Here is a 144179-nt window from a genome sequence, read left to right as displayed (position 1 = left end):
ATGTTGACAACTGCTGACTTATTGTTTGACGGCCAGCCACTTGATCACTTCCAGGTAAAAACAACACTGTCAAACAAAGACACCCGTGACCTTCAGTTTGCGGATGTCTGCTGGGTGATGGCTCATTCTGTACAGGACATACATAGGATGCTTCACCTCTTCAACATCTCTGATAGGAGGGTTGGCCTATCTTTAAACATCACCAAGAAGATCATCCACCAGCCTTCCCCAGGCCAAATGAGCATTCACCCGCACCATCCATGTTGACGTGCCTCTGGAGTGTGTACAGCACTTCACTTATCTCAGCAAGCACCTCTCCCAAGGGATGAGAAAGTCTAACACTGAGCCAGTGATGCCTTCTTCAAGCTGTGCCAGCATTGACACCTGGGAACTTTGGAAGTCAACAAGGGTTCTGGTTTTTAAGGACATTGTGTTGATTACCCTCCTCCACTATAGCGAACCTGGGCTGTCTATTGACACCACATTAAGATCCTTGAGAGCTTTCATCAGAGGTAATTGTGTTGAATCATAGAATCCTACAGTGCAGGAGGAGGCCATTCAGCCCATCGAGTCTGCACCGACTATAATCCCACCCAGGCCCTATCCAGAACCCCATGCATTTATCCTAGCCAGTCCCCCTGACACTAAGGGGCAATTTAGCATGGCCAATCCACCGAACCTGCACATCTTTGGATTGTGGGAGGAAACCGGAGCACCCAGAGGAAACCCACGCAGACACGGGGAGAACGTGCAAATTCCATAGACAGTGATCCAAACTCTGAATCAAACCAGGTCCCTGGTGCTGTGAGGCAGCAGTGCTAACCACTGTGCCGCCGTGCTGCCCTGGGGATCAAATGGGAAGATCACTAGACCAATGCTAGTGTCCTCTATGAAGCTGCATCTACCAGCAATGAAGTCTTGCTCCTTGGAACTAGTTCCGATGGATGGGCCATTGCGTTCACATGCCTGGAAACTGCCTCCCTAGGCAGGTTCTCTTCTCTCAGCTCTCAATTGGCCAACGCTCTCAGGGCAACCAAAAGAAAAGGTATAAGGATACGGTGAAGAGTTCGCTAAACAACAGAGGCATTATCACCATTGATTGGGAGAAAAGGCTGTGGAGCTCTCGGCATGGCTTCACCTCGTCCATCAAGGTAAAGCTGCTTCCAGGCTCAGTCACTGGACAGCGAGGCAGAACGGGAAGGAAAGGCAAGGGAAGCCAACTTGGGGCTGTGAATTCCACTCCCCACACAACAACATGCCCTCACTGCGGGAGAACTTGTGGCTCCAGAATCAGGCTCCTCTGTCATTTGAAGACAGACATCATCCTGAATTTCGAGGGACAGCAGCCACTGACTCTGTGGTCTGGCAGTGAAGTAAACATTGTGGCACAAGATGGAGTTAATCATGTGAGCCATTTCTGGCTAGTTAACATCACTGGGCAGTGATCAAAACAGGAAACTTGGCTGATTTTCCTCTCGTTATTGCTGAGACACTGAGGTGAAATATAGGTTCATTATGTTCTCGGAGTGGTAATCACTGGTGGAGTACCACTTTGCTGGAATTTCAAAGTCCCTGACTCGCCTTACCTTCTTATTCAGGCTGGGTGAGATAGGAACAATGAAATGCTCCCCTGGCTCAGTAGCGAGGTGTAAATGAAGCACAGTGAAGGAAGGCACAGCCTCTTTTTATGGCACACATTGCTGTGAAGCAGGAGAGTCTAAAGGGACTATTAAAAGTGAGAAGGTAAGTTTCAAAAGTAAGGAGGGGGCGGTTTCAGACATCAGACAGGGTTGGCTGGTGTAGGCTTGAGTGGGGGAGCGGAGTCGGACCTGGATGTGGGGCAACATCAGACTGGGGGGAGAGCAGGGCAGAAGAATCAAAAGGGAAGGTTGGAGTTGGGGGGAGAAGGGGAGAATGGTGAGGCCAAGGGTGGAGCTGGACAGGGGCGGAATAGGTGGAGTGGGGCAGATATGAATGGGAGGTTGGATTTCAACCAGGGGGGACATCGAGCTGGGATTGAAGTCAGATTGGGAGGGGGGGTGGGGGGGTGCAGAGGCTGGATGTGGGAACAGAGTCAGACTGGGGTGGGATGTTGGACTGGGAGAGGGTGGGGTCCGACCGGGAGTGCGGGGTCAGGTTGGGAGGAGGGGAGTTGGACTGGGGGCTTGGAGTCTGGTGTGGGGTCAAACCTGGGTCAGACTGGAGGAAGGGGGGGTGTGGTTTTAGATATGGTGAGGGGGTCGAGAGTCGGGTGTTGGTGTCACATGCGGAGATCAGTCTGGGTTTTTTAAGTAATTACTTTGAAGTTAGAAGTGCTTTTTTTCCTTCCAACTCTTTCAGAGTAACCATCAGGGTAAATCAGTCTGAACCATCTGAAGTGAGTGGATTAAATCGATTCTGTTGGATGGTTCCAGTTCAGTGCAGTTGTCCAGGGGAAGTGGGCAATTAGCCCCTCCAGATAATTGCCGGGTAAACCCTTATATGGAACTTGCAATAGGGGTTTCAGCCTATCTTTGGTGTACCCCACTAAAATGATGCTGGGGAGCCAAGACATTATGGTCCATAATATCACATTGTTATTCTGGTTGAGATTACTGAGATCATTATAGCATTGAACCTGGGATGTACTGACAGCAGAAACTGTTGTTGTAAACTGAGTGGTCACATGATGACCTGATGATACAGCTACATAAGAGGACACTTGATGGGAGCTTAGGCGTTCTCCCTAGAAGGTGGGCAGAATACAAGCATGGAATCGCTGCTCAGCTAGTCAATAAAGTATTGTTTGTTACAAGTACTTGGTCGCCAGTCTTTAGGAATGCAGCACTTCTACAATTGTCTTTACCAACTAAGCTATCAGATTAGCTCATTGCTGCAACTTTCTAACATTTTGAAGGCCTTCTTTTCCAAGTGGGCCTCAATGGAAAATATGGGCTGAATTATTGCGTTTCAGATTAATGGGTACTGCAGAGCTCAGATACAAGGCCTTCATGTTATTCATACATTCCATCTTTGCTCCCTTGTTGCTGACACAGTTAGAGATTTATTCATAGCTGTGTGGCACTCCAAAGCAATTATGACATTTATTAATTAATTTTGTCTTTTTATTTTTGATTCTGCAGCACGTTTGTTGTCAGAATACGTCATCTAGTATCAATCATGGATGTTTGGATAAACCCAAATAAACATCAAAGATCATTTCCAGAATTTTGTTAAAATTAGTTGCGTATCACTAAAAAAATAAATGCGTCAAAACTAACATACCTAGCATCACACCAGCACTGAGCCACACTGCATGATCATAGCTACCCTGATCAGGTCATTGCTCACTGTAATGTGACTGGGTCTAAGGCCACCACTTTTGGCCCTGAACAGTGCCCAGTCTACCTCAGATCAACCTATAAGGGTAAGGTATCTCAAACGTTTGATAACAGGTGAAGCTAGCTGTTTCACGCTGCTGCTATGCAGTAGCAACATGAGCGCTTTTCACCACTAACAGGATGCTGCCATCAAGCCAAAAAAACATTGGGTGAAATTTTCTAGCCACGTAACTCCAAGAATGGAAAATCCTGCCCGTGGTCAACAGACCTTTGCATGGTCCTGTCCTGCCCACTACGATTCCCGTGGTGGGTGGGGCGGGGCGGGGCGGGAAAATTCCACTACACAAGTGTGCAATATGGTATATATATTTCAGTGCTGGTGCAATGCTATGCATTAAGATCGTACACCCCAAAGACTGGCGGCGGCGGATGGTATATAACAGCATGTCCCTTTGGCTGTTCACAAAAGGCAAGGTACAGACTATACCCAACAAGCCTGCGTTTTTAAAACTCAGGACACAGTAAATGTGATTCCGTGATTGGAAAACATTTACTAATTAATCCTCAGTATGCTAAGAATTATGCTGACAATTAATTTAAGATTATCAGTCGGGCTCACAGTGTGGCACAATTATGTGAGAATCTACTTATATCAATACATAGAGCCCTGTATTTTGCAGACAGGAAGAACATATACACACATTGTGCCTGTTTCAACTGAACAAAATAGGTGACAGCCATTCTCTAGTTCTTTCCCCAGGGCAATGCCTCGACAATCAGAATCGATCTGCCTGGTTTGAATTTAAACAAAGCTTGGCAGTTAACTGTCAGGCATCAGTTAACTGGTGCATTCGCTATGGCAGATCTCTATCAGGCAGAGTCCGCTTGCCAACCAACCAGCAACCTCTTCTCATGAAGTATAAATTGCTGTTCCCTTTACGTTTGGTATTCTTGTGACTTGTCCTGATGAGTGCGAGACGAAAATCTTTGACATGCCTCTATTTCAGCAATACTCAAGTTCTGTACTATAAAAAGACTCAATGATTTGTGTTTAATAACAGCAACTACTCATTGCAGTAAAGAACTAAACCCCCTGTTAGATTGCTTTCCACTTTAAAAATTCTCTAATATTTAAACCTGCTTTCAATTACTACTTTAAAGACGGAGTTTTGAAGCTTTGTTGCTTAACATAGGTCATGGGGTAGATTTTAACTATCAGATTTCTGACTGATGTGGCTGATAAGCTCAGTCCTTTTTTGGGCTGGACTATATTAGCATCAGGCTAGCAGGCTCCAGATGGAGTTGAATGCCTAGGGACAGTCTACTGCCTGTGGCCGGGAAAAAGGTAGATTTTGAGAGGGGTGTGGGGTCGGGGACAGGAGACAAAATCGATCTTAGTCAGGGGGACGATAAACTGGCATGGTTCAGACTGTTTGATTTGATTTATTATTGTCACGTGTATTGGTATACAGTGAAAAGTATTGTTTCTTTCGTGCTATACAGACAAAGCATACCGTTCATAGACTACATAGGGGAGTGTGCAGCTCAGAGAAGCACTCGTGTTCCTCCTGGCCTAACCAAAATGAATACATCCTTGACTGTGGGATCCTCTACGACAGGCCCAGTCAGATGAAGCCTGCGTCACACTTTTCACCATTACTCTCCTAAAAATAACATTGGGGTCATCCCGGACAGGGGCTTTTCTTTGTTTTTTTTTAAACGGGGAAAATGAGATTGAGTTAAATGAGTGGAATTTCTTCAATCTTTTCTCTTTATCCTTATTTACTGTCTGTGAAATAAAGCAGCTCAGCTCTTCACAATCAGGCCTCATTTTAACAAAACATTTGGCCGTACACATGAGGGGATGTGAAAATGATACCCACTTTAGATCATAAGGAATGTCACCAGATTCCCACCAGCATGACTCATCCCAATGTATCTGTGTTGTAAAGAATCCTACTCTGAGGGCAGGGAGTAATCCCTGTGGTTCAGTTGATATATACACACAGCAAGAGGCACACTGTTAATGGGCCCGCTGCTTGCCCAAAGTGAAGCAAAATTTAAAACTTCTGAGATGTTGCAGACTAGTGGTTTAACAGAGCCAACAGTCCAGCTAATAGCCACTTTATACTGGGATCCAGTGCCCTAATCTGTGTTCAGATCAGTGAGGGCAATTTAGGCTTGTGGGTGGGTCACAGAAGTGAGCCTCCTTCATCTCAGTGGGCCGCAAGATTGAAATCAGGCTTGTTCACTAATCATGATCCCATGAATAACATTAAATACATTTAATATATGCCAAGTATTTCATAACAAGTTATAGAAATGCTTAATTGTTTATATATTAATAGAACTGTCATCAAATTCAAGTGATAAAAATAAAATAAATATTTACATGTTGGATGCATGGAGCGGACCTCAGAGTCAATGTTGTGTGCAATCAGCATGCACCTCACTTCAGTTGTCCATGCTTTCAAGGGGTCATAGGTTCAAGGTGAAGGGGGGAGGTTTAACACAGATATCAGAAGGACATATTTTACACAGAGGGTGGTGGGGGCCTGGAATGCACTGCCAGGCAAGGTGGTGGAGGCGGACACACTGAGAACATTTAAGACTTATCTAGATAGCCATATGAAGGGAGTGGGAATGGATGGGATACAAAAGAATGGTCTAGTTGGACCAGGGAGCGGCACGGGCTTGGAGGGCCGAAGGGCCTGTTCCTGTGCTGTACTGTTCTTTGTTCTTTATGTGCATATCACTTTAGTCATATTGGTAGGAAAAGAATTATGCAAATAGAATTAGTGCAATGTGGCAACTCTGTGCGTGGGCAACAGTCAACAAAATGTCTTGTGGGCCACACCCAGAACCCAGATGTGCCGGGCTACAGGTTGCCCACCACAGGTTCTGATCAATGCTTTAAGCTCACTAAAGGCACATCATATGTGCTGAAGGCTCTCAGTAAGGTATCCCTGGAGGTGGTTGCAAAGTGGTATTGTCACTGGACTTTTAATCCAGAGACCCAGGATAATGCTCTGAAGACCCTGGTTCGAATCCCACCACGGCAGATGGTGAAATTTGAATTGGATAAAACAAATCTGGAATTAAAAGTCTAATTTTGAGCATGAAACCATTGTTGATTGTTGTAAAAACCCATCTGGTTCCTTTAGGGAAGGAAATCTATCACCCTTGTCTGGCCTACATGTGACAGTTAAATGTCTCCTCAAGGGCAATTAGGGATGGGCAATAAATGCTGGCCCAGCCAATGACATGCACATCCTATGTAAGAAAAAAGTTATTTTCTTTCTGTTTGCCCCAATAGGATGTTGGTTTGGCACAGGGAGATTGTGCAGCGTGATGAACTGAATACCATCCATTTACATTGACTTTAACTAGGTCTTGGCTCACTCGCTGGGCTCACTTTATGTCAGGACTGACTCAAAGCAGCCATCACTTCTCCTCCACTGTTAGCTGGAGGCTAGGTCTCGGCACTTGCCGGTTTCCCTCTGACTTCCAATTAGAACTGTAAATGAAATGCATGAGATCATCGCTAGCAGCTTAAATTATGTCAAGCAAACAACAACCACAAAAGACAGATTGATTGAAATCTTAAATAGAATAAAAATGAATGAAAAATCAATGTTGATGTTTCATCTATTGCAGCTGGATACTACGATCTGTTCAGGTTACTCCCGTCACATCACAATGAAGCATTAGCAGGCTTGGGTAATCAACAGCAGTAAGAAAATGAGTTGCATTAGCTGGTCTCCTTGGTAGCCAGCTAGCTTTCTCAAACAAATACATCTGGTGATTCTTCATACATTTTACAGCTATCTGCAATGTAAAATATGGAGGGTGATTGCTAAATCCGATCGTTTTCCTACAATTTACAGGCTTTTAGAGCCAGGAACAGCATCACCTAACCACAAAGTATTGAATTATGTCTCACCTTTTCTGTTTTACGCTATTCCTTGTGCTGTGGGTCTGGGTCCTCCACATCATTTTTCCCACAAAAATTAGCACACAAATTTAAACGTCAGAAATTGGAAAGAAGCAAATGAAAATAAGGTTCCATTTTTAAACTAATTTGTGTTGACTCATTTCTGACGCGTGACAATTATTTGGTCTAATAAAAAATACCACACTAAGTAATCATTGATTAGAGCACAAAAAATAAATGACCTTTCTAATAGAAAGAGATTGCGTGGAAATAAATTGGCAAATGAAGACTGATATGACAACCCAGGCATGTGTCATGGTGAGCTCTCTTTTGGTTAACGTTTTGCCAAGTACACTGGAATGTATAAAAACAACGCCACAAGGATGTTTGCCACATTGTGCTGTTTTTGGTGAAGATTGCGTTCTGAAACATCCCTTTCAGCAATAAGTAATTGAGCCTTGAGTGGAACAACAAAGCAGGATTTGGTAGGATGTTACTGTGTCTGCAACGTTATATTGTATTTGAACAAGCTAGTAGCCTGCACAGAAATAGCAGCATATTTTATTCAAGGAATGATAAAACTATTTGTGTACACAGTCATGGAAACCAAACAGTGGGAAATAGTAAATAGAGATCGCACTGCAATTCCAGCTTTCGTGTCGTGTGAATATGTGAGAATTCAACACCAAAGTGAAAGCTGGAATCCAATCAATTTCATTCCCATTCTGTTCCCACACCTGGTGGTGCATCAAGGCAGGCTTTTGTCTGTTTCCATAGCCGGTAATTCCCGGAACAGGTCGCCAGTCTGTCTCTGGGGGCTTATATCTTGAGGGGCGCAACTCCACATCAAGCGTGGCTGACTCGGTGTCTCTCCTGCTCTTACTGCCAACCATTGGTGTGTTGGAAGGATTTACAGATTGATACTGTTTGGCTGCATTATGATGCACTTTCCTTTACCATCAAGTCCTGGGCTACGACTCAAACACGGAGCTGCTGGCTCAGAGGCAGGGACACCACCCACCACACCACAAGACCTCCCAATCCAATCAATGACTGCAGATAAATAGTAGTATCTGCCTCCAACCAGTTTTCCTTGCTATATGGCACTACTTATCCATTATTAAACCAGATTGAAAAGTCAACCTTCTCCTATTGGAAACACAAAACATGCAAAACACAAGTGTGTTCTGGACTGTGCTAGAAACAATCTAATTTCCTGCAAGTTTTCCTACAGTTGAGAACATTTAGCCTTATATCCTACCTCAGAAATGCTCAACCTCTCGAAGGAGTAGGCCAGATGCTTGTGATGTATCCATGAGCAGACATATATCCAGAACCGTGTTATTGGGATTTTGGCATACCAACAAAGCAGAAAAAACCTGACATGCTGCACTAATTGAAATAAATGCAATTGCATTTATATAGAAACATAGAAACTAGAAGCTGGAGTAGGCCATTTGGTTCCTCGAGCCTGCTCCACCATTAATTATGGCTAATCATCAAATTCAATATCCTGATCCCCTTCCCCCCTCCCCCCCCCATTATCCCTTATTCCTTTAATTTCTTCTTAAAATCACACATGAAAACATTTTGGCCTCAACTACTTTCTGTGGTAGTGAATTCCACACAAGGAATTTAAGGAATTCACAATTGCAACAAACCAATGCTCTGCTGCTGTGGATTTAGTTGAAGGTGGTCAGTACCCACACACCATCGAGATTGAAAGCAAGGCCGAGAGATGCAATAGAAGATGCTGGAAATACTCAGAAGATCAGGCAGGGAGAGAAAATTAACGTTTCAAGTCGATGACTTTTCATCAGAATTGGGAAAAGTTTGAAATGCAATTGGTTTTAAGCAGTTGAGGTGGGGGACGGGTGGAAAAGGAACAAAAGGGTGCAAAAGAAAAGAAGCGATAGGCTGGAAGGCTGGAGATATTAAATGGCAAATTAGGATGGCCAGAGGCAAAGGGAGCGGTAATGGGACTAGAAACAACATTTATATTGAAAGAAGGTGTAATTGTAGAACACCAGAAAACAAAAACAAGATTAAAACTAAAAAAGGAAATAAATGGGGCAGAGGTTATGATCTGAAGTTTTTAAAAACTCAATATTGAGTCCAGAAATGCGTCATAGAAAGATGGGGTGATGTTCCTCAAACTTACATTGAGCTTCATTGAAACACTGCAGGAGGATAAGGATAGAGTGGTCAGCATGAGAGACATTGGATGGAATTTTACCGCCGCTTTACACACATTTTATTTAATTAATTTATTTGAATTCATGTGTTTGTTCATTTCCATGTGTTTAGGGAGCCCGGTGCTCAATTGTCCGGGTCCGGGCTCGCTTGCCGTTATGGCCTTGCCGAGAGAGATTCTCTCCAGCAAGGAAAACACCTGCTCCCCATGAATGGGAAACAGTCGTGTTGGCCTCGCCAGTGGAACCGGAGGCCATTGAGTCGATCTGGGGAGGCCAAGGGTAAGACGGGGGGTGCCGCTTTGGCAGTGCCAGACTGGCAGTGCCACCTGGCACCTGGGCGATGCCAGCCAGGCTGTGCTGGGGGTTGGGGCCTGTGGGGGCAGTGCCCGGGCGAAGGGACAATGGGGATGGGGCCTGTGGGAGCAGTGCCAGAGATTTGGGCCAATGGGGGTGGTGCCTGTGGATGGGTGGGGCCAATAGTGGGGGCAGGGCCTGTGAGGCGGGGGGGGGGGGCCCACTGTGAATGTGATCGGTGGGGGAGGGAGTGGGTCTGCCATCCGTGGGACAGGGAGGGAGTCCGCGATTGGTCTGGGCGGCGAGAGGATTCGGCAGGGCTGCATCTCGGGCCACGGGCCCTCGTGATTGCAGGAGGGGGAAGCTAGTTGAGGCTGCCTGGAGAAGCAGGGGCCTGACAGCGCTCTCTCTGACTGTCAGAACGCTGCTACTGCTAATATGCATGTGCAGCATCAGAGGCATGCACATGCGCAATACCTCCCTCTACAGGCTGGCTGGTGAGTTAAGCCCCGTCCACAGCCTCCTGACCAGGAACAGACTAGTCCAAAATTTCAGAGACAGAGTACATAAGATTGGGCGTGAAAACGTGCCCAAAAATGGATCTGGAACTCTCCCATTTTCAAACTCACTGGATACTAAAAAAATCTCATAAAATTCTGCCCATTAAGACTAAGAGATGTCAGAAGCTTGGCTCATGCTTGTGAACTGAACATGAGGTGTTCCTCAAAGCTGTTACCCACTCTGCATTGGTCTTCCCAATGTTGAGGAGGCCTCACTGTGAGCAGCAACTACAGTATACTTGTTGTAAAGATTTGTTTGGTGTCTCATTAAGAGGTCTGGAGGCTTGCATGGTTGAATATAAACTGTTTATTGTTAACCCATAACTATAGACCTTTCCAAGGTCCTGCCATGCATGGTTGCTGCCTCCATAATATCTCTTTCCCGACTCTTGTACAGAGTCTCCTATCAGTTGACTCTCTACATCATACAACGTTCTCCAGTCACAAATTAATCCTTGTTCTGCCAAATACCCTTGTATTATAGGGCGGTATGGTGGCACAGTGGTTAGTACTGCTGCCTCACAGCGCCAAGGACCCGAGTTCAATTCTGGTCTTGGGTGACTCTCTGTGTGGAGTTTGCACATTCTCCCCGTGTCTGCGTAGGTTTCCTCCGGATGTTCTGGTTTCCTCCCACAGTCCAAAGATGTGTAGGTTAGGGGGATTAGGTGGGATGCGTTGTGGAGAATTGGTTCAGACCCGATGGGCTGAATGGCTTCTTTCTGCACTATAGGGATTCTATGATTCTACAATGGCATGCTGCTATCACTTAAACCCAAATTACAACATCTCCCTATCTTTTTTAAAAAATGTTCCCCCTTCCAATGAAGCATAACTACTTACAGTACAATCTTCACTTGCTCCCCCCAAAGACTTAATAAATCCAGATGGTCTTGAGGCTTGATAATTCTTCCAGATCTTAGTCTGTCTAATTTGGAGGACTGGTGGGCTCTGTTGCTTTCAGTTGACTTTGTCACTGTGGCATTGAAGTTGTAGTATTTTTTTGTTGTCTCCCTTAGCTTTCTTGCTCCTTCTAGTTGTGTTTCTCTTTATTGACAATGTGTGTTTGCTTTGTTTGGACACATGGGTTTGTCCAGTTCCTTCTGAAGGGAAGGTACACTGCGTTCTTTACTACAGTGGACTCAGATTTTACTTTTCCTGTGGGGTCTACCATGTTCTTGCTGGAAGTTGCCGTTCCAAAAATGAAACATTCAATACCACTTGTTTCACAGTTTCAGACAAGAGTTTGTTTATTGTCTTGTTTTCCAATTCTTATTCAAACTTGTGAATTTATTCTTTCAGCAACTACTTTGGTGAGTTCAGTTGCCTTTGTTTCAGATTTCTGTGAAACTATAATATATGCTTAACAACTTCACCTGGAAATTCAGTTGCATTTGGAGTCTTTCTTGCATGGTCACTGATTGCTCCTTAGCTCCTTTTAATTCACTTGTTTGATTGTCAAATGCTTCTTAGAATTTTCCTTTTCTGCTTTTAAATTCTAGATTTGTTCTTCCATACTGCACAATTTATCTTCAATGTACTTCAGATTGAATCGAAGTTGAAGAACTTTAGTCTTGGTTGTTAGATTCAAATTCAACCAACTGATCTGCTTCATCAGCAATTCCTTCTCATGCTCCAGGCATTTTTTATGATACTTAATAGAGACTTCTGATGCTTGAAGTTCATAAAGTTTTAGTTGAAGATCTCTCATTGTTGAATTTGCTTCCACTAATTTATCATTTATGCATTCTCAGACCTGTTTCCAGTGTTCAACTTCCTGTGGATGACATTCCTGCGTTTTCATCGGTTCTTGTTTTCCATTCACAAACTCATCTTTCATCTGTGAAAATTGATTCTCTACATTGAGCAGTTTTTCCTCAGCAGATCCTAATTCCTCTGCGCTATCGTTCAAGCTCAATTTCTGTCATTTTACCTCTGCCAATTGTTTCTGAGATCCTTTGCACTCTTTTGTGAGAATGTGTACTTTCTCTTGTGATTCTAGGTTCTTAATTTTCATGTCAGCCATCATATTTCAACAATATTAAATTAAAAGAAGTACATATATATTGTCATTTCAATCTTAAGGAATGTTTAAGGCCTTGGACAGCGAGTAAAGAGGAGGTAAAATGTCAGGTCTAGCATTTTCTGAAATTGCATGACAAGGTGCTGTGGGAAGGGTAGGGGGTAATTGGGGTGATTAAGGAAACCATCAGAGTGTCACAGAGGGAACAGTCCATTTGAAATGCTGAAAAGGGAGGGAAGAGAAAGATGTTTTGTTGATGGCATCATGCTGGAGGTGGCAGAAATGGCAGAGGATGATCTGTTGAATCTGGAGACTGGAAGGTGAGGATTAGGGGAGGCTTTCATGGTTCCCAGGAGGGAGGGGAAGGGGTGAGCAGAATTGTGGACAATGGAATGGACATGGCCTAGAGCCCTGTCAACCACACTGTATGAGAATCCTCAGTTGAGGAAAAGTGAAGACATATCAGATGCACTGGTTTGGAAAGTTGTATCATCAGAACAGAGGCACCAGAGATAGAGAAACTGAGAGAAAGAATCAGGTCCTCCAAGAAAGCAGGATGTGAGGAAGTGTAGTCAAGCTGTATCTGCAAGTCAGTGGGCTCATATGAATATGCGTTGATAGCCTATCACCAGTAAGAAGTTGAGGAAGGAACAAAAATTGAAAGTTTTTCCAGTTCAAGGGCGAGATCAGGAAACGGCATTGATGCAATCATAAAAAGACCTGATGAAGGGGGTCCAAGGAGAACTGGAACAAGGAATATTCTGCATAAACCAGAAAAAGACAGATAGTTAGAACTCACACTGGTACCCACAGCAATGCCTTTTATTTGAAGGGAGTGAGTCATTGAACGTTTTGTAGCCTTGGTCCGTGGTTCTGGGATTGAGAAAGTAAGCACTCAGTGTCACCTCTCCCCATATGGCAAGAATAAACACCCTTTTCAGTATGTTTAGTCATTACCAAATTACCCCAGTTTTACGCAGCTTTCACTATTCAATGGGATATGAATAAGAGCTGATCCATGAAATCCTGATCTAAGTACCTCCCCAGATGATTAGTGGCTGAAATTAATTTTCCATTGAATCACAGAAACCCTACAGGGCGGAAAGGCAAAGGAGTGATGCAATTCTGAGAGTCCAATTTTTAGGGCAAAGCATTTGTCCTGATCATTTTGCTCTCTTTTGCTTTGCTTAGCAAACTAAACATGATTCTTCAGTCTTACTGTTACTTTATTTCTTCCTTTTTATATAGCCCACTTTTAGCAGCTGGCAAAGTCCATGGGTGGGATGCTCTGATCTTGTTCGAACGTACCCCGCTGCCAGCAAGATTGGAGAATTTGGCGCTCAGCCAAAACTCCATTCGCTGGCGCAGGACCAGAGAGTTTGAGCCGCGGACAAGGTTGGGGGCTTTCCGAGGATATTTTTAAATGTGTTTCAGGAGTCGTAGTGACCCAAGACAGATTGAAAGCAATGATTGCTATGGGTCATATTTTAAGGCCCATCTTGAATGCTTCCCATTACTGACCACCCCATCACCCTCACTTATTGAAATTCCAAACCAGCTGCACAATGTCAAGAACCCACAGTCTGCAGTGGATAGCAACCACTGCCACCTCCCCCCCGCCCCCCCTCCCACACGCCTTCTCGTCTTCTTCATTCAGACTTCCACTGCCATTCCCATTCAGATTTCTACTCCCCTAGCATATCCTATCACGAATATCATCAAAATGTAACTGTTACAGACAACACAAAGACTAAACAAACATCACAACTGAAACCAACAGCAAACAGAAGAAAGGACCGAGACTGGATTTTACAGAGTGCCTAGTTCCCCGCTCCACCCGGGCTAAAATATTGAGGGGAGTCCCCTCCATTATCCGGACAGCAATTTAATGCTGGGAGCAGTGTTAAACACTTTCAGGTGAGAGAGACTTCTGCCCTTAATCTCAGGAGGTAGTTCTGCCTTAGAGAGCTGCTGGCCAATCGGATAGCTGACAGCTCCTCAGTCCCAGTTGGGAATGGACTACAGGCAGTCCCACTATGCTGAATAAGCCAAAGTGAAGTCCACATTCAGGGGTCTCAGTGATGGGGGTGGAATGGTGGGAGGGGGTTGCAGGGGTGGGGGGCCTGGTTCAAGAGGCTCGGGGCCAGGCTAAGAGGGGGGGAGATGACCTTGAAGGGGAGGGGTGCTTCTGATGGCCTCAAAGGAAGCACCAACCATGCCCAGCACATCCTGCCAAGCCTCCCGCATAGCGTGGGTCTCCTCCCACCCTGGGTAAAATGCAGGCGGGGGTTCGATGAAGCCCTTAAGTGGTCATTAATTAGCCACTTAAGAGCCTCAGTAAGTGTAAGGGAAGGCCAGCCACCTGACACCTACCCTTTGCCCTGTAAAATTTCAGATACGTTGGGGGTAGGTGCGTGGATGGCAGGAAGGCAACCCACTGGATTTTACCCCCCACCCCGCCTTCAAACCTGCTGGTGGGGGAGCATAAAATCCAGTCCCAGAAGAGTAAGTATGTATTCCAAGGTCACCAAACAACAAGACGAAAAAAAGTACAAATTTGAACCAGAGCAACTGAGAAAGAAATCAAAAACGCACAAAATTATATTTCAACATAATTACATACAATTACAGTTATATTTTAATATATACTTACATTGTTACATGTATATATTTATACACTGTACATAATTATGTATCGTTACATTTATATGGCATTCCATGTAATTACATATAATCACCTACATCTGCTCTAATACCGTTGTAACCAGCATTCAGATTGTCCAGGTTTGGTCTCTTGAGTGCTGCTTCAGTTTCTGCTGATAGACACAGCGAGTGTGACTGCAGAGGAGATGATGACTTTACACATCAACTGAATGGTTACTTGTTTTCAGCTCATCTACCAGGAGGGCTTTCCAAACTCCATAGTGCTGGACCTGAGCCTAATATCTGTCTACCCAAATCCCTTGACACTTCTGACATCTTTGACATTTCTGCCTTGTTATTTATCTCCCTACTTTATAGTTTTAAATGTTTTTCTGCATGTAAACATTTCTTGTCCCTGTCTAACCTTCCAAGGTGTGCTTTTGTTCCTACATTTCCCTACATTCAAATTGTGCAGAACATTTGCATCTCTGTAATTAAAATGTTGTCTATCATTCAGCAACAAACCTTACCTGAACAGGTGTAGAATATACTGATCAAAATCTTGTAACTTGGGGAAGAAAGAGCAATTAATAATTTAGAAAATAACCTATTGCAAGATTGTGACAGTTACTAATAGCAAAGTAACAGTAAAGAATCATAGAATCATAGAATCCCTACAGTGCAGAAGAAGGTCATTTGCCCATCAAGTCTGCACCAACTCTCCAACAGAGTATCTTACCCAGGCCCACTCTCCTGCCCTATCCCTGTGACCCCACACACTTACCATAGCTAATCCATTTAACCGACACATCTTGAGACACTAAGAGGCAGTTTTACCATGGCCAATCCACCTAATCTGCACATTTTTGGACCAATCAAAACTTTTGGCCTCCATATTGAAGTCACACTGGTTGAGAGACTTACAGCTAGAAAAATGTTGGAAATATATGAAACCATTTTTAAAAAATAGAGTATTATACATCAAAATGATTGCTTATGGAGAGTTCGTACACAATATCTTGGCAGGTGAGACTCTCTGTTGAGAAGGTGCATTTATGAAACCAGTCTTACCTAGCTGTTCAGCCCCCTCGTAGATCTATCTTGCAGATTCCTGGATCTAACTAATCGCCTGATTGATATAAAGATCTGTAGAACGTATTCAACAGCATTTGGAACTCGTTAGATGTGCCTTTGCACACTTAGGTTTTAACGTCTTTAATGTGGCAAGTTACTAAAGGTAAAGACTGCAATTTCACAATAAGAGAAACCAAGTACCTGGGACCTGATCTGAGCAACCTTGCATTTTAATTGTTTAGAGTATAAGTTGGCTACTTACAAATGTTTAGTCAATGTTGCTTTTAGTTTGCTTTTTAGTTTGTTGCTTTTAGTTTGTTACAGTAAAGGTCATAAAACTTTAAATCTTGTGTGATCTTTTCAATCACTGGAAATTCAAATATCTTCTAAAAGGTTTTTTCTCACCTTGGGGATCATGACAGCAACTTTATGCCATTCCATACGTTTCAATGGTGAGGCAGACAGTGACATTAACAACAAATTGGTGTAACTTGGACAGCAGCTCCTTGATTTTGAATGTAATTGCACATCTGCCTGTTACCTGGAGTCACTGTTTCATTTTCACATGAAAGATGACAAACGTCATTAGCATCAATGCCATTTTGCCAGGAAAATCTGTTGTCAAACTGTCAAGGCATTTAAAATCCCTGCCCCTTAACTCTTTGGAAAACTGTCTGGACTGTTAAAAATGATTGTTTACTATCCCACACTGTCTGTGGACATAATCCTTTGGGTTACCACTACTGGATTAGTTCTGCATGACTGATTTCACAGTATCCATTATCACAGTAATATACTTGCCATTTCACAGTTTGATTGACAGCTTCAAGTGGTTATGGCCTTTTAAGTGGGACCATGAATTTCAATGTTTATTTTTATAAGGTATTATGCAATTGAATTAAATATCCATTGCTATATGTGATAACTTAGGGGTTGAAAGAACATGAATGGAGTAAATGGGTTTTTATGAATAAGTGTTTTTTGAACAAAACGGCTGGAATTCTCTGACCTTGCCCGCAGCTGGGATTCTCCAGTACTACTGCAGTGAATGGAGTTTTGGCTGAGCGCCAAATTTTCCATTCACACTGGCAATGTTGGCGGAGTGATTGGAGAATCCTGGCCAACATCTGCAATAGACACTTGGAACTTCATTTTATTTAATCTCAGCATGGATACTGAGGTCTACCCATGATGGGTGAGTAGTTTGGTAGGTGTAATGGAGACTAGGTTGGTGTGGAGTATATAAGGGGAAGTGGGGTGGTAGAGAGCATGAGTTAGCAAGGATTGACATTGATGGGGCATGGAGAGAGTGTGGTGGTGTGAAAGGAGAGAATGTGGTGGCGTGAAACGAGAGGGCATGGGGGTGTGAAGGGAGAGAGTACAGGGGTGTTAAGGGAGAGAATATAGGGGTGTGAAGGGGGAGTATGGGGGTGTGAAGGGAGAGAGTATAGGGGTGTGAAGGGAGAGAGTATGGGGGTGTGAAGGGGGAGTATGGGGGTGTGAAGGGGGAGAGTATGGGGGTGTGAAGGGAGAGTATGGGGGTGTGAAGGGGGAGTATGGGGGTGTGAAGGGAGAGTATGGGGGTGTGAAGGGAGAGTATGGGGGTGTGAAGGGGGAGAGTATGGGGGTGTGAAGGGGGAGAGTATGGGGGTGTGAAGGGGGAGAGTATGGGGGTGTGAAGGGGGAGAGTATGGGGGTGTGAAGGGGGAGAGTATGGGGGTGTGAAGGGGGAGAGTATGGGGGTGTGAAGGGGGAGAGTATGGGGGTGTGAAGGGAGAGAGTATGGGGGTGTGAAGGGGGAGTATGGGGCTGTGAAGGGGGAGTATGGGGGTGTGAAGGGGGAGAGTATGGGGGTGTGAAGGGGGAGAGTATGGGGGTGTGAAGGGGGAGAGTACGGGGGTGTGAAGGGGGAGAGTATGGGGGTGTGAAGAGGGAGAGTATGGGGGTGTGAAGGGGGAGTATGGGGGTGTGAAGGGGGGAGTATGGGGGTGTGAAGGGGAGAATGGGGGTGTGAAGGGGGAGTATAGGGGTGTGAAGGGGAGAGTATGGGGGTGTGAAGGGGGAGAGTATGGGGGTGTGAAGGGGGAGAGTATGGGGGTGTGAAGGGGAGAATGGGGGTGTGAAGGGGGAGTATAGGGGTGTGAAGGGGAGAGTATGGGGGTGTGAAGGGGGAGAGTATGGGGGTGTGAAGGTGGAGTATGGGGGTGTGAAGGGGGAGAATATGGGGGTGTGAAGGGGGAGAGTATGGGGGTGTGAAGGGGGAGTATGGGGGTGTGAAGGGGGAGAGTATGGGGGTGTGAAGGGAGAGTATGGGGGTTGAAGGGGGAGTATAGGGGTGTGAAGGGAGAGAGTATGGGGGTGTGAAGGGGGAGTATGGGGGTGTGAAGGGGGAGAGTATGGGGGTGTGAAGGGGAGAGTATGGGGGTGTGAAGGGGGAGAGTATGGGGGTGTGAAGGGAGAGAGTATGGGGGTGTGAAGGGGGAGTATGGGGCTGTGAAGGGGGAGTATGGGGGTGTGAAGGGGGAGAGTATGGGGGTGTGAAGGGGGAGAGTATGGGGGTGTGAAGGGGGAGAGTACGGGGGTGTGAAGGGGGAGAGTATGGGGGTGTGAAGAGGGAGAGTATGGGGGTGTGAAGGGGGAGTATGGGGGTGTGAAGGGGGAGTATGGGGGTGTGAAGGGGAGAATGGGGGTGTGAAGGGGGAGTATAGGGGTGTGAAGGGGAGAGTATGGGGGTGTGAAGGGGGAGAGTATGGGGGTGTGAAGGGGAGAATGGGGGTGTGAAGGGGGAGTATAGGGGTGTGAAGGGGAGAGTTTGGGGGTGTGAAGGGGGAGAGTATGGGGGTGTGAAGGTGGAGTATGGGGGTGTGAAGGGGGAGAATATGGGGGTGTGAAGGGGGAGAGTATGGGGGTGTGAAGGGGGAGTATGGGGGTGTGAAGGGGGAGAGTATGGGGGTGTGAAGGGAGAGTATGGGGGTGTGAAGGGGGAGTATAGGGGTGTGAAGGGAGAGAGTATGGGGGTGTGAAGGGGGAGTATGGGGGTGTGAAGGGGGAGAGTATGGGGGTGTGAAGGGGGTCTATGGGGGTGTGAAGGGGGAGTATGGGGGTGTGAAGGGAGAGAGCTGGAGGAATGTTTTATATTTTTCATTGTAAAGAAAACTTTGATTCAGTGTCAGTGCATCGAGGCAAACCTCCCACTTAGCGCATCTCCGCACCTGACATCCTCTGCCTCCATTGCGGAATGCCCGGCCTAAATCCAACCCAGCCATTCCAGAATGAAAATCCGACTTTCCGGGCTGCTTTCTTACAGGTTGTGTTTGTTGACCTGGGATATGCTCCGACTCTGCGTTCCCAATCCAGGAGCAAAAATCCAGGCCATAATGTACCCATTGTACCAACCAATTCCTAAATCTTTTCAATTTCATAGAATCATAGAATCCCTACAGTGCTGAAAGAGGCCATTCAGCCCATCAAGTCTGCACTGACCACAATCCCACACAGACCCTATCCCTGTAACCCCCATGTATTTATCCTGCTAGTCCCCTGACACGAAAGGGCAATTTAGCATGGCCAATGTACCTAACCTGCGGACCTTTGGACTGGGGGAGGAAACCGGAGCACTGGGAGGCAACCCACGCAGACATGGAGAATGTGCAAACTCCAGACGGTGACCCAAGCCAGAATTGAACCCGGGTCCCTGGATCTGTGAGGCAGCAGCGCTAACCACTGTGCTACCATGCTGCCCAATTTAACTGAAACTGTACTGCAATGGTAAAAGCTTTCCCAGTCACCAATCAACACTGATGATAAATAGATGTTTTGGATCAGCCTGTTCTTGATTTCTCCAGAAACCTAATCTGTCTTCAAATCTACAACTCTCCTTCAAACTATCCTGCAGTTTTCCTTTCCTTTTTTTAGGGTCATTTTATTGGAGGAAGCTGTTCATCATTTTCTATCAATAGATAGAGTTTATGAAGCTATTCTGGTTAGGAAAGTACAGTGTCATAAAATTGGTGTTTCCACCCACATTTGCTAAGTCCCTGATTCTGAAGGATGGGTGCGTATCTCCACCAAAAGGAAAGGGGGGAAGCAGGCAGCATTGAAAGTTCAGAGTGGGTTATACATCTTCCCTGTCAACATCAGGGAGGAATCAAGAAATAAATAACCTCAGAAAAAAAACCTATTTGAACTGAAGATTATCTTCATGGCATCAATTATTTCTGAAGTGCATGCAATTGCAAAGCAACAAATTAGAATGCAGCTATCAACTGCGGTTCTGGGATTTTGTTCAGTTTATGCAACTACCCTGCACACCCTGTAAACTTTGCTCACCCTTTATTTGTAAGTTTTGGTTGATATTTTCCAGAGCTCTCTAATTATCAGGAAAGTAGCTATGAGCAAGAGAGGGATGCTGACCAAACAAACACAACCTTTCATGGACCAGACAGAGGTGGGGTTTGATTTTATTCTTTGCAGTTATTTGTACAGAACCGCACGATTTTGTTCAATAATTCAGGTTGCCCAATCACAAAATAAACAGATTCAACAATTAAGACTGCAATACCATTTAGTGACAATTGATGGCAGAACTGAACAGTGTCTAGATGCCCAGGAAGGTTACCAGTTATGAACTGAGTTCATCCAAATGCGCATGATAAATGTGAAGGTCTTTTGTGCTTTGGATTTTCTCTAGTTTAGGGCTTTTTAAAATTGTAGATTTTCTTTGAACATGCATTCTTAGGATTTTCCAAAAGCTGGGTGAATATTTATAGAATAGCTTTGCTATTTGTATTCTGAACTCAAAGTAGCAGTCTGCATAACATAACAGCATTGATCCTACAATGTCATCAATTGAAGTATTTAAAAATACTTAATTTAGTCTTAATCAGAACATTATATTCAGGAATGGAACAAATATTTTAATGTTTTACCATCTACCTGTAATTCGCAGTTGCTGAATTCCATACATTTATTTTTTTAACCCTTAAAATACCAATTTGTTGTGTTAATTATATTGCTTACTTCAACATATTTAAAAATTCCATTTTAAATTACCAAGAATGGACTGTCATTGTAACAACTCTTCTATTAGCTGCTACTTAGCTTTCTCATTTAATAATCCCATTTAATAATCTGGGTCTCCCCACATTTGAACCCGGTGGTGTGAAGACCACCCTGATGAATGTCAGGTCATTATCTCCCAATATCTGAATTTGTTGCATCTTAACTTATTGCAAGTAATAGTTTGGATTATCCAGCAGGAAGCTATTTGGAAGTGTTTTTTCAAATTATATTGTACGAGATTTACATATTTTCTTAGGTCACCATGGATCTAGAATCATAGAACAATACAGGACAGAATGATGCCATTCAGCCCATTGTGCTAATGTCGGTTCTTTGAATGATCTGTCCAATTCAGGATTGTCCAACATCCAGCCATGCGCTCACCCAGCCTGCAAAACCCCCCAATGTGACCCCTGGAGATGGTTTTAAAAATTCCGATAAATGCAGTGGAATTTTCTTAAGGATAATTCTCCTTCAACCACAGACTGTTCCTCTCCCGCGTTTGCTGTTTTTATCAGCAGCAAATGTGGGAGTGAAGCAATCTGTGATTGGAGCAGCAGCAAAACTGGGGAGGCGATGGCCTAGTGGTATTATTGCTGGACTATTAATCCAGAAACTCAACTAATGTTCTGGGGACCCAGGTTTGAATCCCACCACGGCAAATGGTGGAATTTGAATTTAATAAAAATATCTGGAATTAAGAACCTACTGATGACCAGGAAACCATTGTCAATTGTTGGAAAAACTCATCTGGTTCACTGATGTCCTTTAGGGAAGGAAATCTGCCGTCCTTACCTGATTTGGCCGACATGTGACTCCAGAGCCACAGCAATGTTGTTGACCCTCCAAGGGCAACTAGGCAATTGATGCTGGCCAGCCAGCGACGCCCGTGTCTCACGAATGAATTAAAATAAAAAATGGGTTCCAGAATGATAGTGATCCCAGAGGTAGTGGGGAGAAAGCGAGAGAGGGTTTGCCAGGCTAGCGAAAGAGAGATTTGCTCCATGCTGCCCAAGTTGGGGAAGGAGAGATTCACTCCATGCTGGGCTGGATGGGCAAAGGAGAGACTTGCTGTGGGACAGAAGAGACTGGATACGATGGCGTGAGCAGAGAGCTGAGGGTTGCATAGTGAGGTTGTAAAGATTAGCTGTCCAGGGGTGTGGGGGAGAGAGAGAGTGTGTGTGTGCCTGTGAGTGAGTGAGTGAGTGAATGTGCCTGGGAGTGAGTGAGTGTGTGTGCCTGGGAGTGAGTGAGTGTGTGTGCCTGGGAGTGAGTGAGTGAGTGTGCCTGGGAGTGAGTGAGTGAGTGTGCCTGGGAGTGAGTGAGTGAGTGTGCATGGGAGTGAGTGAGTGTGCATGGGAGTGAGTGTGTGTCCATGGGTGTAATTGACTGTTCGTGGCAGTGAGTGAGTGTGTAGGAGTGAGAGTGCATGTGTGTGTGGGGTAGTGAGTGAGTGTGGGAGTGAATGACTGTGAGAGTGTGAGGGAGAGACTGAATGCGTGTGGGAAAATGTGTAAGAGATTGAGAGTGGGATTGTCAGGGAGAGTGAGTGGGGGAGAGAATGAATGTGGAAGCATGGATAATAGAGTGAGTGAATGTGGGAGCATCGGGGTGAGTTTTTGTTGGGTGTCACTGGCTAGGCCAACATTTATTGCCCATCCCTAATTGCTCTTGTGAAGCTAGTGGTGGGCTGCCTTGTTGAACTGCTGCAGTCCATGTGGTGTGGGTACACTCACAATGCTGTTAGGGAGGGAGAGAGGGAGTGCCAGGATTTTGACCCAGTGACTGCAAAGGAACAGTGATATATTTCCAAGTCAGTATGGTGAGTGACTTAGAGTAGAACGTCTCGGTGGTGGTGTTCCCATGTGTCTGTTGTCCTTGTTCTGCTATATGATAGTGGTCATGGGTTTAGAAGGTGCTGCTTAAGGAGCCTTGGTGAGATCCTGCAATGCATCTTGTAAATGGTACACACTTCTGCCATTGTTTGTCAGTGGGGGAGGGAGTGAATGGTTGTGGATGGGATGCCAATCAAGGGGGCTGCTTTGTCTTGGATGGTGTTGAGCTTCTTGAGTGTTTTTGGAGTGGCACTCATCCAGACTTGTGCCTTGTAGATCGTGAATAAGCTTTGGAGCATCAGAAAGTAAGTTACTCACCACAGGATTTCCAGCCTCTGAGCAAATTATTAGTATCAATTCTGAGTGATAAGATTGTCTTTTAGAAAGGCACAGCGATGGTTAGCATAGTTTTGTTAGGACAAGTTCGTAGCTTACTAATTGAATCAATATTTTTGAGTAAGTAACAGGAGGATTGATAAGGATAGTGCAGTGGATGTTGACTCCATGGTTTTAGTAAGCCATTTGACAAGGTCCCACATGGCAGTCTGGTCAGAAAAGTAAAAGCCCATCGGATACAGGGGAATGTGATAAATTGGATCCAGGATTGGCTCAGAAATGGGAAACAAAGGGTATTGGTCGATGAATGTTTTTGTGATTAGAAAGTGGTTTCAATGACATCCCACAACATCCAGTGTTGGATCCCTTGTTTGTGGTAAATATTAATGATTTGAATGGGAATGTGGCATGATTGGGAAACTTACAAAAATTGGCCGGGTTATTGGCAGTGAAGAGAACCGTTGTCAACTCCAGACTCCAGTGGGTTTGGCTGAATGGACAGTGAAGTGGCAAATGGGTTAAAATCCATCTGAGATATTTGGAGAGGCCAAACAAAGCTAAGGAATACACAATAAACAAGATCATATTAACAGGGGTAGAGGAAGTGAGATACCTTGGAGTGCAGGTCCACAGGTCACTCAAAGTGGCAGGATAGGTGGATAAGGTGGTAAAGAAAGCATATGGAATGTTTTCTTTCATTGGACAAGGTACAGAATAATGCTGTAATGCTGGAACTGTATAAAACATTAGTTAGGCCGTAGCTGGCATTTAGTGTATAATTCTGTTTGTCACGTTACAGGAAGGATATGATTGCCTTGGAGAGAATGCAGAGGAGATTTACAAGAATTTTGCTGGGATTTGAAAATTTCAGCTATGAGGTGAGATTGGATGGGCTAGGGTTGTTTTTCTTAGAATAGAGGAGGTTAAGGGATGATTTAATTGGGATGTACAAGATTACTGGGGCTGAGGTAGAGTCGACAAAAAGACGCATTTCCTGTAGTGGATAGGTCAATTACCAGGGAGCACAGATTGAAGGTATTGATAGAAAGATTCAAAGAGACATGAGGAAATACCTCTTCATCCAGAGCGTGTTAGGCATCTGGAATTCGCTGCCTCGTTCGGCTGAGGTGGAAACCCTCAACTCATTTAAAAGATACTTGGATCTGCACCCAAAGTGCTGTAACCTGCAAGGCTATAGGCCAGCTGTTAGAAGGTGTGATTAGATTGAGTGGCTAGCTTTTATAGTTTTCATTCTTTGGCCGGCACAGACACAATGAGGTAAATGGCTCCTTTCCTTAACTTTTTTATGGTTCTAAGGTCTATGAGCTCCAATACAAACTTCTTTCCTAGCTATCAATTCCATCCTTTCCCTGGCAACTGCCTGACACTAAACCAAACTGTTCACATCCTTGGTATTATACTTAACATTGTGATAAACTTCCGATCATAAATCAGTGAAATCAATAAGACCATTTATTTCCATCTTTGTCACGTTACCTGTCTCTGCCCGAGCTTTAGTTCTTCTGCCACTGAATCCCCCATCCATGCTTTCATTACCTCTTGACATGACTATTCAAACACACCCCTGGCTGGAATCTGTCATAAATGTGTAAATATGATATTATTTTTAAAGGTACATTTCTGTTTTCAAACCTTTACATTAAGGCTGCAATTCTCTGATCTTGCCCACAGCTGCAATGTGAATGGAGATTTGGCTGAATGCCAAATTCTCCTTTCTCGCGAGCAGCAGTAGTGGGGTGTGCAAGACCAGAGAATTCTAGCCTAAATTTAAAATTTTGTTGGAGAACTCCCAGGAAGAACTCTGAGAGACAACATCAGTGAGGGTTCTTGTCCAAAGGAGAACAAAGAGGAAGGTATTAAGAAATGACCTGCCGTTCTGCCAAAAGAGACCAGGCAATCTACAAGTGCCATAACTGCACCGGTAAACTATGGCGAGGAATCGGAAACCTTCTTGCTCTCTCTCCCCAAAAAAGCTGATAACCAGCTGAGTCGACCTAAAATAAGATAAACACCAGTCGACTGCAGGAGCCACTACAGCTGCTAAACCACTCAATTTTCAATGCCTTCATTGGAAAGAAGGAACTCAAGCAAAGAATCATAGAAACCCTACAGTGCAGAAAGAGGCCCTTCAGCCCATCGAGTCTGCACCGACCACAATCCCACCCAGGCCCTACCTCCATATCCCTACATATTTTACCCGCTAATCCCTCAAACCTACGCATCTCAGGACACTAAGGGGCAATTTTAACATGGCCAATCAACCTAACACGCACATCTTTGGACTGTGGGAGGAAACCGGAGCACCCGGAGGAAACCCACGCAGACACGAGGAGAATGTGCAAACTCCACACAGACAGTGACCCGAGCCGGGAGTTGAACCCAGGTCCCTGGAGCTGTGAAGCAGCAGTGCTAACCACTGTGCTACCGTGCCGCCCAAAGCTCTGCAACAAAATCTCAGAGATCGATTTGAAAATCTTGTCTTTAAATATCTTTTTTCATTTATCTGCATTTTAATCTTTGCACCTATATTTTAATAACTTTATCACTTTTACTTAAGTAACTTTGAAGAGTAGTTTTGCAATAAACTAACCTTTATCCTGTTTCTGAATAACGTTTGACTGCTTGTTTTTTAAAAGTTAATCATTTGCAAATTAAAAGTGGGCAACGTACACACACACAAATTCTTAGCTCACAGACCACTTTAAGGAAACTCCTTTTATGTGGTTTTGACAACTCTCATCTTCTACTCTCTGTAATCTTGATGTCATCCAAAACCCAGTTGCCCGATGTCTTTACTTGCATCAAGCCCTGTTCAATTATCACCCCCGGGCTTGCTAAACTGGTTGAGTGATGCCTCAGTTTAAAATTCTCATCCTTGTTTCCAAATCCGTTTATGGTCTCCTATTCTTCCCTATCTCTGTAATCTCCTCCGTCACCACAATCCCCTGAGATATCTTATTACTATTTCCCAAATTATCTTCTGAACTTGAAAATGCAGTTCTTAGAATTTACTGCAAGTTGGCTGTTGCTAAACACATTCCAAATGTTGTTGAATCAAGCAACAGTTATTTGTACAAGCCTCTATATGTTTCATTACACAACTTCAATAAAGGCCTGGATATGTACCTCAGTGGATTTTGCAAGTACAGGCAGCAGAGAGAAGGGATTCCACAGCTATAATAGTGCACGTGCACTTAATTAGTGAAACTGTCAAAGTACTCGGCTGTATGTGAAATATACTGGGAGGGAGGGCAGATGGATCTCTGGTTGGGGGGGGGGGAGAGGAGGGGGAGCAGGCAGGGGCAGGGGGGTCTGCTGCCACTCTGTGGGCAATCGGTGGGGGAGAAAGGGGGCAGAGGGCCGCGATCGGTCTGGATAGCGGGGGGTGGGGGGTGTGTGGGTGGATAAGGGGGAAAGTTATGTTGTAGGGGTGGTGATGATGTCTGTGGGGACCATCACTCCTGGGCCGCTTTATCAGCTTTTTGCGGCCCGGGAGCAATGTGACATTGGCGCGATTTTCAAATTTTTTTCCTCACTGCGCATGTGCAGTTCAGAACTCCGATCGTTTTGGGCGTGCTAAGCCCTGCCCACAGCGCAATTCAGACTCGTGATTTTTTTTTCAGGCTAGGTGTGTATGGGAGCGCCTGAAAGCAGATTCCCAAGTCAGATCTGAATTGAGCCCAGATTCAGCACTTAGAATGAAAATGGTAAAATCGGGCCCCAAATGTCTTAACATTGTCTTCTGTGGCTGGGTGTCAAATTGTAATTTGATTCTCGCATGGAGTGCCTGTTCTGCTGTTAAAACCACTATATAAATACAACTTATTGTAAAAATATCTTCAGTTAGCAGATGGTCCAAGTTATTGAAGAAAAATGTCTTCTTTCATATTTCCACAGTACATTTTTCCACACCGATTCCGCAACCTCATTAAAAGACACTGCTTCTACTTTTAATCAGTGTGAAATTCCAAAATTATTAATCAACTTGTTGAATCACACCTTGTTTGCAAACAACATGCTCTGTTTGTTAATCAACCCTTTTCCCCCAATGCTTCAATGTCTTACAACCCTGGTTATTGATCCCCATGATCAGTCGACATTTCCACAGTTGTGGTTTCAATGAATAGTGCTCCTTTAAAGTATTTTTATGTTCAGACAATTTACATTTATTTCCTTATGAGTATAATTATTTTCTCATTTCTTTAACCTGATTTTTTTTACTCCATCCTTAAAGTTACAAAGCCAGTGCTTAGAGTGGACCGGGCAAACCCAAATCCATTGCTTAATTGCTCCAAAAACCAAATTCAAATTCCAATTGAATCCAATTCATGGTGCCCACAACAGAGAGAAACAAGATCCAAGCTGACAAGATAAGGCATTGCACCCCCTCTTGGCCTTGATCCAGCGCTTAATCTTATCCAAAAGGCCAAGAATCTTTAACCTGATTGTTTGCTTATTCTTTACTGCTGTTGTTATGGTTAATTGTACTCCTTCACCTCCTATAATGAAAATGGATTCCATCTCAGAAAGTATTCATGTTTAGCAGTGAACAGATGCTGGGACACTGAGGAGTGGTTATCAGTGATAGTTTTAATGGGGGTTAGTGTCTATGCATTAGCTTAAGTAAACAGTTGTGAGATCCTGAATCCACATAAGGAGACAGTAATGATTGCAGACTATCAGTCCTGTTAGTCTGGAGACTTTCACTAAGTGGCAGTGGTGAGAAGGCTGGAGCCTGTACACAATGTAAGTACTCCCCTTCTATTAAAAAAATGTCTTTGTCGGGAAAGGGGGCAGATTGGAATGCACTGTTTGTTTTAGTGGCCCTGAGTAAAATTAGGTTACTGAAAATTTGTGAGTGGTTTCTGGGCAGGGGCCATGCCACAATGGCTGTACTGTAGCTCTTGAACTGATTTGAGACCTTCCATGTGTGCATTCACTAACGCTGCTGTGAGCTTGTGGCCATGTATTAAAATGAACAGCAACAGAATCAGAATCCCCAAATCCCATGGTCTGAGCTCCCATTGCACTGAGGGATGTATATGCCATATTTCACAACTTGCATGTATATGCCATATTTCACAACCTCAGGACATCTCAAAGCACTTTACAGCGAATTAAATACTGCCACTAATGTAAGGCAGCATGGTGGCACAGTGGTTAGCACTGCTGCCTCACAGCACCTAACACTGCTGCCTCATAGCGCCAGGGACCTGGGTTCAATTCCGGCCTCGGGTCACTGCCTGTGTGGAGTTTGCATGTTCTCCCAGTGTCTGCATGGGTTTCCTCCGGGTGCTCCAGTTTACTCCCACAGTCTGAAAGACATGCTAGTTGGGTGCATTAGCCATGCTAAATTTTCCCTCAGTGTACCCGAACAGACGCCTGAGTGTGGCGACTAGGGAAGTTTCACAGTAACTTGCAGTGTTAATGTAAGCCTACTTGTGACACTAATAAATAAACTTTGGGCGGCACGGTAGCACAGTGGTTAGCACTGCTGCTTCACAGCTCCAGGGACCTAGGTTCGATTCCCGGCTTGGGTCACTGTCTGTGTGGAGTTTGCACATTTTCCTCGTGTCTGCGTGTGTTTCCTCCGGGTGCTCCGGTTTCCTCCCTGATGCGCGTTATTACACACGAGGCTTGAGATGTTCAAGGAAATAAAGGCTTTTATTTACTATTACAACGAAGCTACCATATATAGTACACGATCCCAGACTGAGGGGTCCCAGACAGAGCAGTGACCTTTATACCTCTCCCAGGAGGCGGAGCCCGACTGGGATGTACCATAATAACTATAATACAGGTGTAACAGCCCAACCCTAACCCCAACAGCAACAAGTAGAACAACCCATCCCTAACCCCAACAGCAACATATATACAGACTCGTAGTACTGGCCAGACCCTGGCTCAGTACTACCCAGTGGGAACCAACGATGGTTCACCACACTCCCACAGTCCAAAGATGTGCGAGTTAGGTTGATGGGCCATGCTAAAATTGCCCCTTAGTGTCCTGGGATGCGTAGATTCGAGGGATTAGTGGGTAAAATATGTAGGGATATGGGGGTAGGGCCTGGGTGGGATTGTGGTCGGTGCAGACTCGATGGGCCGAATGGCCTCTTTCTGTACTGTAGGGTTTCTACGAGATTCTTTCTATTCTATGAGATGGCCCTTCGTAGGCCTTCCATAGGAAACTATAGATTTTAATGCTGCCTATTAAATATCTGTAAGGAATGACCACAGAACAGTCACCTACTTTTGGAAGAGCTTCACAATACCCAGTCATGCAGGTGGCTCCACCTTGACAGCTCCAGTGGACCCTGACACTCTGGAGTAAGTCATATTAGCATCATATCTCAGGGATTGTTTTCTGGACCCTGCATACGGATACTTAGTCCTGCCATGGACCTCTCATATATCCAGGTGTGGGCACCCAAATGTGTCACAGTCATAACCATTACTGGCGTACACTACCATCGCAGACTCAGAGGATGCAGACCAGCAGGGGTATGTTCACGTGGGAACACCTCATGCCCTGTTGGCATGCTCACACATAAAATGAGCCCATGCAACATTCACACTGCTCAGTGCCTTCCAAATAGAGAGGTAAGCAGCCTGCTTGCACCTCCTTCGAGGCAACATGAGTCGCCATAGCGACGCCATCACTGATGGGTTCACAGTGATTTCAATAAAATCCATTCTATATTTCCTGCTGAGAATGTGGTTGTCTGTCGTTGTTGAGTGATAACTACAATTACAGGGTAAACATGAAGCAGCAGGCTCTTGCCAGTGACAATGGAGATTGCAGTCTCTCATTGAGAGAACAATTGTGGAGGGTGTGGATCCACCAATCACTGACCTTCTACTCTGTTCCAGTTGCTCCCCCCCATTTTACACAGCATATAATCCAACACATTTCTTTCCCTTTAACTCTGAAGAAGACTCATCCGGACTTGAAATGTTTGCCGTAATTCTACCGCCCCACCCATCACGGAATCGGAGCAGGCGAAGAGCGGACAATGGAAATGTCTGTTGACCTTGGGTGGGATTTTCCAGTCTCGCGTCGAGCGAGGCTGTAAAATCCGCCCCATTAACTTTATTTCTCTCTCCTGAGATGCTGCCAGACCTGCTGAGTTTTTCCAGCGATTTTTTTTTTGTAACAAGGATGCTAAATTGTTTTCTCCTTCAAGTTACTGCTTTCCTTATACCTAAAATAAAAAAGATTTTGTCGTAAAGCTTACATTTTTTCAAATAGAAATTCTTTGATTAAAGATGTAAATGGTTAACACATTCAGGGATTTGTAAAGCAGATAACCTCTTGTTTATTAAAAACCAGTTCTGATATATTAGAAGTTTAGAATGAAGTTGACAGACATCCAGGCTAGTAAAAATAGGAAACAGATGCATCAATGACATGATGAGTTGGCACTTTGGCCTTATACTCTGGGGGTCTGAATTTGAATCCAACTCAGGTATATGGCACAAAATTCTCTTCTTTGTGGGCCAGTGTGAAGGTTTTATGTGAAATGAGTTGGAGGAGCCTTAATTCAGCTTGTACCTCTCATGGACTGTACTGCATAAAACTCCTTCAGATCTGATATTAAATGTGTTCTCATTGAAACACAGTAAGAAGTTTAACAACACCAGGTTAAAGTCCAACAGGTTTATTTGGTAGCAAAAGCCACACAAGCTTTCGGAGCTCCAAAGGGCTTGGAGCTCCGAAAGCTTGTGTGGCTTTTGCTACCAAATAAACCTGTTGGACTTTAACCTGGTGTTGTTAAACTTCTTACTGTGTTTACCCCAGTCCAACGCCGGCATCTCCACATCATGATTCTCATTGAAAGGCAGGGGCAGCACAGTGGCACAGTGGTTAGTGCTGCTGTCTCACAGCGCCAGAGATCCGGGTTTGATTCTGGCCTTGGGTGAATGCCTGTGTGGAGTTGACACGTTCTCCCCGTGACTGTGTGGGTTTCCTCCAGATGCTCCAGTGTTCTCCCACAGTCCAGGGTTCTGTGGATTGTTGAAGGTTAGCAGACATTGGAAAATAAATACATCAAATTGGTATGATTGAGAGTTTTGTTCTGAGGTCAGAGTTGAAATCCATTGTTCAGGGCAAGGTTACTCTGTATTTGGCTATTTTATATTTAACCAGGTAGCGTTCAGTGATGATATTGTTGATGTGAGTGGTAAGATGCTACTGAGCGCCAGTTGTGGAAGGAGTGAATGTTTGCGGATGGAATTAAGTGGACTGCTTTGTCCTGGATGGTGTTGAGCTTCTTGAGTGTTTTTGGAGCTGCACTTATCCAGGCAAGTGGAAGTATTCCATCACACTCTTGCCTTGTGTCTTGTAGATGGTGGGAGGCTTTGTGGGGAGTCAGGAGGTGAGTTCTTCACTGCAGAATTCCCAGCCACTGACCTGTTGTTTTAACCACAGTTTTTACATGGTTAGTCCAGTTCATTGCTGTTCCTGGTACGTAGGTCAATGCTGGATGGTCTCTCTGGTTTCATTCCTTTTAGACTTTTGTAGTTGTTTGATGCAGTGGAGTTGCTTGCTCGGCCATTTCAGAGGGCATTTTAAGAGTCAAGTGCATCGCTGGAAGAGATTGCAGTATTGAAATGGTCAGACCAGGTTCCTAAACTTTTCCAGCCGCGGAGCCCCTTGTGGCCTCACAAGATCAAGGAACCCCAAACATTCTTATCATGTCGAAGACACATTTCTTGTTGTGAAATAGATGTGAACACAGAAAGCAAATGCATACAAGTCTTTTCTGGCTATATGTAGACCTCTATCGTGTCTCCCCTCAGCCTCCATTTTCCAGTGAAAAAAATCCTAGTTTATTCAACCTCTCCTCAAAGCCAACCCTTGAGATCAGGCAACATCCTGGTGAATTTTCTTTGCACTCTCTCCAAAGCTTCCATGTCCTTCTGGTAGTGTGGCGACCAGAAGTGCACACAATACTCTGAATGCGAGCTAACCAAGGTTTTATATAGTTGCAACATGATTTGCCAACTGTTGTACTCAATACCCTGGCTGATGAAGGCAAGCATGTCATATGCCCCAAGACTGGAAAATCCCATTCGGGTTCAACAGACCTTTGGATGGTCCGCCCCGGCCAGCTATAGTTCCCGTGGCGGGTGGGATGGGAAAATTCCTCCTATTGAAGTACTCCGTACCCCCGGATATCGCACCCCTCACCATCGCCCCCCCCCCCCCCCCCAATCCTTTGTCTTGTAGCCACTTCTGTAATATAGGAAACACAGCAGCCAATTTGGCAACAGTGATGTCCCACAAACAGTGATGTAATAACGACCAGATGGTCTGTTTTAATGATGTTGGTTAAGGGATGAATTTATATACCAAGAGTTAGCTCACCATCTTGGGTGTGATGCTACGTCTGCCATTGGGCTGGAGGATGAGAATAAGGAAAAGCAACAAATCTGAAGATGAAAACAATTGGAAAGTGCAGGTGATCACACACAGGAGACAGTGGCCTGGTGGCCCAGTAAGGTGCTGGAGACTGGCGTTCAAATCCCTTCATATCAGCAGAAGAAATTTAAATTCAATTAATAATTTAAGAATCTGGAATTAAAAGCTAGTCTAATGGTGACCATGAAACCAAGTAGAAGCTTTGTGCTCCTTGCATTGAACCTCACCACGCAGTTGAATGTCAAGGGGCGATGGTTGGATTCTCTCCTGTTGCAGATGGTCATTGTCTGGTACTTGTGTGGCGGATATGTCACTTGCCACTCATCAGCCCAAGACCATTTGTAAAGACCCACGGTCACCCTGACTCCATGAAAATTCAGTCCAGTGAGAGGGGAACAGATGGGTAGTGAAAGTGTACAGGAATATCACCCAAGAAACAATAAAATAGGCTCGAGGCTGGATGAGGCCAGTAAAATAATAGCAAAGCTGAATTCCTTAATGGGCAATTGAGATTGTGCAATAATTGATTCATTGGCTTGAAAGAGAGTACCACTTACCACAATGCAATTTATTATTCAATGGAATAAAGTCCTTAGCAAAATTAATTTATACACTATCTTTGAAGGAATTAGCTTTGAAGGAAAATATCAGCAAAGTGAATTTATTGATTCATTTTGTGTATTAGCAACCAATGTAATTTATGATCCAGTATTAAACCTAAAATCATTCCTCAGGCTGGATTTGCCAAACTCACCATTTTGTCTGTCATTGTATATTAAAATCTTCTGAGCTTGCAGCTTTTCTTTTACGCTGACTTAGCCAATTCTGTGTAAGACATGGAAGTATGTAGGGGCACTCTTAGCATCAGTGTACACACCGAGTATATTTACACACAAAGTATACCAAACCTGTGACCTCCACCAGCTACAAGGTCAAGATCATGTGCATGGCAACACCATTATGTAAAAAAAAATTCCCATCCTGACTTGGGAATATACTATTGTTCCTTCAACCTTGCTGATTCCAAATCCTGAAATGCTCTACCTAATAATATTGCAGGACATATCTTCACAATATCGACAACAGTGGTTCAGGAAGGAGCCCTACCATCTACTAAACGGTAACGAGGGATGGATGATAAATGCTGGCCTTGATATTCCAAAAACAAATTTTAAAATAAATAAGCCACTTCAACTTGCAACAGCACAGCTACTAATAATGTAGCTACCCAGTGGATAAATGGAAGATTAACAATCGAGGTCCAAATATAGTCTGCGTCAAATGCAAAATTGAAAAACAAAATCCTGGTCTACTTTTTTCTACTGACCACATAAGATCATGTTTCTGGAAACTGAGACGACCATGTTTAAATAGGAATATATTGTGTGTAAAATGAGAGCTAGGTATTTATTTCCTTTCTTTTCTGTTTTTGTTGAGTACCTGAAGACTTTAAAATAAACATGTTTTTTGTATTTGGACAACTGTTCACAATCCCCAGCCTTATGATGTAACAGAATGTTGAATGGCTTTTTTTCCCTCATGAGCATTTCAAAGAATCATGGTAAAATGGTCACTGGCTGTGTACCTGGCACACACTGGGTGGGTAGACATACAGGGGGCATGAGGAACATGGAGGGGCATGGAGGAGGAATGGAAGCATAGAAAGGTATGGGGGCTTAGAAGGGACACAGTTGGGGTTGGGAGAGGATGAAGGCTCAAAGGGCTAAAAAACAAGATTACAACTGGACCACTGTCCCATTAAATGGAAATGGGCTTTCTAACCTGCCAGCACTGCCATCCGCCCACCTGTGTTGCCACCTCGAGCCCCCCTCCAGATGTAGAGGGCCTGTCTCCAGCTCTTGGCCAACTCCTCAACACAAACAAAGGTGGAGATGAGATCACAGGGTTGGGAAAATTCCAACTCCCTCTTCCCAACTCTTTGATGGAAATCTCGCCCAGGATCTTTCAGATGATTCATTGGACTCTAAATCTGCTCTTCCAACTGAATGCATACGTTCTGATGACCTTCTTTCAAAGAAGAGCAGGGGTGTTCTCTTTAGTTTATTAGCCGTTATTCATCCCTCAATCAATATAACAACATGTGGCTCAGTGGTTAGCACTGTTGCCTCACAGTGCCAGGGACCCGGGTTTGATTCGACCCGGGTCACTGTCTGTGTGGAGTCTGCACGTTCTCCCCACATCTGCGTGAGTTTCCTCTGGGTTCTCCAGTTTCCTCCCACAGTCTGAAAGATGTGCTGGTTAGGTGCATTGGCCATGCTAAATTCTGCCTCAGTGTACCCGAACAGGCACCGGAGTGTGGCAACCAGGGGATTTTTACTGTAACTTCATTGCAGTGTTAATGTAAGCCTACTTGTGACACTAATACATAAACTTAACTAACACCGATCATCTGTTTCTTGTGGGATCTTGTTATGTGCTAATTGGCTGCTGCATTTCCCTGTACTACAAGCAGTGACTACATTGTAGAATATGTCATTGGCTATAAAGCACTTTGGGATGTACTGATGTGATAGATTGCAGCATATAAGTCAACCTTTCACACCTTTAAAATTGGACCCAAAAACGGAGGGTTGACTTGTAAATCGAGTATAAAATCTGACTTGCCTTGCAGTATGAGTGTTGGTAATCACCCTTTTGGAATGTGAAAAAAACAACCAGACACCATTAATGCATATTAAATTATTGCTGCCATATCATCGAAGATTGAACTTAAATTGGGAGATGTGTGCCTGGAATCTATAGAAATCCTGACTCACACACATGCACTGAAATTACCTGGGGAGTTTAAAGTTTGAAGCTCACTGTTAGAGACTTGGATCAGATACACAGGACAAACTTGGACGCTCTGGTAATGTTACGCTAGTTAACACTGAACTAAGAAGCACAGCCAACTCTGCCTGATCACCCCACTGACCTGACCCGACAACCCCCGATCCAATTCAACTCCCCCCTGTACCTGACAACGCTCACAACCCAACCTGATCAACACCCCGGTAAAGGCAAAATACTGCAGATGCTGGAATCTGAAACAAGATCAGAAAATGCTGGAGAAACTCAGCAGGTCTGACAGCTTCTGTGGAGAGAGAATAGAGCCAATGTTTCGAGTCTGGGTGACTCTTTGACAGCTCTAAACAAATAGCCTGGCACACTGGCAGTGCCCACTGGGCACTGGACAGTGCCAAGGGGGTTGATGGAGGGGCGGGGCATACTGGGAGGGGGCGGGACCTGAATGGACAAGGTCTAAGGGGAGGCGGGTGAGAGGACGCTGTGCATTCTGCAACTGAGATTGAGGCGGGGAAATGCAGCGCACTCTGCATCCAGGGGCAGGAGTTGGGGGGGGGGGGATAGGCAATTGGCTGGCCCATGTGTGGGGGGGCTATCAGTCTGCCAGTGCGGGGGTGGGGTGATCAGCTGGCCCGTGCCGGGGGGGTGGGGGAAACCGATCGGCCATGTAGACCAGCGATAGTGGGGGCGGTGGGGGTGGGGGAGACAGTGACAGATCTCTCTGTTCAGTGCTATTGCACAGAATGGAGAGATCTCAGCATGCGCGATTGCACCCACTGCTGTCAGCTGCCAGCTTTCTGGCGAGCCTAGTCTCTGCCCTGTCCCCCTGCTGGTGGGAAACCAATTTAGCAAGACTTTTTTGCATAGAGTGGCATAGGCTGAAAAACGGATCAGAAACTCTTCCATTTTCACACTCATACAGGACTTAGAATCTTTTTGGTAAGATCACCCCCACATTACTTTTGATAAGCTAGCAAATATGACAAGTTTTAGTCTGCAACCAGCTTCATCCTTCATTTGTTTTCTTAGAAGACTAACTTCTCTTCGTTGAGTCGGCTCTATGTGGGTGTGCCTTAAACCCCTGTACCTCTTTGCAACACAACCTGTATATCTGCTTAATCCCTTGCACTCAGTTATACGGTAAGAGAACATGCATTTGTGGGGTGAAAAATTGAGGCTGACCACTAGTGTGAATATAGCAAGTTGTAGCTTTTGAAAGGGTCGGGGTGGGTGACTTATAACTTGAATGCAAAAACACAATTTTTGGGGCCAGAAAAATGGGGATGTCTTATATACCACCCCAACTTGTATACCACAACCTACGGTATTTAAATCCAAGTCCGGATTTTATGGAAAAGGTGTGTTATAGGGTGAGGTGTGTTGTAGGAGAGGTGTCAGAGGGAGATATTTGTGTTAGAGAGGTTAGCTAATAGGTCTCAATGAATTTCATAGAGAAACATGTTACTGGGATTGGTTTGTTATTTTGTAGACATATGGTTAAGAGGAGAGGCGTTTTAGAGGAAGATGCTTTTGGAATCTTTGTTTTAAGGATTAGTCTTGTTAGAATAGAGGAGAGGTTTGGAACGATAGATTCATTAAAGTGAAAAGTTTGTTAGTGGGAGAGTATTATAAGCAGAGTCTGATCGCAAGAGGTGATTTGTTATAAGCAGCGGTTTGTTTTAGGTAGAAATGAGTTAAGGGGAGGGGGAGATGTTTTTTTCTGGAGGGAGAAATGTTCGGGAGTGACATGTTCTATAAAAAGGCGTGTTATCAGGAGAAGCAAAGGTTAAGAATCTGTTGGGAGGTCGTATCCTATGAGATTTCTCTTGTGTGCGGCTAACATCTCTGGAAAAAAAATAGTGAGAGTCAAAGACTGTTAGATATGGGTCATTGCTTCCAGCCAATGCTTGATTGACAAACAAAACAGATTTCCACGGGATGTAAGTGCTGATGGAAAAGCTGTGCTTTATCTGACAATCTCAGATGCAAGAACCATCAGACTGAATGTGCACAGAATAAAAACAGTATACACTGCAGTCGGCCACAAGCTCCTAAAACCAGGTTACAAATCAAATCACAGTTAGACCCTGGTTGTATAGTAGCAATGATGGACTGTTGGCCCTTCTTTAAGAGTAGCATAAGCAGGCTGCTATACTTATATTACCTCATTAAGTTGGGGGAAAGATAGATTCCAATTATTGGATAAAGATTTGAAGATAAAGATATAGGTGTACAGGGAGAAAACAGGACAGAGGGATTCATTTTTATTGCTCCAGTAAACAGCCAGCTTACGCCTCCAAGTTTGAATTACATCATATAGGAGCATAGGAACAGGAGTGGGCTGTTCAGCCCATTAAGCCTGCTCTGCCATTCAATACGATCATGGCTGATCATCCATTTCAATGTCTTTTTGCCCACACTATCCTCATATCCCTTTATGTCACTGGTATTTAGAAATCTGTCAATCCTTACCTTAAATATACTCAATGACTGAGCTTCCACAGACTTCTGGGGTACAGAATTCTATAGGTTCACAATCCTCTGAGTAAAAGAAATCTCATCTTGGTCCTAAGTGGCTTCCTCTTATTTTGAACTCATGTACCCTGGTTCCAGCCTCCCCCAGCCAGGGAAAACATCTTGCCTGCATCTACCCTGTCTATCCCTTTAAGTATTTTGTAGGTTTCAATGCGATTACCTCTCATTCTTTGAAACTTTAGAGGATACAGGTCCAAGTTTCCTCAATCTCTTGTCATAGGACAGTGGCGCCATCCCGGGAAGAAGTCTGGTGAACCTTTGTTGCACTGTATCTATGGCAATAATATCCTTCCTAAGGTAATGCGACCAAAATGCACACAGCACACCAGGTTCTATATAATTGAAATGAGACTTTCCTACTCCTGTACTCAAGGCCAACATACCATTCTAATTGCCTCTGCACATGCATGTTAGCTTTCAGTGAGGGCACCCAGGTTCACTTGTATATCTACTGTGGTGAACCATAGATGGTTACCACTATGGGTACTGAACCATAGATGGTTACCACTATGGGTACTAGTACATATGTTACTCTTGTTACTGTTGGGGTTAGGGTTGGGGTGTTCCACCTGTTAGCATTGTTCTGTGGTACACTCCGTTTGGCTCCGCCTTCTTATAGGAGTATAAAGGTCACTGCTACTTCCTAGTGGCCCTTAGTCTGGGATAGTATTGTTAAGCAGTATGCTCTATTCTTGTTGCGAATAAAAGCCTTTATTCCCGGGTACGATCTAGCCTCTCGAGTGAATTAATCGCGCATCATCTACACCTTCTAGTCTCTTCCATTTAAGAAATAATCTACACACCTATTCTTCCTACCAGAATGGTTAACCTCACATTTCTCTACAATATATTCCATCTGCCATGTTCTTGACCATTCACTAAGTCCTCTTGAAGTCGCTTTGCATCTTCCTCACTACGCACATTTCTACTTAGCTTTGTGTCATCTGCAAACTTAGAAATATTACGTCTGGTCCCCACGTCCAAATCATTGGTATATATTGTGAGCAGCTGGGGCCCAAGTACTGATCCTTACAGTATCTCACTAGTAACAGCTTGCCAATGTAAGAATGACCCATTTATTCTTATGCTGCTTCCTGCCTGTTAAATAAGTCTTAACCAATGCCAGTATATTACTTCCTATCCTATGTGCTTTAATTTTGTTAACCAACCTCTTGTGGGGGACTTTATCAAAAGTCTTCTGAAAATCGAAGTAAACTATGTCCACTGACTACCCGTTATCAATTCTGTTAGCAACATCCTCAAAAACTTCCAACAGATTTGTCAAACATGATTTCCCATTCATAAATTCATGTTGATTGCCCAATCAGATAATTATTATCCAAGTGTCCATTTATCACATCCGTTAGAATAGATTCTAGCATTTTCCCCACTTCTGATGTAAGACCAGCAGGTCTGTAGTTCATTGTTTTCTCTCTCCCTCCCTTCTTAAATAGGGGAGTCACATTTACTACCTTCCAATCTGCAGGAACCATTCCAGGGTTTATGGAATTTTGAAATATGACCATTAATGCATCTATTATCTCTATAGCCACCTCTTTCAACACTCTGGAATGTAAGTCATTAGGTCCCAGGGATTTATTACCCTTCAGTCCCATTGAGTTCTCCAATACAACCGTCTTACTGATACTAATTTTCTTCAATTTCTCATTCTCCCTCATGCTGTGGATCTCTATTTCTGGGAGAATTCTCAGTGAAGACAGATAGAAAGTAATCATTTAGTTACTTTGTCATTTCTCTATTCCCCATTATAAATTCTCCTGACTCTACCTGTAATGGATCCACATTTGTCTCAACCAAATGTTTCCATTTTACGTGCTGATGGAAGCTTTTACCGTTCATTTTTATGTTTTTTGCTAGTTTACATTCATATTCTGTTCTCTCTCTCTTTATCATTTTCTTGGTCCTCCTTTTATTATGATTTCTGATAACTTTATAGACCTTTTCTTTTCATCTCGCACAGTCCTTAACTTCCTTTGTTAGCTATAGTTGACTGACTTTTCTTTTTGCGTCTTTGCCCTTTGAAGGAATGTATAATTGCTGTAAACTATGTAAATAATATTTAAAAGTCTACCCATAACATATGTACCATTATCCTTTTGAATGTATTTTCCTAATCCACCTCAGCCAATTTTCCCTTCACACCTTCATGATTTCCTTTGTTCAAATTTAACACCCTGGGTGGGATTTTCTGGCTGCACTCACCCCAAACCTGGAAAATCCTGCTCGAGGTCACCGGACCATTGCATGGTCCACCACCCCCCAACCCCCCATGATTCCCGTGGTGTTGGGATAGGAAAATTCCGGTTTCTGTCTTCAGATTGAACTACCTTGCTTTCAAACAGATTGTGAAATTATGTCATATTATGATCACTCATCCCGAAAGGTTCTTTTACAACAATGTTTTTAATTAGTTCTTTCTCACTACATTATATTAGATCTAAAATAACCTGTTTTCTAATCGGTTCCCCATCATACCGCTCTAGAAAATGTATGCCAACCATCAGCTTTTAAGTGACATTAGTTTTTTAATCCAGTCTTTCAGTGGTTTATAAGCTATTTCACTTTGGGCTGTATTTTATGTGCCCCTACCGGGTGTGTTTTCGGTGGGGGTTGGGGTGGGGGCATCCACATAAAATATGGCAGTGCCCATCCCACTATCATCCCAGCCTCCTCTGAGCTCACCCCCATAATATGGGGAGGGGGGGTTGGGGTGGACAGGTACTGAAATCTGCAGCCTGCCCACAATATTTAAATAAGTAATCAATCAGTTTGGCAGCTCCAGAGGACGGAACCTGCTCCCCTGTGAGGGGCAGAAGTCCCATTTATTTGGCCCTTGCTTTATGACTGTGAGCTTCATGCCAACCTTACCTCTGGATGGCTGAGCTGTCTGCCCAGCCCCCCTTTCAGCCCTATGGTTCCATAGGAGGACATAGTGATATCCTCCAATCCTGTATCTGTACTGGTTAGATGGTGGAACTGAAAGCTATGAAAATCAATTTAACCTGCAGCTTATTGTGATGATACTGTACTTTTAAGAAATGTATTTTTGTCATATTTCTGCGCAGGATGTTTCTCGCAGTCCTTTCCATTTTATCAGAGCCGTTGTGTTTACCAGCACCCTGTATTGTTGCTGCAGCAGAAAAATTGTATCAAATGGCTAGAATGTTGGTTTTAATCTGAACTAATGATGTTCTGCTGTTTTCCCCTGGGATTTTGCAGAGTGGAGCTTGATTGGAATGATTGGCAGTTACGGTCATCTAACAGGGGATTATTCAAGCTTAGATGCTGCATTTGGAGTTGAGAGAGAGAAGTGTCTGTCTTTTCCTTTTTCTGAAGTTGGAGACTGGAATCTGCCAGGAGATAAGTTTCTTTCTTGAAGATTCTGTTGTATGAGAGTGGATCTTTCTCTAAGGGTTTGCTGTTTTGAGGATGTATCCTTCTCTGGAGATTGCTGTCAGGATCTATGTCCAGAAGTGTTACATGAGCATATTTGTTTGTGTGCTAACTAATACTGAAGAAGAGTGTGTGTCTATGGGGTATTGTTTCCATAGAATCCCTACAGTGCAGAAGGAGGCCATTCAGCCCATCGAGCCTGCACCGACAACAGTCCCACCCTGGCCCTATCTCCGTAACCCCACATATTTACCCTGCTAATCCTCCTGACACTAAGGGACAATTTACCATGGCCAATCCACCTAACCCGCACATCTTTGGAATTGGAACAACAGAGATAGCTAGCTGTTAAGGATTATACTTTGCCATGTCTAAATATTTTAATGCTAAAAGTTATGCTAATTCTTTTTGTTATATGCGAACTGTTTTCTTAAATAAAGTTTGTTTGGATAAAAGCTTCCTCGTGGATCACTTGAATCATACCTGGAGTGAAACACCTTATGTTCACCCTGATGCCTAAATCAAATGTAAAAGTTAGGGTCTAGGCTAACTTCATAATATACCTTGGAGTTTCTGATCTGGACCTTAACATTGTCACAAAAATATAGAATAGCTTGCCTCTAAAAAACTGATTCATGGGATGTGAGAGATGATGACAAGGCCACATTTATCGCCCATCCTCAGTTGCCCCAAGAAGATGGTGAATCCTCTCGCTGAACCACTGAAGTCATTGTAGGGATGATGCCACTGCTTTAGCATTAGATAGGAAGTTCCAGAATACTGATCCAGTGACAATGAAGGAATGGCAATATATGTCGTAGTCAAGATGTGAATCAGAGAGAAACCATGGAAGTGATGTTGTTCTCACTAACATAGCTACCTTCTTGGTGGTCATACATAGATCATAGAGATCATAGAGAAAATTGGTGCTATCCAAGTAACCTTGGTAGGTTGCTGCTGTGTATTTTGTAGATAGTGCAAACTACAGTCATAGTATCCCAGTAGTGAAGATGGTGGATAATGAATCTGGTGGTCGGGGTGTCTAACAAGTGAACTGCTCCGTCTTGGATGGTGTTGAGCTTTCTTCAGTTTTGTTGAGGCTGCACTTGCCCAGTTTACAATTCCAAAATTGTACTTTTCAAAGTGCAAAATAAATATTGTTAAAACCTCAGATCGGTAATCAATTCTAAAATGAGTTTTAGCTCACCTCATTGATGTATCAATACCACTGACGGAGTTAAATGGAGAAAAGGACAACTGTGAAATGTAGTGACACTTCAGTAAGTCATACAAATAAACCCCTCCCGGGGGAGAAAAAGAATCTGCTAAGCTTTGTGACCCCGAATGCCATCATGATATTCTTATTGGAAAGGGAGCATGTGGATGTCACTTTGAGAGCTACATCAAGCTGTGAGAACCCTCGCAGTCAAATAATCTACTGACAATTATTGCACAAGGAATGCTAACTTGAAGATCTGGAAGGATGGGGGGAGGGAATGAACATCAGCTGTGGTACTGTAGAATTAGAGGACAGCAAATTGTATGGGATAAGAGATTTAAAAAGGCCTCTCACTGTAAATTGTCTTTAAATTAACCTGAAAGGGTTTCCAGCTGCAGCCTGTGATCCCTGTCAGAGAAAGACACTGCTCTAGGATTTGTTGAGAAAATCATGGCAAGCTCCTACAGATGCTGTTGTTTTTTTAATTGTTTTTTTTTTAGTTTGTTGCACATGCTGCTATTAGTGTCTAAATAATCCAGCAGTTTGCTATGTGGAAGAGATCCCCTGTGAGGTACAAATTACCGCAAATTGCTGCGACTCCTCCTGAGGTAATTTTCAAATGGTTGTTAAATTTGAGCAGTAAATATGAATTGAAATCACCTCACAATGTTAGGGATGGTATGTAGGGTCATATATATTCATAGAACAGTACAGCACAGTACAGGCCCTTTGGCCCTCGATGTTGTGCCGAGCTTTGTCCGAAACCAAGATCAAGCTATCCCACTCCCTATCATTCTGGTGTGCTCCATGTGCCTATCCAATAACCGCTTGAAAGTTCCTAAAGTGTCCGACTCCACTATCACAGCAGGCAGTCTATTCCACACCCCAACCACTCTCTGAGTAAAGAACCTATCTCGGACATCCTTCCTGTATCTCCCACCATGATCCTTATAGTTATGCCCCCTAGTAATGGCTACATTCACCCGAGGAAATAGTCTCTGAACGTCCACTCTATCTATCCCCCTCATCATCTTATAAACCTCTATTAAGTCGCCTCTCTTCCTCCTCCGCTCTAAAGAGAAAAGCCCTAGCTCCCTCAACCTTTCTTCATAAGACCTACCCTCCAAACCAGGCAGCATCCTGGTAAATCTCCTTTGCACTCTTTCCAATGCTTCCACATCCTTCTTAGAGTGAGGTGACCAGAACTGCACACAATATTCCAAATGTGGTCTCACCAAGGTCCTGTACAGTTGCAGCATAACCCCACGGCTCTTAAACTCCAACCCCCTGTTAATAAAAGCTAACACATTATAGGCCTTCTTCACAGCTCTATCCACTTGAGTGGCAACCTTCAGAGATCTGTCGATATGAACCCCAAGATCTCTCTATTCCTCCACATTCCTCAGAACCCTGCCGTTGACCCTGTAATCTGCATTCAAATTTGTCCTACCAAAATGAATCACCTCACACTTATCAGGGTTAAATTCCATCTGCCATTTTTCGGCCCAGCTCTGCATCCTATCAATGTCTCTTTGCAGCCTACAACAGCCGGCGTTGGACTGGGGTAAACACAGTAAGAAGTTTAACAACACCAGGTTAAAGTCCAACAGGTTTATTTGGTAGCAAAAGCCACACAAGCTTTCGGAGCTGCAAGCCCCTTCTTCAGGTGAGTGGGAATTCTGTTCACAAACAGAGCATATAAAGACACAAACTCAATTTACATGAATAATGGTTGGAATGCGAATACTTACAACTAATCAAGTCTTTAAGAAACAAAACAATGTGAGTGGAGAGAGCATCAAGACAGGCTAAAAAGATGTGTATTGTCTCCAGACAAGACAGCCAGTGCAACTCTGTGGGGGTTACAAATAGTGTGACATGAACCCAATATCCCGGTTGAGGCCGTCCTCGTGTGTGCGGAACTTGGCTATCAGTTTCTGCTCAGCGACTCTGCGCCGTCGTGTGTCGCGAAGGCCGCCTTGGAGAACGCTTACCCGAATATCAGAGGCCGAATGCCCGTGACTGCTGAAGTGCTCCCCAACAGGAAGAGAACAGTCTTGCCTGGTGATTGTCGAGCGGTGTTCATTCATCCGTTGTCGCAGCGTCTGCATACTTTCCCCAATGTACCATGCCTCGGGACATCCTTTCTTGCAGCGTATCAGGTAGACAACATTGGCCGAGTAGCAAGAGTATGTACCGTGTACCTGGTGGATGGTGTTCTCACGTGAGATGATGGCATCCGTGTCGATGATCCGGCACGTCTTGCAGAGGTTGCTGTGGCAGGGTTGTGTGGTGTCATGGTCACTGTTCTCCTGAAGGCTGGGTAGTTTGCTGTGGACAATGGTCTGTTTGAGGTTGTGCGGTTGTTTGAAGGCAAGAAGTGGGGGTGTGGGGATGGCCTTGGCGAGATGTTCATCTTCATCAATGACATGTTGAAGGCTCCGGAGGAGATGCCGTAGCTTCTCCGCTCCGGGGAAGTACTGGACAACGAAGGGTACTCTGTCCACTGTGTCCCGTGTTTGTCTTCTGAGGAGGTCGGTGCGGTTTTTCGCTGTGGCGCGTTGGAACTGTTGATCAATGAGTCTAGCGCCATATCCTGTTCTTATGAGGGCATCTTTCAGCGTCTGGAGGTGTCTGTTGCGATCCTCCTCATCCGAGCAGATCCTGTGTATACGGAAGGCTTGTCCGTAGGGGATGGCTTCTTTAACGTGTTTAGGGTGGAAGCTGGAGAAGTGGAGCATCATGAGGTTATCCGTAGATATCCCGAAGATACACAAGGCAAACACACCCGGCCGTCCCATCGTATCGGGCAATGGGACCCTGTGTGAGAACCTCTCCGGCTATGTCGAGGGCATCCTGAAACCCATTGTACAAAGAACCCCCAGCTTTTGTCGCGACACAACGGACTTCCTACAGAAACTCGGCACACATGGAGCAGTTGAACCAGGAGCGCTCCTCGTCACAATGGCTGTCTCGGCACTCTACACCAGCATCCCCCACGACGATGGCATTGCTGCAACGGCCTCAGTGCTCAGCGCCAACAACTTCCAGTTTCCAGATGCAATTTTACATCTCATCCGCTTCATCCTGGACCACAATATCTTCACCTTCAACAACCAGTTCTTCATCCAAACACACGGAACAGCCATGGGGACCAAATTCGCACCTCAATATGCCAACATCTTCATGCACAGGTTCGAACAAGACTTCTTCACCGCACGGGACCTTCAACCGATGCTATACACTAGATACATCGATGACATTTTCTTCCTTTGGACTCATGGTGAACAATCACTGAAACAACTCTATGATGACATCAACAAGTTCCATCCCACCATCAGGCTCACCATAGACTACTCTCCGGAATCGGTTGCATTCTTGGACACACGCATCTCCATTAAGGACGGTCACCTCAGCACCTCACTGTACCGCAAGCCCACGGATAACCTCACGATGCTCCACTTCTCCAGCTTCCACCCTAAACACGTTAAAGAAGCCATCCCCTACGGACAAGCCCTCTGTATACACAGAATCTGCTCGGATGAGGAGGATCGCAACAGACACCTCCAGACATTGAAAGATGCCCTCATAAGAACAGGGTATGGCACTCGACTCATTGATCAACAGTTCCAACGCGCCACAGCGAAAAACCGCACCGACCTCCTCAGAAGACAAACACGGGACACAGTGGACAGAGTACCCTTCGTTGTCCAGTACTTCCCCGGAGCGGAGAAGCTACGGCATCTCCGGAGCCTTCAACATGTCATTGATGAAGACGAACATCTCGCCAAGGCCATCCCCACACCCCCACTTCTTGCCTTCAAACAACCGCACAACCTCAAACAGACCATTGTCCGCAGCAAACTACCCAGCCTTCAGGAGAACAGTGACCATGACACCACACAACCCTGCCACAGCAACCTCTGCAAGACGTGCCGGATCATCGACACAGATGCCATCATCTCACGTGAGAACACCATCCACCAGGTACATGGTACATACTCTTGCAACTCGGCCAACGTTGTCTACCTGATACGCTGCAAGAAAGGATGTCCTGAGGCATGGTACATTGGGGAAACTATGCAGACGCTGCGACAACGGATGAATGAACACCGCTCGACAATCACCAGGCAAGACTCCGACCCGCCAAGGACTTCTCATGCCCCCTCCTAGCTCTCCTAAGCCCTTTTTTTAGCTCATTCCTTGCTCCTTGTAACCCTCAAGTGACCCAATTGAACCTTGTTTTCTCATCCTTACATACGCTTCCCTTTTCCTCTTGATAAGACATTCAACCTCTTTTGTGAACTATCGTTCCCTCACCCGTCCATTCCCTCCCTGCCTGACAAGGACATATCTATCAAGGACATGCAGTATTTGTTCCTTGAACAAGCTCCACTTTTCATTTGTGCCTTTCCCTGACAGTTTCTGTTCCCATCTTATGCTCCCTAATTCCCGCCTAATCGCATCATAATTACCCCTCCCCCAATTATAAACCTTACCCTGCCGTATGGCCCTATCCCTCTCCAATGCAATAGTGAAAGACACCGAATTGTGGTCACTATCTTCAAAGTGCTCTCCCACAACCAAATCTAACACTTGGCCCGGTTCATTTCCCAGTACCAAATCTTGTCAGCCTATCCACATGTTGTGTCAGGAAACCCTCCTGCACACACTGTACAAAAACTGCCCCATCCGAACTATTCGACCTATAAAGGTTCCAATCAATATTTGGAAAGTTAAAGTCACCCATGACAACTACCCTGTGACCCCCACACCTATCCATAATCTGCTTTGCAATTTCTTCCTCCACATCTCTATTACTATTTGGGGGCCTGTAGAAAACTCCTAACAACGTGACCGCTCCTTTCCTATTTCTAACTTCAGCCCATATTACCTCAGTGTGCAGATCCCCTTCGAACTGCCTTTCTGCAGCCGTTAAACTATCCTTGATTAACAATGCTACTCCTCCACCTCTTTTACCACCTTCCCTACACTTACTGAAACATCTATACCCCAGAACTTCCAACAACCATTCCTGTCCCTGTTCTAACCATGTCTCCGTAATGGCCACAACATCGTACTCCCAAGTACCAATCCACACTCCAAGTTCACCTACCTTATTCCGGATGCTCCTTGCATTGAAGTAGACACACTTCAACCCACCTTCCTGTCTGCCGGTACACTCCTGCGACCTTGATTCCCTCCTCAGTACCTCACTACACTCAACACTGGCTTCTGGACTACGGCTCGTTTTCCCATCCCCCTGACAAATTAGTTTAAACCCCCCCCGAAGAGCCGTAGCAAATTTCCCTCCCAGGATGTTGGTGCCCCTCTGGTTCAGGTGCAACCCGCTCTGTTTGTACAGGTCCCACCTTCCCCAGAATGTGTTCCAATTATCCATGTAACTGAAACCCTCCCTCCTACACCATCCCTGCAGCCACGTGTTTATCTGCACTCTCTCCCTGCTCCTCAACTCGCTATCACGTGGCACCGGCAACAAACCAGAGATGACAACATGGTCTGTCTTGGCTCTCAGCTTCCACCCTAGCTCCCTAAATTCCTGTTTTAAATCCCCGTCCCTTCTCTTACCTATGTCGTTGGTACCGACTTGTGACTGTACCCCCTCCCCCTTAAGGATCCTGAAAACACGATCCGAGACGTCACGGACCTTGGCACCCGGGAGGCAACATACCATCGGTGAGTCTCTTTCGCTGCACAGAACCTCCTATCTATCCCTCTAACTAACGAGTCCCCAATAACTATTGCTCTCCTGCTACCCCCCCCTTCCCTTCTGAGCCTTCTGAGCCACAGGGACGGACTCAGTGCTGGAGATCCAGTCACCGCGGCCCACCACTGGTAGGTCATCCCCCTCAGCAGTATCCAAAGCGGTATACTTGTTGCCGAAGGGAACGACCACAGGGGATCCTTGTAATGACTGCTTCTTCCCAGCCCCTCTCACCGTTACCCATCTATCTTCATTCTTCGGAGTAACTACATCCCCGAAGCTTCTATCTATGGCCATCTCTGCCTCCCAAATGATCCGAAGTTCATCCAGCTCCTGCTCCAGTTCCCTAATGCGGTTTTTGAGGAGCTACAGATGGGTGCACTTCCCACAGGTGAAATCAGCAGGGACACTGATGGCGTCCCTCACCTCAAACATTCTGCAGGAGGAACATTGCACTGCCTTCACTTCCATCCCCTCTAGAAAACTTGCGGAAACGAAAGAGTGAAAAAAAAATGCTCTCACTCCGGGTCTTTTTTGTAGGTTAGAGGAGGGGGGGGGGGGGGGGGGGGGGGTGGGAGACTCTACAGGTGTAGTGTCTCGGGTTTCAAACCATTCAAATTTATTTGGCAAAAACCTTCCCAGGCCTCTCCGCGGCAAAAACCTTCCCAGGTCTCTCCGCGGCCTACTTCTTTCTGCATTCCCCAATATTAACTCCCCAGCCTCATCTTCCAAGGGACCTACATTCACGTTAGCTACTCTCTTCCTTTTAATATACTTATATAAGCTTTTGACATCTTTTTTGTACATAGCGCTAGTTTTCTTTCATAATTTAGCTTTGCTTTTTTTATTACTTTTTTCGTGACCCTTTGGGATCTTCCAGTATTCCGCTGGCCTTTGCAATATGGTATGTCTTCATTTTTGTCTTTATGTTATCCTTAACTTCCTTGCTTAGCAATGGAAGTCTTTCCCCCCTCTTACTACCTTTCCTCCTCTCTGGAATACATTTTAGCTGGGAGGACCTGAATATCTCCTTAAATATCTACCACTGTTCATCAACTGTCCTGCCTTTAGTCTTCCTGCCCAGTCTACTAGGACCAAATGTGTCCTCATGCCAATGTAATTACTTTATAAAAAATCCAGAATGCTAGTGTGGGACTCAGTGTGGGTGGTACAGTGGTTAGCATTGCTGCCTCACAGCGCTAGGGACCAGAGTTTGCACGTTCTCCCCTGTGTCTGCATGAGTTTCATCTGGGTGCACTGGTTTCCTCCCACAGTCCGAAAGATATGCTGGTTAGGGTGCATTGGCTTTGCTAAATTCTGCCTCAGTGTACCCGAACAGGCGCCGGAGTGTGGCGACTAGGGAATTTTCACAGTAACTTAATTGCAGTGTTAATGTAAGCCTACTGGTGACTAATAAATAAACTTTATTGCCCTCAAACTGAACTTTAGATTCTATTATGCTATCATCACTCTTTCCTAAAAGTTCCTTAACTGTGAGATCATTTATTAGCCCTATCTCATTACATAATACCAAATCTAGAATAGCCTGCTGCCTTGCTGGTTCCACAACAAATTGGTCTAAAAAACAATCTCTAATACATTCAATGACCTCTCTCCCGAGGCTACCCTTGCAATTTGATTTTTCCATGCATGTTAAAATTACAAATGGTTATTGCCATATCTTTCTTACATGCCCTCAATATTTATTGGTTTATACTGTGTCCCACTGTGGAACTACTGTTTGGTGACCCAGAGATTACTCCAACCAGGGACTACTTTCCTTTGCTATTTCTTATTTTTAACCAGACTAGTTCTATGTCTTGGACGCCGGTGTCTATATCATTTCTCACTAAAGCACTGACCTCTTCCTTAACTAACAAAACTACTCTCAAACCCCACCCTCACAACCCTTGCGCTCAACACTCAAATACATACCAAGTTCCAATCCAGTACTCACTGGATGCCTCCTCAAGTCTCGAGTACAGTACTGATGGTGGTTGCTAATCCAGATGGCACTGCCAGTTCTGAAGAGCTGCCAGCCTCAACCCAGTTAATGGCCAGCTGGATGTTTAGTTGATGCAGGGCCATTGGCTGGCTCCCCTGCCCCAGGTATTTTAGTGAGAGGGTGGGGTGTTGTGGGATTATGATGCCCTGTAAAATCCAACCCCTTATACATAAATTATTATTGTCCAGAAGTTGAAGTGTCATAGCCACACAAAACCCATGGGCACGATCTTACGAAAAAAGTCCAAGTGCTGAATGAGTGAGAAAACGGGAGAGAATTGTATTGGATTTTTGGATGAGCTGCTAGTCACAATCATAGAATCCCTACAGTGCAGAAGGAGGCCATTCAGCCCATCGAGTCTGCATTGACCACAATACCACCCAGGCCCTATTCCTGTTGAAAAATCTGCTAACAACTCATTGATACGTCCCTGCAGCAGTTGAAGGCAGGGACAGTTCATGTCTCCGGCACTCGCAAGGCTGCTGGAGAACAACCAACTGCTCAGTCCAAGTCAGATGATGACCCTCTGGAAGTGGCTGGCAAGTGCCTGGGTCCTCGTGCATCCACAGAGAGGATGATTGTCAGCCGCACACCTGGGGGTCCCTCTCAGAGGTGCTCCAAAGGTGTGCAGCCGTTCACAGTCCCCTCTGCCTGAGACTCCATCCATTCCAGCTGCTCAGGACGCCAACGGCGCATCTGCCCATGAGCAGGAGACCTTTATCAGGCCAAGGTCCTTCAGGCCAGAGAGGGCTGGAATCTCATTTAAATACATTGTAATGAATCTGCATATTATTAAAGGGCCTATCCGCAACATGATCCCCCTCACTGAATATTCAAACCTCACCTACGTGCCATTCACAGCAGATTTACAAAGATGGGAAACAGTCTGGGGAATCCTGCTGGGGGCTCTAAGGTAAGTTTGGAGGGAGAGGGACATGCCCGGGTAGTGCCCTGGCATTGCCCTGTGGCACAGGCTGGCACTGTGCCAACCTAGCAATGCTAGCCTGTGCCAACCTGCATCAGGGCAGGCCCTCTGAGGAATCCAGTTGGGAGGTGGAGTTGACGTTATGTGTGCTGAGGGGGTGGGGGGAGGGGGGGGGGGGGAGGACAGCACCGAGGCCTTTGAAGGGGGGCACCTGGCAAGACGGGAGGTGGAGGATGAAACCTGGTAGTGAGGCGGGAGCGCTGGCAATACTGCTGCGGTGGTCATGGGTGGGATGGGGAGAGGGCGGTGAGAGCCCCTGATAAGTATGCAGTGGTGGCAGTGGCGGGGGGGGGGGGGGGGGGGGGGAGGGGGAAGGTGCAGGTGGAGAGCACCCGATACATTTGTGGTTGGGGGGGGGGGGGGGGGGGGGGAGTTTAACCTCAGTACTGATAGGGGCGCCCAGATCTCTGTGGAGCAGGCCTTGCCAGCTCTATGAGGCCCCGCCCTGCCCGATATCCCACTCCCCAATTTTTCTTGTGGCTCAAAATCTGGCCTAAAAACTTGGCTGTGCAAGTGGAGAGAAACATGCCAGCTTTCAGTCAGAGCCTGATGCTCTGACAAATTATAGGAAAATTCCACCTTAAGAGTTATAAAGCCAATGCACAGGGCGGACAGAGCAAGCCGTTAATCCATCTCCTTGCTTCCTCCAAAAAACAATTCAAATTGAATCTTCCACTGTGGTTATGTCCTGATTTTGTTATCTCTCTGTCAATGCTTGCATTAACTTTTAATTGTGATCACGACCTATAAACGAACAATTCATCCATACCCATGGTCCCAATTAACTCAAGCCGGGCAAGCAATATTCAACTACAATTACCCCTTCAGCTACCAGGAATTCACACAAAATGCACATCGAGGGGAATTCATTACACACACAAAGTAAAAAAAAGATACAAAAAGTATAAAAAGATTCACATGTATATCAGCCTCATGAAGTTCATTAAGTTTATATCGGAAAAAACACATTTGGAGAAATTAGGCTGCACTCTTTGTTTATAATTAATTTTGTCTGTTTCATTTTGAGTTTCCTGCATGGGACAGATGAGCAGATAGATAGCCTCACTGCACCAGATACATTCAATGCTCATGGTGTGGTAATAGTATCGGGCTCAAGGTTTTCATTTATCTAATCTGTCAGATTGTCCAGTGGCCTGCTTGAACACTTTCGTTTGAAATCCTAGAATCTCCTACGTGCCAAGTGAAGTAAGTAGTTTGTTTGGGAAATGTCTTAGAAATTTGCAAAGCGTGGCCTGGATTCTTCTGCTTGCAGGATTGGAGTGATGGGCTGGGATATCTACTCAACACTTTGACCCTGCACAAAATTGGCTCATTTTCTTGAGTCAGGGCCATTGTATCAGTGTGGAGAGAGACCCAACAACAACAACTTGTATTTAAATAGCACCTTTGAGGTAGTAAAATGGCCCCAAGTTTTTTCACAGGAGCATAATCAGATCAATCACCGGATCATGTAAGAAGTTATTAGAAAAGCTGACTAAATGTTTGCTTATAGAAGAATCTTTAAGGGGTGCCTTTAAGGAGGAGAGATGTGGGGAGGCTAAGGAATTCCAGAGTTTAGGACCTAGACAACTGAAGGCATGGTCTCAAATAGTGGGTGAAGGAAAACAAAGGAGTCTCAAGAAGTCAGTAGTTGAGGAATGCCGAGTTTTTGGGGAGTTGTAGAGCTGGAGCAGGTTACATGGGACAGGGAGGGATGAGGCCATGGAAGGATTTGAGCCCCTCTCCAAGAAGGAATTTGTTATTGTGATGAAACAAGGTCCCAATGGTGCTTTAGTGGAATTGTCACTGCATCACCAGAAGAGGCAGCTGGAAATGGAAAAGGGGCAGGAAAACCCTGATGAAGAGAGCAGCAAATGCTGTGAGGTCTTCACTCACACTGATGCCGAAGAAGGTGAGATGCTGGGAGATCAAAGTGAAAAGAAGGAAAACCCTCCATTGCCCAGAAGGAAAAAAAACAGTCAAGCAGGGAAATAAGAATACTAGTCTGAACTGTTTTTTCCTATTGGGTGGACCAAAGATGAGCGGGTTAGGTTCATTGTCCATGCTAAATTGCCCTGGGGCGGGTAGGTTAGAGGAATTGGCTGGGTAAATATGTGAGGTTACGGGAATAGGGCCGAGGTGGGATTGTTGTTGGCGCAGACGCGATGGGCCGATTGGCCTCCTTCTGCACTGTAGGGTTTCTATGAATCTATGACCTGGCCTTTCCCTCAAATTGTAAACATCAGTTCCCTCACTCTGACTGCCTCAGGACTACTGACTCCTGTTAACTAAGGAGGATTATTCAGGAGGGAGCTGATCCTGAAGCTGGGCTCTGCCTCTCCAGCTGGTATTTCCATTGGTAACCAATGGTTCTGTTAATTGCTGGGAGAGAGATTCAAATTGAGGTGTGGCGGGGGTGGCGGGGTGGCGGGGTGGCGGGGGCGGGTTGGGGGGGGGGGGGGGCGGGCGGTGGCAATGCAATACAGCTCACCAGCTCATTCTTTACATAATGAACCTAACCCGCACATCTTTACCCTTTACATGTCTGTTCAGGGGTTTACAATAAATATGTTGCATTTGAAGGATACCCAAATGGAAGCAAATTGCTGAGATGCATATTGAAAAGCATTTATTCTGGGATGAAAACCAATTGGGAAACAGAAAGCAGAAGGGCAGTCAGTAAAAAGTCACATTAATTGTATCTGCAAACAGAGATAAGACCAAATGTTTACCTGGATTTGGAAATTGAAACGATTCATTATCTGATTGGTTGTTCTGCCAGTTATGACCATTTTCCACTGCACATTCCGGTGTAACAAGCTGTTTTAAAGCACTCACTGCAGCAGTATTAAATTTTACTGTCATTTCCATAGCACTCTGCTCTTGTTAAGAGTTCCAGCTCTCTGCACTCAACACTTAAAATACATATGAAGTAATATGCATTAGATGCCAAAAACTGTTGTTGGGAAGGCTTTTTAAAAAAACATTGCTATCTAAAAGTTTGATGGTGCCGTGCTTATTTTCCAGGCGCAAAACAAACACCAAAGTGCCCAGTAGGGTGGAACACATTCATTGAACATAGAGCCTGATGCCTATTTGAGGTCTGTTTTGTACTTGTGGACTGCCGTGAACACAACCAAAACCAGGACAACTACTTTCAGAAAAACAAGGTTTCAAAGCAGCTGAGTCAGTGATTCTGAAAGGAACCACTACAGGTCGCCACCAAAAAAGTATATTTAATAAAGACCTCACCTGAATGTGCAGCTGATACGCTCTACCTGGCTCCGAAGAATCCAACATACTGTTCCTTTAGAGAACATGCTCCTGTCTACATCAATGAAGTGGAAATGGTCGAGAGCTTCAAGTTTTTAGGTGTCCAGATCATCAACAACCAAGCCAACGCTGCAGTTAAGAAAGCCCACCAATGCCTCTACTTTCTCAGGAGGCTAAGGAAATTCAGCATGTCCACTACAACTCTCATCAACCTTTACAGATGCATTCTTTCCGGATGTATCACAGCTTGGTATAGCTCCTGCTCTGTGCAAAATTGCAAGAAACTACAAAGGATTGTGAACGTAGCCCAGTCCATCACGCAAACCAGCCTCCCATTCACTGACTCCACCTACACTTCCCGCTGCCTTGGGAAAGCAACCAGCAAAATCAAGGACGCCATGCACCCTGGACATACTTTCTTCCACCTTCTTCCGTTGGGAAAAAGATACAAAAATCTGAGATCACGTACCAACTGACTCAAGAACAGCTTCTTCCCTGCTGCCATCAGACCTTTGAATGGACCTACAATATATTAAGCTGATCTTTCTCTACACCCTAGCTATGACTGTAACACCATATTCTGCACCCCCTCTTTTCCTTCTCTATGTACAAAAAACAACCAAGAACAAAGAACAATACAGCACAGGAACAGGCCCTTCGGCCCTCCAAGCCTGCGCCGCTCATGTGCCCAACTAGACCATTCATTTGTATCTCTCTATTCCCAGTCTGTTCATGTGGCTATCTAGATAAGTCTTAAACGATCCCAGCGTGTCCGCCTCAATCACCTTGCTTGGGAGTGCATTCCAGGCCCCCACTACCCTCTGTGTAAAATACGTCCGCCTGCCATCTGTGTTGAACCTTGCCCCCCTCACCTTGAACCTGTGTCCCCTTGTGTTCGTCACTTCCGACCTGGGAAAAAGCTTCCCACTGTTCATCCTATCTATGCCCTTCATAATTTTATACACGCCTATTAGGTCGCCCCTCATCCTCCGTCTTTCCAGGGAGAACGTATAGAGCGCAAGAAACAATACTTTTCACTGTATTCCAATACATGTGATAATAATAAATCAAATTAAATCAAATCTGCACATTGCACAATAATGGGAAGTCTGTGGCACTCTGCCAAGGTTGTTTCTTGGCCTTTTGGCAAAGATCAAGTGCAATGCCATTTTTTGTTAGCTTGGGTTTTGTTTGTCTCTCTTGTAGCGACCATGAACTGGATTCAATTTGAATTTGGTTTTTGGAGCAAGCTAGGAGATGGATTTGAGTCTACCCAGTCCACTCTGGCATTGGTTTTGTAACTTTAAGTATGGAAACTATTCCACCGCGGTTGCAGACTGTCAGCCACAGTACAGGAAGAGGTGTATGTTTGTCCAACCCTTGAGCTGAATGCCTGACAGTGAATATGAATACAAAAGTTTTGGAATTGCAATGAGGTGCCTCCGAGAGAAACACGGGCGACTTAGGCACAGTAATGGCAGATGGAGTTTAATCCGGACGAATGCAAAGTGATGCATTTCGGAGGATCAAATTTAGATGTGAATTATATTGTAAATGGCAGAACCCTTAGGAACATTAACATCTGGGTGTGTAGGTCTACAGTTCCTTAACACAGGTGGCCAAGGTGATTAAGAAGGCATATGGCATGCTTGCCTTCATCGGCCGGGGCATTGAGTAGAAAAGTTGGGAAATCATGTTGCAGCTATATAAAACCTTGGGTAGGCTGCATTTGGAGTATTGCATGCAGTTCTGGTCACCACACTACCAGAAGGATGTGGAAGCTTTGCAGAGAGTGCAAAGAAGATTCACCAGGATGTTGCCTAGTCTCGAGAGTGTTGACTACGAGGAGAATAAACTAGGATTGCTTTCACTGGAAAGACAGAGGCTGAGGGGAGACCTGATAGAGGTCAACAAAATTATGTGAGGATAGACAGATGGATAGTCAAAGGCTTTTTCCCAGGGTAAAAGTGTCAATTACAAGGGGGCACTGGTTCAAGGTGAGACGGGGAAAGTTTAATGGAGATGTGCAGGGGGAATTTTTCACGCAGAGAATGGTGGGTACCTGGAACACGCTGCCAGGGGAGGTAGTGGAAACAGGCACATTAGCAACATTTAAGAGGCATCTGGATGGGTACATGAATAGTGAGGGAACAGAGGGATATGGACCGTGTAAGGGCAGAAAGTTTTTCTTAGTTTAGTTTGGGAATCATGATCAGCACAGGCTTGGAGGGCTGAAGGGCCTGTTCCTGTGCTGTACTTTTCTTTGTTCTTTGTTATGGAGGAAAGGTGATTTTTAATGTACTTTGTGTAATTTGGCATTTTGAAATGCTTTGTCCCCACGCTGTATGCCTGATCTGGAATGTATATTGAAAATGCAAAAATTACAATTGTGTATTGGCACCTATACACAGACACTGTATGGAGGCAAGTCACACTTTATGGCACTTCTGCAATTTTCATGTTGAAAAGTTTTGTAATGTATTTTTACAAATTTCATGAATGAAGTATAATTTTGGGGAATAGAAGACACTTGTCCACCAATCATTGTGCTTCCATCCAGGTGGATCAGCACACCCCAGCCCTATTGCTGCCTCTTGATTGCTGCCCTCTATCTCCTCTTCATCATCTCTCTCCCTCTGCTGATTGTTGCCCCACCACCCCCACTACTGATTACAGGTCCCACTTCCCCAATCACTGCCCCCTCCTCCCCCATCACTGCCGCCTCCTCCCCAATCACTGCCACTTCCTCTGCTAATCTCTCTCCCCCTTACTGCCCCTCCCCCAATCATTGCCCCTCCCCATCATTACCCCTCCCTCCCCCAAATTGCTGCCCCTCCCTCTCCCAATCACTGTCCCCTTCCTATCCTGATCGCAATCCCTGCCTCTCCTGATTGCTGACCCTCTCGCTTTCCCAATCGCTATCCTTTCTTCCAATTGTTGCTTCTCTCAATCGTTTCCCTCCTTCTCCTGATTACTGCTTGTTGCCCTCTCCTTTGCCAATCGCTTCCACTCATACCCCTTCTGGAACCCAGTGGAAGGCTCCTGTTGACAACACAGAGTCCTCACATTTAACTCCTGGAATGCATCCCAGGGTACTGAAAGAAATGACTGAGGTAATAGCAGATGCGTTAGTAGTTATTTATCAAAATTCGCTGGACTCTGGGGTAGTGCCGGCTGATTGGAAAACAGCTACTGTTACGCCGCTGTTTAAAAAAGGAAGTAGACAAAAGGTGGGTAACTACAGGCCGGTTAGCTTAACGTCCGTAGTTGGGAAGATGCTGGAGTCCATCATTAAAGAGGAAATAGCAGAGCACCTGGATAAGAATGGTTCGATCAAGCGGACGCAGCATGGATTCATGAAGGGAAAGTCGTGTTTGATGAATTTACTGGATTTCTATGAAGATGTGACTAGTGCGGTTGACAAAGGGGAACCGGTGGATGTGGTGTTTTTAGATTTCCAGAAGGCATTCGATAAGGTACCTCACAAAAGGTTGCTGCAGAAGATTGGGGTACACGGAGTTGGGGGTTATTATATTGGCATGGATTGGGGATTGGCTATCTACCAGGAAGCAGAGAGTTGGAATAAATGGGTGCTTTTCTGGTTGGCAGTTGGTGACCAGTGGCGTGCCGCAGGGATCGGTACTGGTGCCTCAACTGTTTACCATTTACATAGATGATCTGGAGGAGGGGACTGAGTGTAGGGTATCAAAGTTTGCTGATGACACGAAGATGAGCGGGGAAAGCGAATTCCGTGGAGGATGCGGAAAGTCTGCAGAGAGATTTGGATAGGCTGAGCGAGTGGGCGAGGATCTGGCAGATGGAATATAACGTTGGCAAATGTGAGGTTATCCACTTTGGAAAAAATAATAGTAAATTGGAATATTATTTAAATGGAGAAAAATTATATCATGCTACTGTGCAGAGGGACCTGGGGGTCCTTGTGCACGAATCGCAAAAACTCAGTCTGCAGGTGCAGCAGGTGATCAAGAAGGCGATTGGAATGTTGGCCTTTATCGCGAAGGGGATAGAATATAAAAGCAGGGAGATCTTGCTGCAACTATACAAGGCACTGGTGAGGCCGCAACTGGAGTATTGTGTGCAGTTTTAGTCCCCTTATTTGCGAAAGGATATATTGGCCTTGGAGGGAGTGCAGAGAAGGTTCACCAGGTTGATATCGGAGATGAGGGGTGTAGCTTATGAGGAGAGATTGAACAGATTGAACAGATCTGTACTCGTTGGAATTTAGAAGGCTGAGGGGTGATCTTATAGAGACCTATAAGATAATGAAGGGGCTGGATAGGGTAGAGGTAGAGAGATTCTTTCCACTTAGAAGGGAAACCAGAACTAGAGGGCACAGCCTCAAAATAAGTGGGGGCCGGTTCAGAACAGAGTTGAGGGGGAACTTCTTCTCTCAGAGGGTAGTGAATCTCTGGAATTCTCTGCCCATTGAAGTGGTGGAGGCTTCCTCGTTGAATATGTTTAAATCACGGGTAGATAGATTTCTGAACGATAAGGGAATTAAGGGATATGGGGAGCAGGCGGGTAAGTGGAACTGATTCGCTTCAGATCAGTCATGATCTTGTTGAATGACGGGGCAGGCTCGAGGGGCCAGATGGCCTACTCCTGCTCCTATGTTCTTATGACTGGAGAGCGGTTTATGGATGTCCAGTTGATGTCTGCAGCTCATGAGCTTCAAGTAAATGAGGCCAAGGCCCAACACTTGGGTTTACCCATATCGTTACCCATATCCCCATATAGTTACCCATATATAGTTACCCATATATAGTTACCCATATCCCCATTGCGTTCCATATGACCAGTTCTTGCCATTGTATAAGCCTTGAACTGCAAAGTCAATTCACTAAACCACATGTGGACATACAGAGTTGTTGTGAATCCCATGTAGAAGAGGCTATCTTCTTGAGGTGGTGTCACCTTGCATATCTGCAAGTACTGTCAAATTGCTAATTTACAACCACAGTTTCTTAATTCAAGTTGGCCGTTTATAAAATCTGAAGAAAGTGAAATTTGGAAGACACCGTTTAAAAAAATGTGTTACCAGAGAAATTCTGTGGCACGGTGGAATGGTGGTTAGCACTGCTGCCTCACAGCTCCAGGGACCCGAGTTCGAGTCCAGCCTTGGGTCACTGTCTGGGTGGAGTCTGCACGTTCTCCCCGTCTCTGCATGGGTTTCCTCCAGGTGCTCCGGTTTCCTCCCACTGTCTAAAAGACGTGCTGGTTAGGTGTATTGGCCATGCTAAATTCTCCCTCAGTGTACGCGAACAGGCACCAGAGTGTGGCGACTAGGGGATTTTCACACTAACTTCATTGTAGTGTTAATGTAAGCCTACTTGCGACATTAATAAATAAACTTTAAACTTCAGTGGGGACTTGGACACAAAATCTTGTCTCAGAGTCAAAGATGTTGCCAATTGTTAACTAGACTATAGCTAGTAATGCTATGAATTACCCTCAATTTTGTTTGTCTTGGTTTGTATCTCAAGTGCCTAATACAAGTTATTTCAATTGTACTTTCTGATAGCTTCCCCAAAGCCGGGATGGATAGCTCCACTTTAATACCGTGCCTGAATTACACACAAGTGTGTGAAAAGTTACACCTTTGTCTGGATTGCCACTTGGCATCTGCTCTAGTGATAACAGGAGGCCTGCGCTCTCTTTTTGGGCTTTGGAAGTGGTGTTACGAGGACATTTCAGATGATCCTGGCCACTCAGGAGCTCAATCAAATTTCTTAAACTTATTTCGGCCTCCTCTGGGCAGTCAGTTATTCTCACCATGGTTTTGTTGCTGGCTCCAGCCAGCATGGGCCTCTCCCGACTCGAATTCAATATTATATTGCTGAACCCATGACTTTAGCAGGACCTTCATCAATAGCCTAATTTCAACATTGTAAGAATACGTACAGTGCAGAAGCAGGCCATTCAGCCCATTGAGTCTGCACTGGTTCTCTCCTATAGAACATGTTGCCCAGACCCTACCCCTGTATACCCATGTATTTACGCCACTAATCCTCCTAACTACACATCTTGGGATACTAAGAGGCAACTTAGCATGGCCAATCCACTTAACCTGCACATTTTTGGATTATGGCAGCCAGGCAGAAAGATGGCGGATTGGAGCTGCTAGGTACAGTCTTCAAACTTTAATCCTTCCCATACACTATTCTCACTGGGCGAGAAGGGTTGAATCCTGGCTCTTGTGTCACTGAGCGCATTAGTGGCTGACAAATTGATGCTGCAAAATTTTCACAGTTGACTTCAACATTATTCCATTTCAGTCCCAGGAATAGATTTCTATGGCTTGATTTTTTTCCCTGACATCATGAAATAGTGTATTTCAGCATCTCTGAATTCAGTCCTGGGATGAAGATCCAATAATATTAGCCTATTAGCAGAGCTCTGGCAACAGTCAAGATCAGTATCTGCATCTCGACTCTCTGAGTAGTAATCAACTGCTCACTTGGTCAAGATAATAGGTGGATTATTTTACGAGTTAAATGAATTCTGGTCTAAACACTTAACAATTAAATGTTTAACATTCAGGGCAGAGCAAGCACAATAAGATTTCCTGTCAAACTTATGTTGGCTTAAAGGGACATTTTCTTCACGATTTTTTTTGGGAAATCTATTTTATGTGAGAAAACGTAGGGACAGAAATTTACACCCCCACCAGCAGATAGGGGGGTGGAACATGGGGGAGTGGATAGACTGTGATGACCATAAAATCTCTGTGATAGCCAGACACAGAGACCTGGTATTCAACCCCATCGACTTAAATACAATTGATTTAAAAGTGGTGCTTATGATACTGCCTCTGCAGAGCTATTGCTTACAACAAATTTCTTGCCCAAAGTGGGTTAAGACACTGTTCTGTTAATTTGCAGACATCTCAATTTGCTAACACCATCACATCTTGTTAGTGTGATTTGGAATTTATCCAACAATGAGTCACCTATCCTAAAAAAAACAGGTCTTTCTACACCTCCTGGCATAACAGGACAAATCAGTCAGTTAGAAATCTAGGTGCAGATTACACTCGACTCAATAATTACATTTGAAGCCACATGGCCCACAATTTGTCTAATCCTGATGCAGAGTTTTGAGGACACTTACCATGCAGTTAGTGATATTACGGCCCTGCCTTGTGCAGGATTTCTATATTTGGATACACTTTATCTTCATATATCCACTAAATGTCACAAACTGTCACAGAGGAAGAATTCATGTCAGATCAATACCATTGAACTGCAATGTTTTTTTCCAACAGTTATGGATGGAAAGCTGAATATTTCTTTCGAAGACCAGTGTAGTCATTAAAGACAGTGGTGACAAAACATTACACACTCTGCATAATTTCATATGCTTTTCCTCAATTTTTATCTTACATTTATGATTTCAGAAGTCACAACCACTTCTGTAAGCCACTGGCTGAAACCTGGATGGTGGCCATTCTTTCAGGCAAAACTAAATTAAACAAACTGACAACGTTAAAGGGGCAACCCCTTAAGGGGTGGGGGGGGGGGGGGGGGGGGGGGGGGCGGGGGAGGGGGAGCCTGAAACAAAACATAAAGGAATCTTAAAACAGCAAACCAAAATGTGATTGAAGGGGTCAATAGCACACTCCAATCCCTGCGGTGCCCAACGGGCATGGAAGGTCTCAATGGCGCCCGTGGACATCGCATGCTCCCTCTCCAGGCAGCGATAGAAGGGCAGACAGTCAGGTCGGACGACCCACCCAGAGAGTTACCAATGGTCCAGAATTTTCTTCCAGTCTCCCAGGAATTGAATAGTGATCTCAAGGACACTGCTGCAGGCAACCCAGGAGAAGAAAAAATGAATAAAATCAAGTATTTATTTTCATTTTCTCTGAACACTTTAATATATTAGTTACAATAATATTGAAAATGGGGAAAAAGCTGATCACTAAGTCAAGATTAATCCAATTGGGTTACAACGGAGGGAAAACTTGCTTGCACAGCAACGCTTTGAAGTGACGCTCTGTAGATTATCTCATTCTCTGGGCTGTTAGCCTTGTGGAAAGCTAACTGTGAGATCTGGGTGTTTATTCTCACTGACCTTATTGCTGAAAGCCACAAAGGCCAAGCAGCTAACAGTCCATGGTCCTGTCTGTCTCCAGGGAATCAACCTAGCATACATGATGCGAATGGAGGCAATGCTACCTGAACATGTTTCTTCCTCAAAGAATCTCCTCCGTTTCCAAGTGGCTTGGAAGGCAGTGCACCTGGAGGATGGATCCAAGGTGGCAGTGTGGTGTCGAGGTGGTTTGCAATGGGAGGTCTTATGATGGAATGTCCAGGAACACACCCAACTGGAGATGGGCTTATAAGCACCACTTTTAAATCAATTGTATTTAAGTCGATGGGGCTGAATACCAGGTCAGAACTGTGTCTGGTTATCACAGACACTGTCACAGTCACATTTTATGGGGATGTAAGAAGCAGGGAAGGGAGGAGCAAACTATCTTCAATGCTTTCAGCTGCACCACTGGTCATGGCCTTTGTCTTGTCTCTTCCATTGATGTGAGCACTATCTCCTCTATTAGGGTGAGGACACATAGCCATGCCTGTTGGTTAGGCGCTGCTGCCACTGGCTGAGCACCACCCTGTCCTACAGAGAGGAGGAATTGTGTCAGCGAGTGTGGTCTAATTTCTTTAGACGATGTTATCATAGTTGAATAGTTGGTAGTGTGCGCTAATTGTGAGATGCGGGTGTGAGGCTGTGTTTAAGGGTGAGATGAAGCTAAGAATGAGCTCTGGGTTTTGATTGATGGAATTTGTTAGTAGGAGATTGATAGCATTAAGAAGTGAATGAGGCTGATGGTGCAGTTGATGGATTGTGGCATTTGAAAATGCATTCAGTAACCTCGGTCCCTATTGTGAGTTCTTTCAGCCTTCATTCAGATCCTCAGCATTACAAGGCTGGCATCGATCTGCATGAGTATCTGCCCCAATTGCCTTCTCAAAGTTTGGGTTCTCTGTGAATAGATACTCTCCCTCCTCCTGCACTAATGCCTCCAGTGTTGTACTGGAGAAACTTGGAGCCCACTCTCTGCCATGTTGTTCCACTCCTTTGTCTTTTCCAGGTTTAATTCCATTTAAGAGGTGCTGGCTGGCTTGAACTTGTGTTTGCCTCTGAAAATGTTGTGTCTCCTACTCAGACATGCAGTCCACCCCGCCCCCCCCCCCCCCCCTTCCCTCCACCCCACCTCGCCTCCCAGTGTGGGCCACACAGACCAAATTCAAGGAAAGTTACAAAGGCATTTCATAGTCAAAATTGACCAACCAGAGTCTACCTGCCAGGACAAAGAGTCCTGCAATCCCCCTTTCAATGCTTAATGGTTGAGACATTTAACCATCCTGGGGACCCAGGCGAGGGAGTCACATCCTTGCCAAAGACAGAGTGGAGAGGTGTGAGTCCTGTGACATGGAACTCTGGCTGTGGAACCAGTGATTTTGCCTTGTGGAACTGCAAAGCTGAGTCGGCTGTTACCCTCTAACTGGTAGAATTACAAAAAAGGAGCTGTGCACAGATTGAATACCTGCCCCATTTACACTGTGTCTGCTGGAACTTCTGTACCATCCGCCACAAGACTGATTCCTATTTGTGTACCTATCTCCTCATGTGAAGTCTTAAAGTTTAAAGTTTATTTATTAGTGTCACAAGTAGGCTTATCTTAACACTGCAATGAAGTTACTGTGAAAATCCCGTCTGTAAATAGAAAGGCGTTGTTGATTTGCTTCCTCCTTTATAAGCGGTGACATATTTTTCAACATCACCGGAAAAGTGAATTGCAAAGCATGGCGACCTCTGTGAACGAACACCTTTGATTCTGAACTCTGGAGCACGTGTGAATATTTCTTTTCTCTGTCGTTTCTGCACTGTAACTCTTTCCTTTAGCTATCCCTCTTTTACTGTGCGACTGCAAAGGGTGTAAGGTTCTGACCCTTCCTTTGAGTTTTGAGTGTGTGTAAATAATCTAACCCTTTAAGTTCGTCCTTTACGTGGGATTATCAATAGAAAATTGAATCACATCAAAACTGCGGGATTGAAAAAGATGTCACCGCTTAAAAAGGGGGAAGCAAATCAAAAACACCTTTCTGTTTACAGATGGGTAGTGAGAGAAGAAATCAATTAAATAAGTTTGCCCCTTTTGTCCCTAACACATCTTATGGCGGAAATGTTAAACCACTTACCACCTCATATGGAGGTAAATAAAATCCAATAACACTATTTGAAGAACAGAGGACTATTAGCTAATATTTATCCCACAAACCCATCACCAAAGAGATTAAATAATCACTCATCTCAATGCTGTTTGCAGGATCTATTGGCTACCCGTGTTTGTCTACGTTACAACAATGACCACGCTTCAATAGTCACTCAGTTACTATAGATTGCTTCGTAACATCCTGAGGAGGAGAATCATGCTATAATAACGTAAGTTCTTTGGTTCTTTTAAAACATTTAGTCAATACTTGCCTTTGCTTATCATTTTAAATAATTTTAGTCACTTCCTTGTTAAACCCCATTTGTTTTGTCGGCAATAATTTACAGATGTCACACTACAACTGCTGAGCTTACCTCTGAGAACTCAGCAATCCTGGCCTACTCTGTGACATTTCAGCTAAACTTATCACAGTATGTGTGTTCCATTGGTCTTGAGATAGGATACGAATAAAATCACACTTACATTGTGATTTAACTCACTTATTTACAGATATGATCTCAAAAAAGAATTAAGTAAATCTATACAAAAGTAACTTATTACCTTCAGTAATACATTGTGAGAAAGATTGTCCATTATTGGAAATCTATATATTATTTTTTATGTAGCAGATACAAGGGTAGATTTTCCAGTCTGCAATGTCTGGTTAACAGGCATTAAGTGAGCATCACTGATCAAAGTGTGTGGGGACCTGTAATAGCTGACTTCCATTCACTTAGCACTCCACCCGTGTTTTCAGGCAGGTTTCGTACTGGCGTCAGAAACGCATGCCAGGGTTGTTAGTTGTATTAACATTACTCTCCAAGATTATCACCTAGACAACCATACAATTTCCTGTTACATTGCACTCACTTATCTACCTGTCCATATATAATAGCCAGGCACACAGCTCAAGTGCTATTTAGGGAAATGCATTTAAGGATCACTATAATTAGACTTATTGCATGATTCTGCAGTTTCCCTTTTCTTGATTTTCTCTTTCTTTCCTCGTTGAATAGATCAGGAAACTTTGTGTCAATTTTTCTGGTATGGTTTTTTGTCCAATTACTCAATGTTATGTTGCCTGCTAGATTCATGCTATTTGGAAGAAGGATATGGAGAGCGATGGTAGAATGGCAGGTTTCACCAAAGACTATGGGGTGGAATTCTCCAATCTGAGACTAAGAGTGGAATTTTCCCGTACTGCCCACCACGGGAATCGTAGCGGGCAGGACACAGACCACGCAATGGTCCATTGACCTCGGGCAGGATTTTCCGGCCTTGGGGCGAATGTGGCCGGAAAATCCTGCCCTAGGTGTAGTGGTGGGTGACTCCAGTGGTGCCTTCCCGCCAACCAGATTAGCGGGATCCTCCGCCAGAATCTGTGCTTGCAACCTCATTAATTATGCATAAACCCTCAGCTGACAGGTTTGAAGGTCACAACACCATAACAGTCCAACATACTCATGTCACTCTCTCCAGCCCACCTGTCTTCACTAGACCATGCAGAATGTCAGCAATCCAGAGGCAGGAGGCTAGCAGCCGCTATATTCCTATACTCCTTATACACCTACGACTGTGACCTACGGCCAAATTCCCCTCCAACTCAGTTTTCAAGTTTGCTGATGACACCACCATAGTGGGTCAGATCTCAAACAATGATGAGACAGAGTACAGGAATGAGATAGAGAATCTGGTGAACTGGTGCAGTGACAATAATCTCTCCCTCAATGTCAACAAAACGAAGGAGATTGTCATCGACTTCTGGAAGCGTAGTGGAGAACACGCCCCTGTCTACATCAATAGGGACAAAGTAGAAAGGGTCGAGAGCTTCAAGTTTTTAGGTATCCAGATTACCTGGTCCCCCCATGCCGACACTATAGTTAAGAAAGCCCACCAACACTTCTACTTTCTCAGAAGACTAAGGAAATTTGGCATGTCAGCTACGACTCTCACCAACCTTTACAGATGCACCATAAAAAACATTCTTTCTGGTTGTATCACAGCTTGGTATGGCTCCTGCTCTGCCCAAGACTGCAAGAAACTACAAAAGGTCGTGAATGTAGCCCAATCCGTCACGCAAACCAGCCTCCCATCCATTGACTCTGTCTACACTTCCCGCTGCCTCGGCAAAGCAGCCAGCATAATTAATTAAGTATTTTGCTTTTAACCCATTTAAAATGATGACACATTTTGGTGGGGCAACAACAATAGAATCCTTGGTTGATCCCCGCATAATCAGCTCTTCCGCCAGTTTGCAACCCAGCCACTGGACAGCCTTGAAAGACACTAAATAACCCAATGCCTGCGCACGCATGCGTCGCTGTCATTTAGTCCTGTAATCCTGGCACCCCGGATATTCTCTCTTCTACCTCCTTCTTTCGGGAAAAAGATACAAAAGTCTGAGGTTGCGTACCAATTGACTCAAGAACAGCTTCTTCCCTGCTGCCATCAGACTTTTGAATGGGCCTACCCTGCATTAAGTTAAGCTTTCTCTACACCCTAGCTATAACTGTAACACTACATTCCGCACTCTCTCGTTTCCTTCTCCATGAATGGTATGCTTTGTCTGTATAGCGCGCAAGAAACAATACTTTTCACTGTATGTTAATACATGTGACAATAATAAATAAATTCAAATCACATTAAAGCTGCAAGAGAAAGTCTGTTCCTCGATTCAACCACCCTCCCCTTCAGAAGGGTTATCCAGACTCAAAACGTTGGCTCTATTCTCTTCCCACAGATGCTGTCAGCCCTGCTGAGATTTTCCAGCATTTTCTGTTTTTCTTTCAGATTCAGAATCTGCAGTATTTTGCTTTTAACCCATTAAAAATTATGACATATTTTGGTGGGATAGACACAGGGAGACTGTTTCTAATCATGAGAAGAGCAAAATAGAAGACATCAATATAAAATAGTCATCAAGAAGTCAAACAGAGAATTCACTGTGGCACAGTGGTTAGCACTGCTGCCTCACAGTGCCAGGGACCTGGGTTCAATTCCAGTCTTGGCTCACAGTCTGTGTGGAGTTTGCACATTCTCCCCATGCCTGTGTGGGTTTCCTCCGGGTGCTCCGGTTTCCTCTCACAGTCCAAAGATGTACGGGTTAGGTTGATTGGCCATGATAAATTGCCCCTCAGTATCAGGGGGATTAGCAGGGTAAATACATGGGATTACGGGGATAGGGCCCGGATGGGATTGTTGTTGGAGCAGGCTCGATGGGCTGAATAGCCTCTCCCTGCACTGGAGGGATTCTATGATCCTAACCAGAGAGTGGTGAGAATGTGAAATTAGCTACCACAGGGAATAATTGAAGCAAATAGAATAAAAGCATTTTATGGGAAGTTGGATAAGTATTTGAGGAAGAAGGACTTAGAGAACTACGCTGATAGAATTTGATGGGATGGCTGGGGAGAGGTTGGAGTGAGACTATTAGAAATCAGTATCATAATCTTCTTGGAACAGATAGAGGATTAGGTTAGTGCAGTAAGTTTCATTTTACTGGAAATTGCTGAAGTTTATTTTCTCTAGAAACAACAATAGAATCCTTGGTTGATGCCAGTTAGCCTGAAAGGGGGCCATAGTTTGGGAAATGCATGAATAGGTAACCATGCCACAATGCTGTGTTAGGTATTTCATTTAACCTTGCTTCATTTAAGATGCTTAGTAAAATGAGAAAGTTAGCTAGCGGGTGAGAGTAGAATAGAATTACTTTAGTGAACCACCCTGTAGTCCAATAGTCTGATAATTGATTACAATAGTTAAACTGATAACCATCATGTGCAGCATTTTAACAGGCCTTATGAGTGTTCTGAACACAATCGCTGGGGACCCTGAAAGTAATCTTGATGGCTGTAAATAAAATGCCAAAAGGGAACTTTGAACGTGCCATGTGGAATAGATAAGGACGAAATAAGGAAAACCGCCCTGAAGATGACTTAAGGACATGATTGATGAGCACAGATTATAGACGTCCATGGAAGTTGGAAAAAAACTAAGGGCAGGCTATTACTCCATGGTTTAGCAAAATACTTGACTCACCACAGAGGATGTTGTGTTAGGGAGAGCTTTTAAGACAAGAGATCTTGTTAATAATAAATAATTGGGTATGAAGTAAAGGGTTTTAGATGGCCTCAGGATGGTCGGCTTTGAGAAGGAGTCGATGCCTGCTGACTTTTAAAAATACTTTTCAAGGAATGTGGGCATTGCTGGCTAGGCCAGCATTTATTGCCCATCCCTAATTGCCCTTGAGAAGGTGGTAGTGAACTGCATTCTTGAACCACTGAAGTCCATGTAGTATAAATACACCCATGGTGCTGTTAGGGAGGGAAGACATTCCAGGATGTTGATCCAGTGACAGTGATGGAACAGTAATATATTTCCAAGTCAGTATGGTCTGTGTCTTGGAGAAAAGCTTGTAGTGTTCCCATGTGTCTGCTGCTCTTGTCCTTCTAGATGGTGGAGGTCAACAGGCTTGGCAAGTACTGTTGAAGGAGCCTTGGAGAGTTGCTGCAGTGCATCTTGTAGATAGTAGACATGGCTGCCACTGTGAATCAGCGATGGAGGGAGTGGATGTGGAATGTGGTGGATAAGGTGCCAATCATATGACTGCTTTGACCTGGATTGTGTTGAGCTTCTTGAGTGTTGTTGGAGATGCATTCATCCAGGAAAGTGGAGAATATTCCATCACACTCCTGACGTGTCTTGTAGATGGTGGACAGGATTTAGGGAGTCAGGAGGTGACTTACTCTGCACAGAATTCCCAGCCTCTGACCTGCTCTTGTAGTCACAGTTTTTATATGGCTAGACCAGTTCAGTTTCTGGCCAATGGCAACTCTCAGGATGTTGACAGTCACTGAGTGTCAAGGATAGATGGTTGGATTCTCTCTTGTTGGACCTAGTCATTGCCTGGCATTTGTGTGGCGTGAATGTTTCTTGCCACTTATCAGCCCAAGTCCATGGCTTGCTGCACATGCGCACAGCCTGCTTCAGCATCTGAGAAGTCGTGGTTGATGTTAAACGTTGTAAATCATCAGTGAACAGCCCCAGATCTGACCATATGATGGAGGGAAGGTCATTGATGAAGCAGCTGAAGATGGTTGGGCCTAGGACACCATCCCGAGGAATTACTGCAGTGATGTCATGGGACTGAGATGATTGACTTCCAACCACCACAACCATCTTCCTTTGTGCCAGGTATAACTCCTAACCATGGAGAGATTTCCCCTGATTCTCACTGATTCCAATTTTGCAAGAGCTCCTTGTTGCTGCCTTCGGTCAAATGCGGCCTTGAGTTCAACTCTTTTATCCATGTTTAGACCAAGGCCATAATGAGGTTAGGAGCTAAGTGTCCCTGGCGGAATATAGTTGAGTAGTTTGGAAATTTTTGAGAAGAAATGTACAGGGAAGAGGAAAGGAATAGAAAAAAAGCTATTCATCCAATGCCCGACCTGGACAGGTAATAGCGACTCATCATGTTCATATGTTTTTGCTGTAGAACGGCCAGCCCGATTCATTTAAAAAAACAGAGCATAAAGATTGGACTAGTTGGGCCGAATGGCCTGTTTCTGTGTGGTGCGTTCCTTCTCATTTTATTTACTGGGAGGCAGTTTAAGAGCAACCTGGGAAAAAGCCTTATGACAAACAAAATCAAATAATCTTATTTTATTTCTAAAGACAGTGTTTTGTTTGGATTGTCACTGACAGATCCTGCACAATCCTGCACAATTATCCATGAGGGTTAAACTGGGATAGATTTTGGTCTCACTGCAAATCGATGGCCTGGATCTTTTAATCAAAGGAAATCAGGGGGAAATAATGCAGAGAAGATCACAGGGAAATGTTCAGTCCATCATTGAAATAAAAAATTGGCTATCATATTCTTCTACTTGACTATCCTTTATTGGCTGTACCCGGGTCATCCGGTGTCCCAGGCATGGGTACAGAGAAATCAACCTCGAAATTTGCAGTGTTTGCCTTGACCACAACAGCGGCAGGTTTCTGTACCAGGTAATAACAGGAGGGTAAACCAATACTAACAGTATAATGTTCGGGTGGTTACTGTACATGGTGTATGCAATTACAAAGGTTAATAGCAATTTATGGCAGGCAATTTAATAGTTTGACATTTATTCTGCAAAGTTAATGAGGTGGATGAACCGCTCACCATAACGAAGCCATTATATTAAAAGGATTCACTTGTGCAACACTCTCTTTGTTACCTGGATATGAGCGATTGAAGTTCAAGGGTTGCTAACTGCCAGGTGCTGTTCGAACAGTAAGTCCTCTTGGTGCCTATTGTGTTCAGTAATTAAATGCTGGGGAGATGGAGGCCCCTGTGTTAGATTTCTTACAGTAATATTTTGTTACATGATCTAAATTAGGATCTTTTAATTATATTTTCCTCTGAGTACAAGGATAACTCCAAGTAAGATTGACAGGCATTAAAACCTAATGAGACGCTGGGCCTCATCACAAGAGGTTTAAATATGAAAGCAAAGATGTTGGGTGGGATTCTCCCAAAAGAATTCTAAATGTCGAATTTGTGTAAAAACTGGAGTAAATCATGTTGGCTTTTTCAGCGGGAGTTTCAGAATGAATCTCCCACGCTCTGTGCACTGCAGAGTGAATCAGGCTGGAAATCTATGGGCAGGGCCTATTTCCATTGGAGAGGCCGGCAGCATAGCGCTGAGCAGGCCACTGAGCATGTGCTGATCTGTCAGTGCGGAGATCGGCGTGTGTGCAGTGGCCCCTGTCTGCCTGCCTCCCGGTTGCTGGCCAACTCGATCGCTGGCCAGCCCCGCGACGCCCTCACGCCCTGATCACTGGCCCCCGAACATGCCCACCCCCCCCGCCCCTCAGCAGCCCCAATCTCCTGCGTCCCCCTCTCAGTGTCAACCAGTCCCCTGCAGCCCCAATCCCATAGCAGGCTGCCCACCTGCCCCCCCCCCCACCCACCGATCCTGACTGCAGAGTGGCAGTGGGGCCTCCCCACCCTCACCGATCGCCCACCCCCCCACATTAGGTCCCATCCCCTCAGCACTGTCCCATGCCCAGTGGGCAGTGTCAAGAGGCCCCCTGGGCATTGGCACGTTGCCCCTTGTTCAGTGCTGGGGGCCCAGGCTGGCACTGCCAAGGTGGCAATGCCCAGGGGGCAACCCCCTCCCCCCCCAGTCCTTGACCCTCTGGGGGGCCTTGATTGCCCCCGCCTCACTCCAGTGGGGTTGAGCTACCAGCTCTCGCAAGTGGGGATCTATACAGCACCCCACTGAAGTGAAACACTCCTGCCGGTGGGGAGAGGTTAGTGGGCCCAGAGATTTCAGTCCGGGCCCCATTAATGTCAGTTAAATTATATCAAAATGAGCTGCTGCATATATCAGCGAGCTCTGTGCCGATTTATGGTGCGGAGCTGACGGCGCCAGAAATTCGGTGCTGGGTGACACACGCAGGTGCCCAGCAGGGAGCCCGCAAAATGGCCTCTGTTAAAGTTTCCTGGCCCACTGTGCTAAAAAAAGGCCCAAGTGTTGCAATTATAGCACAGCAGTCGTCATACCTCATTTGGAGTACTGAATTCAGTTTTAGGTATCCAATTAGAATGTGGCTTCACAATCCTCTGAGGGAGAGTGGTGTTTTTCTAGCTGGGGTGGAGGAACATAGCTAGAGTGAATTCACTGGAGGTTAGGTTAAACAATGGTTTCACTTAGGTATTCAAATATTCGAGGATTGGACTGGTTGTTTAGGGGAGGCTGTTTCCTTCAGGAGACAATGCCACACCAGCAGAGATGAACCTAATCAAAGAATTAAGCTGGTCAAAAGCAAAACAAATAGACGTGTGCTGGATATGTTCTGGGCCGTATGATCACTGTCCACCTCTGAACCTGAGTATCCAACTCAGGAAATGTCTAAATTCATGGGTCTGGGACTGGGCCCCCCCAACTGGGCTCAGCAGTCCCCGGGCTTTTATTGTGCTGCTATTCGCCACAAAAACCGTTAGCTGCAAGATGTTAGGAAATTGTTGCATGTTTAGCAAATTCCAACCTTTTGGGGGCCTGGAGTTGGGCGATGAATTGGGTGGTGATGGTAGGAATCACAGAGATAAAGAAGTGTGAAAGAGAACGAAATGAGGAAGGATGTGTGGATGCCGAGCAGGTATGTTTGCAAGCCTTCTCTCATCCATTCTTATCATCCACGCCAAATACTTAAGAGAGACAGATTTATCTGGATTTACAAAGCAATAACGCCTCTGCAGCTAAGGGAGGCTGAGAGGATTGTGAAACCAAAGGAGGAAATGCTGAAAAATCTCAGCAGATCTGGCAGCAACGGTGAGGAGAGAAAAGAGCTGATGTTTCGAGTCCAGATGATCCTTTGTCAAAGCTCAAGGGAAGCTGAGAGGATTGTGCCTCCTTCTTAGGAAGTCCCTTGGGGTTAAGGATGACTTGCTTTCCTCCTGTCTTGACTTCACCTCTGCACATTCTTGATGAAGTCTCTTTATGTATTTGTGTCTTCTGGAATGAACTTTTACCATTTTGGTAGTCCGCAGGGCAGGGACTCCCACAGGAGGGGATGTTTGACCTTTTTGGAGAAGCTTTGAAGAAATTCAAAATGATTTCCACTATCCTCCTGGGAGTTGCCTGCCGCGACTGAGTTCCGAATTCAACACTTACTTTAGGATAACAGCAATTTACTGCGGATGCTGGAATCTGAAACAAAAACAGAAAATGCTACAAAATCTCAGTAGGTCTGACAGCGAAGGGTCATCCTTCTCAAAACATTGGCTCTATTCTTTCTCCAAAGAAGCGATCAGACCTGCTGAGATTTTCCAGCATTTTCTGTTTTTGTTTCAGTTACTTTAGGAGTCTGGTGTCAGGCTGGTTTTGACTAATTAGCACCTCAATGCAGGCCAAGTTGGCCTGGGAAAGGACGATGCTGTTGGACCATCTTTGTTGCCATCCAGCTATGGAGGATTTTGCGAAGGAACCACTGGAAGTGCATCTCCCATCCTTTCAGGTGACTGCTGTAAGCTATCAAAGTGTCTGAAGCATCAAGAAGCACAGGGGTCACTGCTGCTCGGTAAACCATGGCATTAGTCTCAGGTTCAGCCATGATCTTGTTGAATGGCCTCCTCCTACTCCTATCTTCTATGTTTCTATGTTCAAGATTCTGGTCCTGAAATATGCATTTGCTCAGTCAGTCATAGAATGAACTGGCACATTGGAGGAGATCATGAATTTCATTATCTATGGTAAGCAAAATACTGCAGACGCTGCAATCTGAAATGAGAACAGAGAATGCTGGGAAAGCTCAGCAGGTCTGGCTGTATTTGTAGGGAGTAGAGCATCTCATCTTCTGATGAAATACGTTACAGCCCAGGGCTCAATATTGAGTTCAACAACTTTAGACTGTGGCCTTCCTCCTCCATCTTAAACCCCCGTTTTAAAAAATCCCATATATGTATTGCCTCAATGCAAGCACCCTTACCCACACCAGGCCATCTGTCTCTTGTTCTTAAGGTTGCTACATCTTGTTGCGATCTCTCATAGCTACAGTTTAATACTTAACACATTCTCCTCCCTCTCTCTAGTTTTGATGAAGAGCCAAGGGGACTTGAAACATTGGCCGGAATTCTCCAACCTTGCCCGTGGCTGGGATTCTCCAGTCCTGCTGCAGTGAATGGAGTTTTGGCTGAGCGCCAAATTCTTCATTTTTGCTGGCAGTGGGGGTGGAATTCTGGCCATTAAACCCATTCCTTACGGATGCTGCCAGACCTGCCAGATTTTCCAGCAATCACTGGTCTCATTCCATTGTCTATGTCTGCCTTTGTTCAGAGGAGGCTTCCAAAGTATGGAAAATGGTCTACATTTTCCAGCATCTGTTTGGCGACATGTTTTCTAATCTCCCCTTAACTCCTTTTATGATGATTTTCATTTGTGTTATGTGGTTATTATCACACTAACCTGGAGAAACAAAGGAAATAAAGCAACACCACTGTCCTAGACTCAACCAATAATCTGGAGCTGTTTTATAGAGAAGCTCTTTACATTATACCTCCTTTGTTGGCAAGAAGATTTCCACTGGTGGCACATTCATTATTTCAAAACAAAATAAACATCGACAGCTGCATGATGGTAAAAATAATGTATTGTCATGCTAAACCTCAAACAAAACTCCATCTAAATAAAAGATGAGCTAAATAAACATGATGGAAGCAAATATGCACACTGACCCAGTGCCAGCAAATGGCTTACACTGGTGTTTGCTCAATGTGGGCCAATCGCTTCCATTTCTCATCCAAGATTAAGTGAGTGGTACACACACCACTGAGTGTGGCCATTGCCTCCTGTTAGTTTTGCCCTGTATTGTCTGGGGCAGCATAGTAGCACAGTGGTTAGCACTGCTGCTTCACAGCGCCAGGGACCTGGGTTCAATTCTGGCCTCGGGTCACTGTCTGTGTGGAGTTTGCACATGCTCCCCATGTCTGCGTGGATTCCCACCAGATGCTCTGGTTTCCTCCCACACTCCAAAGATGTGTGGGTTATGTGGATTGGCCATGGTAAATTGTCCCTTAGTGTCAGGGGGACTAGCAGGGTAAATGTGTGGGATTACGGGGATTAGGCCTGGGTGGGATTGTCGGTGCAGGCTTGATGGGTCAAATGGCCTCCTTATGCACTGTAGGGATTCTATGATTCACAGCTAGGAATTCTTGTAACAATGTGTATTGATCACATTTATGAAAAATACATTTACAATGTTCGTATGTATTGCAGCCGAGGCAATTCTTGCCTCATCCCGATAATGCATGTAAAAATGAGCCACAGCGCTGTTACCGAAGTTGTGTAATTCCCTCCTTTAGTCATTGGTAAAATATATTTTTAACTCGATAAGGTGAAAGGGGTAATTTTATGGCATGAACTGAGGGTACTGGAGCTCCACGGCACAGGAATGTAGGGTAGAAACATGGCAATTTAACCAGATGGCAATTCTTTACCATGTGCTCCCCTCTAGTGAGGCTCCAGAATGGGAGTGGCTCCTTGGAAAATTAGCCATTAACTGTTTACCGTTATGGGGAAATATAGAGCAATGGTAAAAAAAATACCCATAACAGCTGAGGTGTGATTCTCCTCCTGATAGTCATTAGAGGAGCAAATTACTGTTGCTGTGTATAAAGAGCTTTAAATAATTTATATAGGATCATCTATTTCCTCAGGACAGCTCCACATGCTTCATAATCAATTAAACAATTTTGAAGTATAGTCACAGCTATTTGCAGTTAAGAACAGCAGCTAATTTATGTGCAACAAGAGGTGGGATCATGTGTCCCATCCAATGGCACGTTCGGTGGCAGGGTGACATTTAATCGGATGGGAGGATGGCAGCTAGGGACCATGCCACCTGACCTCCTCCATCTCAATTAAGTCTGTGGTGGGAAGGTGCTGGATGGCCTTCCTTCTCCAATCCAATTAATGCCCTTAAGGAGAAAATTAAGTCCCACTTAAGGGTCTCATCCTGCTCCCACTCGGGGCCCGCCATATGAGGAATAGAACAAGCAACCCCTGGCATGTTTGCTTGCTGGCTCCTCGAGGTGGGTGTGGGGGAAGGGTGGTCTCTCATTCAGAGGCACCTAGAGCCTGATCTAGGGACCGAGCATCGCAAAGAGGGGCCTGCTGAAGACCAACTCCCTATCCTTGCTGCTAACCCCACTATTTGGGAGGTAGCAGAGTAGTGGTATTGTCATTGGACTAGTAATCCAGAGACCCAGAGTAATGTCCAGGGGACCGAGGTTCGAATCCCACCATGGCAGATGGTGGAATTGGAATTCAATAAAATCAAATCTTGAATTAAAAGTTTAACGATGACCATGAAACCATCGTGGATTGTTGTAAAAACCCATCTGGTTCACTAACGTCCTTTAGGGAAAGAAACTTGCTGTCCCTACCTGGTCTGGCGTACATGTGACTCCAGACCCACGGCAATGTAGTTGACTCTTAAAAGCTCTCTGAAATAGACCAGTAAGCCACTCAGTTGTATCAAGAATGTCAATAAAGAATGACTATTCAGACCATTAGACACATTGACCTAGGCACCAGGAATAACAACAGCAAACTCAGCCCTGTTGACCCTGCAAAGTCCTCCTTACTAACATCTGTGGCTTGTGCCAAAATTGGGAGTGCTGTCCCACAGATTAGTCAAACAACAGCCTGACATAGTCATCCTCACAGAATTATACCTTACAAACAACATCCCAGACACCACTATCATCATCATCCCTATCCCACCGGCAGGACAGACCCGAAAGAGGTGAGGGAAAGGTGGAATACAGTCAGGAGGGAATTGCCCTGGTTGTCTTCAAAATTGACTCCAAACCCCATGACATCTCATAACGTCAGGTCAAAATTGGGCAAGGAAACTTGCTGCTGATTACCACATTGTGCCCCCATCCCCATCTTCGGCTAACAAACCAGTACTCCCGATTGTGTCAGGCAGGTTTGGTGACAGAAACAGAAATTCTTGCAAGAACTCCCAAATTGTGTTTCACACCAACATAAAGGGGTGACACAATTCAACATCAAGAACATCATTTGAATGCATTTGCACTAATTATCAGGCCTCTATGTCTGAATCATCCCCCACACCCCCATCAGAAAATCCATCCATGATGCCATGAGGGCAGAACGATGTGAAGCATGCTGGGGAGCTCATCTGAGTGCGTCGCTCAGAGTAGGATAAGTTCATGCCTAGGCACTGCCCCCTGGCATTGCCTGGGCAGTGCCCTCGGGGGCCAGTCCATAGGCAATGCCGGGGACAATGTCAGGTGGGGGTGTGTGGGAACCGGTGTTCCAGGTGAACTTCTTAGTGCTGAGACTGCCTTTAAAAATGGTAGTCATGATGTGGAGATGCTGGCGTTGGACTGGGGTAAACACAGTAAGAGTTTTAACAACACCAGGTTAAAGTCCTTTAAGGACTTAACCTTTAAAGGACCTTAACCTGGTGTTGTTAAACCTCTTACTTTAAAAATGGTGCCATGATTGTCAAGGAACTAAGTTGTGGGCGAGGACGGGCAAATCAGAGACTGTCCCACCAGCATTACATCATGGGACCCACCCCTTTAAGTCCTGCACTACATAGTGGAGAAAGCTACCATTGCTATCAGTGGCTTCAACACAACCTTTCCTGCCCGCTATCAGCCTTTGCTGATTTCTGGGAAAATTGAGTCCTTAAGCTTGGCTTAGACTGATGCAGCATTTTGTAGAATGTATCTCGAGTAATACACTGATTAAAGTTGCAATCCTTGATAAAATATTAGTCAATAACACTATAATTCAGCAAAGATTAGCAACTCCAAATCTGTACTGTGTGTAAATTCACTTACTCTCAGCAATAGCATCATTCCAAAAGTGACTAATACTTGAATTCACAATTTTATAAAGAACACTGCTGATACTAGCTAAATAATAATTAGTCCATCTCACTTCCTGTTCACAGAGACACCGATTACTCTGGTGTCAGGAATTATGGGTGAGTATTTTAGTGGCACTATACATAACATATATATATATATATATGAAATGGCATAAAAAGGGGAGACAGGGCAGGCTGGAGGTGGGGGAAGCTTATAGATCCATAACTCTCAATTGGATTAAAATTTAAAAATCTGGAAATATAAAGCTAGTATCAAAAAAAGTGGCCAAGAAGCCGTCAAACCCAATTGGCTCAATAAAGTCCTTCTGGCATTGAAACAAGCTATTCTTCCCCAGTCTGGCCTGTGTGACTCCAGTCCCACTGACATAGTTGACTCTCTGCTGTCGTCAGTCAGTCATATAACACCCAGGGCAGCTGTTCAAGAAGGCAGACAACCACCACCTTCTCAAGGAATGAGAGATGGGCATTAAATGCCAGCCTTGCCAGTGACAGTCACATGCTGAGAAATTGTTAAAAGATCAATTTATCAGGCTATGGGATGTGTGGCTTAGACTGGAATTAACCTGCTTTCATTGTTAATTGCATTAGAGGCTAAAGGTTGGTTTCAAAAATAATTTCTGCCTCACCTACTTTCTGAACAAGCAGTCGTTAATGTGAAAGTTCTGTGGGTTAAATTTGAAAGGAAAATCTGGAATGGTGTAAAGCTGATTGGCTGCTGCTCGTTTTGGGCAAAGTTGAATTTCGCCTATTTTTACGACATGATCTCACTGCTGTGACCATGGACAGAATCTTATCGAGGCGAGCGGATTCTCAGTTGCTGGAAAGTCGATGCAATCCCCCCTTCACCTCTTTTCCAAAGGCCATCTAAAATAACCACCACTCAGACACTCACCAGGCCAGCGGCAGGCCTTGTCCTGAGATCAAAGACCCCATGGGCAGAATCCTGCCATGCCAAGAGGTGTCAGCCAATTAGAGGTCAGCAGCTCAGCAGTGCCACAGGGGTGGAGGTGGCTGCTGCCGGTACAGCATCCGCTCAAGGTCTGGGATTGAGGAGGGACCTGGGCATGGGTGAGTTTTTTAAATAATTGTTTAGAGCTTTAAGGCCAAAGAAGAGTGCCAATGAGCCCAATTCTCACCTGTAGAATTAGCCTTTTTTTTTACAAATTAAGGACAAAAAGAATTAAAATGTTCCCAAACACCAATTCTATTTGACTAGCATTACCATGCTTTATTATTATCCAGCACCACAGCATAGATTTCATAACAAATATCTATGCTTAACATAGTGGGACAGTTCAAACAAACACAGCAATAAAGCATGCAAAAGTACAATCATCACTGTGATAACTTGGCAAAAACAAAACATTAACATTTCCCAGTTAATTTTTCTATACACTGCAACAGAGGTACTGCAGAGCAAATGAGCAGAAATGAAACAGATACCACTAGTATGCTACTCAGTGAATATGACTACAGACTTCACTTGTAGCTTATCAAATGTATCTTAATTAATTTACTACTAGCTGCTTATGGCTACTGGAGCAGCAGAATAACCTAAGTTCTGAGAGGCACTGTTGGGTATTGCTGCCTGATCACTTTTTCTTAAAATATGTTTAATATTTCACAAGAAATTCTTATTTTTGGGAGCACAGACTTATTTTTATGCTTAATCACACAAGTATTAATACAATTGCATTCACAACCATTCTGTCATAATGCATAGACAGCATTTTTTATCTGTGATGTGACAATGCTTGGGTGGATTTAGATCCCGGCATTTCAGTGGTTAAATTAAAGTCTGCAACAATCATTCAATTTACATTAATATTGAAATGAAAACCCAATGTCAAACCTCTGCATGCAATTTAAAATTAGCATCTTTTCAATATAAGTTTTAAGTTGCCTGATTGGATAATTTGATTTCTCCCAAACACCCCATTCCTCCACCTCTCCCCTCTTAAATAACTAGCAGTGTGGTGCTTCCAAGACCCTGGGTAATGCTGCCAGTGTAATTGTATTATTAAATGATTGACAGTAAAGGTTGCATTCCATTATGTGGTAACAGAGTAGAATGGTCCATTGGCTGGTTGACTCAATGGCTTATTTTCAATCCAAGACACAGGGCAAGCTCAGACTTCTGAATTTTCCCATCCTTGTTTACATCACAGTGGCGCAAGAGAATTTCACGGAACTTGTCAAGGTCAACTCCAGTAATACTCGACTGAACAAAACAAGAGAAATGAAGTTACTGAAACAGGAATGATGCATTGTAACTTAAGAACAAAAGCACAATACAACAAAGGTGCCAACTATCATGTTTATAATGCCCCATGTATACTTGTAGCTACATATCTCCATCCCTTTCGCACATGATATACATTTCCAACGCATTGTGCTGAGGTAGTCCCCATCCAAAACAGGCAGGAGCTTTCTAAAATTATCATAATAATACAGAAAATGCATATTTGATGACCATTTTATGCCAATCATTAGCAATGGGTGCAAATTTCACCCTTACAGAATGCTGTTTAACAAAGCATTGGTCTAGAGTAAGTGTTAATGGCAGAATAAAGGACAGCTTTGTTTGAAAGCAAAAACATGAAAATAAGATACAGACTCACACTTGACAAACAGAAACACAAATCAAAATGAGGACCGAGTTCGTGGTCTGAAGTTGTTGAACTCAATGTTGTGCCCAGAAGGCTGCAAAGTGTCAATTCTGGACCAATGCTTTGTTTATCACCATCAATACCACTCCTTTTGTTCCATGACATCTTTGTCACTTAACCTCCCTTGCCGTCTAACCTATCCCTGACCTTCTCTTTTGTTCCACCTGGCACCCTCCCCATTTTCCAACAGCATAACATCCATCATATTCCTACCTCTCTTCAGCTCCAAAACGAATCACATTAGACTTGAAACGTTGGCCAAACTTTTCCAGCTGTTCCTGCCAGCAGGATCTTCGAGTCCCATCGATGGCGAGCTCCCACCACGGGATCGTCGGTGATGGAGGGTGCGAACAACTGGAAAACTCGTTGACAGCGGCAGAACTGGAAGATCCCACTGCTGGCTGCCTCTGCCGCCGCTAAGTGTGCCATGGAGTGGCGTGGAAAATCCCACCCATTAAGACTGTTTCCCTCTCCACAGATGTTAATAGACCTGCTGAGTATTTCTAACACTTTGTTTTTATTTTAGATGGCCAGCATCTGCAGTATTTTGCTTTTATTTTATGGTATTTACACATCTGCCTTGGCAGACAATTAGCGCATGCAGTCTCGGAGGAAGGTTAAGACAGCAAACCTGCCAGCTCAAGACTTCACACAAGATGTAACAGGTTCTCATTATTTACCAAAATCTAACTGACTGCAACCAAAATGGCATTAACCACATTTACGTTGCACCAAGGTTTAATCCACATTAACTGGGAGGCAGATCTTGAATATTACTGAAAAGAGGGGACACGTTGCTGCCACTTTTGCTCCTCCTACTTGCTGATCAGGCTGCCCATTTGGTTTATAGTGGGCAGGAGTCCGACCCACAGCAGGATCTTCACGTTGCCAGCCTTGCCAGGCTCTTCTCATTTTCCTCTTCATAAATATTGTGGATCTAACAGACAGTTCTGACAGTGAAGGAACTTAGCACAGCTATTAGTTGACACAAGTCGTAAGATTTGGGTAGCATAGTGGCACAGTGGTTAGCGCTGCTGCCTCACAGCGCCAGGGACCTGGGTTCGATTCCCGGTTTGGGTCACTGTCTGTGTCGAGTCTGCATGTTCTCCCCGTGTCTGTGCGGGTTTCCTCCGGGTGCTCCGGTTTCCTCCCAGAGTCCAAAGATGTGCGGGTTAGGTGGATTGCCCAAGCTAAATTGACTCTTAGTGTCAGGGGGACTAGCTAGGGTAAATGCTTGGGGTTATTGGGATAGGGCCTGGGTGGGATTGTGGTCGCTGCAGACTCATTGGGCTGAATGGCCTCCTTCTGCACTGTAGGATTCTATGATCCATCTACAATCTATGATAAAATAATTTTCCAGTTTGGAATTAGTTCCAATTTATTCCAATGTAATTTTTAAACCAAATGGAAAGCCTTGGCAGTGTTCTGAGCTGGCAACAGCTGCCTATTCTCAAAGTTATAAAAAGTTATTGATATATGTTGCCCATTCTCTGCTGATGGGTCAGATACCACAGAACGTTAGTACTGAGACATTTTAGAGGGCATTAGGCTTCAATTGGAAATCTGCACTTTCCAGCAGTGGGCAAATTTCATTAAACAACAGTTATGATGACATGGAACAAAAAAACGTTATCCAATATTAACTGAAGTTTCATGAGCTAGAATGTAAAGTTGCTCACATGCAAATAAAATCAGAGACCAAGCAAGTCTCAATGTGTCGTGACAGAACAGCCTAAAACAATAATATTTTAGAACTCCAAAGGGCCAAATGTTCAGCGTTTTGCAGTAAATTAGTTAAAAAACCTGACAAAGTAAGCTTGGCATAGAACATATCACTTACAAATAACATATCAATACAATTTATAATGATGATACCAGGTATTGTGAGACCTTTCCCACACAGACTGTAACAGTTCAAGAAGACCCTTCATCAACTTCAGCTAAAGGTGGGTAATAAATGCTGGCCTTGCCAGTGAATAACTTCTCAAGAACAATCAAAAAGTAGTTTCTTAAATATTGGCTTTTGACATCTCTTTTGAATAATCTTAGCCAAGTAACCTTTAAGAATGTGTCTTTGTTGCTTTATCTGAATCACCTCAGCAGCAAATCTTGCTTTCCTATTTATGTTGGTGCTATTAATATTGATACTTATTGATAGAGGTAATATCAATTCAATTGAAATTCCGATTGCTGAGAGTTGCTATATAATTTAAACATTATTTTTAAATTGAAGTATTAATTCACTTTTGTGTAAACTCACCTTCACCAACTCCATCATATCCTTGACAAATCCATCTACTTCAGGACCTTCCAGAGCTCCCGTTTTACTCTGCAATATAACAGTTGGCAATCAACACAAGGTCGGGTGATAATTTATTATTCCTTGTATCACAAGTTCAAATGAAGGCAGTCTAGCAATTCATTTGATCACGTTTCCAGAATACCAATTCTATTGTCTACCGCCTTTACAGAATACAGCTTCAACAGACCCCACTGCAATCTGCTCCAGCTGCTTGTAAATAGAACCCAGTGCAATTTGCTCCAGCTGTTTGTAAATAGACCCCAGCACCATCCGCTCCAGCTGTTTATAAACAGACCCCAGCACCATTTGCTCCAGTCGTTTACAAACAGATCCCAGCACCATCTGCTCCAGCTGGATCCCAGCACCATCTGCTCCAGCTGTTTATAAACAGAGTCCATTGCAATCTGCTCCAGTTGTTTATAAACAGACCCCAGCACCATCTGCTCCAGTTGTTTATAAACAGACCCCAGCACCATCTGCTCCAGTTGTTTATAAACAGACCCCAGCACCATCTGCTCCAGCTGTTTATAAACAGACCCCAGCACCATCTGCTCCAGTTGTTTATAAACAGACCCCAGCACCATCTGCTCCAGCTGTTTGTAAACAGACCCCAGCACCATCTGCTCCAGCTGGTTATCATGATATAGCCTGAACAACAGTGACTTTGCTTATTCATGGCTCTAGCTGTCAATCCCGCTGTACAACTTGCAATCAAAAACCACATGCTATTAGTATGATAATGCATCCATATGCAATATCCTGCACATGTGGGACTTCAGAACCTACTCTTAACAATGGTGTCAGTTTTAACAAACAATTGCACTCAGTGCCATGGTCATTCAGTTTGATGACAAAACCTCAATCGCATCTGCGTAACTTTTTGTTCATCACCAGACACATTTTAGTCCTGTTTCCCTTCCTCGCTAATCCACTGGGCTGAATTTTAACCTAACAGACACAATCATAGCGAGGGTTGGGTGGGGTATGATGATTTATGGTGGTGGCAGGAATCAGATCATGAGGGAGATGGGCTTTGTTGTGCCTGTTTAACTTGGCATTAGTATCCCAGGCTTCCCAGCCAATCGTCAAGTGCAGGGATGATGATGACCCATGTCTGTCAATGGGAAGTGTTCTAAGGGCAAGAGTCAGAGTAGCCGCATTCCCAAGTCATCCTTGAGGTTTTGGCATGTACAAGAATGGAAGCATGATGTGGGAAGGCTGATGGATTTTCCTTTGAGAAGCATTGGGTGTGATGCTGTGTTTCCTCTTCTGAATACAAAAATACAAGGTTGAAAAACTAAGAACAAGCAAAAATTCATTTTGGCACACCTGGCACCGGGTTAATAATTTTGGTTCAGAGTGTCACCGTATCAGTCCTCCATAGGGCCAGGGATCCTATTTAAGAGATTTCTGGAAGAAACAATACAGCATTGCTCTATGAGCTCATCAATTCCCTTTTCATTTTCTCAACAATCTCTCCAACCCAATTCAGAAATTCTGTCTTGTTTTTATGTTGCAGGATGATCAACATCATTGATAACAGAACATGACCATACAACTGCAAGGCATCTGCAGCCTTGTTACAAGCTTCTTGTACGTGTGCTATCTGACCTTCAACCCCCAGGTCAGGTGACCCCATGTGATGCGGAGTATAGCATATTATATCTACAATTGGAATCCACTACCACAATCATCCTAATATCATGACAGTTTCAGAGCGAGAGAGAGAGAGATGGGGATTTGTTTATCTAAAAATAGAACTAGTTTAAGGCTGTACGTACAGTCATAGCTTTAATCTGATTATTCAGCACAGAATTTGCTGGAATTATACATGTTTGCTCGTCCCCTAACTTAAGAACGTTTTTCACTGTAAATTTCTGCAAGTGTACTCTGGTGATGATGTGACAAGGACAACATGGCATTTGGAATCTGTTTGAATGACTGGAACAACCTCTTTAGGATTTAAGGATTGAGAAAGAAACAGAAACTAACAAGGAAGAGGGTAAATTAGGGGCAATTAAGCCTCCACTGGCCTGGAATCCACAACCAGATTTTACGTCATCAGTCAGATAATTACCTAAGGTCGTGGCTTCTGCTCCCATTCCGGAGGATGTCCCGCAGCCCAAGAGCTGTCAGCCAATCAGATGGCCAACAGCTCTCCAGTCTCAGGCGTGTCACCAGGAGCAGTAGCCACTCCTGGGACTGAAATCAGTCCCCGATGAGGAATATTGATGTCTATCCGATAAGCAGGGTGGGGTGATTTCGCCAGGGGTAGCCAGGCAAGCGCCAGCTAGGGGGTGAGGGCACAGGATTCTAGAACGGGGGGCCCATCACCAACCTGAGCCTGCAGCCAGGCTGCCAATGTTTACCTGGTGACCTTAACTGACATTTAAGAAGCTCAATTGGCTCAATGGCAGGCAGGTTGCCCGACACCTACACACCACTGGTGGAATCCTAGTAGAGACAGGTAGGAAACAGACATGGGTTCAAATGGCCTCTTTCTGCACTGTAGGGATTCTATGGTTCGAAATTGAATTATTGCAAGGGGGATGGTGTATAAAAATAGGGGGAGTTATGGGAAGACAGATAGGAAAGACGAATTAAGGCCAATATCAGATCGGCCATAGTCTTATTGAATGGTGGAGTAGGCGAATAGTATATTCCTGCTCCTTTTTCTTGTGATCTTATGATCTAAGTGAGGCAACCAATTGCACACAGCAAAATCCCAACAGTAGCAGGATCATGATGAGACAGTCTGTTTTAAGTGCTGGTTAAAATGAGTTCATTTGTGTGACTGCGTACCAAAATACACTGGTCTTTCTACACTGTTAGAAATCTGCATGCATGTGCGCACATACACACAACACAAATACATCAGAGTAAAATATTCAAGTAAAAAGATAAAACCCACCACATCATAATGGGAGAAAATCTTCTCAAAGTCTTTCTGTCTGTCCTTCAGGCTACACGCCTATAGTCAAGAGGGGAAAACATAATGTCAAAAATCAGTGGTTTTCTTTGGAAATTTGCTTGATGTGTCAATGTTCTGATGCATCAAAATAAAATTGATGATTTTGAAAATTAAACACATAATAGTTGCAAAATTACACTAATTGTGTTTCATTTAGAACAATTCTGAATGTGTGTTTTTTTAAAATGAGATTTAGGGAAAACCATTTTCCCAAAAGCAGGCAAGCCATCACAAAAGCAAAGTACCATGATGCTGGAAATTCAAAATAAAAACAGAACAATGCTGGAAATACTCGAAACAGAGCGAATCGTTCAGGTTGATGACCTGTCATCGGAACCTTTCCTGATCCTGGCATCCAAGGTGACTGGTCTGAAATGCTACCTTTATTTCTCTTCATAATGCTGCCCTGACCTGTGTGAGGGCAAGCCGAATGGCGTATTGGATCAACTATAAGGTAAAGTGGCCATAGTCCCAGATGGCCTCCCCATTGAGGGTGAGAGCTGACTGGTGGTGATTTTAACCTGAGGATCACCACACCTCAGGCGAGGGGCTAGGTTGAGAAGACAGGGCCTTCATAAACAACCTCAGCCGGCATGGGAATTGAACCCATGCTGTTGGATCGCTCTGGATCACGAACCAGCCATCCAGCCAACTGAGCTAAACTGACTCCCCAGTTGAAACAACTGGCACTGTACTAGATTTCAAGGAACAACTTATTTGGGAAGGTCCAGGAATAAAAATGCGGAGATGGACAGGAATTAATTGTAATCAAAATGTGCAAATTTGGAAGTGTAAGTTAACAAGAAGTCTCTACTGTGTTTTGTGAATCCAGTGTGGGATGGTAGCACTGGAAAAAAGGGTGCATCATACCCGATGTCAACTTGGAGCTCTCCCAGGTCCAATGTAAATGGCTAAAAGTTACCCTAGTTGCTGAGGGCTAGCTCTATAGCTGAAGATTTGTGTGGGGCTTTTTCAGTTCTGCCAGCATTACATTACATTGGAGTGTGCAGTTTACACTCAGGCTACAGGATTTCTACTGAAAAAGCTGCGGCATTGGAGTGGAAACAGCTCAGAGGGAATTCCCAGCCTCTGTAGCCAATTCAAGAGTGGGAATTGCTTGGGAAAAGATTTCCAGAATGCTTTCTGCATCAGATGACTGTATAGGCCGTGAAGGAGAAATAGGCTACACAGCGGATTTCAGGTTTGCAACAAATTAAAAGCAAGATATGACAGATTCTGCAATCTGAAATAAAAAACAGAATGTGCTGGAAATACTCAGCAGGTCTGGCAACACCTGTGGAGTGAGAAACTGAGTTAACGTTTCAAGTCGAATATGAATTCTTCAGAGCTGGAGGAGGGTAGAAATGAGATGCATTTTATGCTATCGGAAGGGGAAGAAGTAGGCAATGGCAATGTAGGATAGAGTAGAGGGTGAGAGAGATGAAATGACGAATAGGAGAAAAGGCAACGGGAGTGGTAATGGTTATAGTAAAGAGACAAAGAATGCTTAGTCCCACCAATGTATTTAGCAATTTGGATTCTAGATCAGCACACTGGAGTTTGGATCCGCCATCGCAACTGGTTCACGCTCCCTCCTGGAAGTGACCCAGCTGGAGTATCTGCGAGAGAGGGACTATCCATGTGCAGCGAGAGTGCCTGACATCATAAGGGCTACGCATTTTAAAACAGTTGTACAGGATTCATAAGAGGCAAACGAGAAAACTTTCAAACTGACAATTCAACTAATAATCTGAAAAAATTCCATTACTGGGGCTATTACATACTGATGACAGAATGGGTTTAGTGAATGTCATTTCCAGAGTCTCACAAATTTCTCTTTGGACCATATTCTACAATTTAACCTCTTTGTGTTTGAGAGGAGCTATAATTCTTGCCTATGATGTGAAAACAAGTAGTTCTGCTACCTCAACCCCACGGTAGGTGGATGAATCAACTCCCGACCTGTCAGAGGATCCACCCTGATACTCACCTCTGCATAATTAATGAATCTCCAATTGCAGAATCGGGCGTGTGTTTCTGCTCCAGCAGGATGGGAGCCACTGAAACGGTCCGTAATGCACTTAGCCTCATAAACGAAAAACTCCATCCTATGATTGTGAGTTGGGGCTATTTCTTGGTCCCAACCCTACTCTGCCTATCAGATGCCTGTCTGCGAGGTCTTCACAGAGGCAGCCCATTCAGAGGCTGCATCTGGGTCCTGCATCCTATTAAGGAAGGGTCCTGTAGGATCACTTGACCAGCAGCCTGGGAAGGAAAGCAGCCTCACCATCAGAGGTGTTTTCCACAAGGCTGCCTCCATCTTGTGGCGCCCTCTCAAGAGGTTCAAATTGAATTAAGCCAGCAGCTGTGAGACCACCCGTGCAGTGGGGAAACCCCTCCACAGGATGCCTGGCAGCAACATCTGGCCAGTTGCTGGCCACAACGCCATTAGGGTGATTCATACAGGCTGGTTCACTGGGCCCCTCTCAGACCAGCCACCGGCAAACTGTCCAGGCACCTTCCACGTTTGGCCTGCAGTGAAGCTTGTGCCATCTCCAATCAGCCCTCCAATGGGTAGCTAATGATACAGATTGGCCATCCACTGGTACCAGGCAGGTAACCCCTGCCCATGCTGGTCCACCTCAGGGTAGGTCACCCTGAGGCAGGAACACACAAGGGAGTTGACCCCAACACATCCTTCACCAAAATTCTTTTCAGTCCCACCTTGAAGTTGCAGGACCAGGAAGATTCTGCCCAATGTAACTTTCAAAGGATTAACTCCATATACTATTACTGAACCATTGTAGCAGCACTCACACACCGAAAGTACTCAGGTACATTATTCTGTCCTTTTAGTCAGACCACACTTTCTTATTTGACACCCGTTTTAGTTGAACTTACATCCATTTTGAACTGTAAAAGGAAATTTTCTTCTAGTGACAGAATCCTTCCAAAGAAAGAAAAGAAATCGATGGTTAATCCAAATTGTAAAATAACTATGAAGAACATGCAGCAAGAACTCTCTTGTTTAAAGACCCATTGTATTCCAACACGGAGACTGGGGAAAACACCATAGAATTGGTGGGAAACAGCTGGAATGGACCTGTGTATCATTCATTGTATTATGATCACTCAATCTTGTAAGATAGCTATATTTTAAACAGTCTCCTTTGATTCAAAGCAAAACAGAGCAGTTTGGAAAGGGGGTTGGGACCTCCAATGGGATCTGCCAGGATCTGGGCAGCACGGTAGCACAGTGGTTAGCACTGCTGCTTCACAGCTCCAGGGTCCCGGGTTCGATTCCCGGCTCGGGTCACTGTCTGTGTGGAGTTTGCACATTCTCCTCGTGTCTGCGTGGGTTTCCTCCAGGTGCTCCGGTTTCCTCCCACAGTCCAAAGATGTGTGGGTTAGGTTGATTGGCCAGGTTAAAAATTGCCCCTTAGAGTCCTGGGATGTGTAGGTTAGAGGGATTAGCGGGTAAATATGTGGGGGTAGGGCTTGGGTGGGATTGTGGTCGGTGCAGACTCGATGGGCCGAATGGCCTCCTTCTGCACTGTAGGGTTTCTATGATTTCTATGAGACAAACCTATTTAACTTCATATTAAATCTGCCTGGAGGCAAATCAATGTGACCAGCTAATTATGGAGATTGAATATGTTCCAAGTTGAGTTTCTAAGTCTGGTCCAAATTTTAACAGTTTGACACAAAAGGGGAGGTAGCTGGTCATGCTGCTGCCCAGACTCAGTCAGTCAGAGAAATTTGGGGGGGGTACAAAAGACCAAAACCAGGGGGTGTAATACCTGGCAAAAGAAAAGGACTGCTTTTGGGTTCACCACTAAGTGGAGAGCTGGTGAGGGTGGAACCCCTGTTAGAGAAAACAAGGACTGTTGAGAGTTAAAAAGCAAGGGATCATCAAGAGGGTTCCTTGCTGCAGCAGACCGAGTGAAGGGGACTCTGTACAAAAGGATTTGCTCTGATGGGGCAGGGAAAGGGATCCAGTTAAAGCCAGGACGAGCCTTGGAATGACATTTCTGTGGAAAGTGTAGTGTAAAATATACACATGGCATGGGCTTTTGTCGTTATGTTAAGTTAATGAGGAACACCTTTTGTGTAGTTTAGTGTAGGCACAGTAAAAGTTTTTAAATATGAAATCTTGTCATGCAATTCTATTTGTGCCAGTCTCCAGAAATTTCATATTGCTTTTTAAAAGTTATCACCTCTGTGGGGATTGCAACAATTTCAACAGCTAATCTTGTCCAGTCTATGGCCAAATTTGCTGTACGTCCATGCAAAATACTTAGCAAATAAGCAAAATCAATTTGCCAATATTAAGGACTGGAATGGCCACTGCTCCATTGCCCGAAAGCAGGCAGTGGAATGGCAAAGAATAAAAGGAAATGCGTGAAGGGTCAGTTTTCATGGAATTGCGGAGACTCTGCGGATGCTTCAAAATGATGGGTGGGACCAGGATGTGGAGGTTCTGGTCCAACATGTTTGACAGATCCCATTTTTGACAGCAGGGGAAAATGAGTGGGGTGTGACTCACACATGAGGGAAAGCCGAACTCAGCAAGTCCATTTAAACTAGTGCTGAGTTCAAACAGAACCTCATTTTTATTGTAGCAAAGGTCTTAACTCACTCTGTGGGAAGTGAAGTAGACGTAAATGATCACGAAAAGCTCATAAGATCTGCAGAACTTTCATGATATGAAGTAATTTAAATCCTCAGCCATTTACAAATTGGAAAAATGCAGGCTGTGTGAATCTTCCAGTGTCCCTTTAAGTAGTATGTCCGTAAGAGTGGACAAGACTTTGTTCAAGCAATCACAATAGTTGTTTGTCAACATTTACCCAAGGATTATCATTATGAATGCTTGGCTGCTTTCCATACGTTGTAATTACCACACCAAGGGGCCCTAACTTCACAGCTTGATTAACAGCTCAGATATTATTAGGGATTAGCTGTCTTTAATGTGTGATTATGAATAGAAGTTTGTTTATATTATAAAGGATTATGTACTTGAGGAGATTTAAAAGTTTTGAATAGATGTTATGAATGGAAGTGTTTTTTTAATATAGTGAAGGCTGTAATAGATATTTAGGCATTTATTTTATCTCAACATGGCTCCTAAGATCTGCTCATGGTGGATACTTGGCATGGAGGGTATGAGGAGCCATTGGAGTGGCATAAGAGTGTGAGTGTGCGCGCACGCTCTAGTGGGCCTAAAGTTTAATGAAACAACTGGGACAAAGTCCTACAGAACCGAGGCAGTCGGGTTGACAGACCGTGGCCCTGCCTGTACCAACATGAACCTGAAATTAAAAATGGCAATTTTGGAAATACTCAGCAGGTCGGCCAACATCTGAGGTAAGAAAAAGAAAGTTAAGATTTCAGGTTGATGGTCATTTATCAGAACGGGAATACATTAAAGATGTAAAGGGTTTCAAGTAAGTACAGAGGGATGGGAAATAACAAAGGGGTAGGGGTCTGTGATAGGATGGAGGGCAAAAGAGATTAAATGTCAAATAAAGAGACCATCAGAACAAAGAGAGGGTTGAGTGAAGGTGGAGGCAAGTCCAACAGGGTTAGAGAAATGACTGCGATCAGCAAGGAGGAGGCCCAAGTCTTCCTTGAGGGACTCTGGGTGAGTCCTGCACTTTCTGGCCCAAATTGATTGCTGGATTCCGCTGTCCGATTTCCCAATCCATGGGCAACGCTTTACATTGACAATTTTAAACCACACTCCTAATTGCACTTCGGGATGCCAATTTAAATATATTAATCAAGTGTCTCACTACCCCACGGCAGTCATTAGATGTCTTAATATCCATCAGTATAAGTAAGGCAATGTGTATGTTCACAGCATATTGGGGGATTGATTCTCCAAATCTAAATCTTCAACTATTCCATCCCGACTCCTGATCATTGTTGGGGAAGGGGGCAGGAATGGAGGGCTGTGTTTAATATTGAGACTTCTGAAGCCCTTTTCACAATGGAGGAAGAGGAAAAATATTGGCAGTACAAGAGATTCTGAAAATAAGTTGAAGGGAGGAAATTGTGGATTTAATATACAAAAATGACAATGGAGAAAATAATGGGACTTCAGGAAGACCCATTATTATTTCAGGTTCATGTTGATACAGGCAGGGCCTGGACCCAAAGATTTTCACCACATGGTGTTAAAGGAAATCTGAGAGGAAATTGAGGCATCAGAATCAGTGAATCACAGAGTTACTACAGTGCAGCAGTAGGCCTTTTGCATCATCCTGTCTGCACCCGCTCTCCGAATAAGCAGTTCACCTGGTGCCATTCTCCTGTCTTCTCCTCTTTAGATAATAGTCCAATTCCCTTTGGAATGCTTCAATTCAACCTCTCACCAGACTCTCAGGCAATGCATTCCAGACCTTAACTGCTGGCTGTGAAAAGTTTTTCCTCATGTTGTTTTTGCTTCTTTTGTCAATTACTTTACATCTGTGCCCTTCTCAATCCTTTTAGAAGTGGGAACAGTTTCTCCCTACCTTCTCTGTCTTGACCCCTCATGATTTTGAAAACCCCTATCAAAACTCCTCTCAGCCTTCTTTTCTCCAAAGAAAGCAGTCCGAATATCTCCAATCAATCTTTGCACAATGGAGTTGAGCCCTGCACATCAAGAAAAGGAAATCTGCTGTCCTTACCTGGTCTGGCCTACATGTGACTCCAGAGCCACAGCAATGTGGTTGACTCTCAACTGCCCTTGGGTAACTAGGGATGGGCAATAAATGCTGGTCAGCCAGTGATGCCCATGTCCCATGAATGAATTAAAAAGAAAGATCTGCCAAGGCTAAAACAAAAAAAAAGTGTCTGAGACCACTATATGCTGCACTAACACGTTTTGAAAGTGGTTCAATGTCATATAAAAAAGAATCGATTCAATATGCACTGAAATAGAGACTGTTTTTTTCCTGTGGTCTTTTATATTAGAACCAGATTAAGACCACCCAGGTTTCTTTTACATTGAACACAGAACCAGAAAGACGAGTCTTTCCTCAACCCATTTCTGAGGCTTTCAAATATTAATTCAATGAGAAACGATCTTCTGGAAGTGATTTTGCGCTGAGAATAGAAAGTATCTAACCGTGCCAAGTCATTGAGGTCCAGGCGGCCATCTTTGTTTTTATCAAAAAATTTCATCTGAAATAAACAGTGGTACATTTTAGTAAGTGATCAGTCCATGAGACATTGTTTCAGATGTAAGCATTGCATACTGTTACATTACATTAATATCTCACCAAAACAAGATGAAATGGTCAAAAAGGAGCACTGGGATGAGAGGAAGAAACCACATTTTATATCTTGGAATCCTAAAAGCATGAAATAACATGTGCTGCAAATCTGCCTATTTGGTAATGCACATTAATTTGATTCATATATTACAAGATATTCCATGGTTCTCCCCCCCCCACCCCACCCCAACCTCAATGCCTCAGTAGTTCTGCTATCTTATGTGCTGTGTTAGTTGAGCTAAGTTAGGGCAGTGATGGGCTTCAGCGTTCCTGGGCCAGGTTGGGAACAACTATGTTCATGCTCATTATACAGTAACCTTGACTATACGCCATGGGCTAGAGTTTCGTCAAAGAGATGGGTATCAGGAGTTGGAAATTTTCCTGAGTTTGTGGTCCTTTCTCAGTCTTGGAAGAGCCCATCAACCCTATTTTAATTTCAGGGAGACCTTAAATCCACATCACACCCCTTAATTTTATCCAAACAAATATGCAGGCATTGACAAATTGTCTTTCAAGAAAGATCAGTTTATTACAGATTAATAAAGATGTGAATCACACACAGTCCCTTTGCAAATGAGCGAACAGATCCCTGCTGAGCTAAGTCCATTAAATGTTCTTGGAACTCAGATAAGCATTCATAATGAGACTATCTAGCAACTGCATCAACAAAAACAGGTTGAGCAGATAGTCTGACATCTGTTTTCCCAAATGGTCTCAACATGAATTTGTGGCGAAGCTCCAGGATTGGCTAAATGACTCAGTGCAGGAGGGGTCTGTTTACTCTGCTGAAAAAGTGGGTGCCAGTTGTGTGTGACTAACCTCTTTATTTAATTGTAATGACCTGATCTTTCTTTAAATAGATTTTTAAATGCCTGTGCGTTTATTTGGAAAGATTAATAGTTGCAAAGTGGATTGAAAGCCTCCAAATTGGGACTCCCAATGCCTGTGTTTGATTGACAGCTTTACCATAGAACCCCTACAGTACAAAAGGAGGCCACCAAGTCTACACCGACTCCCCAAAAGAGCATCTTACCCAGGCCCACCATACCTAAGCTTTATCCCAGTAAGCCCATGCATTTACCATGGCAAATTCACCAAACCTGCACATCTTTGCAGTGTGGGAGGAAACCGGAGCACCCGGAGGAAACCCACGCAGACCACGGGGAGAACGTGCAAACTCCAGACAGACAGTCACCCGAGGCCGGAATCGAACACGGGTTCTTGGTGCTGTGAGGCTGCAGTGCCAACCACTGTGCCACCCTAACGAGAGCCACTGTTTTTCAAAGGGAATGGCGAATGCATAATTGTTTTTCTTTTTTGGTTTTGACTCAAGACTGGGGTTTCCCTATGGTTCCTCTAAGATCCAGTGAACCAAAATGGTCTGGACTCCTTCCAACTTGTTGGGGAGGGGTGGTGGTTTGAAATGTCCAGACCCTGAATGGTGCCTGCAAGGGTGGAAGTGTTGTGTGCAAACTTGCTACCCAAGCTCCTATCCCATCCCGGCGGAAAATTGCTCGAAAGTGTAATGGAAGCAAGAGCTTTCCATCAGAACACCTTTCATTTGGATGAAGTGAGTGGAGTTAAAGGAGAAATTGTTCAATGTGAGTACAAGTTCAGCCAGGCACAGGAGCATGGTTGTGGGTTGGGATTGTTTGGGTCTTTGTTCAAGGTGTTAAATTATACTCAGATTTAACTTTCTAAAACTAATCCTATACCATTAATCCTATCATATACTTTTAACAAATGCTTTGATAGGAATAACAACAATAACAATGATTAAAATTATTAATAAAACCATTTTGTAAATGGCAAAATGTTACTGATTTATCTGCCTTCTATCTGCAGAAGGGTAATTAGACTAGAGACGTTGGGTGGAATTTTATGAGAATGATTCTAAGTGTCCAGCTAGCATGAAAATGGGAGAGTTCCTGATCCATTTTTTGGGTGAGTTTGCACGCCCAATCTTATGTACTTAGACAGTGAAAAAATGGTGTAGACTGTTTCTAACTGTTGCAGGCAGTGAGCTGGGCTTAATTTGCCAGCCAGCCTGTAGAGGAAGCTACTGCGCATGTGCAGACCTCTGATGTTGCACATGCACAATTTCAGCAGTTCTGACAGACAGAGAGAGAGCTGTCAGGCCCCTGCTGCTGGAACCAGCCTGAACCAACCCCACCCCCCACGCAATCACGGGGGCCTGCAGCCAACTGCGAGCTCCACAACGCACGGACATCTAGTTCCCCCCTCCTCCCCGATCCATTCGCATCTGCAGAGTGGCAGTGGCCCCTTCCCGATCCATTCGCATCTGCAGAGTGTGCAGTAGCCTCCGCTCCCCCGGTCAGGCTGGCATTGCCCAAGGATCACCTCTCCCTTGCCTTCAGCCTCTCCGGGGCCCCTCAATGGGCCTCTAGTTCCACCGGTAATGCCAGCGCGACTGTTCCCCGTTCATGGGGAGCAGGCGATTTTCCCGCCGGCACGAACCTCTCCCAGTGAGGCCATAAAGGCAAGTGAACCCAGACAATTGAGCGCAGCACTCACTAAACAGATGCAAATTCACATTTAAATATATTTAAATAAATTGTTAAATCCGGCTCTCGTAAAATCACGAGTGTTGAGAAATCGGGCGTGATCCTGATTTCTCGCCTCTCACGCAATTTTACCGGCTTTCCCACCCACCTAAAATTCCGGCCATCAACTCTATTTCTTTCCACAGATGCTGCCAGACTTGGCAAGCGGGATTTTACGGCCTTGCTTGTCCCGAAACTGTAAAGTCCTGCCCGAGGTCAATGGACCTTCCCATAGTTTGCTCCTCGCCCGCTCCGATTCTTGTAGCGGGCGGGGAGGTAAAATTCCAGCTGCTGAGTTTATCCAGCATTCTCTGTTTTTATTTCAGTCTCTCAATATTCTACTCAAAAATGGAATTTCTAGAGGAAGCTGCTTGTTTTCCCTCTCTGTTGTAGCACAGGACACCATAAAAGGGATTAATATTGGCGAGAATTAGGGTCTAATTATTTAAGTTGGACAAAATGATGATTGCCAGTTCCCTTTTAAACAATGCCGGATCTTCCTTTCTACTGGCTCCAACGATAAGGGGGACTGGGCAGGTTGTATAACTGACTGTGATCTGCTATTACACACCCATACTAACATTGAAATATTATCACAAAGTATTTAAAGCTGGTGCAAAAAGAATTGAAGAATTGCATTTATTTTTAGTCAGCCGCATCCTCCACCTTCTCACTGTGGGCAGACATCTTCCACTGTAAAGACTCATGCTGACATTCATTACTAGCTGAGCGCGAATCTGTGGATGTGATCTTCAAATCCATCCCAACATACCCACTACATTAAACAAATATAAACAATAATGTCCAACCTGGTTAGAATTACACCAAATTGAACAGTCAAGACATCCAGGAAATTGGCTGCAGATAAACTGTTTGGGTTGAGACCTAGGCAGCAACTATGGATTAAGTGGCTTGTGAATTGCATCGCTCACATTTAAGTAAAGACAGATATAAAAAAAAGCAAGTGGTTTTGTGCGGAATAGCTGGAGTTTGTAACAGGTTACAAAGATGCTCACCATAGTGTCAGTGTACTCGTCCAGCTTGTTGTCTGAAATATTTCTCTTGTGTTGAAGGAACAGGTCTCTCAGGAAGTTCTGTTTATCACAAAAGGGATCAAACAAAAATTAATTTTCCAACTCCCAGTTAATATAGTTCTTTATTCTCTGAAATATCATCTTTCAATGACCAATGGAGCAAAGAAAAGCAATTTCCACTCTGGCAGTAGATGCAAGATGTTGTTTCAATTCCTGCAGGAGGTTGCCAGGTAATATCACTTAAAGCCAGTGCATCCTTTGTCTTGTCAATGCATTTGTCAAACTGTCAGTGCAGCTTGTTGCTGGATTAACAAATAATGTCAGATTTAATTTAGCCTTGTGAATAACAAGGGCCAAAAAGGATTTAATTCAGTTGTTTAATAACCAGTAAATTAAAAATGCATTGTCAATTCCTTTATAGGTTGGAATTATATATCACCCCTGTGTAAACCGTTGGATTAAATGACCAAGAGCTCAAAGATCTGGACAAGAGCCCAACTGAGGAAGACTATTAAAAAAGGAAGTCAAAGGCAAGATTAATTGGTTCATTATTTAATAAATAAAAATATTTGCAAAACCGATGAGAAAACAGAGACTACTTTGCTTATTCTACCCTTTTAGTTTCTTATAATGCGGCAGTCTTGATTTAGACATAAACCATACTCACTGACTCACATAGCTTCTGCCCTGACCAGAACCTTGTGCACTAACTTTCAGCACTGACTATGAACTCTGAGTGCTGATAATAAATACTATACATTGACCATAAACCCTAAAATTGACTATGATCGGATTTTCTGGCCCTTCCACGGCGTGTTCTCCGTTAACAATGGCCAATCGCCACTGGCTGCCAGTGGGACCTTCCAGTCCTGCCGATGTCTACATTGTTTTGTGTGGCTCGCCCATCTTGCCTTTGGCGGAATGAAAGATCCCACTAGTGGGAAGAGCCAGAAAATCCCACCCTATAAACCCATTGAATATAAATTGCGCACACTGACCATAAACCCTACACATTGACCATCAATTCAACACTGATTTTCGAGTCCGAGAGGATAAATATATACAAACAGCAGGGTTCGACTCTATTGGGTTCCTAACTTTCCAACATTTTGTACTATTATAAGATAAATAGCCACAAAATTACAGAAATTTGGGAAATGCAATTAGCACTCAATTTTAAACTAAATTTTATTAATTTTAAATTATAAATTCAAACAAGTGAGAGTTATTTTTCTATTTTTAAAAATATGGATCAAATATTTATTATTGCTGAGAAAAGGGACAACAATTTATACTGGTTGCGAAAAGGGGTGCTAATTGGTTGGAAAGCTGGTTCTGATTGGATAAAATATTGCCATGGCGAATGCAACAGGGAACTATTGTCCCCCATGCATTTGGTTCTGCAAAATAGATGCAAAATCTGGACATATTCATTTTATGTGCAGAGAACAGGTCCCAGTATGTGTCTCGCAAGCGTACGCAAGCTACATTGCAAGCCTGACTGACAATCTTAAATTGGCTTTTAGTGTAATTCTTAGCACACTCGCGATTGTTCAGCAAGTACTGCCCAATCACAGAATTGCATCTAATGTTAAACATGCGGACCCTCCAGCATATCAGAAACTCATTGGTTGCCTGGAAGGCAATTGCAGACATAGCACTCTTAGCAGGTTTTGAGGTCCTTGTCACCTGCCTGGCCATTGCTGCAGCTCTAAGTTGCCTTGTGGGTCTCCCTCAACGCCCCCCCACAATTGTCATCCAGCTCTTGGGCCATTTTTAATTTGATATTTTTAAAATGTGTAGATAAGGTAAAAGAGAGAGAGGTGCCCTAAGTGCAGGGGCCTATTCCTTGGAAGTCTCCCTATTAGCCCTCCAGTTTCAACAGCCTGCCTTCCTGCCACTAACTGGCCAATTCAGGGAAAATGACTGCAGAAGTTCCCAGATACTGTGAGTATTATTTGAATAAACCTCATGTTTCCTGTTTTCATGTGACTTACTTGGAGTTCACTGGCTGAAATGTATCCACTGCTGTCTGCATCATATTTACGCCAGATCTGAAAAAGGAGAATAGAGGAATGAAACAAGTGGAAATTCCAGCACCGGCCAGATTTATAATCCTACTATATGTGTACAGAGCAGGGAACATTCTTCATCCATAAAGCACTGGCTTCCAATGTGGTTATATCTTAAGTGATGCTCCAACTGCCACCACAACCATCAACAACTTCAAGACTCATTAGCAAATTTGACTGAAATCCAAATGTTTCTCATGCTGCCAACTCCAGATAACACAAAATAATTCCGTGCTAAAATTTAATAATATGAGCCAAGCAAAATAATCAGAACAACAAAGAGGTTGTTCAATGCCCAAACAAATTGAAAGAACAGAGAAATTTAAATTGAGTAACTTTGGCTAAGGTTAGACAGACCACTCTCAAAAATAATTTCAGTTAGTTTGGATCATTTATAATTAGGCAGAAATCAGAATCTGGGTTAGCGACTCAAAGATTTCTCCAGTACAACTTTACGTACCACCGTGCAGTGTGTGCTAATGCTGGTAGAATAGTAAAATAAAAGATGTGCCTTTGTAAAGTGCCTCAGATCATCTCAAATCTAATAAAACATGACTTATTGTTGTAATGTAGAAAAATGGCAGCCAATTTCTGCATAGCAAGTTACAATCAAGAGTAATGTGAAACGATGTAATACTACTTGAGGGGTAAACATTGGAGGACCCGCCTCTTTTTTGAATAATGCCGTGAGATTTTTCTTTTTTTATTCATTCACGGGATGTGGGCATTGGTGACAAAGCCAGTATTTAATCCCCATCCCTAACAATCCTGGAGAAGATGGTGGTGAACTGTTTTCTTGAACCACTGCAGACATTAGGCCGAGTAATGCACTCGCATGCCAATGGCGGGTTCCGCATCTGGAGGTTGGTGGTGTTCTGACTTCCAATCCACCATTGGTGTGTGCCTGATGATATGTTAATTGCCACCAATTAGCGACAAGCGCAGCTTACAGGCTGTCATCCTGCCCAATGAGTGCTGGAGGGTGGGATGATTGATCTCGGAGTCTTCAGCCTGTATTCCAGAACAAGATCATGTCCAGCACTTTAAAGGGCCCCCTGGCATGGAACAGTGTCAGGTGACCCATCAGATGATCATTCAAAAGCAGAAACTGTACATTGTGAAAATCTGTGAATGTTCCAGTTTAGTCAAGCAAGTTTATTTCTCTTCGAACTAATCTCTGCCAGCTGGGAAAATGCAGGGAGAGATTTTACAGAACCCTTTCTTTAGTTGTGGCAAGAAGCTCCAGAGAAACATTTGCCATATTAAAGCATCCCTGGTCATGGTCATCCACTCAATCAGGTCCAGGGGCAGCCACAGGAGCATTGCCGTGGACCCCTAAATCATCATCTCCTGATTGTCCTGAGAGGATAGAGCTCCATCAGGCCTATCTTCATCCCATTGGGCATCTCCGCTTTGAATGGCGAAGTTGTGGAGTGCAGAACAAACTACAACCATGAGAGACACATGAAATGGGAAGTACTGCAATGCACCTCCGGATATGTGCAGCTTCAGAAGCACATTTTTAGGAGTCCGATGGTTTGGTTCACTTTATAGAATCATAGAATCCCTACAGTCGAGAAGGAGGCCATTTGGCTCATCGAGCCTGCTCCGACAACAATCCCACCCAGGCCCTATCCCCATAACCCCACGTAACCCCTGCTAGTTCCCCTCATACTAAGGGGCAATTTACCATGGCCAATACACCAAATGTACACATCTTTAAAGTGTGGGAGGAAACCAGAGCACCCAGAGGAAACCCATGCGACATGGGGAGAACATGCAGACTCCACACAGTCACCCAAGCCAGGAATCGACGACAGGTCCCTGGCACTGTGAGACAGCAGTGCTAGCCACTGTGCCGCTTTTAAGTCACTTTGTGACTTTAGCCTGGTGCTGGCTTTGCTCTCATTGTACCTCCTCTCTTCCATGAATGTTGAGACGCTCACATGCATCATGAGAGGATAGCCCTTATCGTCTAGAAGCCGTCCCTCAATTGCACCTGGACTGGTGAAATGATCTGGAATTTGAGAATTGCTGAGAAGATGGGCAGCGAGTTTGCCCCCTGTATATTTGACACACACCCGCATGACCTGCTGTTTGTGGTCACAGACCAGCTGCACAGGTTGATTGAGTGGAATCCATTTTCGTTAATTACACCTTTATGCAGTGATGTGCTGCCAGCTGTTCGGGTCACCCTGTCAGATCGGTGCAGGCAGCCTGAAAAGAGCCTGTCGCAAAAAGGTTTAGTGTCACTGTGACTTCAAGGCCAAGGGATCGGATGGCTCAAGGCAGTTTGACAAGATCTCCCATGTGAGCATCTCATAAAGGGATGTAGCAGTTGTCATTGAGCGCCTCAATTGTCTTCTGCATGGAGTCTCAGTCATTTGCAGTTAGCTGAATCACTGCCTATATACCCTAGATATAGGCTAATGCCTTCCACGTCTCCAATGAGGGTCTTAAGGCTCCTCCTGACTATTGGGGTCCAGTGCTGCTCTGTCTCTATCCTGAGGACCCACAGCACCCGAGGCCTGCATCTGATCACATAGTCCTCTCATCCGCCTCCTAATTTCCCTCTCCTCTACAATGGAGGTTGTGTCTCCAACTGAGAGCACAATCTCCACTTGTGTGTGAGAGTTGACATGCCTCAGTCCTGGGTTACAGACAGTACAATACTAAATAATGTTTCGAAAGCCCCTCTCAACGAGAGGAGAATTCTTCTGAAGAGAAAATATCCAAAATCACCTCGATATCCAGCTGTGAAATAAGTGATCCCTCCCATTGAACGGTTTAGACCCACAAAGCTGAGACTCTGTTCTCAGCTGCAGTTTAAATACCCACCCAAATAAACTTGCCCCTAAAAAATGGGTTAGCGACCTGACATGAATCTCACCTTGAAGGCAGATTATTGTATTCTGGCCATCTTATTTCAGATTGCCTATTAAATGCCTCAATTAGCATTTAAATTGATATTTGAATAACGTGAGCGGGTTCCTGATTTTTCACCCGCCCACATATAGTATCTAAAAGCTGCAGGATGAGGTTGGGAATGCCAGCCAAAGTCCTCATGCTACACATTAGGAAATGCTCCTGATGGTGGGGCATATTAGTTAGTCCATTGTAGTGAGGGTACTCCCACTGTGCTGTTAGGTAGCGAGAGCCAATACCTTGATTCAGCAATGATGAAGGAATTGATGTAGTTCTAAGCCAGGATGATGTGTGACTTGGAGGGGAACTTGCAAAGGTCAAGCATCAGATCAAGCCCAAGATGGGGTGCAATGCCTTATCTTTTCAGCTTGGATCTTGTTTGTCTCTCTTGTGGGGACCTTGAATTGGATTCAATTGAAATCTGAATTTGGTTTTTGGGGCAACCAAGGAATGGATTTGGGCCCGCCCGGTTCACTCTGAGCATTGGCTAAGAACGGGAATATGCAAGTAGTGGTTTCCGGTGCATCTGCTTGCCTTGTTCTTCTAGGTGGTCGGACTTGCAACTTAGGAAGGCGTTGTCAAAGAAACTTTGGTGAACTGCTGCAATGCATCTTACATAAGAACTAAGAGCACGTGTAGGCCATCTGGCCCCTCGAGCCTGCTCCGCCATTCAATAAGATCATGGCTGATCTTTTCATGGACTCAGCTCCACTTACGCACCCGCTCACCATAACCCTTAATTCCTTTACTGTTCAAAAATCTATCTTTGCCTTAAAAACATTCAACGAGGTAGCCTCAACTGCTTCACTGGGCAGGGAATTCCACAGATTCGCAAGCCTTTGGGTGAAGAAGTTCCTCCTCAACTCAGTCCTAAATCTGTTCCCCCTTATTTTGAGGCTATGCCCCCTAGTTCTAGTTTCACCCGCCAGTGGAATCAATCTCCCTGCTTTTATCTTTTCTATTCCCTTCATAATTTTATATGTTTCTATAAGATCCCCATCATTCTTCTACATTCCAATGAGTATAGTCCCAGTCTACTCAGTCTCTCCTCAGAAGCCAACCCTCTCAATTCCAGAATCAACCAAGTGAATCTCCTCTGCGCCCCCTCCAGTGCCAGTACATCCTTTCTCAAGTAAGGAGATGAAAACTATACACTCCAGGTGTAGCCTCACCAGCACCTTATACAGTTGCAACCTAACCTCCCTGTTTTTAAACTCCATCCCTCTACCAATGAAGGACAAAATTTTATTTGCCTTCTAAATTACCTGCTGCACCTGCAAACCAACATTTTGCAATTCATGCACAAGGATACCTGGGTTGCTCTACACAGCAGTATGCTGCAATTTTTTGCCATTAAAATAATAGTGAGTGAGTGAGTGAGTGAATATTCCTGGTGGTAGCCGGGGTGCTGTAAAGGTGAGCTGCTTTGTACTAGATGGCGTTGAGTTTCTGAGCATTGTTACAGCTGCACTCAACTTTGGCAAATGGGAGTTGCTTCATCTCATTTTTGAGTTGCACCTTATAGATGATGAGCAGGCTTTGGGGAAGCAGAGGTGGGTCACTCATCACAGAATGCCAAACCTCTGGCCTGCTCCCTGTATTTATATTGCTGGTCAAGTGACCTTTCTGGTCAATGGTGACCCCCCAGGATGTTGATGGTGGGGGACAAATCACATAATCCCGTCTACTGTCACTTACCCCTTCTAACTTCCAAAATACCTCAAGGTGAAGTAGAAACTTCCAGAGACTTCTTTTGTCCATTCTTGGCTGATAACTTAATTAAATGAAAACAATTTTCTTCCACTTACGTGTTTGTGATTTTTTTTTCTTCTATCGATCCTTAACCACTCCTCCAAATTGCAAATTCGAATGTTTCTATTTGAAATGTCATGAATCTTCTTGTCAATGCTTGTCGGTAGATAAAATTAAGTGGCTGATTTTATGATGATATACTGCCAGCTAGAAGCCTTGTCCAAAACCTTTCAAGGTTGATTAATTTGAATCCAATGGACAATGTGCCCAACTGCTACCATGCACTGAGAAAATAACATCCCTGCAAACGTAGGATGGTTCCAAGCAGTAGGAAGGTCACCAGATTTATCTGAATGTCGAGTCAGGAGGAGCTGGAGTGTTCCTCAGGATCCCACATTAAAAGATCGCAGTGTCGCTCCCCACCAGCCACCAATTTGCTTCAACACATCAATCAACCCACTCCCTAGCCGATGCTATCTCCCTCCAGCCAATGATCGTTCACCTCCCCCAACCCAATTTTCCCAGCCACCCTTCTAGGCTCTAACCATCTGCCCATTCTCACTTTCCTCACCCACAGTAGCCCGACTTCAGTCTGGATCTGTCAGTAGCTGTGTGAGGTTTTTGTTTTCACTTTGACCCTCTCCATTCAGACAGGGATCGTGCACTGCTTGAATTTCTACACCACAGTTTGAAGGGAGTCAGGTGCTCCAAATATTTCACGTAAGTGTTCATTATTTATCCACAGACTTTGTCAGTGAGTATCAGAGTGTTCTATTCATCACATGTTGGGATTAGAGGGAATCAGAACTGAACTTGATTCTGACTTCACCAATGTCAACACAAGTGCAGGACTTTTTACATGTTGCTCAGGAGTAGGATACTTGGTTTGTTTGCTGTCCCTGATTGGCAATGCTTATGTTGTGGGTTAATGTCAGTGTAACAGTACCACAGACAAATAAACTATACAAGTGCATCAATTGTTTGAATGTGAGCACCTGATTGGAAATTCATTTAGCCTCTGATTTGACAAGTCACCCAAGATTGGGTGAAACTCATTCCAAGTCAGCAAGATCAATAGGAATTTGAAACATTTTGTTCGGAATTAACTCCAATCCTGCAACCAAAAGGTTATAGTTAACAGATGTAGTTCCACTTGGAGACATGTTACTACTGGTACTGCCTCGGTATCAGTCTTTGAATCACTACTCTTCATTGTCATTAATAAGGAGGTAGATAGGGATATTGCAAGTATGGTGAGCTTGCAGATAACATCAAAATCTGTGCAAGATTTTAGATGGGAGAGGAGTGCAATCAAATTCAAAAATATTTTGCTTTTTGTGGGTGATACATTGGCCATGGCATTTAATTTGGGAAAATTCAGCATCATGTACGTTGGTTGGACCAACGCAGAATATGTGTATAATTTGAAGGGCACAATACTAATACAGATCGAGTGGGAGAAAGAGCATGGTGTTACTGTGCAGAGATCACTGAACGTTCTTACACAGAAAGAAACTGTAGCCAAAGTTAACAAGGTGTTGGGGTATATAAATAGAACTATAGCATATAAAGGACACCATTTTGACATTGATAGGACCAGAGCTACAGTTCTGTGATACATCCACATGCTGCTGATAGTGACCTTGACAAAGGCCAGGAGGTGAGCTACAAGAGTGCTCCTTACCTTAAAAAAGCTCAGTCCCAAGTCTGTTCAAAAGAAAATTAGACTTGGTTCCAATTTAATAAATTAGTGAAGAGCCTTGCAGCAATTACGAACTCAAAAACTGAATAAATTATGCATAGGAGTTCTGCCCCATGGTTTATGAGATATATATATATATAAATTAACCTCCACGTCTAGACCCAGAGGCTGGTTACCTACCCTCATGAAATCCACACTATTGTCCAATGGAGTCTCACGTCGGAATAGGAGGAGAAAGTTTTCATCTTCAGGGAGGATCATGTTTGCCAACTGGTGAATTGAAAGATTACATGTCAGACCACAACTGCTTTAGATATTTTTATATACAAAGCAATCTAGGAATTTAATTCTGTGTTGGGGCGAGAGCATAAATTTTACATGAGTTAACACTGGAGCCACTGGTAAACATAGAGGGTGACCTCAGAAAATTAGCTCCTGACAATGATTTTTTGTACTCAGAATAGACATGATGGACCAGGACACCTCCTGCTGTGCTACATGACATTGATCAGCAACAAGGATGTGACCTCAGAGCAGAATGTGGACCAGAATCATCCAAAATGCTTTTCCAATGTTTCCATGTTCAGGCATTCTCTAGTACAGCTTTTGGTTATTAGGCTGGTCCTGACCCCAAATATCTCTGTCACTTCAAAATGTTGACCATTGAGGAGAGTTGTGCAAGTGGTGTCACTGAGCTGTGTGTTTGTGATATAATTTTACAATGATAAAGCCAATAGCTGAGACAGTGTTTGAATGTCAGAATTAATCTTCTCCACACGTCAGTAGCATTGGTGAGAAGTAGTTTAACGCAGTAAATGCAGCCTGACTTCACGGTCAGCTCCTGTCATGACACCACAATGATGCAGAATGGGACTCGCTGTTTAAAGTGAGGATGTAATTCACATATAACCTACCTGCTCCTGTAACAATAAAAAGAGGTGAAAGACCTGCCCTGGGTCAGGTAGAAATATTGCTTTCCATTCAGATTAAGGCTCTATGATCAAACCTATGACTGAGTAAATTGCATTCTGCGTGGTGTAAGATACATCAAAGAGAGAAGATTATTTCTGACATTAAAACACTGTCTCTGCTATTGGCTTTATCATTGTAAAATTATATCACAAACACACACATCATGTTCTCCATGTATTTTTTAGTTTCTGTTACGTCTGTGTAAGAAAATATACCCACGTTCTACCTTTGCCTGTGAAAAAAAAACCCAGTGAATTTCACCAAATGTTCTCTCCATGTTACAAAGAATTCATAATAATGATCTTTATTGATAACGTTAAATCCAAAATCCCACAAGTTGATAATATAAAATGTAATGCTGGGATCAAAGGTTATTCACACTTTGTGTGTGTGTGTGTGTGTGTGTTGGGGGGGGGGGGGGGGGGGGTGTCGATTGTTCATCTCCTAATCCTAAACTATCCAAAGCTGAAGGGGGTGAATTTCTGTCTTGCCAACAGGGAGTTAGAGCTGTAGTGAACGTAGACCAGAGAATTATGTCCATTATTTCTGGTCTTAATTCTCATTCATGCTGCCTTTGAGTTTTACTTTTCACTGGGAGCAGGGGTTCGATGAACTTAACATAAGTTGTGCAGTTCTGGTCACCTCACTATAAGAAGGATGTGGAAGCGCTGGAAAGAGTGCAGAGGAGATTTACCAGGATGCTGCCTGGTTTGGACGGTAGGTCTTATGAGGAAAGGTTGAGGGAGCTAGGGCTGTTCTCGCTGGAGCGGAGGAGGCTGAGGGGAGACTTAATAGAGGTTTATAAAATGATGAAGGGGATAGATAGAGTGAATGTTCAAAGACTATTTCCTCGGGTGGATGGAGCTATTACAAGGGGGCATAACTATAGGGTTCATGGTGGGAGATATAGGAAGGATATCAGATCACTGAAAGAGCAAGTGCTAGGAGATAAGCACTACCCTAATAGGGGGGATGTTTACTTTGGAGTGGAGAATTCAAACGTTTACGTCGAGAGTGGTTGGCGTGTGGAATGGACTGCCTGCAGTGATAGTGGAGTCAGACACTTTAGGAACATTTAAGCGGTTATTGGATAGGCACATGGAGCACACCAGGATGATAGGGAGTGGGATAGCTTGATCTTGGTTTCAGATAAAGCTCGGCACAACATCGTGGGCGAAAGGGCCTGTTCTGTGCTGTACTGTTCTATGTTCTATAATGAGTACTCCCTGTAGTTTAACACACTTCATACTAATAATTACCACTGTCTCTTGCTTTCCTGAGTGTGTCCAAAAACAAACCAAAGCCAAATTCTATTAAGTCGCAGTTCAACACCCTCTTCCTTTTCCACTTCTTGTCATTGTTTTGAATATGTCTGGTCTGCTGGTTCCTGACTGCTGCAGATCACTGAAAGAGCAAGTGCTAGGAGATAAGCACTACCCTAATAGGGGGGATGTTTACTTTGGAGTGGAGAATTCAAATATTTACCACGCTAACCTGTCATACAATTTGAAATTATAATGAAAATATCTGTGCATTTTGTTCCTCAGATATCCTGGAGTATTATGTTTCACAGTTTGAGACAGTCAAGGAGCAGAGGGTTATTGTTGAGCTCCCAGCAATGTGACGTAGGGTGGTTAATATTGGTATAAAGTCCCCTTTTCTCCTCTTTGGAAATTTTTCGATGTTGGCACTATTTCCTGGCTCCTAGCACAAATGGGTCTGGGGTTGGCCGATGGGGGAATTCTGTTGGGAAGCAGCAAGTTAAATAGCCGTCCCTGCCTTCAACTTCTAATCAAGAACAGCGGGCAGGTTCCTGAGAAGGAAGTGCAGTACTCTACGGCCCAGTCCAAAGGAGGCTGACAGCTCTCACTGTGAGACAGGCCAGAACACTGCAGAGGGCCAGTGTATGTATCATTCCTGTATCATTGTATGTAGATACAACAGATAGCAGAAATTTCACATTATGCCTTCACATTGTAAAGGGTCACATTACATTAAAGTGCCACATTATAATAGACTGGCAGAAAGAGACTGCAACTGCCATTAGCGCCTGTGGGACGTTTGAAAGGTGAGTTAATAAGGCCAGTGCAGATGTCCAACTCCACTGTTTCAGGGCTCAATGGCAAGGCTGCGATATAGGTAGAAAGCAGCCTTGTCATTTGCTGTTGCTGCCCTCCTCCACAGCCTGAAGGTTAATGATGCTCCAGCTTCCTCTCAGTCTCAGGGGAGTTTCACACAGTGTGGGACTCATGTACCGCTGGCAAGATTCCAGCTCTACTTGAAAACTATGGGTTAATTGTCAATTAAAGTGGAAACCTGCTACTACCCTCATTGCTGCTGCAGGGAGTCCGTCTCTGGGAAGATCTCCTGGAAGCGGGGACACTTGGGGAGCCAAACTGACGTGTGGCGTTCCGAATTTCCATGCCTTCCCCACCTCCAAGTTGATCTCTGTGGGGATGGTATGATTCTGCCCATCATGTCTATTCCCAGCTTTCCACTCAGAAATTTCAAAGCAGAAAATATGATCACAATGCACCAGAAAATTTGAAAACAAGTCGATTATAGCCAATTTCTTTTTATATTCAATGATAATTAATGGCACTTTAATGTAATGTGACCCTTTACAATGTGAAGGCATAACATGAAATTTCTGCTATCTGTTGTATCTGCATACAATGATACAGGAATGATACTGGGTGACGCTACAGGCAGGATTTTTCTCCCACTCCACAGTGTGCTTCGTACTGGTGGGAGATGGCGTGTGCTCGTTGGCAGCGGGATCTTACGGTCCCAACATTGTCAACAGGGTTTCCCGTTGAATGTATCTGTTGCAACATTGGGCAGTGACAAGGGGGCAGGGCAATCAGTGGTGGGGGGGGGGGGGGGGGGGGAGGAGAGGCCAGGCAGTGACAAGGGGGCAGGGCAATCAGTGGGATAGGTCGGCAGGCAGGGGCCACTGCACACGCACCGATCCCAGCCCTGACAGAACGACGCATGCGCAGTGGCCCGCACAGTGCTGTGCTGCCGGATTCACCAGCAGGAATAGGCTCTGCCCATAGATTTTCAACAGGATTGACGCTGAGGCTGAGGCACTCTGCGGTGCACAGAGCATGGGAGATTCATTCTGAAACTCCTGCTGAAAAAGCCAACGTGATTTACTCCAGTTTTATGCAAATTTGACACTTAGAATTTTTGGGGGGAGAATCGCTCCTGTTATATTTAAATTTAAGAAGGGAGAGAGAACATGTCCAGGGAACTACAGATCAATCAGCTTAACATTGGCATGAGGAGAAATAATGGAATCTCTACTGAGAGAATAGGAAGACATCCAGAAACCAAAACTATAATAATGAAGAGTCAGCATGGATTTCAAAAGGGGAAGACTCTTTAGACAAACATCTTTGAATGCTTTGAAGAGATCCATGGAGAGCAGATAAAGGAATGTAGTAGATATAATATATCTAGATTGCCAAAAAGCCTTTGAAAAATTGTCAAGGTACAGACTAATGAATGAAGTGAAAAGGAATGTGAAGCTTGGGTCAAGTAGCAGAAAGGATAACTGGCTACAAGGAAGAAAGCAAAGACAACAGGTAGAGATAGTTATTCAGAATAACAGAAGGTGGGAAATGGGGTCCTACAAGTATCAGTGCTGGGACCACCGTTGTTCACTTTCATTTGACTATTCAGACTTTGGAATCAAAAATAAATTTCCAAATTTGTGGATGATGTCAAATTATGGGCATGGACAATCCTGAGAAGAGCAGCAATAAATGACAAGAAGATATTCAAAACTTTCAGAATGGGCAGAGAATAGCAAATTAATTTCAACTCAGATAAGTATGAGATATAAGAACATAAGAACATAAGAAGTAGGAGCAGGAGTAGGCCATCTAGCCCCTCGAGCCTGCCCCGCCATTCAATAAGATCATGGCTGATCTGAAGTGGATCAGTACCACTTACCCGCCTGATCCCCATAACCCTTAATTCCCTTACCGATCAGGAATCCATCCATCCGCGCTTTAAACATATTTAGCGAGGTAGCTTCCACCACCTCAGTGGGCAGAGAATTCCAGAGATTCACCACCCTCTGGGAGAAGAAGTTCCTCCTCAACTCTGTCTTAAACCGACCCCCCTTTATTTTGAGGCTGTGTCCTCTAGTTTTAACTTCCTTACTAAGTGGAAAGAATCTCTCCGCCTCCACCCTATCCAGCCCCCGCATTATCTTATAAGTCTCCATAAGATCCCCCCTCATCCTTCTAAACTCCAACGAGTACAAACCCAATCTCCTCAGCCTCTCCTCATAATCCAAACCCCTCATCTCCGGTATCAACCTGGTGAACCTTCTCTGCACTCCCTCCAATATTACAGATTGGTTTGAAAAATAGGGTGATCGCATATTATTTGAAAAGGACGGTAGAGGAGAAAGGTGACCTGGGAGACTAATAGTGTGTCAAGGCTTATCTTTCAGAAAGTTGTTCATTGGCCTAGAGTGAGAAAAAAATTAAAATTTCTCTCCCCTTCCCCCCTACTGCTACCCCATGTGACTTGGCTAAAGGGACTGAATAGCTGATGTATATCCCAAAGTGCCTGCTAATGTGCCCTATTGAAACAGATGTTTTATGTGAGAATTCTGCTTTATGAAGTTGATTTTTATTCAGTTGAACACTGGTATTGAGCACGCTCTGTTAAGAACCATTTCCAATTTAACAGTATCTGATCTTTGCGTTCCCAGTCAGTTGACCTCTGTGATTCTGACATTTGACAATCCTGTAGCAAACTGAATTTCAGCAGCTGTTACCAAGGACAATGATTTTTAGCAGCTCTCCAAACGATTTCACATAAATTTGCTGAATAGCTGTGATTAACACACTCTAGACAAATTCCTGACTCACCCAAACTGAATGACTGCATCAAAGCAAAACACTGCACATGCTGGAAACCTGAAATACAAAAAAGAAAATGTTGCAAAAACCCAGCAGGTCTGGCAGCATCTGTGGAGAGAGGAGCCCCCCATTAGGCCCCTTGGCAGTGCCTTGGTGCCCCCTGGGCATTTCCACTTTGCCCCTTGGGTAGTGCCAGGGGGCCAGGCTGGCATTGCTAAACTGGCAATGTCCGGGGACACCCTCTTACCCCTCCTGACCTCCTGGGAGGACTCCATGGACCCCTTCCCTCCAGTGGGGTTGGGCTGCCTGTTAATGGCGAGCTGTTGTAAACCCCACTGGAGTGAAACACTCCTGGCGGGGATTGGCGAGGAGAGGGGGGGGGGGGGGGCGGGGGGGAGAGACTCTAGTGGCCTGGAGACTTCAATCCTGGGCCCGCTACTGAAATGTAAATTCTAATTTGAATAATTTATACAATTCCGTGCTGATTTCTGGCGTGGAGCGGACGGCGCCTGAAATCTGGCTTCCGGAGACGTGCGGAAGCCATGGCTCCCAGCGGGTAAGCCCGCTACATGGCCTCCGCTCGAGTCTCCCAGCCCAGGAGTGGGAGAATTGCCCCCACAGAGTCAGAGCAAGTGCAGCACTGACAAAGGGTCATCTTGACTCGAAACGTTGGCTCTATTCTCTCTCCACAGATGCTGTCAGACCTGCTGAGTTTCTCCAGTGGTTTTTGTTTTTGAGTCAGAGCAATTGATTACCTCCTGGATTTGAAGCCTGCCATCAGCAGTGACGTCATACGCTGACATAAATCGCTCTTTCATTTTCTGCACCTTTCCAGCACTCAGGTCGTCCTGTGAAAGCCAAGTGGGATAAACACATGGGTGTTAGAATTCAACCGATACCTGTAAACATAATCATGCATCGATTTGCCAACTGGTTGCTAATTGATGAAGGTTTTGTACATATCGTTGCAATTGCTATCACCCTTTGGGAGATGCACTTCAGTGCCAGTGTACCGAGTGTGTCTAATTCTTTCGAAAACCAGACAACTATTTACCACAACACATCAACATCAACCTCCTTCACCCTGATACATTGTGACATATTCCAAAGTAAACAATTTGAACCCTCACGCCTAACTGAATTTCCTGTGATTTTTGCCACGGATGAGGTCACAGTTTCACTGTTTTGCTGTCATGAATTCTCTCTGGTGATTCTGTGTGTCGGCCTGTGCAGAAACCTGATCCAAATTTTCGATTTAAAGTACCTCGGGTCAGTCTACTGCCCTTCCACTATCACTGAAATGACTGAAAGACTGTCTGTAGTTCCCTGCTGAGTCCGTGTCTGGCTACTGGTTCAACTGGTTTTTCAACTTCAGTCTGTCCTGGCCACAGATCAAACACGCACCCACATATGATCATAGAATCCCTACAGTGCAGAAGGAGCCCACTGACCTCCACCACCAACAATCACACCCAGGCCCTATCCCCATAACCTCACGTATTTACCCTGCTAATCCCCCTGACACTAAGGAGCAATTTACCAAAGAACATAGAACAAAGAAAAATACAGCACAGAAACAGTCTCTTCAGCCCTCCAAGCCTGTGCCGATCATGATGCCCTAACTAGCTAAAAAAAACTTTCTGCACTTACTCGGTCCATATCCCTCTATTCCTTCCCTATTCGTGTACCAATCCAGATGCCTCTTAAATGTTGTTAATGTGCCTGCTTCCACCACCTCCTCTGGCAGCGCATTCCAGGCACCCACTACTCTCTGGGTGAAAAACCTCTCCCGCACATCTCCCTTAAACTTTCCCCCTCTCACCTTGAACCTGTGCCCCCTAGTAATTGATACTTCCATCCTGGGAAAAAGCCTCTGACTATCCACCCTGTCTACGCCTCTCGTAATTTTGTCAACCTCTATCAGGTCTCCCCTCAGCCTCGTCTTTCCAGTGAAAACAATCCTTGTTTATTCAACCTCTCCTCATAGTTAACATCCTGAGAACCAGGCAACATCCTGGTGAACCTTCTTTACACTCTCTCCAAAGCTTCCACGTCCTTCCGATAGTGTGGTGACCAGAATTGCATGCAATACTCCAAATGCGGCCTAACCAAGATTTTATGTAGCTGCAACTTGATTTCCCAACTCTTGTACTCAATGCCCTGGCTGATGAAGGCAAGCGTGCCATATGCTTTCTTAATCACCTTGGCCACCTGTGTTGCCACTTTAAGGGAACTGTAGACCTGCATGCCCAGATCCCTCTGTGTGGTAATGTTCCTAAGGGTTCTGCCATTTACACTATAATTCACACCTCCAAAATGCATCACCTCGCATTTGTCCGGATTAAACTCCATCTGCCATTTCTGTGCCCAAGTCTCAAATCTATATATATCCTGTTGTATCCTCTGACAATCCCCAGCACTGCCAGCAACTCCACTAATCTTCATGTCATCCGCAAACTTATTAATTAGGTCACCCACATTTTTCTCCAGATCATTTATATATACTACAAACAACAGAGGTCCCAGCACTGAACCCTGCGGAACACCATTAGCTACAGATCTCCACTCTGAAAAACACCTTTCCACTGCTACTCTCTGCCTTCTATAACCAAGATGTGGAGATGCCGGCGTTGGACTGGGGTAAACACAGTAATGTGGACTTTAACCTGGTGTTGTGAGACTTCTTACTGTTCTATAACCAAGCCAGTTGTGTGTCCATCTAGCCAGTCCACCCTGAATCCCATGTGATTTTAGTTTTTGTACCAGTCTGCCATGTGGGACCTTGTCAAACATCTTACTAAAGTCCATATAAACTACATCTACAGCCCTTCCCTCATCAATTATCTTTGTCACTTCTTCAAAAAATTCAATCAAGTTGGTGAGACATGACTTCCCTGTACAAACCACGTTGCCTGCCACTAACTAGTCCATTTTCTTCCAAATGCGCATATATCCTGTCCCTCAGTATCTTCTCCAAAAGCCTCCCCACCACTGATGTCAGGCTCACCGGCCTATAATTTGCTGGATTATCCCCGCTTCCTTTCTTAAACAAGGGAACAACATTGGCTATTCTCCAGTCCTCTGGAACCTCGCCAGTGGTTAAAGAGGATGTGAAGATATCTGTTAAGGCCCCAGCTATTTCTCCCCTTGCCTCTCACAGTAACCTGGGATGGATCCCATCCGGCCCCAGGGACTTGTCTATCTTAATGCAATTTAGGACACCCAACACTTCTCCTTCAATATATTGACATTCTCTCGAGCGTTCACACACCTATCCCTGACCTCAACATCCATCATGTCCTCCTCCTTGGTGAATACCGAATACCATAGCCAATTTGCCTAAGGTGCCCATCTTTGGACTGTGGGAGGAAACGGAGCACCCAGAAGAAACCCACGCAGACACGGGGAGAATATGCAAACTCCACACAGCCACCCGAGGCTGGAATTGAACCTGGGTCCCTGACACTGTGAGGCAGCAGTGCTAACCACTGTGCCACCCTGTGCTGTGAGCCATTAGTACAGACTGTGCTAACGGCTCACAGCAGAACAAGAATGCAATGACCACCGCATGTTTAGAAAAAAAATCAGGCACAGGCATCTTCCACTTGTCAATAAGAGGTTTATGAGCTGGAATGTCAGGATCCATGTGGACAACCCAAACAGCAACAGACCGCCATCACAGCCCGAGAAACTCAGGCACCTCAACATTGCTGCCCTAAGCGAATTATAATGAGCAGAAAACCGACTTAAGGAACAGGGCTGCAAGTACACTTTTTTCTGGAAGGACCTTTCATTGCCTCCACAGGATAGGCTCTGCCATCAAAAATGAGCTTGTCTGGCACTTCAATGACTTCCCCTGTGGAATAGATGAATGCTTCGTGACTACCCAGCTCACCCTAACAAAGAATCAGCAGCCACTATCATCAGCACACATACTCTTACATTTGAGACAACAGACCAGGCCAAGGAGGGATTCTACACTAACCTTGAGCAATCTCTGTTCGGAATCCCAGCAGGTGACAAACAAATCTCTGGAAGAGTGTTATAGGCAATGATGGAGTAGGGAGAAGCAAACCTCAATGTCCTCCTGACAAAATACCTGGAAAATGACTTTGTCACAATCAACACCCTGTTCCACCAACGAGATAAGTGCAAGGCCACAGGGCAACACTTACATTCTAAACACTGGCACTTGCTTGACTATGTCACTGTTTGAGCAAGGGGCCACAGAATTGTCCACATCACCTGTCCCATCTCAGGCATCTAGACCTGCTAAACCAATCACCATCTTGTCCAAATATCATCTCCCATCAGCTTGGCCCCAAACAGCTTTAAGTACCTTATTCAGTGCATCACTTGCCTTTAAAGTCACCCCTCATAGCACAATTTTCCTAAAGGCACTCTCTCTGTCACACCTCTCCATAATCGTCAATAACAAACTAGTAAACATAGAACTTGTAGTTGTGTGTGAGTATTTTACTTTTGTAACAGAAGTTACAGCCATTGTCACCTCTGGAATAAAACAACAGATTGCTTTCTGTGGCCACCTTTTTTTTATTCATTCATAAGACATGGGTGTCGCTGGCTGGCCAGCATTTATTGCCCATCCCTAGTTGCCCTTGAAAAATTGAAATTTAGATTATTCTCACAAATGGAAAATGATTTTCATTCCTGTTTTTTTTTACAAATGACACTGCTTTCAGTAACATTTAAACTTAACAGTCTATGTGCCTATGCTTTTGGTACCAATCCAAGTGCCTGTCCTTTTTGTGGGGATGGGAGTGAGGTGAGGGATGGGGACTTGGTGCTGAAGATAAAGTGAATGGTGCCGAGTGGAAGATATACTTTTCTAACTCTTTGTTGGACCAGGAGTACAGATAGCATTCATGTTGTAAACTTATAAATATGCAACTGATACACTGGACATTGTAATATGTATATAACTGTGCATTTACAAAACAATGTAGTCTCCTACTATAATTTTGTGTTTTCTTCTTCACTGACCCACATTGGATGTCCCAGTTGTGGAAAGATCAGGTGGTTATACAGGCAAAGTTGCCAGAAGCAACAGAACGTTATCAACAAGCAGCAACATTTCAACAGAAAAGCAGATAAAGTCAAAGTAGATTGACAAAAGATAACAACATTTTACTGTCTCTTTAAAGCTGTAACTCTGATTAGAAGACAAGGGTTAAGACAACTGTGAACGGTGACATAAAAGCAAAATACAGTGGATGCTGGAATCTGAAACAAAAACAGAAAAACAGCAGATCTGGCAGCCTCTGTGGAGAGAGAATAGAGCTAATGTTTCGAATCTGGATGTCCCTTTGGTCAGACTCGGAACGTTGCCTCTATTCTCTCTCCACAGATGCTCTCAGACCTGCTGAGATTTTCTAGAATTTTCTGTTTTTGTGAACGGTGACAGCTTCTCTTCTGGTTTACAACAATGGAGCCCTTCACATGGCAACCTAAGCAAATACAAGAGTGCAGAGCTTACCCAATGGTTCAGCTTAAAAAATCACTGCGCTGTGAGGCATTGTAATGAGGAAGAGGCCAACTTCTGTGCTGTTAGCTAATTGGGGTCAATACAAGCATTACAGTTGGCCTCAATATTCCTGAGCTAGGGTGGAAGTACAAATCGTTCCATTTCTCCTTGGTTGCTGTCTCCTGCTGGCAAGTGTAGCTGTAGCTGTCAGGGATAAGAGAGTGGGCTGTTTGCTATGAGATTTCCCATATTCCAGGTGGGACTAAATATATCCTGATGCGGCACTCTTCTGTTATTTATTAACTGAAGATGCTCACTTCAAACATAATATAGGTCTCATCACTCACCAAAGAACTCATTTCAAAAATGGAGACAATATTCTGGCTGTCTTATTTGATACCAAAGGTTGAACAAATAAATAATATTTGATGTTTTGAAAAGAAAGTGATCATAAAGTTGTCTCAGATTGTTGTGAAAAGCAAGAAGTCTCACAACACCAGATTAAAGTCCAACACGAACTTTCGGAGCGCTCCTTCATCAGGTGAGTCAGGACTTTAATCAGGTGTTGTGAGACTTCTTACTGTGCTCACCCCAGTCCAACGCCAGCATCTCCACATCATGTTGTGAAAAGGTTTACTCATGTTCTTTAAGGAGGAAAATTGTGCCTGCCAATCTCATGCAGCCTCTGGAGTGGTCATGTTGAATCTGGCAGTTAGTTTACACCCAAATCTATAAAGGTTATGGTGACCTACTGGGATCAATCATGCATTGTTAGTACAGAGAGATTTATCCACTGCCCTGTGTGACTTGGAACTTAAATAATGCTGTCATAATCTCAGTTAAGAAACAGATTTTATTTTAATTCTACCAGAATTAGAACCAAATCAGTTACTTTAATTCTACAGAATATAAAGCACTTCTTCAAATTCTTGTGACTAAAATACATAGCTACTAAAGTTCTCATGGCACTTAATGGGTTATATGGAGAGATGCAGATTCTGGATTTACACTCCTGGTACAAAGTTATGCCATCTGGGAATGCAGGTTATTCGCTGCAGGGATGGAGTAGTGGTATTGTCATTGAACTAGTAATCCAGAGATTCAACGTAATGCTTTGGTTCACTAGTGTCCTTGAGGGAAGGAAAACTGCCACCCTTACACGGTGTGGCCTACATGTGACTCCAGATCCACAGCAACGTGGTTGACTTTTAAGTGTCCTCAGTGACACTGAACTAAGTGCCACTCATTTCCAGGCACTAATGCTGGTCCAGTGACACCCACACCTCCATGAATGAATAATAAATAAAAGTGAATGGTCCAACTTTGTTCTATGTGCTTGTAATTACACACTAATCTATATGTATATATACACACATACATAGAACATATAGGCATACATACATAATTATGCCAATGTCATTTGTTTAAAACAAAACGGTGAAATTGGTGCACTTAAGCTGATTAAAAAGCTGGTGGATAGGACACAGATTGATAGTATTTTAAAAATATATAATAATTAAGTTATAAAGCAAGCGCAACCAAATGAAATATAATTATATTTTAACTGATGGTTCTCAGAGAACTTAATATGGTCCAGGTTGAAGATAAATGACAGCTAATGTAACAGCAAAATTTCATTTAGCAATACTGCATACAAGTGCAGTAGTAGATTTCAAGATAATTCAATTGGAATTTGAAGCCACATTATATCTTATTCTTAATGTTTTTTGTATTGAGTTAAACATCAGTTTCTCCTAAAAGCACAGTCTCTTTCTGTGGTCTGGTCCACATTTGCCAAGAGGTCTAGTGCTTTGAGTGTGCCAGCTGGGAATTTGCTTTTCAATTAAAGGGCAGATGCTATAAATTTGTCTTCTTTGCACCAAGTTGCACGTAATGGGTGTCAGTATTGGAAATTCAGGTGCCATGATGAGGTTGGGTCCAAATTCCCAACAAAGCACTTCAGGTTGTGTGAAACCTGAAGCCATGAGCATTAACTTGGACATCTGCTCACACATTTTATAAATCAACAGTGATAGGGTCACAACATGTGTGATCAAACACCAATCCCAAACTCTGACTTCCCTGAAAACATGGCAAGGATTAGAATTGGTCTGAAATGAACGGTTTTTGGCATGAATTATGACAAGCGCTTCAAATCTATTCCAAACTTTCAAGAAATTGCAGACTTCCCTGCAGAGAACGTACAGGAAACAGATGGCAGATAGTCAGGATTCATTTTGCTTGTGACTCAAGTCTTGTAAGAGGAAGCTGTACCTCTCACTCTGTAAACCATCACAAGCACAGTATGTTATCCTTTCTAGTGTAATCATGTGAGAAAGTCTAGCATCTCCAATGGGATGCCATACTTGGAAAGTGCAGAATACAGAATTGGAGCTGCGCTGCTCTTGTTGTATCTCTGACTTATGCTCCCTTTGGGGCTGGCTCCCAGCTAGGCATGTGAGATCAGCGCAGTTACCTCATTGCTCCTTTTGTCATGTTTTTTCTTGAATGTATACCTTGTTAGACTGAAGCTATTGTGAAATTAGCATGGCAGCTTTCATTTATTTCATCATTGTTTTCATTTAACAGGTCTGCAATAATACTGTATGACCAGTAAAACAAGGAACATTAATTAACTAATGGAAAATCTACGCAGGTCTGGCAGCATCAGTGGAGAGAGAAACAGAGTTAATGTTTAGAGTCCATATGACTCTTCTTTAGAGCATTAATGCTGTTTCTCTCTCCACAGATGCTGCCAGGCCTGCAGAGTTTTTCCAGCATTTTCTGTTTTTATTTCAGATTTCCAGCATCCTCAGTATTTTGCTTTATAAACTAAACAATGTCCATTGTCAGATTTTGACGAATCATATTAACAGCAGTTAGTCATTAAGTACCTTAAAAAGAAAGAGCTTACATTTAAGACTATTAGACATAAGAGCAAGTAGGACATTCGGCCCATCAAGTCTGCTCCGCCATTCAATGAGATCATGAGTGATCTGATATGATAATCCTCAACTCCACTTTCCTGCCTTATCCCCATAACCCTTGATTCCCTTATTGATTAAAAATCTATCTGTCTCAGCATTGAACCTACTTAATGACCCAGCCTCTACGGCCCTCTGCGGTAACGATTCCACAGATCCACTATCCTCTGAGAAGAAATTCCTCCTCGTCTCTGAGTTAAATGGATGACCCCTTACTCTGGTCCTATATTCTCCCACAAGGGTAAACAACCTCTCAGCATTTACCCTGTCAAGTTCCCTGAGAATCATATTTGTCTCAATTTGTACTGTATATTTTCAGGTTGTCTCTTTCAGAAACAATTATTTTTGAAAGATAGTCAGCATACTCACATAGGCAAATGTAGCTGCCAATTTGAACACAAAGTCCCACAAATAGTGAGTGAGAGCAATGACCAATGATTTATTTTTGGTATCATGAACTGAGGGATAAAAGGACACAGGAGTATTCTCTGTACTTTCAATACTGCTATTATAATCACCTGTGATGGTGACCAATGATGTTTCAATAACAAATAGTCACTTTATTTTGATTTTTGCATCAAACAAAGGAGGCGGCAGTGGCATAGTGGTATTGTCACTGGACTAGTAATCCAGAGAACCAGGGTAACCTGGGTTCGAATCCCACCATGGCAGATGGTGAAATTTGAATTTAATAAAAAATCTGGAACTAAAAGTCTAATCATGACCATGAATCCATTGTTGATTGTAGTAAAAACCCATCTGGGTTCACTAATGTCCGTTAGGGAAGGAAATCTATCATCCTTACCCGGTCTGGCCTACATGTGACTCCAGATCCACAGCAATGTGGTTGACTCTTACATGCCCTCAGGAATGGGCAATAAATGCTGACCCAGGCACAGTGACACCCATATCCCATGAACAAAGAAAAAAATCTAATCTGAAACTTTAAGAGAGTCTTTTGAATGGGACATTAAACAGAGGTCCTCCCTGTCTGTGGTTCCCCCCCCACCCCATGATGAACTAGTCCGACAGCAACTCACCATTCAGACACATGAACACCCAAAGAAATGGCCACTTGGGCAAGGTACTTATCAGCTATGGTCGTCAGCAGAATCCTGCAGCTTCCGTTATACACAAGAGTGAAGAAGGGGAAATAAAATCCACTTTAAATCTTAATGAAAACATGACGGTCAACTTTGAGGTTGCAGTTGCACAAGATAACATTATTTAATTTTGCCTGAAGCAGTCTGGTTAATCATGTGGAAGAAAACGCGGATCTATTGACACAAGGCAGATTTGACAATAGCAGAGTACTTCAATTATAAAGCATCTGGCATGCGTCCTTTTTAATTTTGAACTATCTGCCAAACAGAAGCCAGACACTGAACGGGAACTTAGCTTATAAACAGTATTTTCAATTGGTGGATGTATACAAACATTTATGCTCTCATTGATATGTCATGGCTTGTATACATTTGCTTTACCACAAGTTTACTAGTAATAGTTACTTTCAGCTTGTATTTTTGTTCGATGAACTGAAGTCAAAATGTAAGCTTTGCCACTATCTTGTGGGATTTCATGAAGGCAAGGATGGTATTATAATGAAAGGATAGTAATAGTTGGCTGAAATTCTGCTCTTCGTTTTCTCTGTGAAGGCATTAACTCATTAAAAAAAACTGTTAAATAAACCCACTAAGGGAGAGAAAGAGTTTTAAGAACCATTAAATTCGAGGTAGTAACGCATCTTGAGTTAACGTTATCTCACTCTGCCACCTGGATTTGACTCTAGCTGTAACCAGTACGACCAGAGGGAAGGAACTAACAGCTGGTCCCATCGAGCCTGCCCCACACTTACAATAGGTGGAGCATATTGACTAAATATTTCCTATGGAACCACTTCCCCTGAACTCTTCCCCCTTCTCCTTCACTGCCTTTCTCTTTTCAGAGACAAAAGAAAGGACCAATAAGGGAAAAAAGATTCGAGAAAATTCCTCTCTGACCTGAAGATCTAAACCATCCAAAGAGAAGTAACAGAATAATTCTTGGATTTCCTTACTCATTAATGGTGGCTCTTCCCAGTAGAATAAATTGGAAGGAATGTATATTAATTGATCAATGAAGGCCTTGTTCTGCATGTTAGACATTGACACAAGATTAAATCAACGTGGACGGTCTCAGTTCACTGTTAAAACAGTTATTGGTCTATCGCATAAAAACGGACGTAAGTTAATATAAAGTATCACTCAGAAATGCCACAGTGAAGTTGGGGTTTAACACACATCTGACCAGACTGAACATTACTCTGCATTTGCTCCATTTGACCTGAGTAATACTGACACTTTTGACCAGATGCATCAAATTTAGGGTGTTTTATCCACCAACATCAAATATTAAGGATACAGACAATGCCCATCATTTTCCATTTGTTAAAGTTAACCAATGAAACTCTCCCTGGTACTGCAAACTCAATAGCATTACTCCTGGCTGTTGATGGCAACTAAAACCTGTTCCAAACCTGAAATTAACCAGTGCAAAACTCCCTTCACCGTAATTAACATGCATTTTCACAAAAACTGTCCCGAATGAGTGATCCATCCTAAGGAGCTAAAGAGCTTCTCATGCTATTCACTCAGCCTCTTGCTTTATCACCCATTTACACTCTCCAAACTTCATCAGATCATACGGAATATAAGCAGAGGTATGTCAATCCTCCTGGCAAGCCTTAGCCACCACTCAATGAGATCATGGTTGATCTAATCACGACCTTAATTCCAATTTCCTGCCTGCCCCTCAAACCCTTACCTTACTTGTTGATCAAAAATTATAAGTAAAAGGTAGAGAACATTTCTTCATTGTCTTTCTTTATTTTTCTTTTCCCCCATTCTTTCCCCCTATTTTATCCCCCTTTTCTTACTTTTTCTCCACTTGCTTCCCCTTTTCTCAGTTTTACCTCTCTCCCACCCATCTTTCCCCTCCCCCCACCTCTTCATCTGTCACAGTTGACCCTCCGATTTCAGCTTCTCTGTCGGTTGGACTTTCACATCTCCTATTCTCTCTATGGGCTGCCATTTGCAGCCTTTCCCCTTGTTTTTGTGGCTATGGATAATCTTTCATTCCCTCACCCTACAGTGTAAACATCTCTCACTTTCTATCCTTTTTAGCTTTGACAAAGGGTTGTCAGGACTCGAAGTGTCAGCTCTTTTCTCTCCTTACAGATGCTGCCAGACCTGCTGAGATTTTCCAACATTTTCTCTTTTGGTTTCAGATTCCAACATCCACAGTAATTTGCCTTTGAAATCCTCCCAGCATTTACCCTGTCAAAGCTTCTCAGGGTCTTGTGTGTTTCAGTGAGATCACCCCTCATTCTTCTAAATTCCAATGACTACAGGCCCACCCTGTACAATCTTTCCTCATCAGAGAGCCCCTTCATCCCAGAAAGCAGTTTAGTGAATGTCCTTTGAACTGTTTCCAATGTAAGTATATCCCTCCTGTACTCCAGATGCAGTCTCACTAACACCATGTACAGCTGTGGCAAGACTTTCCTGCTTTTATGTTCTATCCCCTTTGCAGTAAAGGCCAGCATTCCATTTGCCATCCTAATTTCTTGCTGTACCTACATGCTAACTTTTTCTGACTCATGTACAAGAACACCCAGATCCCTCTGTACTGTAACACTCTGCAGTCGCTTATCACAATACTCTGATTTCTATCCTTCCTGCCAAAGTGGACAACCTCACATTTTCCTACATTATACTCCATATGCCATTTTTCCCAGTCACATAAACTATCTATATCCCTTTGCAGACTGTTTGTAGCCTCCTCACAACTTGGCCCCTTGGCATTGGCATCTTGGCAGACAAAATGCACCGTATCATCCAAATATTAGCTATATTTTTGCTTCAATAAATTCTGATGCAACTGCATCAGTGAAGTACACAGACTTCAAAATGCACTCTTAAGTTAACAAGTTTTGCTTTTAATTGATAAATCAATAAAAATATTTTCTCCCCCACATAAAATATTTCAAGTGTTCTTAATAATCACTAACATTTAACAAATTGTCTAATTTAGTTGCTTCACCTGGTTATTCTCATGTTGTCATTATGATATAAAGGCACAAATCATTCATAAGGGATTGGTTAAACATGTCATTATTAAGCCTAGGCACATGGGAACATTGGTACAAAGGTAGATAGTTTAAAAATGGATCAACAGCAGATCTGTCTGTGTGCATGCTCCGCTTAAAAGCAAAAGTGAGATGAAAACTCGATCGCATGACACACTTCCTTCAAGTGATGTCATGCTGCAATCCCCAAAGGAGGTTCAGCCTGATCTGGTAACCTTTTAGTTTTCTCCACGGATAATGGCTGATCTGTTCTGTGTTTCCACCGATGAATGTTTTGAATTTCCAACAACTGCAGTTTGGTTTTTTTTGGTAACATATTTTACTGCTCCCATATATCCCAGATATTGAGATTTTTTGCAGAAGACACAAAGTCAAAATTGCATACATTTAAAAATGTCAAGGAAAACTCACTATAAAGAGCTAACCAACTGAGGAAAATAATTGTGACAACGATTTAAACAATTATGATTTGAAATCTAGAATGAACTGGCTACACAGAAGAGAAAAGATGAGAGATTTTATATACATGGAAATGATTGAATTTCTGGGCCTTTAAAAGAGAGTGAATGTCATGAAAACATTGTGCAATCCTGTCTGATAATTATTTTCTGTCTCTGCAAATACATTCAAAGTTGAACAAAGCATTGTTATTCTCTGGCATGACTGACTTTGTCACTACGATGGTTTTAATGAAAGTAGTTTTCATCTATTTATCCATGCATCTGGCAATCAGCTGCTGAGGGAAACTAAATTTGTTGTCATGGAAATGCACCTGCTTAGGTTATCGAACAACCTAAAGTACTTACTTCAGCACCGAGCTTCTTCATGAGGTGACGGAAAAAGTCATCCAGTTCCTTGCCTTCAATGTAGCCGTTATCTAGGGAGAGTTCAACAAACAGTGTAATGACTCTAATAAAATCATTTGTGGAAGTACTGAATAAGATCAGTAAAAACAGCCATTTTCTGGAACTCCTGCCTGAAGAACATTTGTTACAGAATCAATAATACAGTACAGTGAATAGGGCTGAACTTATTAGGAAACAACATTGGGAGCATCAAAATCTTGCATACTCAGGATTAAAACTGTACGAGTTTGAGGCATTTTATTGTTAGGTTGATTTCACTAAGTTGCCTTTATTAATCACGTATTAAAAGGTTTTTTAAGTTCAAACTTTCATTTGTCCTCTAGATAGATGTGCAATTCTTTGCAACACACAGAGAATGACTGGACAAGAGGGCTGACCAGATTGCTTTAAAAGGTGACAACAACCTACTTTAACAGACATTGGTCTCTCTAACTGCTGGAGCTACTTAAGAGTTGCAATTTTAAAATAATCGGCCTGCTTTGGCAGTGTAGTGATTCTGTTCAGTTGCTGCTGTTCCAAAAGGACAGAATGAAGAAATACTACTCTCAGTGAGTGCTCTCGAAGACCAGGTTCCATCATCTTGTATACTGTCCTGAATGGAGTGAGTAGTGCATACACTGAAAACAAAATGTTTTTATTGACTATAATAGTATAGCTTCCTGTCCTCTTGGTTAAAAAATATCTTTGCTTCATAAAAGGACAAACACAATTGAAATTACAGCACACTACCTAAACAGTGAAGTGATATCCAGCAGTATCTTACAGTTTATTTTAGAAGGCTTTTTTTTGGGGTGAATTTTAGTTGGGTGAACTCCACACCAAAATACTGCAAATGCCAAAAAAATGAAATTAAGGACAGAAAATGCTGGGAATACTCAGTAGGTCTGGCAGCATTTGTAAGGTCCTTGGCTCCATGGTGCTGACACATTTGGTTCTAGAGTGAGAAGATTGCCCTGATCTGCACCAATGATAGCACAATTCATTCTGAAATGCAGACATTTAACAGAAGGACAATTCCAATTGTGTTTGTCCTTTTATGAAGCAAAGGTATTTTTAAACCAAGAATACAGAAGCAAACTGGAATGATTCCTGACCTACAGCTCGTAACTCCCCCATGGGGGAGAAAATACTGATATTGTTGCCCATGAATCTCAGAATGTACCCGTTCTTCATTGGAGACCTCAAAAGGTCAACTTTCTACAAGTGGCAAAACTGAAGATTTCACCAGACTTAGTTCCATTATCTACATTTTTAAAAATAAAATGAAAGTACCAAACAGTTTCTGATAGGGCTGATATCCAAAAATAACCAACTACATCCCCTAATCCTGTTCAGATAATAACCGATATAAGACCAATTTGATGGTTCAAGAGATGGGATCACTAGGGGAGTTGGGTCAGTGTGAAAAGCATCAAGCTGCAACACTGGAATAAATTGGTAGAGTTTGCCCGTGGAAAACAAAAAAAGGAAGCAGATCCCAGTCTTAATGAACTAACTTGGCTGGAGCAGGGTACAACCTGGGCGAGTCAAACATGTAAAACTGTGTCAAAAAGCGTGTACTCTCAACAACCTGCTTTATGCAAATCTTGTAAAATTCATTTGTTTTTTCCTTTCAGAAATATTAAAGAACTTAATTTGATCGCAAAAAGTTTCCAAAAACATAATGGGGAAATTAATTTATATTTTACGACCAGATTAAGAATAATAATTTGAGTTTTTTTATGCAATGGCCCCACGTAACATTAAAATGACTTTAGCATCGAATGTGATAAAGTAACATTGAATTACCATCAGCGTCAAACCGCTGCCAGATCTGAAGGAACCCGATTGCGTCCAGGTTGTCGAAGCCCAGGCTGTCCATGGTGCTGGGGAGTCGAAAGGAAAAGTTTCCCCTGGCTGGTCAGGCTTTTCTGGTGGTTCTGCTGCAGCTCGCAGGAGGAGTCCGGGGTTTCGCGGTGCTCAGCCGTCTTTCTTCACACCCAAGCAAGAAGGCAAGTCCACTCAACAAGCACAGAGCTCACTCACTAGTGGTCTCTCCTCCGAACCAAACAGCCAAGTGTCAACCAGCCGCCCCCCCCCCCCCCCCCCCGAGGCAGTCCGGAGATCTGCCCCTCAGTTTAGCTGACAAGCTCCGGCTCCACCCATCTAAGCTTCCTATTGATCAGCGTCCAGTGTGCCCTCACTTGTTAAGATCATACACAAGTCTGCATTGAAAGGCTGTTTGGAATAATAACAGGATCCAGGACAGATAAAGTGATATTCTTGCCGAGGTCTTTTATAATTTTAATTTAAAATAAATAACAGGAACAGTGAAATGTTGTCTAACTGACCCAGAACAAAGGCCATATTGGGAGTGGGGGGCAATATTCTAAAGGGTTTTAAACAGCTATGCTTTGTGAAATTAATGAAGTGCTTGTTCTATTATTTTTCTACTGCAGAAGAATCATTTTCTCAGCTGTAGAAATCACTGGTGTAACTAACAGTCTTGGTTCATGCCCTGACGCGCATGGTCGCTTCCCTGCTAACTAGAATTGTGACCCTCAGCCAGCTCTCTCTAATTCCAAGCTAGGCTAACAACTGAGAAAACAAGTCACCGAACTGAATCATTTTATCATGTATCTGACACATTGGACAGAATGGAGGTGGGGCATTTAATCAAGCGAGACGGCAATGTGTAGGGATCTTCCTGTGTGATTAAGTCTGGGTCCCGAAAGCTCTTGGGTGGCCTTCCTATTGGATGCTGATCGATATCCTTAAATGGGCAACTATTGGCCACTTCATAGAATAGAATCCCTACAGTACAGAAGAAGGTCATTCGGCCCATCGAGTCTGCACCAACCACAATCCCATCCAGGCCCTATTCCCATAACCCCGCATATTTACCCTGCTAATCCCCCCGACACTAGGGTCAATTTACCATGGCCAAACAATCTAACCCGCACATATTTGGACTGTGGGAGGAAACCAGAGCACCCAGAGAAACCCACACAGACACGGGGAGAACATGCAAACTCCAGACAGTGACCCGAGACCAGAATTGAACCCGGGTCCCTGGCACTGTGAGGCATCAATGCTAACCACTGTGCCACCCTAAGGGCCACTTAAGGGCCTCATCCTGCCGTGGTTGGTATTCAATCAGTGGTGAGGGAGTGGCTACTTGGGAAGCCCAAAAACAAAGACTGACAGGTTTGCTTGTGGGCTTCCAGGGGGATCCCTCACTCAAAAGGAGTCAGTGCATGATCGAGGGACCCAGCATCAGACAAGGTGGCTCACTGAGATCCCCACCTTTCTTTATGAGCACTATTCCCCATGTGCCACCCCTCCTCCCAACCCCTACCACACCACACCTCTGGCTAGGGACACCTATTCTGTCCTCACCCATGGCCTGAGTCTGTTGTTGATCCTGGGCCTCAGGCCACTGCAATGCTGCCAGCAGCCACTGACCCTGGTGGCGCTGAAACACAATGAAGAGCCTCGGGTGATGGAAATTCCACTCTCAAGGATGTAAATCCTGGGGAAGATCGTGATCTCATTGAATGGTGGAGTTGACTCGATGGACCGAATGGCCTACTTCTGCTCCTACATCTTATGGTCTTATGCTTGCTAATGAAGTGCCTCATGGGAGTTCTCCACTGCACTGAGTTCCTGCGGGTTCTCCAGTCAGCAGGCACGACCCAATGGCTAACAGCATTTGCTATCTGTAGAGGGGCAGCTTTGCAGGTGTGTGGGAAATTTTGAAAGTTGCAAATGCCTCTGAGCAAACTTACTGGAGGTAGAGTCATCCTAGTTCCAGCTACCCATCTGGCAGCAGTGGGTAGCCAATCATTGGCATTTAGCGCCCACTTGAACTGATTAGTGATGCCACTCTGTCCCACCCCACTCTCCACCCACCCCCCCCCCCCCAAACCCGTCCACACTGATGGCCTATCAGTTGTGACTGCACTTATTTTAACCAAGCCTTCAGAGGGTGACTCCATCTTGACGCACTCAGGGTCTCCCACCTAGATCGGCAGTGCCTGCCCTTTCCCATGGGGCTGCGGCCACCCAGAGCCTTAGAATCATAGAAACCCTACAGTGCAGAAGGAGGCCATTCGGCCCATCGAGTCTGCACCGACCACAATCCCACCCAGGCCCTACCCCCACATATTTACCCGCGAATCCCTCTAATCTACACATCTCAGGACTCTAAGGGGCAATTTTTAACCTGGCCAATCAACCTAACCCGCACATCTTTGGACTGTGGGAGGAAACCAGAGCACCCGGAGGAAACCCACGCAGACACGAGGAGAATGTGCAAACTCCACACAGACAGTGACCCAAGCCGGGAATCGAACCCAGGTCCCTGGAGCTGTGAATCAGCGGTGCTAACCACTGTGCTACCGTGCCGCCCCCCCTTGGTTGCTGCGGTTAGCCCTTCCAGCTGCAAAGTCCACTGATGCCTCGAATTGGATGGTCTGTTAATTGGCCATCTCCAGAAAGATTGTCCAATGGGTCTTAGATACCATCAGTTTCTGGACCCACATATAGTCCCGATATCCAACAATCTGCAAAGATTCTGCCTGTTGGGTGGAATTCTCCCAGGCAAAAGGAGATAGATTTAGGTTCAAGCGAGGAGTTAAATCCCCTAATAGTGACACTGGCTCAGGATTCTGACATTATCCAGCCTTCTCTGAGTTTCCCAAGGACCAGTTGCTCCAATTAAGATACTGAAGAAGCCAATTAAGTGCTTCTTCTACCCGGCATGCTGACTTCCCCAGCCAGTGCGTAGGGTCCACATTGTTTCTACAGGTCGGAGATGATGAATGCACAGCAGGGGCCGACCCGAACGTAACTGTATGAAGTAAAGCTTGTGGTTAGCTACAGTGTAGGGTTAGTACCGACAGCAGTAGTTCTTTCAACCTGAACTCACTACTTTCTTTGAGAATAGTAACTTTATCACGTGACTTTCAAATGCTTTGCAGTCCACTGAACTGGATCTCAACCCCTCAACTGTGAGATGTCCCTGCAGCATTGGAGCTGCTTAAGCTGCAGTAGCTCAGACCTCTGAGGAGCGCCAGCTCAGCAGTCACAGCACGAGAGACAGCAACTGGAAAGTGCCTTCTCCACAATTATAATCAGCTCCATAAAACAAGAGAGATGGACACAGGGCCGCATCTCGAAGGAAGTGGTACCCTTGGCACAGATTCAGGTGTAGGCCAAGGGTCAGCTTCCTTGATATGTTTGAGCAACAGTGTCTCTGATAGCTAAGCTTCTCAGGCAGGTAACAGGCATCCAGAACCTTCGGGCTGGAGACCTCTTCCCAAGAGGAGCATGTGCCAGGTACAGCCAGTGACTGTCAAGGTGACCCTCAATTTCTTCACATCTGCTGATGGCATCTGCAGGATTTCACAATCTGTGGCTCAAATCTGCATCGTTCAAGTTACCAATGCCTTGCTTGTTGAGGCCACTCAGCCTTGTTTCAGTTGCAGGATTTCCAATGATCCAGTGGATGATTGATCTCACTGATATAACAATCATATTTATGCATTGTAAGGATTTCAACTCCCTTAAGGTGCAGCAGGTCTATAATCACCATAGAACATAATGCATGTCTGTGCTGGATATCCAGGGAGCTGTTATGATTCATTCATGCTTCAACTGTCAGAAACAGGTTACTTGTTCCCCAGCTCCGACATGAGGGTGCGCATAGCAGACATCCTCAGGGGTCTGGAGTCAGTGAGGACCCTGCCAATGATTGCTCCACCTGCACTTGTGCAGGGCAGACTCTGTCATTGGGGCAGGAGGCAGCGGGCAGAGCTCTGACTGATGGGGGAGGCGGTGGGCCGAGAAGTGTGGCACCTTGAAAAGAGTCCCCACAATGTATTCTTTTTTCATCTTCCCTCTCAGAAGAAGTCTATACTCTCTGGTAGAACATAAGAACATAAAGACTAGGAGCAGGAATAGGCCATCTGGCCCCTCGAGCCTGCTCCGCCATTCAATAAGATCATGGCTGATCTTTTTGTGGATTCAGCTTACCAGCCTGCTCACCATAACCCTTAATTCCTTTACTGTTCAAAAATGTATCTATCCTTGCCTTAAAAACATTCAATGAGATAGCCTCAACTGCTTCACTGGGCAGGGAATTCCATGGATTCAGAACCCTTTGTGTGAAGAAATTCTTCCTCAACTCAGTCCTAAATCTGCTTCCCTTTATTTTGAGGCTATGCCCCCTAGTTCTAGTTTCACCCACCAGTGGAAACAACTTCCCTAGCTCTATCTTATCTATTCCCTTCATAATCTTATATGTTTCTATAAGATCTCCCCTCATTCTTCTGAATTCCAATGAGTATAGCCCCAGTCTACTCAGTCTCTCCTCATAAGCCAACCCTCTCAACTCCGCAATCAACCTAGTGAATCTCCTCTGCACCCCCTCCAGTGCCAGTATATCCTTCTCAAGTAAGGAGACCAAAACTGTACACAGTACTCCAGGTGTGGCCTCACCAGCACCTTATACAGCTGCAACATAATCTCACTGTTTTTAAACTCCATCCCTCTAGCAATGAAGGGCAAAATTCCATTTACCTTCTTAATTACCTGCTGCACCAGCAAACCAACTCCTTGAGATTCCTGTACAAGGACACCCAGGTCCCTCTGCACAGCAGCATGCTGCAATTTTTTACCATTTAAATAATAGTCCATTTTACTGTTATTCCTACCAAAATGGATGACCTCAAATTTACCAACATTGTACTCCATCTGCCAGACCCTCGCCCACTCACTTAGATTATCTATATCCCTTTGCAGACTTTCAGCGTCCTCTGCACACTTTGCTCTTCCACCCATCTTAGTGTCATCTGCGAATTTTGACACACTGCACTTGGTCCCCAACTCCAAATCATCTATGTAAATCGTAAACAATTGCGGTCCCAACACTGATCACTGAGGCACACCACTAGACACTGATCACCCATATACCCCCACTCTTTGCTTTCTGTTAGTTATCCAATCCTCTATCCATGCTAATACATTACCCATAACACTGTGCACCTTGATCTTATGTAGCAGTCTTTGGTGCGGCACCTTGTCAAATGCCTTCTGGAAATCCAGATACACCACATCCACAGGTTCCCCATTGTCCAGCTTTTGGCTGCATTTGAAGTATGGTGTTCAGACACCAAGGCAATGCTTTTCTCAATCTTCTGGAAATTGGTAGCCAGAGTGTGTAGATCTTTGGTTTGGCCAGCATGCATGCAGCGGCCTGTCATGTCCATCAGGTTGGTGGAGTGCAAATGCATGGAGTGAGATTGATTCCTCCATATGCATGCTGCCTCTAGAAATGCTGACAGAACCTCTGATATTTTTTGCTGCTGCTCCCTACATCCCCTCTTTGTTGATGATCTCTGAAAGGACCAGCATCTGTGTAAAGCTGACTGGAGTTGGAGGTGTCCTATGCCCTCTGACTGTGACTTTCCACAGCTGTCTGTGTCTCCAGTACCTGCTCCTGTTCGTATGTGATGTTCTTCCTGTGTTGTACCATCCTATCTATCTGGTGGATCCACCCAGTTCTGTGTATCTGCACTGGTGCAGGGTGCACAGAAATCATTTGATGGTGCACCCATTGAATGCTGGGCCTCCTCAAAAGGATGCCTTGGGCTTCTCCCTCATCTCCTCTGTTGGCCCCTGTGAAGGACCCATGGGAGATCAAAGATAGCGGTTAGTGTGAACAGAAGTGAATTAGGGATCCAAGTTAGCATGGTCATGATGCTTCATGTTTCGGTCTCAATTCAACATGAGCTATTATTCAGTGCCTGGTGTAAAATCTAATGTTGTCAACAGCTCTCCAGACCACTCCCATCTCACCATCACTTTATGCCACCATGCCAATTTAAAAGCTTCCTCCTCCACCTCTGTCAGTGAGGCCATATCTGCAGATTCAACCCCCACTCCTGATTCCCTGTCGTTCCTTGGAGTTATGCATGTCCATCACCTTCAATGAGAGAAGGCAAAGATTGTGCGTGTGAGAAATGAAATGATTGCTGAGGATGAATGGTGAAACATGAAGAGAGTGATTGTGAGGAATGGGTGGGAGGGGGCAATGGAATGAGGCTGAGATGGAACTTTGAGGAGGAGGTTGGAGAGGAAGGAATATGTTGGAGAGCAAGATGTGTTGGTCAGAGGAATGCTGCAGAGAAGAATGAAAAGAAGATGAGAGATGGGGCACCGTGTCAGACCTCATTCTCTGTAATGTTTCCATCCTGCAGCAGTTTCCTCCTTCCCCCAGATATATTCAATGCTGCACTCATTGCTGCCATTGCAAGCTCCCTCAATATCCCTTTCAATAGAGATCCCTTCGTGAATGTTTAAACGTATTAGCCTGCCTTCCCTAATCAATCGGGCTACCCTCAGTTGGAATGATAGTGCTGTAATTCAGGGAAAGAACTTTGATAAAGCTCGCTAATTTGTCAAATGGGGTTCCTGATCCACAAAGGGTTCTGTTGTTACAGCAAGGATTAAGTCCGGAAAACTCCATCCATTTTATTATCTTGGCTATATCAGGTTGCACAAATCATAACTGCAGTTTGAACTTACTTTATGTAACGCTTGCATTGTTAATATATGGAACTATTAGAAACATAAAACTGAAATGCAACAATGTTACCAACCTTAAGACCAGGAAAAATAAATTCCTCTTTGTTTTAGCTCTACTGCTTGCTCATTACTTACATTAATACAATTCAATCTTTACTGTAGTATTGCGATGTGTGCATTAACATTCTAATTACTAAATGTACAGTGGGCAATTTGCCTACCGAATTCAGATGTCAAGCTGTCTCTAATCAAATTCATGTTGCACTTTTATTTGATTGGCTCAAATTTTATATCCATAAATTAGCAAATCCCATATCTCAGGCACAGTGCCAATCAGCAAGTAGCACTCAATAAAAATAGCAAACATGGGAACTTTTTTTCAAGTTCAATAATGAATAGTTAGCAACAATAATCAATAATAAATGGTGAACCAATTGAACTGCTCAAAATATTCTCCGACACAATCCTTTCAACAGCCTTCCATTTACCGTGAAGCGGGGATTTACAGCTGGAACATACTTGACAGAAAATCTAAAATCCAAAGAATCCCTCCATTGCAGAAGGAGGCCTTTCAGCCCATCGAGTCTGCACCAACTCTCTGACAGAGGTAAGCCCCCTGTCCTATTCCTATAATCCTGCGTATTTACCATGGCTAATCCTGCTAACCTACACATCTTGGGATACTAAGGGGCAATTTACCATGGCCAATCCACTTAAACTGCACATCTTTGGACTGGGAGAAAAGCAGAGCACCCAGAGGAAACCCATGCAGACATGGGGAGAACGTGCAAACTCCACACAGACAGTGACCACAGACAGAGGCTGGAATCGAACCTGGGTCCCTGATGCTGTGAGACAGCAGTGCTAACCACTGTGCCGTGGTTCATGTTACAAGAAAAATGAGCTCACCTTTGCAGCAACATTGTGGTATGTTTGGAAAGCCTGTAACAAGATTTTCCATTGGAGGCCTTCGTTTATTGAGGAGCCTCAGCCTGGAGTTTAAGACATTCCCAGTATTATTACTCTCACCAGCTGTTGGCTGCAGGTTTCAGCAAATACCTAGACTTACAAGTTGCAGTTTGGTTCTCGCTGACAGCAAGAGGGAGAAGCCATTCACATAGTGGGTTACTTGTTTATAAACCTTCCTGCATCCTGTACTTGTGTATCAATGAAGACTATATGTAAGCCAGCATAGATAGCACTGTTAGAGGCAATTAAAGTAAAATTGTGTGTAAAACAGCAGAAACACATCCAGGTTCTCCTCAATTCATAGCTGGTAATCAATACCTCTACCTCATTTGCCAACAGTAATTTTTGAAATGTATTCACTTATATCGGCATCACTGGCAAGGTGAACATTTATTGTCCATCACCAAACATCCTTGAGAAGGTGATAATGAGCCACCTTCTTGAACTGCAGCAGTCCATGTAGTGAAGCATCAGGTAGGAAGTTTCAACAATGATGAAGGAATGGAGATGTACACCATTCTGACTGAGAAATATGATATGGATAGGGACTTGCAGGTGGTGGCATTCCCAGGAGTCCACTGCCCTTGTCCTTCTAGATGAATGAGATCACTGATTTGGGAGGTATTGTTGAAGGGGCCTTGGTGAATTGTTGCAGTGCATTATGTAGATGATACAAAGTAAAGTAATGGGTAAACCAGTAATGGGGGAGTGAATGATGGATGGGGTCCTAATCAATTGGATTGCTTTGGTGTGGAAGCTGTTGAACTTTTGAATGTTGTTGGCGCTGCACTCACCCAGGCAAGTGGAGAGTATTCCATCAGACTCCTGACTTGTGCCTTCTAGATGGTGGACAGGCTTTTGGGATGGAGTTATTCACCCCAGACTCCCCAGCCTGTGACCTACTCTTGTAGCTACAATATTTATATGGTTGATCCAATTAAGTTTTGAGTCAATGGTAGACTCCAGGATATTGAGAGTGGGGGATTCAGCAATGGTAATGCCATTGAAAGCCAAGGGGAGATGGTTAATTTTACTTTATTGAAGATGAGCATTGCCTGGCACTCATGTGGCACAATTATTATTAGCTGCTCATCAGCCCAAACCTGAATGTTGTCCAGATCTTGCAACATGTGGGCATGGACTACTTCAATATCTTAGGAGCTGCAAATGGCGCAGAATATTCATAGAAATCATAGAAACCCTACAGTGCAGAAGGAGGCCATTCGGCCAATCGAGTCTGCACCGACCACAATCCCACCCAGGCCCTACCCCCACATATTTACCAGCTAATCCCTCTAACCTACGCATCCCAGGACTCTAAGGGGCAATTTTCCATTCCTGGCAACATCTTCATGAATTTCCTTTGCATTAGTATGAGCACCTCCTTCCTGTGACCAGAAATGAACACAATACCACAGCTGTGGTTTAAGCATTCTTTTATATGGTTTTAGCAACTTTTCACAGCTCTTATAGTCTCTTGGCCAACGAAAGGAAGTATCCTGTATGCATTCTTGTCCTGTTACCTTCAGGAGTCTGTGAACATGCATACCAAGGTCTCTCTGTTCTGCTATACTTCTCAGTATCCTGTTGTATATTCCCTTGTCTTGTTTGTCTTCCCAAATTAGCTCTCACTTCCCTGGATTGAACTCCATTTGCCTTTTTTTTGCCCACCTGAAACAAACAATTGAAATCATCCTACTTTCTTCCCACTCTCAACAACAAGGCGATTTTTTGTATTTTCTGCAAGTATTTTAATTGTATCCTTTAGATTTATATATGATTCATCGACCCAGCAAGCACCACTGGAAATGGCCTTTCATTCACAAAAACATCTGTTGACCATAATCCTTTGCTCACTGCCACTGAGCCAATTTTGGATCAATTTGCCACCTTCCCTTGGGTCCCATGAGCTCTTAATTTTATGACCAGTCTGCCATGTGAGACCTTGTCAAAAGTCTTGCTAAAATATGTAGACCACATCAAACATGCTGCCTTTATCAATCCTCCTTGTTACCTCCTCAAAACATTTGATCACGTCAGACATAACCTCCCCTTAACCATTCCATGCTGACTGTTCTTGATTAGCTTGTGCCTTTCAAAGTGACAACTTATACTGTTAGAATTTTATCCAATAGGTTGATTGGCTTGTAATCACTTGATCTATTCTTTCTTCCCTTTTTAAACAACAGCACAATGTTAGCTGTCCTCCAGTCCACTAGCATCACACCTGCAGCCAAGAGCGGATGGGAAATGATGGTCAGAACTTCCATTATTTGTTCCTTTACCATCCTGGAATATATCCCAGGAAACGCCTGAATATTTCTTCACTCTCAATATTTAAATACACAATGAATCCATCATCCTATTTTTTGTGAAAACAGACACAAAAGCCTGAATGTTTGTATGGATGGGGAGGCTCTGCATGAAACTGTGACAGAGATTGAAATCCGGAAATCCTGCCCCCGAACCCTGCTTCCACCATTTTTAAAAGGGGGGAATGGGGCAGGTTATAAATTGTGGTTAACAGAGGCAGCTGCCCACATAAATCAACAGATGCCTCCACTCAAACTTGAAGTACACAGAGTAGACCAGATAAGAGCAGACCAGAACCTTATGGATTCATTTGGATAGTTGTCCTTTTGGATATGATCCTGGGATATCTTTGGGAGAGGTAAGGTGCTCTTTGGGAGATGTAATGTACTTCCTGGCTGAAACTGAGACAGGGAGCGAAATTCATCAATACCTGAAACAGCAAGGTAGTGAAATTCACCAAACACCTGAAACTGAGGCAGGGAGTGGTAAAGTACCCTGAAGTAAGGTACCCTTTGGGAGATGAAATGTACTTCTTGGGAGATATAGACATAAAAGTAGACATGATTGTGTCTAAAAATACTTAAACTCATTCGAACTGTCCAAGTTATCAATGAACTATCCAAGCTATCAAAGAACTGTCCAATCTGTCAAAGAAATGTCTCAGCTGTCAAAGAATTGTCCAAGCAGTTAAAGAACTGTCCAAGCAGTCAAGGAACTGTCCAGACTGTAAAAGACTTGTTAAGCAGTAAAATAATTGTCCAAGCTATCAAATAACTATCTGAGCTGTCACAAACCTGTCAAAACTCATTGGCACTATCAAAGTTCATTGGAATAGTCAAGGGATTCAACTCTGATGGACATTAAATTTGAAAAAAAGTATGAAGTTAAAAAAAATCTTTTATTTCACACTATCTGTTGACATAAGCCTGAGGTTTTTCTTTATAGGATTTGTGCTACATGACTGATTTTACAACCTAACAGTGGGTTGCCTGTTAAGTGAGCAGGTTGATTGACAGCTCCAAGTGGTTATAGAATAGTAATGTCTGTTTCAGGAGAGATTAGTTGAAGGAATTTAAATGTATTGAATGGTATTTAGCAACAATGATTTTTTAAACAGTGCCATCATCAATAGACACATATGTCAGTATGGCCTGAAGGAGATGGAAGAGTGATAATAATAGATAGGCGTTTCTACAGCAGCAGACATGCATTTAGGATGGTATATTGACTCCCTGGTGCCAGAGTCAAGGATGTTGAATGACAGCAGAACACTAAGGAGGAGGGAGCTTGGTGGTGCTGAACAGCAGCAGTCTTGGTCCGCACTGGTATCAATGACATGGATAGAAAGAGATGTGATCCTGCAATCAGAATCTCGGAAGCTAGGTAGGAAATTAGCAAGCAGGTTCTCAAAAGTGGTAATCTTAAATTACTCCCAGTACCATGGGTGAGTGAGTATAGGGATAGAAGTATAAAGCAGATGAATGTATGGTTGGAAAGATGGTACAGGAAGTAGCCTTTAGACTCCTAGGATCTCTGGGGGCATTGGGACCTGTACAAGTCTGATGGGCTGCACCTGAACAGAGCTGGGGCTAAAATCCTAGCAAGGCAATTTGCAGGGAGAGTTTAAACTAATTTGTCAGGGGTGTGGAGCCAGGATGGATTATGAGACTATGGGTTACCATAGTGCACAGAGTACTGGGAGAGACAAATGGCACTAGCATAGGAAATAATAAGTTATTAGGTGGGTTCAGAGTAAGGGAGAAAATAATTCATTCTAACCTCGGGTTACTGTGTACATGAATGTGCAGAGAGTGATAAGTAAGATTGGTGAGTTGCAGGCTCGGTTGGCTATGTGGAAATATGTGGTTGTGGTTATCAGGGGACCTAGCTTAAAGAAAGAACAAAGACAGAAAAATGCCAATGTTTCGAGGCTAGATGACGTTGCCTCTATTCTCTCTCCACAGATGCTGTCAGACCTGCTAAGATTTTCCAGCATTTTTCTGTTTTTGTTTCAGATTTCAGCATCTGCAGTATTTTGCATTTAGCTTAAAGAAGGATTGGACTGGCATTATATATTCCTGGACACAAGGTTTTCAAGAAAGATAGAAAAGGAATGAAAGGGGGAAGGAGTGTCAGTATTGGCTAAGAACATAGCAATTCTGGAGAAAGGAGATGTCCCAGAGGGGTCAAGGGCAGAGTTAATTTGGCTAAAGCTAAGGAACAGAAATGTGCAATTAAATAGCACGGTGTAGTCTATATAGGCCACCAACTGGTGGGAAAGATGTAGAGAAACCAACTTGCTGGGAAATTACAGAGAGATGCAGTAATGAAAGTTGTTATAATGGGAGTTTCTAATTATCTGAATATAGACTGGCAAATTAGTAGTGTAAAGGGCAGAGGAGGGAAAGATTTCTGGAGTGTGTTCAGGACAATTTTCTATAGCAAACCAGTCAGTTTAACTTTGGTGGTGACGAAAATGTGCGGTGCAGTGGCATAGTGGTTAGCACTGCTGCCTCATAGTAAGAAGTCGCACAACACAAGGTTAAAGTCCAACAGGTTTATTTGGTAGCAAAAGCCACTAGCTTTCGGAGCGCTGCTCCTTCGTCAGGTAAGTTCTGTTCACAACAGGGCATATAAAGACACAAGCTCAATTTACAAAATAATGGTTGGAATGCGAGTCTTTACAGGTAATCAAGTCTTAAAGGTACAGACAATGTGAGTGGAGAGAGGGTTAAGCACAGGTTAAAGAGATGTGTATTGTCTCCAGACAGGACAGTTAGTGAGATTTTGCAAGCCCAGGCAAGTCATGGGGGTTACAGATAGTGTGACATGAATCTAAAATCCTGGTTGAGGCCATCCTCATGCGCGCGGAACTTGGCTATCAGTCTCTGCTCAGCGACTCTGCGTTGTTGTGTGTCATGAAGGCCGCCTTGGAAAACGCTTACCCGAAGATCAGAGGCCGAATGCCCGTGACCGCTGAAGTGTTCCCCAACAGGAAGAGAACACTCTTGCCTGTGATTGTCGAGCAGTGTTCATTCATCCGTTGTCGTAGCGTCTGCATGGTCTCCCCAATGTACCATGCCTCGGGACATCCTTTCCTGCAGCGTATCAGGTAGACAACGTTGGCCGAGTTGCAAGAGTATGTACCTTGTATCTGGTGTATGGTGTTCTCACATGAGATGATGGCATTCGTGTCGATGATCCGGCACGTCTTGCAGAGGTTGCTGTGGCAGAGTTGTGTGGTGTCGTGGTCACTGTTCTCCTGAAAGCTGGGTAGTTTGCTGCGGACAATGGTCTGTTTGAGGTTGTGCGGTTGTTTGAAGGCAAGAAGTGGGGGTGTGGGGATGACCTTGGCGAGATGTTCTTCTTCATCAATGACATGTTGAAGGCTCCGGAGAAGATGTTGTAGCTTCTCTGCTCTAGTGAAGTACTGGACGATGAAGGGTACTATGTCCGCCATATCCCGTGCGTGTCTTCTGAGGAGGTTGGTGCGGTTTTTCGCTGTGGTGCTTCGGAACTGTCGATCGATGAGTCGAGCGCCATATCCTGTTCTTATGAGGGCATCTTTCAGCATCTGGAGGTGGCTGTTGCGATCCTCCTCATCTGAGCAGATCCTGTGTATACGGAGGGCTTGGCCATAGGGGATGGCTTCTTTAACGTGTTTAGGGTGGAAACTGGAGAAGTGGAGCATTGTGAGGTTATCCGTGGGCTTGCGGTGAAATGCTGAGGAGACCGTCCTTGATGGAGATGCGTGTGTTCAAGAATGCAACCGATTCCAGAGAGTAGTCCATGGTGAGTCTGATGGTGGGATGGAACTTGTTGATGTCATCATACAGTTGTTTCAGTGATTGTTCACCATGAGTCCAAAGGAAGAAAATGTCATCGATGTATCTAGTGTATAGCGTTGGTTGAAGGTCCTGTGCGGTGAAGAGGTCTTGTTCGATCCTGTGCATGAAGATGTTGGCATCTTGAGGTGCGAATTTGGTCCCCATGGCTGTTCCATGTGTCTGGATGAAGAACTGGTTGTTGAAGGTGAAGACATTGTGGTCCAGGATGAAGCGGATGAGTTGTAAAATTGCATCTGGAGACTGGCAGTTGTCGGCGTTGAGTACTGAGGCAGTTGCAGCAATGCCATCGTCGTGGGGGATGCTGGTGTAGAGTGCCGAGACATCCATTGTGACCAGGAGTGCTCCTGGTTCAACTGCTCCATGTATGCTGAGTTTCTGTAGGAAGTCCGTAGTGTTGCGACAAAAGCTGGGGGTTCTTTGTACAATGGGTTTCAGGATGCCCTCGACGTAGCCGGAGAGGTTCTCGCACAGGGTCCTCATAGTGCCAGGGACCTGGGTTCAATTCTGGTCTCGGGTGACCATCTGTGTGGAGTTCTCCATGTGTGCATGGGTTTCCTCTGGGTGCTCCGGTTTCCTCCCACAGTCCAAAAATGTGCAAGTTAGGTGGATTGGCCATGCTCAATTGACCCTTAGTGGCCCAAGATGTATAGGTTGGGGGAATTAGCGGGATAAGTATGTGGGGCTGTGGGGATAGGGCCTAGATGGGATGCTCTGTTGCAGGAGCCATGATGGGCCGAATGACCTCATTCTCCATTGTAGGGATTCTATGAAACTTGTAGAAAAGATAATTCAGGACAAAACTAATGGTCACTTTTGCAAATGCGGGTTAATTTAGGGAAGTCAACTTGAATTTGTTGCAGGCAAATCATGTTTATCTAATTTGCTTGAGTATTTTGACAAGGTAACACCAGAAGTTGAGGAAGTCTGTTGTTGTTGTGGTGTACATGGGTTTCCAAAAGGTATTTGATAATGTGTCACACAACAGACTTGAGCAGGATAGAGCACATGGGATAAAAGGGACAGTAACAACATGGGCATGAAATTGTCTGAGTGACAGGAAATAGAATAGTGATCAACAGTTGTTTTTTAGACTGGAGTAAGGTTAACAATGGTGTTCCCCAGGAGTCAGTGTTAGAACCCCTGCTTTTCCCGATATATATAAATTACTTGGACTTTGGTGCACAGGGCACAATTTCAACATTTGCAAACAATACAAAACTTAGAACTATTGTGAAATACAAGGAAGATAGTGCAAAACTTCAAAAGGACACAGACAAGTTGGTGGAACAGATGGACAAATGTAAGGATAGAGGGCTCCAAATAACATATCGAAAAAGCCAATTAAGTGCTTGGGGAAATGGCACAGAAAAGGAGTCGAGGCCGACATTAGATCAGCCATGATCGTATTGAATGGCGAGGCAGGCTTGAAGAGCCTGGTGCCCTACTCCTGCTTCTATTACTGGTGTTCTTGCGTTCATGTGGCAGATGAAATTTTAGGCAGAGAAGTGTGAAATAAAAATAAAGGGTACAATTCTGAAATGGGCTTTCCTGTCCATCAGCCTGCTCCAGCAGGAGTGGGGGTAGGGGAGGGGGTGGGGTACCCATGTTGGAAAGTGTCTTTGGGATTTTGAATTCTAACCACAAGTTGTTTTTACAGCTGTTTGGTAGTCATGTTTTCTTGGGCTGCAAGTTCAAATTCTGTGAAATTCAGTTACTAAGATCACTTGTGAACTGGCAATGGAACAAAACGACAATGAGAACTGCCAGAATGTTGTCGAAGCCCAATTGATCCACCAATGTCCTTAGGGAAGGTAACCTGCCAACTCCTGGAATCACAAAATTGTTTTGGCGCAGAAAACCATTTGGCCCATTGTGTCTGCACCAGCTCACCAAACGCACATCAAGACTTAGTGTCACCCCCTTGCCTTTTCCCCGTATCCCCACACATTGCTTGAATAGAAACAATGATCTAATGCACCCTTGAATGCCTCATTTAAACCTGCCTTCATCACAACTCCAGGCAGTGCATTCCCAGACCCAGACCCAAACCCAACTTTTCCACACATCACATTTGCTTCTTTTGCAAATGACTTTAAATCTGCATCCACTCACTCTTGATCCTTTTACGAGTGGGAACATTTTCTCCCCATCTACTCTATTCAGCCCCTTCATGCATGAGGGCTATGTGTGATTTTAGTCTCACAGCAATGTGATGGACTCTTAACTGTACCCTGGAGCTGCCTAGAAAAGCAGTCAGTTGTATCAAACCACTGAGAATGAAAACACCTATAAAACGGGGTAGATCACACAGCTTCAGCCTAGGCATCAAATCAAGATACTCAAGTTGGGAGAGCCGTCCCACGGTTTAGTCAAGAAATACCTGACAGAGTCACAGAATTATACCAATTGGCCAAAATCCCCAAATTCCTCCATCACCATTTCTGGTTTATCCTATCACCCAGCAGGAGAGAACCATTAAAGGTGGGAGAACATAAAACTGCAGAAAAATGTCTCCAAGTTCTCACACTGTCTCCAGAACCAATGAAGTCTTCTGGCTTCAGATCAAATTTGGGCAAGGAAACCTCCTGAATGTTACCACACACTATTCTGAACAGGTGAATCAATACTTCACCATGTTGAACATCAGTACAAGAAAACATTAAGATTGGCAAGGGACCAGAATTGGGGACTTCAACGTCCATCACCAAGAGTGACTCAGTAGTACCACCACAGGCCGAACTGGCTATCTGGAAGGGCACAGTTGCTAGTCTGGACTTGCGGCAGTTGTGAAAGAAGTCAACACAAAGAAATAACCGACTTGACTGTGTACGCACTAATCTACCTTTCACACATGCAACTGTTCTTTGCAGCATTAGGAGTGACCCCTGCACAGACCTTGCTAAGACCAAGTCCCATTTTCACACTGAAGGCATTCTTCATTATGTATGTGGCACTGTCACTATGCTAAACGGGAAAGAGTAAAACCAAATCCAACAGCTCAAAACTGCATCTTTGAAGCACTGTGGACCAGCACCAGCAGCAGAATTATATTCAACCACAATCTGAATCCTCACTCTTCCACCACATTAAATCAGAGGATTAAGCTTAGGTCAGTGAAGTGTGTAGAGGAGCTGGCCAAGAACTACAGCCAGCATACCTGAAAATAAAGTGGCCACCTGGTGAAGCTACGGGTAAAAAGGTAAAGTCACCATAGTCCCAGATGACCATAGGCTGCTCTCCCCTTTGAGGGAGAGAGCTGACTGGTGACGATTTAACCTGAGGATCACCACACCTCAGGCAAAAGGCAAGGTTGAGAAGGTGGGGCCTTCATGAATAACCTCAGCAGGTACAAGGTTTGAACCGACATAGTTAGCTTCACTCTGCATCATGAACCAGCCGTCCAGCTAACTGAGCTAAACTGACCCCTATCCCCCAGGGTGGGGCCTGACAAGCTGGCAAGGCTGGCTCCACAGAGATCGGGGGGGGGCGGGTTGGGCATATTTAAAGGGCACCTTGATCAGCATTGGAATTAAACTCCCCCACGGACACGGAGTTCCCTTCCTCCATACAAGCAACTG

The 144179-nt window shown here is 44.1% G+C and overlaps 1 protein-coding gene across 1 annotated transcript; it reads right to left on the bottom strand.

The window, feature by feature from the left end:
* Positions 1 to 79536: 79536 nt before the first annotated feature.
* Positions 79537 to 127026, bottom strand: scgn (secretagogin, EF-hand calcium binding protein). The gene is made up of 11 exons (XM_078228750.1): positions 126692 to 127026; positions 124844 to 124914; positions 112198 to 112290; positions 105768 to 105857; positions 99134 to 99190; positions 97119 to 97196; positions 93391 to 93446; positions 89178 to 89223; positions 86217 to 86276; positions 83264 to 83332; positions 79537 to 80555 (listed from the first exon to the last, which is right to left on the bottom strand). The coding sequence occupies exons 1-11, from the start codon at positions 126762 to 126764 to the stop codon at positions 80427 to 80429; spliced, it is 822 nt and encodes a 273-aa protein (XP_078084876.1). The 5' UTR covers positions 126765 to 127026; the 3' UTR covers positions 79537 to 80426.
* Positions 127027 to 144179: the final 17153 nt, after the last annotated feature.

Source organism: Mustelus asterias, chromosome 2 (assembly GCF_964213995.1).
Source record: "Mustelus asterias chromosome 2, sMusAst1.hap1.1, whole genome shotgun sequence".
NCBI classification, from domain to species: domain Eukaryota; kingdom Metazoa; phylum Chordata; class Chondrichthyes; order Carcharhiniformes; family Triakidae; genus Mustelus; species Mustelus asterias.
The sequence above is the reverse complement of the archived record's forward strand: the minus strand, read 5'-3'. Positions and strand labels throughout refer to the sequence as shown.

Bases quoted from the DNA above. Each gene is read 5' to 3' on its own strand.
- scgn (XM_078228750.1), bottom strand. From the start codon at position 126,764: ATGGACAGCCTGGGCTTCGACAACCTGGACGCAATCGGGTTCCTTCAG. The intron at 89,224-93,390 runs GTTAGATACTTT...TTTCTTTGGAAG, and splicing joins GACCTCAATGACTTGGCACG to GATTCTGTCACTAGAAGAAA. The intron at 80,556-83,263 runs GTGAGTTTACAC...TGTTTTGTTCAG, and splicing joins ATATGATGGAGTTGGTGAAG to TCGAGTATTACTGGAGTTGA.